At 46.3% G+C, this 144,179-nt stretch overlaps 1 protein-coding gene across 2 annotated transcripts; it reads right to left on the bottom strand.

Annotated features, from left to right (window-relative positions):
- Positions 1-44,978: 44,978 nt before the first annotated feature.
- LOC119166690 (uncharacterized) lies at positions 44,979-119,699 on the bottom strand. 2 transcript variants are annotated; one of them, XM_075882403.1, is made up of 4 exons: positions 119,282-119,686; positions 112,608-112,922; positions 47,235-47,294; positions 44,979-46,165 (listed from the first exon to the last, which is right to left on the bottom strand). In XM_075882403.1, exons 1-3 carry the CDS (start codon positions 119,456-119,458, stop codon positions 47,283-47,285), a joined length of 504 nt encoding a protein of 167 aa, XP_075738518.1. In that variant the 5' UTR covers positions 119,459-119,686; the 3' UTR covers positions 44,979-46,165; positions 47,235-47,282. The 2 variants fall into 2 exon arrangements, with proteins under 2 accessions (XP_075738518.1, XP_037273908.2); XM_037418011.2 differs by lacking the exons at positions 44,979-46,165; positions 47,235-47,294 and having other exon boundaries at positions 107,470-112,922; positions 119,282-119,699.
- Between the last annotated feature and the right edge of the window lie 24,480 nt (positions 119,700-144,179).

Raw genomic sequence — 144,179 nt, forward strand, 5'->3', positions numbered from 1 at the left:
GCGTTGGGCAGTAACATCGGCATGGCGTCCGGCGTTAGCTCTGGTCTCCTACGTGGTGCGTGAACTTCTTCGCCATTTATAACGTGCATGTAGTCTCCGAGAACACATGACCACTCGAAGTGTAGCCCACATACAGAGCAGCTTTCGTTCAAGGTCCCATCCTTTCGATGTAAATTCCGTTCCCGAACCCTTCTCCGTGCTGTGCCTTTGGGTGCAGCGAAAAGTGACGGCTGCTCAACTTTTTGCAATTGTATACCCTGTTTCGCCCCTAGGTGCAAAGCAGCTTCCTTGCCGCCGATGACTTGGCATTGCCTCACTGTCACGAGGCCAGCAAAAACATTGCCAGAAAAATTTTTGTTAAGCGGGCGCGAACACAAGCAACAGTTCCCTGAACAGCACCCGAGAAGGCAGAGCGGCGCGGAGCTGACAATCCTGCCAGCCCATGCTACGGCAGCGCCGCCCTTAGAACCGGTATTTTGTCCTCGTGGACCGCTTCACGCGATGCATGGCGAGAGAGGGTGTCTGATTACACTACCCCATATTCTAGTACACTATAGATATGCTACAGCACCTTTCCTTTCTCCGTGCGCTGCGCCCCCAAATTTGTTGGCCCATGTTACTAGACTGCCTGCATGTGCCCGATGTTTCTGAAACTAAACGAAAGGCGCTCAACCACATACCATCTTCTCCTCTACGCGCGCGTTTCCTCCTCAATTCTCCTCGCCCGCTAGCCCTAGGCGCGGCGCGCAGTGCTTTTTTCGCCCACGCTACCGCGGGCGCGCCGCAGAATTCAATAGAAAGCAAGTTATTTCCGGCAGCTTTCACGCCACAGTAGTGCTGACTTTTTTAATGATGGTAATAAAATTAGGAACACTGAAGGAACCATTTATTGATGGATTAGCTTCTTCGAAAGGTAGTATGAGTGGGGCATGCTAATAAATAAAAACTTTTATGGGGAGTTCTACGATGCGGATGTTTTTCTGCCGCATGATGACATGCTGTACTTTAGCATCTGATGTAGTTCCGCTTGTGGCGTGTCCGCTTTTGGCGTGTACGACACGTCATTTGAGCGCTGAATTTCTCATTAGGTTTATTTGAAAAACTACGCATCTTAGTAGTGTCACAAACGTGAATCTTTGCAATCCAAATAGGAAAACACAAGCTCTGCGCGGAAAAAAAAAGTGATCACTAAGATAAGTCGTCATGTAGAAGACAAGGCTGTAAATAACATCAGCATCACACTTTTTATCGCGGTAACACCCGTTCCGGATAAGGCTTGATTCGGATGAGGTGCTGCTACGCAGTCGCTAATAATCACGATCAACCCGATCAGTATCAAGGTCATCATAATCTGCGCGTCGATAGCGACCAAACAATTCATTCCGGACTGACTGATCCCGATCAGAAGTACCCATGTGACACTGGTATAAAAAATAATATAGTTCTTTTTGGTGAATAGAAGACATGCTAATGCAGGCGTGACCAAAGCAATTGCGGCCACGGTCTCCTAGAAAATGGCTCACTTTTGTGATATAGCTTTTTGGCGCCCCTATGTGATATAGCTTTTTTTTTGCGTTGAGCCTCTGTATTTCTTTCCTTTTTTTGATAGACCAAATCTATTTCATAATTTTCATGCGTTCATTCCCCCCCCCCAAAAAAAATAAATGCGCTTATGGAAACGAGCACCAATTAGTATCATCTCAATTCATCTATTTATTTGTTTTCTCTAACAAAAGTTCTCGTAAACAAATCCTAACAGTCACACAAAGCGGGATTGAGAAGCTGTGTCATTCCTCGTAATTGTCTGCAGCTAAAGCAGACTACAGTTGTGCATTTTTGACGATTGCCAAGGTGCGAGCAAGGTCAAGATGTATGAGCTAAATATATTTATATTTGTTTATTCAATTCTGCTGATTCGAGGTACAAGCAGGGTGGTAATACACATACAAATAAGATAATTGCGAAACGAAACAATAAAGGACGAAGAAGGTTGCTTGGTAGGTTAGTTCATTCATCACATGTATTAGTAACACAGTTCCATTCACATATGGTTATTAGAAAGTACGAATACTTCAGTAGATCTGTGCGAGCAAAATATGGGATCAAGGTCTTTGGGTGGTGTTGTTGGGTGGGCGGTCTACTAAGGAGTGTCAAATACGGGGATGGGTCTAGAGCTATTTTTTTGTTCAAAAGTTGATCAAAGAATTCTAATCCAGCTTTTTGTCTTCGCATCTGCAGTAAGGGAATGTTGTTGGCTTGCATTAAATCTGAGGGTGTGTCTAACTTGGAGTACTTGTTGAATATAAATCTAACAGCTTTTCTTTGAATACGCTCAAGAGTGTATATATTACGTTTTGTATAAGGATCCCATACTATGCTCGCGTACTCTAGTTTTGGCCGCACAAGGGTTGTGTAACAAAGTAGTTTAACATTCGTGGGAGCACTTTGAAGTTTATGTTTAAGAAAACATAGTTTACGAAAGGCAGGTGAACAAACATTATCAATATGGAGATTCCAAGATAACTTGGAAGTGAGTGGCACACCAAGGTATTTGTAGGAGTTTACTTGTTGTAGTGGTGAAGACCCTAATATGTATGTATACGATTGTGGATTTTTTTGGCGATTCACTGAAAGGCACATACATTTGTTCGCATTGAGACACATTTCCCATTTGTTGCACCATTCATATATATTGCAAAGACTAGTGCTCAGATCGTTGAAATCGTTAGTGGAAGGTATTGTTTTGAACAAAACACAATCATCTGCAAACAATCTTATTTCCACACTAGGGTGAATAACATCAACAATATCATTGATATACAATATAAAAAGCAAAGGGCCTAACACACTGCCCTGTGGTACGCTCGATGTGACCGGAAGACAGTCTGAATATTGGCCCCCTACATCAACATACTGTTCGCGATTATTCAAATACGCAAAAATCCATCAAACGAGTATTTCGGGTATACCTATTGTTCCAAGTTTGGAAATGAATTTACTATGGGGAACTTTATTGAAGGCTTTGCAGAATTCTAAGAAGAGCATATGTGTCCTACCGTGTCTATCGATGTTTAATGCAAGAGAGTGAAACAGTGTGACGAGTTGAGTTACGGTGAATAATCCTTTCCGAAAACCATGTTGATACATGGTTAATATAGAGCGTTCTTCAATACATCTGTTTATACCGGTAGCTATATGTGTTCAATAATTTTACAACATTGTGAAGTTAGTGAGATTGGACGGTAATTTCCTAGTGCTAAGCGGTCTCTCTTTTTAAAGATGTGTACAACGCGGGCTGTGCTCCAGTCACTGGGCAGCTGGGAAGACAACAAAGAACAGCGAAAAATAATAACCAAAAACTTTGCTAGAGATAAAGCATATCGTCGTAGAAATACGTTTGGTCTGTTATCAGGACCACAGGATGCCTTAGTTTTTAAATTTAGCAATATAGACACCACGCCTGTATAAGAAATAAACAGTGCTTCAGCATAAGGAAACGCTGCAGCATTAGATATACAGTTGAAATCAGAAGTGTTGAACACACTCTGGAAATATTGATTAAAATGCCGGGCAATGTCTCTCTGATCAGTGACGTTCAATTTAATTCAATTCAATTCAATTTTATTTTTCCAGTTTATACATGCTGGATGGTTGCGTTGGGTTAAAAGCTACATAAGTAGCTTGACGAGACCCAACGACCAGACTATACAGGGCAGTAATAACAAGCAGTCCGGTGCAGTGACGAGAAAACCAACAAGTAAAACATAATACCATATCGTATGTACATATACAGCGATTTACATGGATTTCCAGCACGAAGATTGCAGGAAAAAAAGTGAAAATAAATACTTGTGCATAAAAAGTGCTAGATAAAATAAAATAAAAAAGTGCTACATACAATAAAATACGGCTATAGCATAAGTAATAAACATAAATAATAATAACACCGAATAATAACACCGTACCAATGTAACAATACTAGCTATTCGGGACAAACTAAAAGAAAAACACTGGCCATATAACACAGCAAGAATGTTGGTTCCATCAATTGATATTTGGGATACAGGTCTTTTCTTTTCACTGAAAAAACTCCAGAATTTACTGGGGTCATTTGCAATAAAGTTAGGTAATGAGGTTTTCAAGTAATACTCCCTAGAGCTGCGGACAGTTTGAGCGAGACTGTTGTGCGCATCATGTATCAAATCAGCCGTTGCCCGCCTTTTTTTTTCAGTCGCTTAACTTTGCGCTTCAAATGAATGATGTTGCGATTTATCCATGGTGTTTGTTTGTTAACTTTTTTGTGCTTGGAAGGCACAAAATTATCTAAACAAAAATGACACATTTGTTTGAATCGTGTCCAAAGCACGCTGACATTTACGTCATCAAAATTTGTAGGACATGTTTCTAGGTGTTCAATTATGTCTGCATCATTAGCCCTGGAAAAGCCTATAAAGCAGCAAAATACCGGGTTTTTATGGCCAGTCAGTGGAACAAGAGGAAAGGAAGTGAAGACATAGCTACGATCAGAAAGACCTTGTCCTACCTCTACTGTATATTCAGAGAAATTGCGGTTCAGAAACACAAGAACTAATATTGAGGTGGAATCCCTGTGTACGCGCGTAGGTACCTGAACTACCTGCAGTAGGTCATGTATAAGCATGATGTCAAACACAGTGTTAACATGTTTTGAAGTGTTAATGCCGGCGTCAAGGCGCTCCCAGTCGACTCCGGGTAGGTTCAGGTCACCAATCAGTGAAACCTTTTTACACTCAAATTTGGCCAAATAATTTTTCACTGTGCTAATTAAGGTATTCTAATAAATTAATTTTTTAATAATTATTTTATATATAGTTTTATTCATTTATTTACTCAACCCCACGTATACAACAAATATTGGTTTCAACATATTGCAGACAAGAATTTTGGTTCAGGCAGGAAGGCATAAGAAACATCAGATGACTCGCACCAGCAAAAAAAAAAAAAAACATGTATCTATGCGCTAACAGAGGTCACATGAATGTGAAACAGCAAAAGAAATTTACAACTCATTTGAAAACTCTAATCACCAAGTATATAGGTTTCCAGCGATATAGCAAAATTGTTAGACAGAAAAATCTCACGCGGTGGTGAATTCCAGTCATCAACTGTTCTGGAAAGACACCTGAATTTGTAAGCATATTTAGCGCAAAAAATGGGTGCAGAAAATCAATCATGTTTTCGACGGGCATTCCTAGTGCTGGCAGGCTGAACGCCTACATGTACCTTTAGGGCAACTTTCCCTGCCATAATTTTGTATAGCCCCGCCATGGTGGTCTAGTGGCTAAGGTACTCGGCTGCTGACCCGCAGGTCGTGGGATCAAATCCCGGCTGTGGCGGCTGCATTTCTGATGGAGGCGGAAATGTTGTAGGCCCGTGTACTCAGATTTGGGTGCACGTTAAAGAACCCCAGGTGGTCAAAATTTCCGGAGCCCTCCACTACGGCGTCTCTCATAATCAAATAGTGGTTTTGGGACGTTAAACCCCACAAAATCAATAAAAAAATAATTTTGTATCAAAAAGTTCAAGAAATAAACTTTTTTTTGTTTCTAACAAAAGAATTAAGCATATTGATGGCAACCCCAGTTTGAAGCATCGCACAAATAGGCAATAAAATAAATCACAGCATATCCCCGAGGTGAATGATGACGAGTGGGGCAAAGCGCTCGGACGAATGGATGCCCGCACACGCGGATAGACGGTCGTACTCACGGAAGCACGGACGTACTGACGGACGTTTCGTCCCACTCATCATTCACTCCGTAGATATGCTGTGACACCGTTTTTATTAACATTCAGTGCAATGCAACTGGCTACTACGACAACTACGACGACACGGGACATAAGGCCCACGGCTAAGGAGCTTCGCCCCTAAACAACACTTATGTTGATCAGCAGGCCGAAACAATATTTCAAACGCGGCATTCGGCGATGCTTTGATACGAGCACTAAGAAAGGTGCCTTCCCTCGCAAAGAACGCTGTTCTTCGTTGAAGAAAGTTTTTTCGGCCGATGTTGTAGAGCCACTGACTGCTGCTTGCGCAAGCTATTACATTTACCTTGGGGTATCGTAAATACTGCGTAACCCTTTCCACTCTCGATGTTGCAGTCATAGGCGCAACATCGCTGCATAGCACACGCACAAAGCACAGATAACAAAGCTCACGCTACGGTTGTTATCAAAGCGTCGGCGAAAAATGGCACGAGCGAAAAAGAAAAACAGAAGCAAAGCGCAAGATCTGCGCGTGTCCAAGGGCAACCGCGATGGATACCAATCGTCGTGCAGAAAAAGTGTCGCAGACCGGGAAGAGGGAAAACGAGGGCGAGGAGGGAGAAAGAGGTCAAGCGCGCGGTGGCGAGTACAGTAGATGGTGGCACTTTCTCAAGATCAAGGAACATTACGCCAGCCTAGGGTGCCTCGATGCGCGGAGGAGCTAGCATCGAGGCGCTCTACGGCAGCCACGCGTTGTCGTGTTCTCGCCAAGAGTGGACCATACTGTACACGGCAATACGGTGGTCCTCTACGTAGACGAGTGTGCTCTGACGCTGCGCACGTGACATGGCAAAAATTATTTAACATGACATGCGTAGTTTATGTATTTGTTGCTTAAAGAGATTAACAAATCTCCAGATAAATAATGAGACGCGATAAGGGAATGTGAGCGTTTTTTTTTCTCCCCCGTGAATTGCAACGAGATTCGGGGCCTCTGTTCCGACTTGGGACTAGCCGATGGCCGAGTGCGGACCTACCTAATGGGCCCACGGCCTGGCCTCTCAGGACGAAAATAAAGTTGTTTGTCTGTGTGTTGGGGCTAATGTTCCGGCATTTGGCATGCGTTCGCGTCCCCGCGGTCAGCGCATCGAACAGACAATAGCCGTAGAACGCTCCAACGCTTTCGCGCACTCATTGTGTTTATTTATTCTACCGCATCTAAGTCAGCGTTTCCAAACATCCCGCCGAGACAAGCAATAGACATCAAAACAACGCTCTTCAAAAAAAAAAAAAAACGTTGCTCGTATGCACGGAATTTCGGCTTGTTCGCGCACGCTATGCGCACGTGACCTCTTGGTCAGATGCCGGAGAGCGTAAGGAAGAGATTTGGCCTGCGAATTCTACGTGGAGGAGTGCTAAGTGTTTCGAGCTCGCCTCCTCTCATTCACATTTTGCGCCGCTTCAACAACAAAGTTTTTTTTTTTTTGTTCGTAATGACTTTTTGTAGCAAAATGTTCCTCATCGCACACCCAACAACAATTTGGTATGGGGCCTGGTGAGCGGCTCTTTAGAAGGAAGAGATCGGAAACATCAGAAAGACAGTCATAAGCGTGCGCAGGGTTCAGAAGAGGGGCGGGAACAGAAGTTCATTGAAACGCCCTCCCCCCCCCCCCCCCCCTGACCCTCTCTTAGCGGACAAGGAGATCGAGGGTTAGGGGTCGAGTGCATGCCTGTGAAGACAATCGCAGCTCGGATTCTGGTCTTCCGACAGTACGGTGTCTGGACTGTCTGCTCGCAAAGACGCTGCTGATGCAAGCTTTGAAAAATGTTCACAAGCATGCCTACATATTCACAAACTCATTATATGAATCAGTGTCATCTTAGCTCAAAAGTGCCATCGCTCACTGGAAAAGTAGAGATTTGCAGGTGACGCTGACTGTTAGCGTTGACTACTAATGCCGAAGTCCTCTCTGAGAAAGTGGGTGCAGTGTGCACGATGCTAGCCTTATAGCGATTGCAAACACACGTTGCTACACAGCTATATTTTAGGGGCGAAACAAAGGGAAGTTTATTGCACTTCTGACAAGTATTCAAATACATAATTCTTCTCCGACACTTATCATGGACACACGCGGTAAACACACCGATGAACAGCAAAAACACGTTTAGACTGTACACTACAACAGAAGCGCGATCATTCGAACACTCGTTATACAAAGGTTACAAGAGCGCTGTACGGCCCGCGTGCAAAAAAGAGCCCATTTCCGTTTACAAGTGAAAAAAGGGTGCGATAATGGTCGCCGCTGTTCGGGCTCTAGAGAACTAAGGGGCGAAGCTCCTTAAAGCGGCACCTGTTCGTCCCTCGTAGTAGTAGTAGTAGTCGTAGTGTGTGACTAGTCTTAGATTTTGACCTCAAAGGTGGTGCCGGTGGGAGATTTCTTCTGTGCGTTGTTGAACAATAAAAAATTCGCTGCGTGCGCGTTAACTAAAGCCGAATTCTCCTGCCTTTCATTACCCCTTAGCAGCCATTGGCATGTACATTGAGCTCTATCTGACAAGAAAGAGTTGCTACGTCATACTCACTGGGTGTAACATGTTTGGTTTTAGAAAGGTTTAGCGAGCGTTGGGCCGCAGTGCCATGAATACAGTGAACTAGTATATACCATGAACTCGAGGTGGTTAAAGGTGGGAAGTATTGATTGATGATTGATATGTGAGGTTTAACGTCCCAAAACCACCATATGATTATGAGAGACGCCGTAGTGGAGGGCTACGGAAATTTCGACCACTTGGGGTTCTTTAACGTGCACCCAAATCTGAGTACACGGGCCTACAACATTTCTGCCTCCATGGGAAATGCAGCCGCCGCAGCCTGGATTAAGGTGGGAAGTAGGCACGAAGCGCAAGCCGTAAGGAAGTGTGCGTGTGCCTCCTTTCGTTCAGTCCTTGGAATGTCCGCTGAATAACGGTGCTTCTATATGAGGAATATATGATGAAAAGATGTGAGATGGCAGTACTTGGAGTGTTGAATATGTGGATGAACGGACACACAGACAGACGGACGCACGGATGGCTGCACGGACGGATGGACGCATGGACGGACGCAGGAGCGGATGCATGGACGAACGCAGGGAAGGATGCACAGATGGACGTGCGGACGCACGAACAGACGCACACATGGACGGGCGGATAGACGAACGGGCGGCCATACAGACGCACGCATGGACGGACGGAAGCAAGAACGAATGGATGGACGGATGCTTCGCCCCACTCTCCATCATTCACTCCGTGGGTTGCTACGTTATACTCTATTTTTTATATCAAACGACTGAACACTGACAAATTAGGAAAGTGGCAGAGGGTCAAGCAGCTAAAGGTGAGTCGTTGCACATGAGATGATTAACGTGCGTGAAACAATGGCTGGATGTTGCACTCCAGGTTTTGAAAGTAAAAGCCGCGTGCGTTTATCTTGTGTATACTAATTTTTTCAACCATGAGGTCTCTGTACAGACGCATAACAGACGCGTAACTGCTTAATTACAGATATTAATAGCTCCCAGAAAACTACTATCCTTTGGGCAACAATCAAAGTGGAGCGAAAATAATTAAGCTACAATATTTCATACTAGCATAGTTGAGGCACAATGCCAGCAAGCATACCTGCAAGTTTAGGTAAGGCTAAGAAGCAGGTGTGCTTTCTTTTGTGATTCCGAGCTGGAAGAAGAAATTTAGTCAAAGTCATGGTTTAAAAGGTTAGGTCTACATGGCATAGAACCACAAGTTTCGGGGGGTACTACATTATCCTTTTTCGCGACGTACCATGTAAGCGCAAGTGCGTTGTGGTCTAAAAAGATATAGTGAATATGTAAAGAGCTCAAGCGTGCAAAAATTAAAAAAAAGCATTCGCTGCGTCACACTAAAAAAAGAAAGGCATAGGGCTGACTTTCAGCAAAGCCTATCGCAAAATCAAACTTAAAGAAGACGGACCAAGAGCAACATACGCTCTAAATGCAGTCATATGGCAGTTGTCAATAAGAATACGATATTATCAAGGATATGGGCATCGCAACTCGCGTGGGGCCAGTGGTGTTCAGCTTCCGCATGCGAAGCTTCTACTGAAGTTGCCCGTGGTGCTACTTTTCCCATTCGACGTTAACTGCATCAGAGGGGCAGCGGAGCAAGCCCACTGCTCTCTTCTAGTACACTGTTCCGCTGTGTTGGCTACGTGCAACTTTGGCCGCCCGTCTCTATAAGGGCTGCCCGTCTCTATAAGACAATATGGGGGTGGTAAGTGCCGCCTGAAAGCTGTACCTGGAATGTATGCAACTTTTAGACGTGAGGCCGCTTTTCAGCCTGTGTAACACTGCCCGCCCGTGTCTCCGTGCTGACAGGCTGCACCACGCTCCCTTCATTGCAGTTGTTCGGCCGGTGCCAACTCGGGAAGGCGTTCGCCGGGTCAACGCCTTCCCTCGCAAGGCGCGCTGACTTCACTCTCTCCCCCTCCACCCTCACACTCGCCGCGTGTAACATCCTTCTTTCATCACTCTCTCTACTTTCTCGCAACGTACGAGCGCATATCAAGTGACACTCATTCGGCTCGGAGCTGCCCCATTCCCCCCGCACGAGAGGCAGAAAATGTCGTCTTTTTAAACATTTCCTCTTTAATTGACCTCTTTTTCTCCGACTCGTTATCTGCGATAAAGGCGACGCCAGAAAGCAAAGCTTCTTCGTCCTCCAAAACATGTGCCGAAGCGATTTCACCTACCCGGTCGTCACCGGCGTTGCGAGGATTGGCAGAGCCGATTGCGTTCACGAATGGTGCCGTCCCGCCTGCAACGCCGTCGCGTAGCGAGCCACGAAAGCCAAGCTCAAGCGTCGGCAGTGAAAGACCACCAACAACAACGAGGTGTGAGTCAAGCACGCTGATTGCGTTCATAAATGGAGATGGCACGAGGGTAATTCCGACCAGGGAAGCTGAGCGCAACTGTTGACAACACCTACGAGCCGCGAGCCAAGCCACTCGAGCGGAAGCGCCTACAGCAGAAGGCCAACGCCCAGTGTTCTGTGGCGCCGGGGCCTCGCACGCGTGACGCTGCCAGGGCGTCACGCGTGCATCGTCCACGTCGCCGTCGTCGGCAACGTCGTCAGCAATGTCTCAGAGGCGCCGTGCATTCTTTGCGGAAACGCCCACACCCACAACCGCCGGGCTCCACCGACCGATCCCAAGGTTTTTCACCGCAGCAAGACCCATCGCGTTCACGCGTGGCGCATTGCGAGAGCAGGCAGGCAGGCAAAGAACTTTATTAATATCCAGAGGCGGCGCTCAATCCCCCTTAGGGGGCGACACCGGTGGGCCACTCCCATGACGGCACTGGGAGGTTAAACTCCACGGCTTATCGTGGGCCCTCTGGATGGCCCTAAGTTGGTCTCCTTTGTCGTGACTTGTGAGGAGACAGGTCCAGTCTGCCTCCGCAGAGGGAGACTCGCTGCTCTCGCGCAACGCAGGGCATTACCACAGCATGTGTTGGAGAGTGCATTTGGGATGACGACAGCGCGGGCACCCCGGATCTATGCCATCTATGTATTTAGAGAAAGTTAGAGGCGATGCATACGCCTCTGTCTGTGAGAGTCGTAGAGTTATGGACTGAGGTCTTGTTAAGTGTGGGTGCGGGAGCGCGTATTTCCGCGGCTCCAACTGGTAGTGTTTGCATATTTCATTAAAAGTTGAAAACGGGTCTCTGGAGAAACAATTGACGTCCTCAGCCTTCGAGAGGTTCTCCCCGGTGTGGAATGTGAGACCTCGCGCCCGGGAGTGCGCCAACTCGCTGGCATTAAGGATGATTCCGTGTACGTGTCGGCCAACGTGTGCCGGGAACCAGATTATGTGTTTTTTGCCTCACCAATTGGCAGCAGAGAGAACGCGCGCGGCTTCCCAACAAACAGAGCCCGTCATGAAGGCCAGTGCGGCTGCGCGCGAATCCTGTAAATGGCTGTGCGATCGGTGGCAGCGACAGCTAGTGCCACAGCGACCTGCTCGGCGCGATCAGCGTTTGAATTTAATAAAGTCACAGACGACAAGTCTTCGCCTTTGAGTTTTGTAACCACTGAGACAAAGTTGTCCGTAGAGCCTTACTGCGCTGCGTCTACGCAGGCCACGTTATCCTCCATAGCGGCTGCGGTACTGAATAGGGCTCCTGCCCGTGCCTGACGTCTATCAAAAGTTATGTGTGGGATGCATGTTACGGGATATCGCGGATACTGTTAATTTGGCGTGCATGTCTTCGGGGAGCTGCCGTGGACATTTCTGGGATACGGGAGATTTGAGCCCGAGGTGGGCTCTAGTAACCGTCGCCCAGCTGCAGTGGAAGACAGCCTTACAATTGAGATACTTTTTGAGCTTCTACGATTTTGTTGAATGTGTTATGAATGCCTAGCTCATTGAGCTTGACCGTACGGGTGCTGCCAGGTAACCCGAGCACCTGTTTAACAGACTGGCAGATGATCACGTCGAGACGGCGTATGTCTCCTTTTTGCCACAGGTGAGCGGGAGCCACATAGTTGATGTGGCTCATAAGGAAAGCGTGAAACAGTCTTCGGAGATTCTACTCAAATAGTCCACCACGCCTCTTAGCTACTCTGTTAATTAATTTAGTTATTGCTTTGGCCTTCCTGGAAATACGAGAAATACTGACGTCATTACGGCCGTTAGCCTGAATGACCATGCCTAGTATGCGAACTTGGTCCACCGTGGGGATGGGTGTACCATCCGCCATCAGGCCATTGACCCCCGCGTATGCGTCTCTGCGCGCCTTGTACTTCGGGCGGCATAGAAGTAATTCTGATTTCTCTGCTGATAGCGAAAGACCGGCCTGCCGTAAGAATATTTGTATTATGTTTACCGCGTCTTCCAGTCGCTCCTCGATATGGCCATCACTGCCACTCGTACACCAGACGGTGATGTCATCTGTGTAGAAGGCGTGACTGATGCCGTCGATCTGTGAGAGTTGTTGCGACAGAGCGCGCATGGAGAGGTGGAACAGGAGCGGAGAGATCACGACCCCTTGGGGTGTCCCCCTCGTTCCCAGGTTGAATTTCTTCGAGCCCATCAAGCCGAGTTGGATTGTAGCCATCCTGTCACGCAAGAACAATCTAACATAGTTGTCGAAACGCGTACCTAATCCTGCTTCGCGAATCGAGTCGAGAATATGAGAGTACTTGACGCGGTCGAATGCCTTCTCGAGGTCGAGCGCTAGAATGGCTCTAGTGTATTTGGTGATCTTATACGTGACATCATAGTTGAGCATCAGCATAACATCCTGCGTGAAGAGGGACGAACGAAAGCCAATTTGGTTGATCGGTAGAATCTGGCGCTCCTCAACAAATTTTCTGACTCGATTGAGTATTACGTGTTCGGCCAGCTTACCCACGCAGGACGTGAGCGAGATGGGACGAAGTGAACCTAGCGCTAACGGTTTACCCGGCTTAGGGATCAGTATGATAGTTGCCTTGCACAATTGAGGCGGATGCAACCAGTCTCCCACATTCTGTTAATGTGCTCGGTGAGAACTTTTATATCCTTCTCGGCAAAATTTTTGAGAAGCTTATTCTTTATGCCATCCGGGTTAAGGGCTGAGCAGCAGTTGAGTTCAGAGAGGACAGCCCGAACCTCGGCGCAGGTGAAGGGGAATGCAAAGAGATCCTCCTCCGTATCATCTGGGGCAGGCGGGTAATCGGATGGGGAGCTGGGTTCGGTACATAGGTAACGCGTAGCTACCTCGTCGGTCATTTGACTGTCGGTCTTACCCAACGCTTTGAGTTTGTGTATTAGTCTGTCTATCGTGAATTGCTGAGATGCTTTCGACGGTTTGTCACCTAGTAGGTGTTTCAACAGGTTCCATTTGGCCCCGTTTCACATTTGACCACCAACCGAAGTGCACACTTTGTTTCATTGCTGATGCTCTATGTTACAGCAACGTTCCTCGATTTGACGATTAAGCTCAGCTATATTTTTACGCAGGTTGCGGTTGAGCTTTTGCGTGTGCCATTTTGCGTGTAGTGATTTCTTAGCTTCAAGTTGTTAAGCTAGCCGGCTATCCATGCGCTCAACCTCCAGTTCCGCCTCAACGTCTTTGGTAGAATTTTCAACGTCCTGTTTTATTTGTGCAAGGAGTTCTGATAGGGTTTCGTACTGAGTGTCATCGCCTTTCCTAAGCTCTCGAAAGCGGTCCCAGTCTGTTATGCGAAACTGCCGCAGTTTGTGTGTAGATACGTTTATGATCGTCTGTATAGTATAATGGTCACTTCCCAGATTCTCACCCAGGTTAGTTCACGTTTGTTGTCCCGCGTACCTAACCATAGTGAGGTCCGGGGTGCTATCACGCGTAACCGAGGTACCTACCCGTGTAGGGGAAATGGGATGGGTTAAGAGCGTGAGTCTATCTGTGTGCATTTGCGCTACCAGGGCATTGCCCTTACAGGAAGAGCCGCTGTACCCAATGTCGGGATGCGTGGCATTAAAGTCTCCGGCGATTATCAACATATGGTCTCCTGTTATTTCGCTCGTTCGCTAAAAGAGGCCCTGAAATGTAGTTTGTTTGTTTTTGGGTGTACTATATACGTTGAGAATAAAGACTGACTGTCTAAGCATTGAGTTTGGAATTAACTCTATCCTAATGTGTTTGTCTTTGAGATCAGGGCGAACCTCATGGTGAACATATACGTATTTTGGAAATGAGCGTTGCTATCCCACGCATCCCTGCTCGATGGTCCGCTTCGGTGTGATAGGTACGCACAACGGGCACGGCGGTCAGCGTTTCTTGTAATAGAATTACGGCAGGCCGATTAGCACTAGATTGAATGAATTGCTGCAAGGCTGCCTTCCGCTTGGGAAAGCTAAAGCAATTCAACTGCCAAATTACAAGATTGCTTGTGTTAGCCATGATTACTGCATAGTGGTTGTCGCACGAACAGCCGCGTGCTGTTGTTCTGGTATTTGTAACCGCGCATGAAGTTCGGTGAGCTGGAGGGTGTGTGGGGTCATAACGGCAACGCGGTCTGCTGCAATGTCTGCGCGTAGGCGGGCAAGTGCCTCCATGAAATTAAACATAGTAACGAGCTCGTCCGGGGGATCGTCGGCCGCGCGACGATTCGCAGGGCGGGTTAGTGGAAGCGGCGGGCGTCAGCGTCTCAACAGTGCGTTCACTCGGCTGCTGCATGTTTCTAAGGAGTGTTTTGAATTCTTCGTTTTCTTTGCGCAGCAACGCTAGCTCGCGTTTGAGCTCACGAATCTCATCGTTTTCATGCTGTGGCAAGTTACCCGACCGCGCGTAACCGCGAGTCTTACCTTTACCGGTGACTCGATCGGCCCAAGTCGGCGTTGCAGTCGGGTTCTTGGTGGTGGTAGGCAGGTGCTTCATCGGGGGAGTCGGGGATGTTTGCTTCGGCGTCGGCTGTTAGGTGGCCGAGTCTCCTTGAGTCTGTTGGTTGTTGTTACGTCGAACGACGTAAGGGACTTGATAGCGATTTGGGCATGTGCGGTCGCCCGTAATGTGGGCCTGGCCGCACAACGCGCACTCGGGTGTCACACTCATGGTCAGGTCCGGTGGGTTTGATACCACAGTGTTCACATACTTTCTCAGATGGGGTAGGGCAGACGTCTTGTTGATGCCCAACGTGGCCGCAGTTGCGACAGGTGTCGATCTGTCGCTTGTAGAGCGTGCGACGCGGCAGGAGCATGCCGCAGCGCACATAGTTGGGGACTTTAAGTCCATCGAAGAGAAGGATGATCGTGGTTGTATCCTTGATTCGTCGTACCTCCATTAACGTAGGGTTATGTGATGAGACGAACAGGCGTTGTAGCTCTGGGTGTGGGAGGTCAGCGTCGACCGCACGGACTACGCCTCGGCTGGTGGTGCCAGACGCCACTACGTAAGCGGATACTGCATGTTCTCGCTCCATGAGAACAATTCCTCGTACTTTGGCGTACGCTTCGGCCGTTTGTAGGTTCAGCGTGCTGATCACAAAAATATTCTGTGTGTCGTTAGTGCAAACGATATCTTCCTCTGCCGCCGTGGGCGGGAGTCGTGCAGCGAGTAGTAGAGCTTGCAAGAACTTGAGCTTGTTGCACCAACGTACATCCAGGCCACCTCCGGGGTGGACGATGACACGGTGATAATTCGTTGGGAGCGGGGGCAGTCGGCTGGCGGCTGCAACCCCCGTCACAGCTCCGGTTCGCAGGGCGCCAATGCGGGCGCCAGCTGGCTTGCCGTGGTAGTAGTTTAAGACTTTGCTCGACGTCGGATTGCGTCGATCCAGCCAGGCGCGCTGGCTTCCTCTTCAGTGATTGTTTTTACATCCACCTTGGCTTCGGGCATGATGACGGCGCAGAGGTGGCACGTGCCGACTCAGGGGTCCATAGTCGTGTTAGGCCTACTCAAGACTTAGCAAATGAAGGTGAAACGTTTGTTGGAAAGGGAGAAACGTGGAATGACCCGGGCCAAAATTGGCATCCGGGTGTTCCCCTACACTTAGCGAAAACGTTGGAGAAAAATTAGGGAAGATTGAACTCAGCAGACCAGCAAGGAGTATAGCAGAAGGCGCAGCCGACGCGTTGGGGTCCGCTCATCTCGATGCCCCTAGTGGTCTTTATGGCGAGAACCGTCCCTGACACCGAGGCCGACGCCCGCTTTCGAAGAGAGTTCAACCGACGTAGCTTCGGTCACAGTTGCCACGCGTGCGACCATAGGTATAGTTTGACAACGTCGGTTCCGTCCGCAAACAGCTGGGGGCAGTGACCGAAGTGATTCGCGCGAGTTTGGTGCGAACCCGTCCGACTACGCGGTCTGCGTCACTTGCAAGGCTTCGCTGACGTCAGGCTGAATTCCTACGATGAGCGTCACGAATCGTAACCGTTACCTGCCTCGCCCACCGGGACTTACCGAGCTCAATTGTTCTTTCAGAACCCGCACCAACGCCCGTTTCAACCAAGTCAGCGCCGTGCGCACCGCTGCTGCTTCGCATCCCATCAGGGTTCTTTTTGGGGAGATGGTTCATAGTTTTTGTTCGTGCAATAAAAGGTGGCTACTCTAGTACGTACCACTTCTTGTCCTTCAGCCATTGCTGCTGTACATTTCCCACCAAGCTGTTCGCGTGGGCAACTGGTACCACCCTCTCGAGGCCCCGGCTGAGCACGTGAAGAAGTTCGAGCACATCCAGGACACGGGGCGACGCATGCACGCTGGTGAGTTCTCACGTTGACGTCACTCAATCTTAATTGAGAACTGTAACTCACAAGAGTGGAAGCTTGGGCTAGTTCGTGCGTAGTCATATTTGCACGTTTTTTCAGTGCGCGAAAATTGCAAAAAAAGCGGCAGGGTAGATGGAAAGAGCGCTGAGTTCCAACTTTATTTCACAGGGTAACAAGAATATATATGCAAAAAAAGGGATGACTAAAGAACATGAAGATAAAATACAAGCCTAATCAATGCACCAGTGCCAAAGCACGTGAGGCGGGTTCTCTACTGCATCAAAGCCCAACCAGGTAATCACGTTCTGCCTGCGATAAAACAACCAATGAGGTGCTTACGCATTTATCCCCTATTGGGTGTATTTTTTCAGCTTTAATAATTTCTCGGGTAAACTGATTTTTATGCCTTGCCAATATAGAGCAGTGATCAAAAAGAGGGTTGCACCCAGAATCTTGGCAATGGATGTCAGGGTGGCCTGTACCACACTGTGCACATTGTTTCGGTGCTCTCGGAGGCGGTTATTTATGCAGCTGCCGGTTTGGCCGACATAGACGCACCCACACGTCAGTGGAATAAAGTAGATCACTCCCACTGCGCATTGAACGTAACGTGACCTCTGCTCTACAGAGCACGGGGCAGAGTTTGCGCGAGGTGCAGTAGCCCATTTGCGAAGTCTCTGGTATATTTCCGGTGCAGAAAAAACTATAAGAACGTTGGCAGCTCAAGCAATCTTTTTTAGCCTGTGTGAGACGTCGTGCACGTAAGATAGTACGACAAGCCGGCTCTTTCTGACACTATTGTGCTTAACCGGTTTGTCACCTCACTTCACGACATGAACCAGCTTTTCCGCCACCGGAACGAGAACATGTTCAGGGTAACCAGCATTGGTCAGACGCTCCACTTGTGGGGGCGGCAAACTAAATAATCTCAAGTGGGTTTCTCGCATGAAGAAATTGAATTCTTCCTTTTGATTTAACTGCCTAAGTGTAGGCAGGTAAAGTAAATAGTTTAACTGACCTGATTGCTGTTCCAGATGTTGTCTTCAGCCCTCTTAAGATTCTTGATAATACAGAAAAAGCAACTGTGCAAAAAGCAAGCCAATAGTGGCTATAGCTGAGTTTTAAATAATATTGAACACATTTCTTGAAACGGGCCTGTACCTGTAATGATTATAAACTTAGATGGGCACCATTGCAACCACGATGCGCGTTTCACCAAGTTGCGCACTGCATAATGCACTTTTCCAAATCAGTACTGAGACCTGGCAAGGATCCGGGACAAAATACTCGATTGTCATGCAGAACGCTTCTGTTCGATTCCTGCTATGACCAGAACACTTTTGGTAAATTCCAATGACAGATTCTGTGACACTTTTTCTGCTCTGAGTGGAGCAGTCCCGGTCCAATGGCAAATCGAGAGTATAAATTCTGTGTTCCAATGGCAGATTGGAAGCAACCGCGGATTACCGATTGCCCTGTAGAGCAAGAATTTTCGATTTACCTAAACCGGCGGGTTTGAACACAAGTCTGCGTGACGCATTTCGGGCACCCACCTTTCATCCAATCATGGATGGATATTGTCACGCAGCAAAGGACGACGCAGTTGTCTATGAGTAAAACAAGTTTATTAGAGCGAACCTGTGCTCCCCTAACAACTGAAAAAATACACAGGCGGCGAAGCAGCGGCCAGCAAGACGGGCACGCTAGTGAGCGTCGGCGATCGAATGACGCGGCATCGGCTGTGCGGGAATTTATATCCCTCGGCGCGAGGGTTTCTCGAATAGTCGAATTGTATCGAGAACGCCGTGATAGCGTTTGTCAGAAACGCTTGAAGCGTTGTTTCTATCGAACAACGCTTCAGGCGTTGTTCGATAGCGTTTGTTCGAAACGCTGTGAAAACGGCGATAGCTCAGGCCGGCGCAGCCAGGCCGAAAAAACAAAACACAAATAAACAAACCCAATGCATGCTTCGCGGAATCACCCCCCCCCCCCCCTCTAAGAGTGCATCGACCCGATGCTAACATAAGGGACAGTCCACACAAATTAAAAGTTCGTCATCGTCCGTAGAAAGGTTTTAAGCGAACCACATGGACGACTTCGGGCCGCGTGCGTCGTAGTGATGTACGGGGGTCCCCATCGGGGATCACTTCGTGTATACGTTAGTTCGCCAACACGTCGTAGAATCTGGTAGGGTCCGAAATAGCGTCGTAGAAGTTTCTCACTAAGTCCACGTCGTCGAATGGGAATCCAAACCCACACACGATCTCCAGGATGGTACTCGGCGTCTCGGCGTCGGAGATTGTAGCGTCCGGCATCCACCAGTTGCTGGTCCGTTATACGAGCTCGAGCGAGCTGGCGGGCCTCGTCCGCACGTTGGAGGTATCCTTGGACGTCACCGTTGAGGTCGTCGTCTTCTACATACGGAAGCATGGCGTCGAGTATCGTAGTCGGCCGTCTTCTGTAGACGAGCTCGAACGGTGTCATCTGCGTGGTTTCTTGAATAGCCGTGTTGTACGCAAACGTGACGTACGGGAGGACTTCGTCCCACGTCTTATGTTCAACGTCGACGTACATAGACAGCATATCCGCGATTGTCTTATTGAGCCGTTCCGTTAGTCCGTTCGTTTGGGGGTGGTACGCCGTCGTTCTTCGGTGATCTGTGTTGCTGTAGCGTAAGATTCCTTGCATGAGCTCCGCAGTGAAGGTCGTTCCGCGGTCCGTGATTAGGACCTCAGGGGCTCCATGTCGCAGCACAATTTGGTTAATAAAGAACTTTGCAACTTCTTGTGCAGTACCCCTAAGAAGAGCGGTGGTCTCTGCGTAGCGCGTCATGTAGTCTGCCGCTACGACAACCCATTTGTTCGCGGATCGGGATGTAGGGAACGGGCCCAGAAGGTCCATTCCGATCTGTTGGAATGGCCTCGTTGGGACGGCGATCGGCTGCAGAAGTCCGGCGGGTCTCGTCGGTGGTGTTTTTCGTCGCTGGCAGCCACGGCAGCTCCGGACGTAGTGGGTGACATCGGATGTAAGGCGGGGCCAGAAGTATTTCGCCTTAATTTTTGTAATCGTGCGAGCTGTTCCGAGATGTCAGGAAGACGGGTCGTCGTGGCACGCTTCCAAAATTTCGTCACGAAGGTCTGCGGGGATGACAAGTAGATAATTCGTTCTCGTTGCGGGGTTGAAATTTTTCTTCACTAGGATGGAGTTTTTGAGGCTGAATGCTGGTAAGTTGCGCTTGAACGCCCTAGGCACGGCGACGTTGCGTCCTTCGAGGTAGTCGATTATAGGGCGGAGGTCAGGGTCGGCACGCTGCTGGGCGGCTAGGTCGCTCTCTGTCACGACTCCGAATCACGATGCCGCGAACCATGCATTGGGTTTGTTTATTTGTAGATGTCACGCAGCAAAAGACGACGCAGTTGTCTATGAGAAAAACAAGTTTATTGGAGCGAACCTGTGCTCCCCTAACAACTGAAAAAATACACAGGCGGCGAAGCAGTGACCAGCAAAACGACGGGCACGCTAGTGAGCGTCGGCGATCGAATGACGTGGCATCGGCTGTGTGGGAATTTATATCCTTCGGCGCGAGGGTTTCTCGAATAGTCGAATTGTATCGAGAACGCCGTGATAGCGTCTGTTAGAAATGCTGTTCGTTCGAACAGCGTTTCTAACAAACAACGCTTGAAGCGTTGTTTCTATCGAAGAACGCCTGAAGCGTTGTTCGATAGCGTTTGTTCGAAACGCTGTGGTAGCGTTTGTTCGAAACGCTGTGAAAACGGCGATAGCACAGGCCGGCGCAGCCAGGCCGAAAAAACAAAACACAAATAAACAAACCCAATGCATGGTTCGCGGCAATATTTAAAATCACGAGCGGCCATGGATAACCAGAAAAATGCTTCGCACCCCATCGCAACCCTCTCTAGTTCAGTTTCGCGTACCAATTGCTCCCATCACGGTGCCCGCGTTCCAATTGCAGATCAGGCGAGGGCAATCCCACTCGGATCTATGCGCTCCGTTCACGATCTCGCCGAGTGCTCGCGAAGCACTATTGGAATTCAACATTGTTCTTTGCTTTCATATGGTCAATGCTGCTGATGTCGACTTTTGCTAACAATCTTTCATGTAAATTAGCAATGTCTGTTCTCGTCGTTCCTCACTAGATCATCATCATAAACATTACTACGCCCACTGCAGGGCAAAGGTCTCTCCCACGATCCGCTAATCAACTAGGTCATGTGCGTTCTGCTGCCATGTTATGCATGATAACTTTTTAATCTCATTGGTTCCCCTAACTTTGTCTCCTCCTTATGCGTTTGCCTTCTCTGGAAATCCAGTGAGTTTCACTAATGACTAGCGGTTATCCTGCCTACGTGCTGCGTGCCCGGCCCCAGTTATGATATTGCATTAAAGAGGGTGGCGTGCGAGGTTGATAAGGTAATTGACTTCGCGCAACTGTCAGTACACCAAACGCTACTCTAATGAGGAAAAAAAGTCGCCCCTTCGTATCGTCAGTAGCATCGTTAATGTACAATATTGGATGATATCCTTCATCGCGATCTTGTCGACATGGAAGTCGACATGCAAGTGGATGGAACCGAATCGCTTTGTGACGGGTACGGCCGGAGAAGCCCACGGACTCTGTGGTGGTCGGTTGACTCCTCCGCTAGTGTGTCGTGAACCAGATCTGCAGTCACGTGACATTGTGTAGCGAACGCGCCACATGGCTACTGCTTTGCGGTCCGTGCACATGCGTGAGCGTCACTTGGGGGTGGCTGCTGCTCGGTGTAGGCGTGGTTGGGCGAGAAAAAACACAACTGATGCGCAGTTGTAGCTTCAGTCTCAGTTTGAGTTTACTTTCATATAAAACATACCTGCTTACACATAAATACAGAGGGAGGTCCCAGACCACTTGGCTTTGTTGTTAAAAAATAACATGTCTTTTTTGGAAACTCAATGATATAACCGTAGCTTCAAAAGTATCGCTTTTAAAAACAGCAGACACAACCTAAAAAGCTGTGATATGCGAGCGGCTTCATTTCCGCACCCCGGTTAAACATGGCAGATTGAGCTTATTGGCTTGTCGGAAGATGGCGCAGAACATTTAAAATAATTCCAATATTGAGCATAGAGTCCGTTGCTTGTGACCGGAGAAGCAGGTTGGTTAAACCAGCACGCAACGAGATATTTTTTTCTTTTTATTTGTTTGGTTATCGCTAGTTTTTGTTGTTAGAGGTGCTGAGATAACTGTTATAAACACCATTATATTTTTTTTTTCTAAATAGTCGTTGGTAACTTAGGTTGCGGGTATGGTGGGTGTGGGCCACGGGCAACATTGCAGTGACGTTGACCATGGGGTGGCTGGGGTAGGTGGCAGTTTCAAACAAGTTCGGTGTGCCCGTCTTGTTGTTGAACTAAGACCGGAACACGAAGTGGGCCTCGTGAAAAGCTGCTAGCGAAGTTGAACACGTGTGTGTATGGTGTAGGCAGCAGCCTGAAACAGTAGTTGAGGAGGCGGCTAGATTGCGGGATTAAGGTTGGACTTGGGGCTGTCGGGCGCTCCGTCCGATGGTCAAATGGGCAATGGCTTAGGAGGCTACAAAAACCATGGGTGAGGGTGAGCATATGAAGTGCGAAGAATACAAGCACTGGTGCTACTTGGACGACGCAACTTCACAAGTTTGGCCGATGTGGAGAAAGCGAGCTTCGTGTGCAGGCTGTGCGAGGCGCAGAAGGTGGTCGTGCAGCGCATGGAGGCTAGCATCAATGGACTTTAGGTGGACCTTAGGGTGGACCGGGAGCAGGAAAAAAGAGCTCCGGAAACAGCTTGGAGTATCGCGTGGGTGGGGGGAGGCTACCGCCAGCCTATTAGAGCAAACAAAGGGCGACCTTGGAAGAAAACGGAAAGGGCGGGGCGAGCTCAAGCAGCGCGTAAAGGAGCTAATGGTGAAGTCCCTTAATAGAGACTGTAGCGACAATCTCCTCCATATCCTACCCAAAAGTGTCCAACCTTCCTCTCCCAAGTGACCAGATCTTATCTATATTCTCTCCCAAACAGCCATCGTGCGGTCGCCGGCCCTACCACCCAGTTTGCGCCACTTTCTCATCAAGAATGCCACACTCCAAGCCATAAACGGCTGAAATGGGAGCAACGGCTGTTTTTACTCCTTCAGACCGACTGTTACTCTCCCCCGGCTGCGGCGGCTGCATTTCCGATGGAGGCGGAAATGTTGTAGGCCCATATGCTCAGATTTGGGTGCACGTTAATGAACCCCAGGTAGTCAAAATTTCCGGAGTCCTCCACTACGGCGTCTCTCATAATCATATGGTGGTTTTGGGACGTTAAATCTCACATATCAATCAATCGACTGTTGCTCTCCGAAAAGACCAAGTGGAACAAGACGGCCGACTTGTTCGAGAATGGGGGAGCAACTGTATTCATCTTAAGTTTGTAAGGGAGCAACGGAAGGAGGAACCGCTGTAAATGCTCTTGTCACACAACGGTTACTCCCCGGCAGGACACCGCACACAAATATGCATGCCGCCCACATTGATATTCATGGGCCAGATTATTGTTTGTTCTGTGTGCCAAACTTCACCAAACCAAAACAGTGATTTATTTTAGCATCCGCAGATAATAAGATAGCAGCGCTGGCTGAACACAGAAGGCCTGAGAATACAGCTAAGGCAAGTACCTAACACACGCAGCAGCAGAATGGAGAGTTGGCACGTCAAAGCGGACCAAACGCCAAAACACGAGCAAAACAACGATAAAAAAAAGCCTAGACACGCCGTTCGTCCGCGAAGGAAGGGCGTCAAAGTCGATCAAGCACCGAAACACGTGCATAAGGAGCCCACCCCCCCCGCCCCCCGATATGTCGGTGAAGAAGAAAAAAGCGGACCCAGACGCGCTTTTCATCAGCTGTACACTTAGTAGCACGCTTCACCGTGTAGTTTGAGGGCAGAACGACAAATCTGCGTCATCTGCGCCCGCACGACAAGTGTGGCGCTAGTGTAGCAAGCGATGTAATTTACAAAGTAATTTTTATTCAGTGTTTATGTTTACTAGCATTAAATAGGAATTACACTCAATTTTTTATATTTAATTATGAGTTTTAGTGTACCTCAGTTTTTTTTATAGGTGTATTAGGAGAACACACTGAAAGCATTGCGCTGACGCCTGTGCTGCCACTGCTCGACGTTTTTTTTTTTTTCGGCGCAACTAGGTTCGCGTTCGCACTACTCATATTCATATGGTCTGAGTGGTCGGCGAGCACATGGACATGCGAGCTTGTGAGCTATGTTTCGATCGTGTGTGTGTGTCGCAGATTTGCGCTTCTACTTATTCGTGACGAAGGTTAGTGTATATTTATGTTTATGGAGCGTGAAGTGGTTGTGGATTTTGCTGCTGGGTGGAACAAACACATCGTAAACACGTCTTCAGCTATCTGCAAGCCTGTTCGCTCGTCGGACAAAAGACAGTGCATGCATCAGCGTGGACGTAAGTGGCATTTACAGCAACATTTAATGCTCTTACAATATATTGTTGAGTGGTTGTGCTATTAAAAGAGAAATGATTTGCTCTTTCTTATTTACCGTGTCTATTGCTAGCCGTGTCGGACTAAATTACCTCTATTATTACCGCCTGCATACCCTCTTGCTTCCCCTGTCACCACCGCAGTGCCAGTGTACCTCGCTTGAAAAAACATTGGGTGGTGTTGTAGCTGTCTTCATACTGGCACTTTTCTACCATTGGCTTTATGTAACGTTAACGGCTGAGTGTTGGGGCCTTGGGCCGCATTTTTTTAGAGCTGTAAAGTGTATGTAAATCAGTAAGTGAACAAATCATTGTCGCATCACTTCACTGGCATAGCCAGGCGGTTGCGCACAGATCTTTTTTAGGCCGGGCGTAGGGAGCCCATAATGACGACCATATTCGCTTGCCCGGCCTCCAATTCAGATAAGCGTACCCCCCCCCCCTCCCCGCACGCCTAAAAAAATCTGCCTACATCACTGCGTCACTTGCTTCACCTCTGCGCTGAACGTACTATTTTATAAGCGCACCATCAAGCGAGCAGTTTACATATGGACAGAACAATTGGAGGACGAATGACCCAAATCTTTCAGATTTCTTTAGTGATGCAAAACCTTCGCAAAACTGAATATTGTAAAAGACAATCATAAATGCTGTATGTTCTCGTTAGCGTTGTCATTATTCTGCATCATGAAATCTTTATGCGCTGTGAAAACTTGGCATGCCGTTGAAGTCACATATCGACGTTAATACCAATCGACGAAAATTTCGACAACCTCAATAACGCCGTTTCGTATTTGCCGCATGCACATAATTAGGCTGATTCCCACTTGGCTGTTCTTAACCTGACTTCACTGCTACCAAATGAAACGATATTTGATGCAAGTACAGAAAGCAAGTAGATTTTGGTAAGTGAAGACTTTTTGTATTACGTATATGAAAGCATCGCTTTTTAGGGGCAAACTGTGCATGTGTTGGCCAGAGAATAGTTCATCATGCCACATGGTTACACTGGCACTGACAATTTGACATGGCTTCGCTGGCTCGTGTGTGTGCTCACACTGTTACCGTTAAGATAAAATGTTTATGTTTTCATTGCAGGGATTGCTGTTTGTACTAGAAAGCCAACTGCCAAAATTTGTTTACGCTGGTGCTCCTAAAAGTACGCTTTCCCTATTTACATGGTTTTTGGCTTGCACAAAGTATAACACTTGGGCCTATATTGACAAAGCTGTCCATACGCAGGCTTTCATAACAGCGTTTTTTGACTTGCCTTTACCCTGTTTTCTGCAGATGTTTCGTGGGTTTAAAAGTGCCACAGCATGTTGACCTCCCCCACTCTGAAAAATTCGCGTTCAAAGTTCTGCAAGTGTGGGCTTAACTTTCTTGTGCACCTCCTTGCTGTTCCACGATCCTGAAGTGTTATGCTCTTACTAGAGGTGGCAGTGCTTCTAATGTTTGTATTTACATCACATTGACCAAGTATGCGATCTTGGTTTGACTGGTAGCACATCCTCAACAAATGCCTTTGTGGCACATGTAGAAGGCAGTACAAAATAAATAGGCAGACATTCACACCGGGAGCTAACTTCTAATAATGCTTTTTTTGGAAACCACGGTGCGCTTATTCCAATTTGTCTAACAAAGCAGTAACCTGTTTGGCTGTGAACCAACAAGATGTTGAACTAATAAAAGCTTCACATCTTGTTGCTCTCAGATATGTATGTATTGACAAGCTATCTACGACACTGTCAAACAAAGAATCAGAATATCTGTGCATGCCTTAAGATATATTGCTTCGTTCACATATCTCGTGGCTGTGACTCGTCAACCGAGTGAACAAATGCACCCTAGTTTACTAAATTTAAAGCATGTTTTGAAGGTAGCACGGTCTACATTTATTTGTCTATAGTTTTGTCCAGCCATTTGCGTCAGGTACAAAGAAATATACTGAAGATTGTAATGTAGCCTATGCAAATGGTTGCTTTCAAGCAGGCTTTGCATGCTTGGCTTGTGCCTACAGGTATTGTACAATTCAAGACGCAGCAGCGTATGATAGAACAGTAAAATCGAGAGCAACTATGTGCTCGAGCTAAATAAGTATTTTAACATGAGCGGACGGTACGTGTTATTCGCCACACACATGATCTCACTTAGAATGCCCATTGGTGAATGGGCTCATAGAAATGTCACTCAGCTGTGTATAGGAAACAAGTTAACTGAACCTCAGGGTATCTTTAACTGCTACAAATATGCCTTGTTGAGGTGCTGCACATTTTCTTCCAGAATATTGCTGTCTGAGACATCATGAGAAGAGCGTCTACCACATCAGCATTTATATGGCTTGCCAAGTAACGTTTGGCCGAACCTTCCTTTTTTTCACATTTCGTTTTGCAGTAGACATTCTAGAATGTAAGTGCTGCTGCAGTGTGTGTGACTCATTGTTATGTATTGATTCTGGCATCTTTAACCTCACACCTCTCTTTTTTTCTCTCGCAGCAATGAGATGCTTCACATATGCCTGCGGTGACATTCCCCTGCGCTAGCCTGATGTAAACACCAGCTGCGAAACTTGAGGTCTTCAGAATTGGAGAAGTTGCCCTTCTCTCACCAATGATGACACAGACTGCCCCACGCTAGAAATTCAAGATTGTTTTTCCACGGATGACGCAGAAAACCTTTGATGTATTATGGTGTTTGTTTAGTGCTGGCTGTGGTGTGGCGAAGTCTACTTTTACGTGTGCTCACACGTCGCCTCATAAAAAGAACAATAAAGCATTTATTTTCCTTTCAATATTGTCCACTTTTTGTGTTAGAAGCACCCAAGCAGTGCTCTTCCAAGGAGCTCTCGCCATGTGTTAAGCGTGTGACAAGCATACTCGAGATAAATAGTCATTTCCCCAAGGAATAACTGGAAGCATGTGCAGTTGGTTTTCAGAGAGTAACTGCGAACACGTGGGAGGAACGGTAAAGAGTAACTGTTGCTCTTAGAAGAGCAACAGATGGGAGTAATGGTTGGTTCGCAGGGAGCAACTGGCGGGAGTAACTGTTGGTCCGCAGGGAGGAACTGGAGGGAGTAACTGTTCATCTCCCGAAGGAGGAACTGAAAGGAGAGGAACGGTTCGCCCCTCTGCAGTTACTCCTTTCAGGGGAGTAATGGAAGTGGCAATGCAATAGCTCCCTGAAAGGTGCAACACCTATACCCCTGTTGCTCCCTTTTGGCTTAGAGTGCATGTCACGCTGATAACGCGCACAATATGTTGATGGCCGCGAAGTTTCGGAACCGCGATAGTAACGCGAAGAACGTATGTGATGTAGAGAAGACGGTTGTAGTTGTGTGGCAAAGAAATACCTCATGTACTCGATTTTTATTAGAGTGTACACGCTGGGAGGCGGCCATGGGATCACCTGCTAAAATGGTATTGCTTTAGCGCAGTTTAGTTTGAGCGTGAAGTTGTTTTCTTTAAGACGATAGTCTTTATTGGGGACCTTCGACGCAATAATTTTGGTCTGTCTGTTTGTATGTCTGTCTGTCTGTAGATTTGTCTGTTTTTCCACTCCTAACGGCACTGGGTACTTGAAACGGCCAACCCCATCCGCAGTGCCCCCCAATGTTGCTCAAGGTTTAGCGCTCCTACTTGTGCAATTGTCAATTAAAAAGCAAATATTGCGCATGTCTGGGAACACCATAACAACACGTATATATATATATATATATATAAATATATATATATATATATATATATATATATATATATATATATATATATATATATATATATATATATATATATATATATATATATATATATATATATATATATATATATATATATATCGGATGAAGAATTGAGCGTTCTTTCCCGTGGTTTGAACTTTTGTCCTGCCACTGAAGGATACAATGAATTCCAACTAATCAGTGACTTACACAATTTTGAAAGAAGCATGCGTTTACGCGAATACTTTCATTATCAGCCTCCATCTATCAAAACAGCATTTTTTTCTACTAAGCACTGGACTCCCCCTTCCCAAAGGGATAAATGTCTCGATATTTACATCCAAGCAGTGCAGCGAGATTTACTCGAAGCATACAAAAAGCAATCGCCGTTTCACCGCAACCTAAGCGACAAAGAAAAACAAGCGATCCAGACCCTGGCTTCTCGAGACGACATCGTCATCAAACCGGCCGATAAAGGGGGAGCAATCGTAATAATGAACAAGGCTGATTACCTTCGTGAGGCCTACAGGCAATTAAATGACCACACATTTTACAGACATTTGAGCTACGACCCAACCGAGAAATTCAAGACCAAAGTAAAAGAAACTTTAAAAGAGCTTGTAAGAAAAAATAAAGTTCCAGAAAGTGTGCTTAAATCCTTAGTCCCCCTGAGTCTGGTAGCTGGTAGATTTTATCTGCTTCCTAAGATTCATAAACAAAATAATCCGGCTGGCCAATAATTTCAGGAATAGGAACCATTACGGAAAGCCTGTCTCGATATGCAGACAGCCTAATTAGTTCAATTCCTCCTAACTTTTCTTCATATGTCAAGGACACTAATCACTTTCTGCGTGACATTGTAAATATGCGTGTTCCGAGTGAGGCTCTTCTGGTCACACTAGATGTGGTGTCACTGTACACAAATATACCCCATGCGGACGGGATTCGTTCTGCACTCCAAGCATACAATGACTTGGTAAATGACAAACCCATCGACAGTTCCACCTTGGGCACTATTTTATCACTGATACTCGAGCTTAAAAACTTTGAATTTAACGGTGAACATTATGTTCAAACCAGCGGCACCTCTATGGGCACAAAAATAGGTCCCAATTATGCGAACATCTTCATGGACATTCTAGAAAATAACTTTCTCGCCACTCGTGACCTTAAACCACTTTATTAAAAACGCTTCATTGACATTTTCTTAATTTGGCACCATGGTGAAGCGGCATTACATTCTTTCATTGCAGACTTTATCAAAGTAGAACCATCCATCTCCTTTTCCCACTCTTATTCACCAGTCACCATAAACTTCCTTGACGTCAATGTAGCTTTAAGCAATGGTAAACTAACGACAAACCTATACAGGAAGCCCACTGACCGACAAAGATATCTTCAATTTAAAAGTAGCCATGTCAAACACTGCAAAACAAGTATCCCCTATAGCCAAGCTATCCGCTTTAAAAGAATTTGTTCGGACAACAGGGATTTCACTCGCAACTGTGACCAGCTCCGTAAAGCATTAACCGAACGACAATATCCTTCACAAAAAATTGACGACGCTCTCCAACGGGCCAAATGTCTCGATCGGAAAGAGCTCATCAGTAAAGACAAGCGATTAGCGCCACCTTCCCGAACCAACCTCGTTCTAACGCATTCTGCATCTATTCCTAACGTGTCGCATATACTCAGAAAGCATTACAACATACTGACACAGAGCGATCGGCTTAAGGACATCTTTACTGAATCACCACGGGTTGTATATCGGAGATCAAGGAACTTGCGCGACGTGGTACCTTCTTCCAAGACTAGATTCATTGCTCCCATAATACGGAAAGACGGGCTAGTTGGTACTGCTGCATAATTGAAGTTTTTGCGCACACACACAAGGACACAGAAGAAGGGAACACAAGGACCAGCGCAGACTAACAACTGATTTTTATTCAGTAAGAAAACAGAATATATACGCTTACTTGCACCCCATGATCACCGCGCATGAGCAAAAACGGCATCGTACAATCTTAAAAACCAAATATCACATGTTGTTCAGCAATTCAATTTCTTTTTCACTAAGCGATATCGACGGATGGCTGACGCACATATCTTTAAGTCTAGAGATGTGCCACGCTTCTACTATTTCTCTTGTTGTCTGATTTGGGTGTACATACACCACCTCAGTTTGATCAAACAACGGCTTACATGCACTAAAAGAACAACGCGCACAGTGCAGTGCTAAATGTGTTTCCGGCCTCCCTTTCAAGTTGGTCATGTGCTCCTTCAATCTCACATTTAAGCATCGGCCAGTCTGACCGACATAAAAGTTCCCACAACTGAAGGGGGTCTTATAAACTACCTTTCTTTTGCACTCAACCACCTGATGACCTGCACGCTTGGAACAATTGCCTCCGATATCCCTCGTCCTTTCCTCGTACAGATTATTTACAGCCGGACACACGCCCCCTAGTTTGTTCTTTGCCGAGAATACAACTTTGACACCATATTTAGCTGCCACCTTCTTAAGTTTATGGGAGAAACCATGCTCGTAGGGGATTACCGAAATTTTCTTTGTATCTTGGCTTCTTTCCTCTTTCTCCCCGGATTTCATTTTCTTCATTAATCTTTCGCTTGCAGTTAGAAGAAACGAGTTAGGGTATCCTGCCTTTTCCAGCTTTACCTTCTGTTCAAGGAAAGATTCTTTTAACTTGTGCTTACATGTTTTTGTAAGAGCTGAATTGAAACACCCCATTGCTATACCGTTTTTTACTATCCTTGAATGGGAGGAAGCGTACTGCAACAGGGGCTTCTCTGTTCTAGGCGAATACTTCCAACACACATGGTTCTTTTCAAAAACAAGCTTCATATCTAGGAACTGTAAACAGTTTTCGGTGGGTTGTTCAGATGTAAAAACTAGGCCTTTGCCTCTCCGTCTGAAAGTCTCCATTACACTTGTGGTGACAGCATCCCAGTCTGTGTCTACACCCAAAATCAAATAATCATCAACATATCTGAATATTTTTAAGGACTTGCCACCCAAATCAGAATCAACCAGTCTGTCAACTTTGCTCAAAAAAATTGTACTCAGTACAGGGGCTACCTTGGATCCAATACACACTCCATTCTTTTGACGGAACAGTCTATCTTGAAATAGTACAACCGTGCTGTCCAAGTACATGCAAAGTAATTCAAGAAACGTTTCTAGTGACATTCCACTGCGATTACGGAAGGCCACTTCATCATTGTCCCGTTCAATGCACTCTTTCACAGAATCTAGCAGAGCATCCTGCGGCAAAGAGTAGTATAAATCTTGAATATCAACACTAAAACCCTTGTAGCTGCCTTCTTTAACTCCCGATAAATACGATATCACCTCCTCAGAATTCTTGACGACAAACGGGTCCTTAGGAGACAAGGACGCTAGTAATTTTTGAAGAAACCCAGATACAATGAATTGCCACGAATTGTGTTCCGATACTATTGCTCTGAACGGAACCCCTATTTTATGCGTCTTTGCCGCAAAGAACACTTCCAAAGTATGACCCTTTTCCTTTTTTACTAGCGACGACAAACTATCCAACTTATACTTCTTTATTTTTACTTCCTCGAAACATTTGTGCATAACATCCGAAGCCTTACTAGAATACATGTTATCCGGTAAAACAACAAGGTGACTTTCCTTGTCTGACTTCACTACCCTCAATTCCTTAGAATACAGATAGCGAGCAAGCTGTCCTACAATAGGACGTTGTCTTCGGTTGATCCTTACATTCGCAACTACTTCTACACATTCTCTAATGCAAGAAAAGTAAAAATAAAACCGCAGGAACTCAAGAAACGTGCTGTGGGGTTGCTGAAGAAGTATAAGTTGGATAGTTTGTCGTCGCTAGTAAAAAAGGAAAAGGGTCATACTTTGGAAGTGTTCTTTGCGGCAAAGACGCATAAAATAGGGGTTCCGTTCAGAGCAATAGTATCGGAACACAATTCGTGGCAATTCATTGTATCTGGGTTTCTTCAAAAATTACTAGCGTCCTTGTCTCCTAAGGACCCGTTTGTCGTCAAGAATTCTGAGGAGGTGATATCGTATTTATCGGGAGTTAAAGAAGGCAGCTACAAGGGTTTTAGTGTTGATATTCAAGATTTATACTACTCTTTGCCGCAGGATGCTCTGCTAGATTCTGTGAAAGAGTGCATTGAACGGGACAATGATGAAGTGGCCTTCCGTAATCGCAGTGGAATGTCACTAGAAACGTTTCTTGAATTACTTTGCATGTACTTGGACAGCACGGTTGTACTATTTCAAGATAGACTGTTCCGTCAAAAGAATGGAGTGTGTATTGGATCCAAGGTAGCCCCTGTACTGAGTACAATTTTTTTGAGCAAAGTTGACAGACTGGTTGATTCTGATTTGGGTGGCAAGTCCTTAAAAATATTCAGATATGTTGATGATTATTTGATTTTGGGTGTAGACACAGACTGGGATGCTGTCACCACAAGTGTAATGGAGACTTTCAGACGGAGAGGCAAAGGCCTAGTTTTTACATCTGAACAACCCACCGAAAACTGTTTACAGTTCCTAGATATGAAGCTTGTTTTTGAAAAGAACCATGTGTGTTGGAAGTATTCGCCTAGAACAGAGAAGCCCCTGTTGCAGTACGCTTCCTCCCATTCAAGGATAGTAAAAAACGGTATAGCAATGGGGTGTTTCAATTCAGCTCTTACAAAAACATGTAAGCACAAGTTAAAAGAATCTTTCCTTGAACAGAAGGTAAAGCTGGAAAAGGCAGGATACCCTAACTCGTTTCTTCTAACTGCAAGCGAAAGATTAATGAAGAAAATGAAATCCGGGGAGAAAGAGGAAAGAAGCCAAGATACAAAGAAAATTTCGGTAATCCCCTACGAGCATGGTTTCTCCCATAAACTTAAGAAGGTGGCAGCTAAATATGGTGTCAAAGTTGTATTCTCGGCAAAGAACAAACTAGGGGGCGTGTGTCCGGCTGTAAATAATCTGTACGAGGAAAGGACGAGGGATATCGGAGGCAATTGTTCCAAGCGTGCAGGTCATCAGGTGGTTGAGTGCAAAAGAAAGGTAGTTTATAAGACCCCCTTCAGTTGTGGGAACTTTTATGTCGGTCAGACTGGCCGATGCTTAAATGTGAGATTGAAGGAGCACATGACCAACTTGAAAGGGAGGCCGGAAACACATTTAGCACTGCACTGTGCGCGTTGTTCTTTTAGTGCATGTAAGCCGTTGTTTGATCAAACTGAGGTGGTGTATGTACACCCAAATCAGACAACAAGAGAAATAGTAGAAGCGTGGCACATCTCTAGACTTAAAGATATGTGCGTCAGCCATCCGTCGATATCGCTTAGTGAAAAAGAAATTGAATTGCTGAACAACATGTGATATTTGGTTTTTAAGATTGTACGATGCCGTTTTTGCTCATGCGCGGTGATCATGGGGTGCAAGTAAGCGTATATATTCTGTTTTCTTACTGAATAAAAATCAGTTGTTAGTCTGCGCTGGTCCTTGTGTTCCCTTCTTCTGTGTCCTTGTGTGTGTGCGCAAAAACTTCAATTATCATTGCTCCCGTTGGCTGTCACCCCTGTAAAAAAACGCGATGTAAAGTTTGTGCGCACATGACCACTGCAACTGTTGCTAAAAGCACGGCATCTAACTTTTCACTTAGGATTAAAGGGGACTTAAACTGCGATAGCAGCAACATCATTTACTTACTTGAATGCTGAATCTGCCACATGCAATACATCGGTCAAACCGAGACATCTTTTCGCATCCGTTTCAACAACCACAAATCACACGTAAACAGTTTGCCACATCTTCCATTGTCCAAGCATTGTCATCTACCATGTCATTCGTTTGACAAGATTATGGTAACACTATTAGAATCTGGCTTTAAATCGCACCATGATCGCGAAATTTGAGAATCGTTCTTGATTCACAAGTTCAACAGTCTGTTATCCGGCATTAACGAATGCGTAGGAAAAGTGTCATGCCTTTCTACGAGGCCCTGACGTCCGAAATTTTGAGAAATATATAAAGAAGCATCCCTGACGTATAATATACTTCCAAAAGGTTATCACATATTTATTTTTTTCATGCGTGATCCTCGTCGACAATGGTTAATGTTAAAAATGCCTTTTACATGCCCACAATCTTGTCTATTGTATTAGATTTTAATGGTTTGTAGTGTAGTCACGGCTGTTTAAAAGAATTTTTGTGACACTCACATGCTGATCGCACGTGTTTTGTACTGACGTGTTCATGCCTGCCCATAAAAGCGGCCACATACTCGTATTTCTGTTAATCCTGACGAAGGCCGTGCCACGGCCGAAACGTAGAGTAAACAATTATCAAATTTTCGTAAGTGTGCTCCTTTATTCTTAATTATATTTGCACCGGGCCCACATAATTTCTTTTTTGAATCATATATATATATATATATATATATATATATATATATATATATATATATATATCCATGTGCGCCTTTAACTAGAAAAGGCGTACATAAGTAATTTTCAGGACCGTAGCTCTTATCACGTTGTCCTGACCATGCGACACTTGCACGAAAAAGCGAGTGTTTCCAACGCATTGCTAAGACGCGACGGGGGTGTCACCTACCCGTCGCATTGCGTTCCACACCTTATTACCTCTGAGACGGACGCGCACACCCGTCTCAGAGCCACACGCTTCGTTTTCCAAGAAAACTGCCAGATGGCGCATGCACACGTCCGCGAAAAGCTTTCTGAATGGGTGTGTTTGTGCTGCATTCAAAACAAAACAAAATGTCAAAGCTGCAACGCACGGTCCAAATGCAGGTAATAACAAACGACGGTGAAGTAGTCATCCCTGGGGAAACTGCCTGCAGTTTTTTTAAAAAAAATCTCGGTTGGTGAACGAATAAATAATTAGGAAGATCGAGGTACCGAAGGCGCATATTAAACCCGAAAGTTTCTTGATATATACTACTGCTATATCGAGTAGTAGTCTGCACACTGCGACAGCTTCAACTTTCTTCGTTACGCGCGCGGCACCGTTCTTTATTTATTTATTTTTATTTATTCAATACTGCCAGCCACTCTTTGGCAGCCAGGGCAGGAGTGGTACAGTGCAGAGTTTGAACACAAAGTTTACACGCGACCAGTAACACGGTCCGCGGTACACAGGGAAGCAATAATGCAGTAAGCTTACAGATTGTCACGACACACAAGCGCACGCAATCAGTAACACGGCCCACGATTCGCAAAGCAGCAGTAATTCTCGTTACAAATAGCTACATGAATATACAATAAAACCGGCAATGCTAGTCTAATGCAAAACACACAAAGTACACTACACGCATTGACCAGGAAGCGTGAAAAAAAATTAATCGGATGTTGCCATGTAAAGATAAAAAATATTGCACAAACAAACAAAAAAGACAAGCAGTGTGCGTTGTGGCATGGTAGCAAGATAACACATGAAATACGTTAGTACAATAGAACAGGGGAACAAGACCAGCACTTCCAATCATACAAAATTTTGAATAGCCGTTGAAAAAGCATTTTGATTAGTTAAGTTAGTAACGTCGCGTGGCAAAGTGTTCCATTCTGCTATCGTTCTCGGGAAAAAGGATAGACGGTGAGCGTTTGTTCTCGTGAGAGGCATTAGGATTGTTTTGTTGTGCTTGTTCCGGGTGGGGCGTGACATGTTGAATTCGATATAAGTATTGAAGTCGAGCTTTGAATAACCATTGACTATGCTGTGTAATATTTTAAGTCGATGTAATTTACGGCGGGACTCTAGTGTTGGTAGGTCAGAACGCCTGCGCCGTTCTGTCACGGATACTCGCCTGCTGTATGCGTTGTGAATAAATCGCAGCGCTTTCTTTTGTACCCGTTCGAGCATCGCTGAATCCGTCTTTGTGTGTGGGTCCCAAACAACGTCTGCATATTCGAGCAAGGGGCGGACCAGCGTAGTGTACGCAACAGTCTTCGTTCTGCTTGTACAGTGCTGAAGTCGGTGTCTTAGAAGCCAAAGTCTGCGCAGTGCTGATGATGTAATATTTCGTATGTGTTTGTTCCAGGTGAGGTTTGATGTCATGGTTACACCCAAATATTTGAACTCGTTAACAACCTCTATTCAACATTGTTAACTTTAAGCATATTGAAATGGAAACCTTTTGCGCGTTATTGTCATTTGGCGGCACTTTGTTGTATTGAGGCTCATGTTCCAATCGGCACACCAATTACTAACAGCTGCTAAGTATTTGTTGAGAACTTTCTGGTCATTTACCGATTCAATAGGGAGATAAACAACGCATTCATCGGCAAAGAAACGGAAACGCACCGGACAGTCGAACTGTAAATCGTTTAAATAGATAATGAAAAGCAACGGACCTAAGACGGAGGGAGCCCTGTGGGACTCCAGAAACAACTGATGACAAGTGAGAGGCAGAGTCTCCTATCTGAACGTACTGATACCGGCTTGATAAGTAGGAGTCCAACCACTGAGTTATTTTCTCATTTTTGACCAAGTTTCGAATTTTTAACATCAGGTTGCTATAAGGTACTCGATCGAAAGCTGTTTCGAAATCCAAGAATATAGCGTCAATTTGCCCCCCCCCCCCCCTTATCTAAAACTTTCGAGATGTCGTTAGTCGTGTGTATTAGTTGTGTAACCAGGGAAAATCCACGCCGAAAACCATGTTGATTGCTCGTAAAAAACTTGTTGCTCTCAAGATACGTTACTAGGTGTTTAAATATAAAGTGCTCCAAAACTTTACCGGCTGTACACAAAAGGGATATGGGGCGGTAGTTTTTTACAGAAAGTTTATCGCCGGATTTATGCACAGGAGTAACTTTTGCAGTTTTCCAATCGTCTGGAACCACACCGCTTAGTAGACTTTCGTTAAATATAATGTAAAGGTATTTCGAGCGCCACTCCGCATACCGGTAAAGGAATGCATTTGGTATTCTGTCGGGACCTGCGGACTTTTTAGGGTCAAAGTTGAGCAAAGCCGAAAATATTCCCGGCTCGGTAATAGTTATATCGGAAATGTCAAAGCCAGGAATATTGAAATTAGTGCAGCACTCGGTTGCACGTACAAATACTGACGAGAAAAAAACAATAAAAGCCATTGCTATCGAGCAGGCATCGGACACTTCCCTGTCGTTTACTTTAATTTTGCCGACTGGGTCTTTCTTTTGGGTGATGTGAGTCTAGAACTTCTTAGGGTTGGTGACAAGAAAGCCGTGCGTCTTAACATTAAAAAAAGTGATACTTTGATTCTTTGATTTTTTTCCGTAGGTCAGCCCTTAGGGAAGGTAACACGTTAGACGTTTTGGGTGCTCGGGAGAGACGCTTAACACGACGTTTTAAGTGAATTATGTCACGCGTAATCCACGGGCTTTGGCGGTTAATCTTTCTTTGTTTTGTGGGACATATTTGTTAATACAAGTATGCACGGCCGTCTTGAAGTGCAACCATAATCCGTTTACGTCGAGATACCCGTTATTGTATTTGCTCTTAAAGGTGTCGAAATCTAGTTCGAGGAAGTCCAAAATACTTTCATTATCAGCACTGTTAAAATGTCTAAATGGCTTAATGATTGCCCGCGAAGTTGAGGGCAACATATGACTTTTAAACTGTACTATTTCGTGATCTGAAATCCCGGGCAGAACATTGACATCAAAACCGAGCCGTTGAACGGATTCAGAAAGAAATACAAGGTCAAGTAGTGACCTTGAGTTTGTCGAAACACGAGTAGGTTCATGCACAATTTGGCCTAATTTACAAGAAAAAACAACATCAAGCAGTAATTCGGAATGATCGCAGGTAGGAACGGCACACATCGAATCCCAGTCAATTCGGGGCAGATTAAAATCACCGCAGAGTTCTTGTCGATAGTTGCATCATGCAATTGTGATTACGTAGATAAGGTGACAAAACTGCCAATCGATTGTGAAGCACGCCACAGCTGAAGACTTCGGAATAATTTTGGCAATCTTGGGTCCTTAAACGATTACGCACCCGCCGAAATACTGCTGCTGTGGCCGGGACATTGCACTGTACATTCAAAAGGGAACATCACCTGGCACCACTGTCAGACTGTAAGAATAAACCTTTTATTTACGAGCGCGCATACCACAGTGAGCAGTAACGCTGATCAAATTCGACGCCATTCCGTGGAATTATGAGTTCACGATCACTTCATCGTGGTGGCACCTTTATGAACACCGACTGGATTTCGCGTGCAGCGTTTTTTATTTTCTTTTTGCCTCTCGAGACTGATTGATACCCTTCACTGAAAAATGAGCGCGTTACAGTACGTAAATTACCGCTCTCCTCGACACGAGATGCTGTGCGATCAAGCTCATATACACTGAAGGTAAACAAAGCTTGAGTAAGCGTTCCATCGAATCTGCAGTCGCTGTAGTGTTCGCCACCTCGAGTTCGTTGTCAGCAGGAAGGTCCATCGATGAACCTCAATCAGTGCCTCACCGTCAACGCAGGGCGCTGCAGTTTTCTTGGAGATGATACGTTCGACCACCGAGCTCTTCCGCTTTATCGGAGGTTTTGGATACGGCGCTTTCTTCGATAAGTAGCTTGAAGCGTTGGGCAATAACATCGGCATGACGTCCGGCGTTAGCTCTGGTCTCCTACGTGGGGCGCAAACTTCTTCGCTGTTTAGAACGTGCACGTAGTCTCCGAGAACACATGACGGCTCGAAGTGTAGCCCACATACAAAGCAGCTTTCGTTCAAGTTCTCTTCCCTTCGATGTAAAATCTGTTCCCAAACCCTCCTCCGTGCTGTGCCTTTGGGAGCAGCGAAAAGTGACGGCTGCTCACCTTTTTTTTCCAATGGTATACCCTGTTTCGCACCGAGGTGCAAAGCAGCGTCATTGCTGCCGATGACTCGGTATTGCCTCACAGTCACGTGGCCAGCAAAAACATTGCCACAAAAACTTTCGTAAGCGGGCGCAAACAAAAGCAACAGGTCACTGAACAGTACCCGAGAACATAGAGGTTCCTAAAAGTAACTAGAGGAAACTCACGCTGTGATCATTCAGTAGCCTCGGGAATGGTGGGTGGTACACACAATTGCCTAGTCTTCTTACTTGTGGGTGGCGAATTGTACTTACGGTTTCGTTTATTGCTGTTTCGGTTTTGTTTTAAAAGAAAGATCCAACCATTTTGAACTTTCTGACCCGATTTGGAAAGGTAAGTCTAAAAGAATAAGACGGTGAAGCGTAACTGCTCAACGTTTGCTAATATTTGTTTCGTAAGAAAACAGCTCCAAGCCACACGAACACACACGAAGCAAAAAGCTGGCCAAAAGTACAAATATTAGACAAATGTGTGTACTACCCATCATTCCCATGCCCGCTGAAGCGCCGTGCATTGCAGCTCCCATTGACACTAGCGCCAGAGTTCCCTCTTGTTTATATTAGGGAACTCAATGCCAGAGAAGGCAGAGCGGCGCGGAGCTGACAATCCTGCCAGCCCATGCTACGGCAGCGTCGCCTTGAGAACCGGTTTTTTCTCCACGTGCGCCGCTTCATGCGATGCATGAGCAACTCAGCCGTTGTTACTAACACAGTGGAACTGCAGAGGTCTCAAGAACCACAAGAAGCGGGCTCATTTCCGCCTCTATCTTGAGACCTTTGAGTTCCTTGTTGCCGTGGTTGCCCTTCAGGAACCCGGCTCGGACGTCAAACTCACAAATTACACTACATTTCAACACAACCCGGAGACATGTATACTTGTTCACAAGCAATATACCGCCCAGGAAGTCACACTCCCCACAACACCGCCTTTCCCATACACAATGGTGTCGGTGCTGCCTATAAGGCGATCTGACCCACCTGTTCATATTTTAAACATTTACTGTCCCCCAAAGCTTAAGAACGTCACGTTCAGCGAAACTTTCACACAAGGTATGCAGGTGGCAGGACGAGACCCCCTCTGATCGTCGGCGACTTCAATGCCCCAAGCAGGTTATGGGGTTACCCACGAGAGGACACGCGTGGAAGGAAGCTTGCGGAACTTCTTTCTACACTTGGACTCACCCTCCACACTGATCCCGCCAGCCCAACACGTGTAGGCAACTCTGTTCAACGAGATACTTGCCCGGACCTCACAATTACACGCAACATACGCCATGCCGACTGGCTGAACACACAGGACACTCTCGGTAGTGATCATTGTGTATTAAACACAACTGTGTACATGCGTCCCTTAAAACGCCCACTTACACAAGCTCGTATCCCAGACTGGACAACTTTCCGCACCACTCTACCTATTGTAGACCCTCTCCAGTCGGGATACGACACCTGGTCTAAATCACTGACGTCTACACTGAAACAACACGAACAGCTGATACAGCTCACGGAAACTCAAACGGACGTAGACAACCACCTCCTCCATCTTTGGCAGGCCCGCCGCAGCCTCACCAAACGATGGAAAAAACAGAAACATAACAGACGCCTCAAGAAACGCATCCTAGAACTCACGGAGCAAGCTGCGGAATATGCTGCTCAGCTAGCCGACACTAACTGGGTGGACAGGTGCAACACGGCTGCACGCCAGATGTCTGGTCGCAACACGTGGCACCTGTTTCGCGCTCTCATCGATCCAACACAAACACGCACGGAAACTCAACGTCACTTACATAAGGTCATGCACAACTTTACAGGAACGACAACACAGCTGGCAAACACGCTCAGGGACCGATACCTGTGCACCACCAAGGACCCCCGGACGGCCGCATACTCCTACGCAGGCAAAAAGAACACGCAGTTGGACACCCCGTTCCAGCTCCACGACCTCCAGGCGGCCTTACGCAAGATGAAGCGTGGCACTGCACCAGGGCGTGACCAGGTTACGGTCAAACTGTTGGCCAATCTTCCCGACGCAGCCTACGCCACGCTCCTCAAATACATCAATAGCATTTGGGACGGAGAAACTCCTCTCCCTCTTGAATGGAAATCAGCTCTCGTGACCTTCATCCCGAAGGCAGGAAAACCTATTGACGTGGAGAACCTTCACCCCATCTCCCTCACGTCTTGTGTCGGCAAGCTGATGGAAACGATGGTGCGCGACAGACTCTCCGAGTTTCTAGAAACACAGCACACTTTTGCGGACACCATGTTTGGATTCCGCCCTCAGAAGTCAGCCCAGGATATACTTCTACAGCTCCACCATGACATATTAGATCCTGTTGAATGCCCCCACAATGACAAGGTAGTCCTGGCCTTGGATCTTAAAGGAGCATTCGACAACGTGAAGCATGAGGTAATCCTTGACCACCTCAGTCAGACCAACTGTGGTTATAAAACATTCAATTATGTTAGACAGTTTCTTACAGACCGTCGAGCCTACATACGCATACAAGATGAGGAACATGGGCCTTACGTGATCGGCTCGAGGGGAACTCCTCAAGGCGCGGTCCTCTCTCCTCTCCTATTTAATATAGCCATGCTTCATCTTCCCCTCAAATTGGCTTCTTTACCAGGGATACATCACGCTCTTTGCGCGGATGATATCACGATCTGGGCCACGCAAGGTAACCTGGGTCACATGGAGTCATGCCTGCAAGCAGCAGCGACTGTAGTCGACGACTACGCAACCTACTGCGGACTCCAGTGTGCCCCGGCTAAGTCAGAATTTGTGCACGTACGTCCCTCCCCTCAGGACACAACTCAGCTCCATATCAGTCTTCCCTCGGGACCGATCCGTGAGGCCAAGGAGATCCGCGTCCTTGGCCTCTTCATACACCACCAACGCAAGGCCGACACCACAATAGCCAAACTTCGCACGGTGGGAGACCAGGTGGGCCGTATGGTCCGCCGGGTCTCCAACAAGCGGGGCGGATTACGAAGCAGGGATGCAATGCGGCTTGCCCATGCTTTCGTAACGAGTAGAATACTCTACTCGACTCCCTACTTGCACCTACGCAAACACGAGTATGATCAACTCGAGGTCATCCACCGTAAAGTTATCAAGCGGGCTCTCGACCTCCCTATCACCACGTGCAACCAGAGACTTCTGGCCCTAGGCGTGGTGAATACCTACCGGGAACTTCGAGAAGCCCACCTCGTTAACCAATACACGCGCCTTGCACAGACCCATTCCGGTCGCCGCCTCTTGGACCGAATACACATCAAACACGATTACTATATTGAGGAAAGGGTGAGAGTGCCAGAACCTTGGAGACGCGCCCTCCGGGTCCGACCCCTTCCCCGCAACATGTCCAAAGAAAACCACAGTGGTCGCCGCCAGGCGCGCGCGGAAGCGTTGCAGCGACACTTTGGTCAAGAGGAACACGTGTGCTACGTGGACGTTGCCGGCCCGCACCATGGGGGGTGGTATACTGCCGCAGTCATACACAACGCAAACACCGTAAACGGGCTCACTTTCAAAGCCTACAGCGCAACACACGCGGAGGAGGTTGCCATCGCTCTGGCTCTCACCTATCCCTCTTCTAAACATATCATCACCGACTCACGAGGGGCCTGTCGGAACTATCAGCTAGGGTGGGCTTCACCGCTTGCTCAGCGCATACTGGAACCTAGCTGCCGATACGTTAATCCAACTCTGCGAAATCTGGTTTGGGCACCCGGTCACCAAGGACTCAGGGGTAACGAACAGGCCGATCAGGCCGCCCGCGCACTCTCTTCCCGGGCTATCTCCCTGTCTTTGGAAGCCTACTCGCAATCAGACAATTCGGCCCTTTCATTCAAAGATATTACCAATTACTACAAGGAGGAGCACCGGCGCTATCCAGACCCTTGTAAGGGACTGCATCGCGCTGACGAGCGCCTCCTTTTAAAACTGTTTACCAATACTGTACTGTGCCCGGCGGTGCTAAAACATTTCAATTCATCCTTTGATGGCACGTGCCAGTTCTGTGGTGAGGTGGCTGACACCTTTCACATCGTCTGGGCGTGCCAGTCTAATCCATCTATCCCCCCCAACCCCAATCCCACGAGAGAGGACTGGGAGGCGGCCCTGCTCGGCTGTCAAGACCTGAAGGCCCAAGAGGCTCTGGTTCAACGTGCGCGGGCGGCGTTGCTTGCCAATGGAGCCCCGGAATAGGGGTTCCACCTAGTGCTGTGAGGGTAGGAGGCCAATAAGGCCCCAACCCAATCACCTCTCTGTAACCATTTAATGGTTATTAAATGTTTTCACCACCACCACCATGCGATGCATGGCGTGAGGGGGTGCCTGAACCATGGCCGCTCGATGCAGAGGCGCACAGTACGGCCCGCCGTGTCGAGCGGCTTTCAATGAGAGAGCGCGTCTTAGCCGTAGAGAGCAGGCTCACGTGTGACGTGACTAGATGTGTTTGTTCGCCTCCGCTGCATGCTCGAGGCACTCTAACGCAGCGCCCCTGGAATATCATTCACCAATTTTTTTGCGCAGAACATCAAATGAATGTTTTGTTCACTCACTTCACACGCAAGACTATCGCTTTTCGACAACATTTCCAGATTACCATGCAGATACGGTGCCAATTTGTTTAACGATACAGCTTTAAAGACCTCGTTTTGCAAAAATTTTTGTCTCGGTGTCGGTGGTGTCAGCAGCAGCGTTTTTCTCTCGCATTTCTCCGACTCCTTTCTTTCATGACACTTGATGTGACAAGAGCGCTGGCGTTACGATATCGCGGTGGTGCAATGATCATTGGTTTAAAAATATGCCTAGAATGTCCGCTTACAACTTTGTGATCCTCATTTATGAAGTTTCTAGATCACGTTTTTAAACTATTGTCTTACTGATTTCCCGAAGTGCCATTTCTCCTGCAATTGTTATGTAAAACAGCTGATACGACCAGAAAGCACTGACGGCACCGGCGGATTGGGAGAGCTGCAAAACTTTGACATTTTGCTAGTTTTTTGACGTACTTCTAGATAATATCCAGCACACATGAAAGAAATTTGCATTAATGGTAAGGGCCATGAGCAATTGATTGCATAGCAGCAATAAAATAATTGAGACTGCTCAGGTGCTGTTTTTATTTGACGTGCCTCCTGAAGCTTTGAACGAAAAACATACTGAGGAGCAAAAGATGACATAAATAAAGTGAAATGAAAAATGCTTGGTGAAACGCAGTTGCACAAAAGACTTTCAGAGCCGTAGGTCAAGAAAACAAGCTGCCTTTCAACCATGCGCATCAGCATCATTAGAAAGGATTCAAATTGTCTACCATGGACCGGATACCGCGGCACGCATACCAATACTCTTACTTCCGCACTTACTTTGTGTTGCGTTATGTGCGATCTTAGAAGCGTCTGTTAGGACTGAAATCTCCATTCGTACTTTCAAGAACATACGAATGACTCATGGCAATATGCTATGGCAAGAACGAAAAAATGTTTGCGCGCAAACACACTGAATTATCACCGCTTCAACTGCGGATAAGCTCACTTGTTTGGATCGCAGTGCCTCTTTGTTTGCACGGAAAAAGTTTTCGCAACTTTTTTGACTTCGATCACACCTGCGGAAAGGCTGGTGAGCGACAGGTGTGACGTAGAAAAGTTCTTCATGTGAATTAGCTTGCAGCTAGCAGCACTAGAGGCTAGAGAAGCCTTGCAGTGTTCGCAGTCAAGTCTTTTGGTTATTTTTCAATACAACATACCCTGCTAGGTAGACTAGAGGCTCCTCTCCTTCTGTGCTCAAGTCTAGAATGTCGGAAGCAGTAGTTGCAGTGGCTTCTCCACTCTGTTCTTTTCCCACATTAAAGCCTACGAGCAAAAAGCCTTCGTCGTCTGAGTAACTGCTATGGGTACTCAGCTTTAGAAATTGCGCTAATGTGGCACTGCCAAAGGCTACACTTGAATTCATAGAGGCGTGGAATGGAGTTTTTCGCACGCAAAGTTGAAAACAGGTTCTCAAGTTCATCTTGACAAAACCTACTGATTAAAACATACTGAAACTTGTATTTATTGAGTAGCATCTCTTCCACTTCGAGAGCAGATAGTGTCGACAAAGTTATGCCCATTTGAACAGTTTTCCATACCAATATTGTCTGTGCACCAACAGAAATTTTAGAAAACAGCCCCACTGTCTCATTCAGAAATTATAAGCTGTTTATATAGGCTCCTTCAACTGCGCTGCTAAAGGCGACCTTGGTAGTCCTAGATGTTAAGAAGCGAAACCAATGAAAGATCACCGTGACGAACCAAGCCGTCGAAAGAGCATTCTTCAATACGAGGCCCTTCTCTATTAAAAGGCGCAAAAGAGCGAATGTGTCGTTGTGAAATAAACTGTTGGCCGTGCTGACTTTCATTTTGTAATCTAAACAGGCCAAATTTAGGTGAGAGGCTAGTTTCAGCTCAGATTTAGCATCACGTCGGGCAAGAATTTTGAAAAATTTGAGATTAGCAACATTTGTCGTAAGCCATTTTTCTGGACTACATCATCCGGAACATAAATTAAGCTGACATCTAGTCAAGTGATTTCTTAAACTCTTGAGCGAGTGCAGCACATGAGCAAAAAACCACAGTTTCCGTTGAGACCCACAGGGGTGAACGCAACTTGTGTGTGGCTTGCTGTGTCTTCCCACGTGAATACTGAAAAGCCTCCAGAGCGCCAGGTTTCGACACTCCATGTGTGAAGTCACTGCATAAATTTTCTGCCCAAGTGACTCGCATGCCATTAGGATGTGAATGATCTCTTCCTCCATAGCTAGAGCACTGAATGAATTGCCCGTTAAATGATACACAATAAATTGCTTCCATCTGATTGACAGTCCACCCAACATGAACAATAAGCCGTGAGTATGTGGTATCTTCCTACAGAGAACCATCAGCTAGAAGTAATTCAGGAGAGCCGAGAACACACCGGGATGAATGATCGTAAACAAGCCCCGGCTGAGTCGCATTTCCTCGATCATTGATGTGGCGTGGCGTTCATGAGGTTCACCTAGGGGAAAAATTATAACCAATCTTCAGAAGAGATACAAAATGCGCTATAAACACATTTACATATATACATACATAAGTAGTGGTAGCATCATTTTTGGGAAACAGAGGAAAGAGCACAATGCCGTAGATGCTAGGACAATGGCACGAATGGAAGCACTGTTATCCTCCTTGTGTCTATTCTGTGGGGTCTATGTGTTGATTAATCAAAATTACGGACAAATAACGAGCCTAGCCGCTAACGTTGTCAAAAGTTAATATTAATCACCGAATCAAAAATATTTATGCCTTATTTGTATTCTGAAATGAAAGTAACATAGCATTATTACAAAAAGAAGCATGAGGGTGCACAAACTCAAGTCATCATTGACAAAATGATTAATGCTATTACCTATTAATAGCGCCCAATTTATTCCTGTGATATTGTTTTAAGAATCAAAAAGTCTTCTCAAGCATACCTTTCTCTTAGAGGCTCGAGCATGTCTTGAAGAAGCCCAGGCGAAAACTTCAAGCTCTCTAGATGGCGTTGGGGCGTACGCTTGGCCGGAAACGGAAAACCACTATCTCGTAGTAAACAGTACCCTTGAGACCCACTGGACAGACGGAGCTCGAATGCTTTCACCAGTGTGTTGGCCTCCCAGCACATCCCCTTTGTTTAAAGCTGCTCTAGGGACCTCGCTTGGTCTTCACTTACGAGATGTTTGTTTTTTGGCTCCAGCACTTTCTTTTCTTGTTCACTTTTACGGTATCTCCTCTTGGCAACAGCTAGCTTTCTCTTTATTCTTTATTTCTCCTTGAAGGTGCTCCAGCTATATATATATATATATATATATATATATATATATATATATATATATATATATATATATATATATTTATATAAATTAGGAACGCGCAGCAACACACCCGCATGTCGCATGTGCAAGGGCCAAGGGCCCATGAAGTCACCACTCTGCTTACACTTCTGGCTGTTGCGTGGCTGTTGCGTGGCTGTTGCGTGGCTGTTGGCGGACCTCCACGAAAATATCAGGAAACATCACCAAATATACCTTACGAAACGTAATATTCACCTCCAGGACGGGGTGGCTGCTCCCCCGAGTTTTCAACCTTGGGCTTTTCTATGGTGGGAACTGCAAAGAGGAAGACATGTACCGCTTAAACAACCAGCTCGTGATCCACTGTATCAGTGTACCGCTGCAAGTATTTAACTGGCTAGCTTGCACTGGGTAAACCATCATGAACATTACGGTCATGCTTGCGCAGAGAGAGCGAGAAAATAAGGATGAAAGAAAGGCAGGGAGGTCACCATGGCTGAGCCTGGTAGGCTACTTTGCACTGGGGAAGGGGTAAGAGAATAAAAGTTAGAGAGAGAGGAGAGAAATTTCGCTCATGCCGTCGACCAAACGGCAGTTATGTGCTTAACATCACAGACGGTGAGTCACATCCGTGTCCTATTCAAATGATCCCATTCGTTGCATTAACTTGTATGCGTGGTTCCATGCACCCAAAATCTTGCCGATGGTGAATCCATGATGGTGCCGCTTGCGTTCTCAAGGAACAGGCTTCTGAAGGCTTGTGAGAACTGGAGTGATGGTGTCAAGCAGTTGCAACACGCTTTGCGTTGTCGGTGTCTGCATATTGCTCAGCAGCACGCGCATAGCACTGACAAGGGTGCTGACCGTGTCGATAAGTTGTTCTTCATACGTCAAGTTATGAGGCACCAATAAAGTGTCCCTCACTGGCGAAGTCTGATGCCTCTCATCAGGCGCATGTATCTTTGGGAGTTCGGGCCAAGCGTCACCTGCATTGCTGGTAGCGGCATCATTTTCCTTTGAAACAGCTGTGTTCTGACTGGGTAATGAGGATGAGGCGTCAGCTTCACTGCTAGCAGAAGCACCTTTGTTCTTGGAACCGACAACTTGGCCAGAGTGGGGGAGGTGGATGTGGTTTAGGACGTGCTTCGTGAGGCGACGAGGTCTTGGTGGTGTTGGTGCAGCGCCGGCAAGGAGCCGTCGTTGCGTAATGATTGCAGCTGCTTCTCGGTGTGAGGTGTCATCCCTAGCCCTCTTCATCAGTATTGTTAGTTCCTTTCGAATAAAAGGACAGTCCTTCGAAGAAGCATCATTTGGCCCATTGCAATTTGAGCACTTTATTTTCGTGGCGTCGCACGTATCGTTGTTGTGATGCCCAGTGCATAGGGAACAGACAGTAGAGTTCGTGCATGCATCACTTACGTGACCTAACTTCATGCGCCTCCAGCACTGAAGTGGTTTCGGTATAAAAGGGCGAACTTTGTGTCGGAAGTGGCCCACTTTTATGTGTGCTAGAAGTGATTTGCCCTTAAAGGTAATTTATACGCATCGTGATGACGCGATACGACATATACTTGTAATAATGGCATCTTCCGAAGCCAGCCTAATCAACACTGGTGGGTCCGAATTTGTAATGGCTTCGGCAACGTCATATGTCACCCCAGTGCTCACTTCTTTGCCCAGTGGTGTATGATAGCGGACTTTCACGCCATTAGGTTCTGTTTCTTCACGCAATTTGTCAAGCGCAGTCACATGATTGACGTCAATCGCTAGGATGTTTTTTCCGCTATTCACTTCTACTTCCTTTACTTCATTCGGCACCAATGCCTCTAGCTGTACAGACACGGCGTGCCGGTTAAGGCGTCTCCAGTTGTCACTAGCGAGAACTGTCATGAAAAGAAGGATGGTTGACACCTCGGTATTCCGCGAAGATCGCAGGGTGAGCTCACTCGATTTGGGTGACGTGCTCAGAAATTGTCTGTTTTGCTTGTGGTTTCTCACAAGCTCGAAGTTGTCATCCCCTGATTCATCACTGCTGACGTTGTAGGGTTCGATGCCATCATTGTCAGTGCCACTTTTGAAGCTTTAGTGCTTCCTTGAAGCAACACCCGTGGTCATTCCGGGTTTCGGTAGTCTTCCGTAGGGCTCTACATTCATAGCCCACCAGCCGGAGAACACGCTTGACAGGCGAAATTAAAATTATTCACCAAAAACCATGGAACTCAAACAATACGCATGCTGCCATACAAGCACTTCATCGTCGTCCATGCTTGCGCAGAAGTCCAAGGCCTCTAACGAGCACGTTCAGGAGACATGAAGGAAAGCGTTGAACGCGTAATGCTGCCCGCATTGAAATGTGCGGCTGTCAAGATACCTGCGTGCAAAAATATTATATCAAACAGTACGCTACATTCATCCAACGCTACATTCATCACCAGAGGTGCATTGCTCGGCACTAGTATCATTAATGTAGGTATTTTCTTCGATTCACACTGAAATGCAAAATACAAAAGGTCCTGAAATCTGATGCACCGATCACTGCGCATGCGTGTGGTGTGCTGAAGTTCTCCTCACATTCAGTGACACACGGCTCACCACACTCTAAGGCAAAAGGTGTTAAAACGGAGTGTGGTTTGTTCTTTAGGGAACTAGTGGGGCTGCCACAACCATTAATTTCTTTAAGAACTGGCGGCACTGGGTCTAACCATTTGTCCCCACAAACGAGCTCAAGGGACAAATGTTTAGTCCTAACATTTACACCTCAATGAGTCACCGTTAGTCCCCCAATTCACCTATATGGACTAACATTTAGTCCTCACATTTGCACCTTATAGGGCAACTGGGGGTTTTCACGAGAGATCGACACGGGTCCAAAAATTGATATTTTAGATTTCATTGAGTATTTTATAATTCGTGCACCCCTCATCAGATAGCCCGAAAGTCAACTTCGTTTTATAGTTAACGGCATAACTTACAAGAAAAAAAAATCAAACTTCACCAACACGGAGGCACCAATTTCGTAACCTTTAATTTTCGAAAATTGCAGATGCTATAAATAGACAAATATTTTTGTTTCAAAGAACATATTTTTTACCTGAAATGTTTGTCTAATGAATAATGAATTCATACGGTTTCAAGTTTGTAGATTTTAAGAAAATAGCCTAAAAAATGTATAAGTTTGCGACAGTGTAAAATAAGTTACTTATTCCCCATTTCTTTTCTCCGAAAAAACGCAAGCAGCGTTTTCAAACTTGACACGTTTTAAGGATTTAGTGTGTTCATTAGGCACATAAATTATTGTGCCGTAGGGCAAATGTAAATTTTAATATATTGCCTCAAAGTTCTCATAATGGCAAAAGTGTACTCCACTGAAATTTTAATAATAAAAAACCCCATCTTCGATTTTTCTTAAAATCTCGTAAAAACACAACCGAAGGCCATCATACAGCAATATAGAAAAACATGTTGCAGTATTTTGATTTAGTGACAATATTCTCGGTACAAATCAGAGCTTTTCGAAAATGCGCTGATAAGTTGAGAAATCTAGAAAACAGAACGGAAAAGCAGCAATAAGCTTCAAACGCGAGTAAACGTGGCTGAATTTAATGAAGAAAGGCTGTTTTTGCAGATAGTAAAAACTATTTTGAACACGATATTCTACAGTATCTGAATTCGCTCTTATACGTAGAGCACAGAGACTTCTAATATGTGGTGCCTTTCTATTACTGACACACAGGTGAAGCTGCTGTGACGGCCATGTGTTTACAACATGTTGGGTAAGAGAATTGAATGTTGAATGAGTTCATAAACGATTCATAACAAAATTTTATCATTTGGGGCATGAAGACTGCCGCATTACACTGAACAACACGCTTTAGGGCAAGTTGTCATCCGTCGTCTGCTCTACAGATGAATGGCTGTATGCCGCATCTCGGAGGCAATGCTTTAGATCATATGGTTCAAAGTAGGGACAAAGATTACGCCTCCCGTAATTTTATTGACAAAAGACAGACGGCAAATTGTGGGTCTGCATGGACCCTAGACGCATCAAAAAACATCAAGAGGGAACACTACCAAATGCCGAGCCGAGAGGATATTGAAGCACACTTGGCAGGCGCGAAGTTCTTTTGGCGGCTCAACGCAAATACGGGATTTCATCAAATAGCATTAGACGAACAATCGTCGAAGATATGCACAATCGCGACGCCTTTCGACCGGTATCGCTTTCATCGTCTACCATTCAGTAGAGAGTCGGCGAGCGAAGTGTTTCAAAAAGCCCTTAACGAGGTTTTTGATGGTCTTGCCAGTGTACGCATGTACGTAGACGATGTGTTAATTTGAGGAGGGACCAAGGCTGAGCACGATGAGAGGCTGCGCAGAGCATTAGAAACAGCTGAAAAGCAGGCCTTGCCTTCAATGCATCCAAATGTTGCTTCGGCCAACAAGAAGTGCTCTTTTTGGATGACATCATTAGCGACAAGGGTATTAGGCCAATTCCTGACCTTGTTAACGGTCTTTTGAAAATACCAAGACATCAGGACAAATTGGCTGTTCAAAGGCTACTGGGAGTAGTTAACTACTTCAGCAAGTAGATACCAGCTCTCTCACAGCGCACGTCTACTTTACGTTCTCTCATGAAACATGGTGCCATCTTTGATTGGACACCAAACAACGAAAGCGAATGGCAGGCCATATGCCGGGATTTAAGTAATGCCCCAGTGCTTGATAAATTTGATCCAAATCGGGAGACAAAGGTAACTGCAGATGCCTCGCAAAGTGGGGTTGGCGTGGCACTTCTGCAACGTCATGTAGACTGCTGGCAGCCGGTTGCCTATGCGTCGAGAGATTTATCATAAACGGAACAAAGATATTCACAGATTGAAAAAGAGGCTCTGGCTACAGTTTTTGGTTGTGAAAAACTCATTTTGTTTATGGCCGCCCCATCACCCTCGAGAGTGATCACAGTCCGCCGATAGACATATTAAAGAAAGGCATAAGCGATATGCCACCCTAAGTGCAACGATTTTTCTTGAGATTGATGAAATATGATTACACGCTGACGTACAATCCTGGTAAACAGATGGCCCTTGCTGATATGCTGTCCCGATCACCTGTTCCTGGAATCAAGGGAGCTGCGGGCACGAGTGACGTCGAGATTCATGCCGTCGCGGTCGTATCAGCACTCGTAAGTGAAACGACAGCTGGAAAACTTGCACAGAAAACAGCTCTCGATCCATATGGTCTAGTGACTAAGGTACTCGGCTGCTGACCCGCAGGTCGCGGGTTCAAATCCCGGCTGCGGCGGCTGCATTTCCGATGAAGGCGGAAATGTTGTAGGCCCGTGTACTCAGATTTGGGTGCACGTTAAAGAACCCCAGGGGGTCAAAACTTCCGGAGCCCTCCACTACGGCGTCTCTCATAATCATATGGTGGTTTTGGGACGTTAAACCCCACAAATCTAATCTAAGCTCTCGATCCATATCTTGGCACAGTGCTAAAAAAGCTTGCCAAGGGGGAGCCTGTTGATGGCCCCTTGAAACCGGTGGCCGCTGAGCTATCCGTAGTAAACGGCATACTATTGAAAGGCACTAAAGTGGCGATATCGACAAGAATACGTAGCGACATGTTGAAACGGATCCACGCAGGCCATATTGGCCAGGTAAAGTGTTAAGCTACAGCAAGACAAATGGTTTACTGGCCGAATATAAACTCGGAAATTCATTCCTTGATCGAAAAATGTCTAACTTGCAAGACATACGCTTATAAGCAGCCATCGGAGCCTTTAATAATGCAACCAACACCTACTCAGGCATGGTATCGTATCGGTGTCGATTTTTCTCAGTACTCGGGAAGACATTATTTGCGCGCCTATGACTTGATGTCCAATTTGCCTCAGGTGGAGCTACTGCCCGATACAACAGCCAGTACTGTCATCGATAGACTGAGTGCAATATTTTCAAGGTATGGCACACCAGCCGAGGTTTCTACTGATAATGGCCCACAGTTTAGCAGCCAATAGTTCATTATTTTCACAAAACGTTACAACTTTAAGCACGTGAAATCAAGCCTGCAGTACGCGCAATTGAACGGGCTCGCAGAAAGGGGCGTACAAGTTGTAAAACGCATGCTAAAGAAAACAAAAGCTGCAGCAGAGTGTTTCTGGCTGGGCTTATTGAATTACAGGGCAAGTCCTGTTGAAGATGGCTGGTCTCTGGGCGAACTGTTGCAAGAAAGGCGGCTGCGCACACTATTGCCGGACTTTAACCCAGTGTCAGCAACGCTCGTCAAGAAACACTGGCATAGAAGTCGTCATAGGCGCACTCCACCTGGCCTCTGCGACAATGACGTGGTTCGCTTGAATAAGACACCATGGGCAACGAAAGTTAAGTGATCGGATCAGCCAGCCCACAGTCCTTCTACGTACGCACAGAGAGCAACACCGTGCTGAGGCGCAACCGTCGGCACCTTCTGGCGACGAAGGAACCATGTAGTGTTGGTTCATTCCACGACGAAGATACTAACAACAACCACATCCCACTTCAAGGTGAGGCGTCATCGACCACCGCAGTCTCGCCCGCGGAAGCTCAGCAGCCGTCGCCCAACCACTGAGGCGCAGTCGACGACAGACGTGGCCGCCAGAGCGTCTGGGTTACGACCAGCAGTTCCAGCAGACAAGCCAGCGGCATTAATTTCGTCAACTGTTTGGAAGGAAGATGTATCATATCGAATGGAAGTACATGTGCTATCTACATGCATTATTGCCTCGTGCGTACTCCTGGCCCTCACCTTTTCTAACCCTTTCCATCTTCGACTATAACTACCAACGCAGAATAAACGATGGGGTTCACTTGTTTCTCGACAACACAGCTGTCCACTCTGTTCATTACACACGCGAATGAAACACTCTGTGGTTGCTCTTCAACGGTCTATTCGTTCATCGCGCGCCCATAGGGCCTCGTTACTCCTTTTTTGGGTACTTTTGTATTAGAGTGCGCTGGTATCATGACTTGAGATGCCTTCTTCCATGGGCCCTGAAATACAAAACCCACACTCTTGAAAGCCTGCAGTACCTGTTTAGGTATGCGTGGAAAAGCTATTGTTAAAAACGGAGACATAAGGTGGAGGAGATGAAGAGAAAGATGAGGAATGCGCGTGGCATGGGAGGTGGTTCTTGGATCTACGCCGCAATAAATGTACATCGAGATGCTCTGCTCTTCATCCCCAGGCGTATTAGTCCTTTGAACCCTGTTTTCCACTAAAGAAGTCTACGGATTTTACATTGATGCCGAAAGCCTACCTGGTTTCAAGGAGGAAGGACCATGGAGCGCCTGCGTAACACGAGAGAAGCTAGACGGCGACACAGCACCAAGATCATCAATGCCTTGTTGAACTACTAGCCTCCAATGAATTCAACTTGGCGGAGCTTCGCAGCATTCTTCAGCGCCCGGAGAAAAGCACCGACGAGCTCGCCAAGGCTAATGAAGCACTGCACGCCCACATGGCGGATGACGAAGTGCTGGTGGACATGGACTTGGTGCTAGAGTACGAGGACCGAACTGCAGGGAGCGTTGGCTTCATTAAACATCCCATCCAGGAGCTGGCTGTCCGAACATCAGGGCCAGTCAGGTACAACGGTGAGTTGCCAATCGAGTCTTCTCTGCCGCGTCAAGCAGCCCCGTCAAATATTTCGGGCGGCACAGGAGCAAGGCTTCCTAAGCTAAAGAGATTCGACGGGTCCCCCGAGAAATCGCTACCATTTTGGGACCTCTTTCGACACGTCGTACACGAGAATTCGCGTCTCAAGAACGTCGATCGGTTTCACTACCTTCGATCTCTTCTCCACGGCCCTGTGGCAAAGGTTATTGTAGGCATACTCACAACCAACAACAGTTATGAGGACGCATGACTAAGAAATCTTAGCGCCACAGAACGGAAACAAAAGAAAGAAACGTAGACAACACGAGCGCTAACTTCAAACCAAGTTTATTCGGAAACACACATGAATATATACGAACTCAAATCACAGAAATCTCACGCCTACTTTTTTACACATATATTGTTATACAACGTCATACAAAAACAAAAAATGTAATATCAGGAAATAAACAGGTAAACGCGCATGTGTAAATGGAACCAAGAAAACTTAGAAAAAAACCTTAACAGCCCCCCGAAAAACCCTACAAACGAAAAATGTAACACCAACTGCGCATGCTTACCTCGGTGAAACTATGAAAACGTGCTCATTAGGAATGAAAATTCTTTATCGTGAAGGAGTACAGACGGATGACTCACGCACTTCTCGCCACGTTTTCGGATGAAGCAGGCCTCAACCAATTCTCGGGTTAACTGCTCTCTGTGACGGAATAGCACAGCTGTTTGATCGAACATTGGAGTACAGCCACACTGACGGCAATGTAATGCCAAGTGGGATGTCGGTGTGCCTTTCAAAGAGCTGTGGTGCTCGCGTAGACGGATATTGAGACACCGCCCAGATTGGCCCACGTAAACGTGTCCGCACGAAAAGGGCGTCTCGTATACCACCCCTTTTACACAAGACACGAAACGAATGCCATGTCTCATTGTGCACTTGCCTTTTTTACCACTTTTTTTATTTTCACGGTGCTGCAGTCTCGGGCAAATATCCTTCAGTTTACTTTTGGCTGAAAACACCACGCTGACGCCAAAGCGTGCCGCCACTCTCTTAAACCGGTGGGACACTCCGTGAATATAAGGGATTACCGAGAAAGGTCTGCTCCCTTTGCATCTTTCCGTCGCCGCCAGCTTACCACCTGCTCTTATGGTTTTAAGCAACCTTTCACTAACAGCGGCTATAACAGCATCAGGGTACCCTGCCTGCCGCAACTTAACTGCTTGTTCACACATGCTTTGTCGAATCAGGTGCGGGCATGACTTTGAGATGGCAGACCGGATACAGGAGCTGGCTATTCCATTCTTTACAAGTCTGGAGTGACCAGACTGGTAGTCAAGCAAGCCCTTTTGAGACCTTGGTTTATATCGCCAGCATAAACCATCAGGGCTAAATGCTAACTGGAGGTCTAAATACTGCAATGCATCGTTCCGGGGTACCTCACATGTGAACGTCAAACCGTGCCCTTGCTCCCTGAACACCTTCATTACATCAATCATTTTTCTGATAAAAACACACCTGTCCACGAAAACCAAGTAATCATCAACATAACGAAACACTTTGACTGCCAGATCAACAAGACTACCCTGTATAGCCCTGTCCACCTTTGCCAAAAAAATATTGTGCTCAGAATAGGCGCGACACACGAACCGATACATACGCCAGATTTCTGAGCAAATACTTTCCCATTCCAAGTGACGAGTGTCGCTTCCAGGTAACACCTCAGTACCTCGAGGAACCCCTCAACTGACACACCTGAACGAGAGGTGAACTCAAATTCGTCCTCTTGATTCCCAATACACTCCTTTACACTCTGCAGAAGAGGGGCTTGCGGTAAGGAGTAGTAAAGATCCTCGATGTCGAGGCTAAATGCCCTTAAGCCTCCCGAGTCGTTGTTCCTAAGAAAATCTACGAGTATATCCGAACTAGCCACTTGAAAAGGGTCAGCCACAACCAGAGATTCAAGGTTCTTTTGAAGATATCGGGACACTATTTGAAGCCAAGTGTTCCTTTCAGAAACTATTGTACGGAAGGGAATGTCAGGCTTATGAGTCTTAGCGGTAAAGAAAACATCTAGAGTATCACCCATTTCTTTCTTTACCTTATTGACCAGTTTATCTAAACTTAGGCTTTTGAGCAGTTCCACTGCTTGCTTTTTTATCTTGGAAGGGTTGTGCGACACTTCGCGAAAATTCTTAGCAATAGCCACGCTTCCTTTCTCGGAAAACAAACCACGAGTCAGAACCACGAAGAACCCTTCCTTGTCGGACACTACACAAGTGAGGCCAGAGGAATGCAAGAAATCAACAACCGAAGACATGACAATATCATGCACTCGCCTTGGTCTATGCTTAAGCAGAACATCGGTGCACTCCGCCACACAAGTAGTCCTGCTGTCCTCGGGCACTCTTCGAGCCACAGACCTTGAAACCGAAACCAGCTCTGCCGGGCGAAGGGCCGGTTCCACACAAAACTTGGGACCTTTACTCAACACATCCAAGTGCTTGACTGGCACATCACATTCACTCAAGTTAAGCACCTTGGCCTCCGAAGTTGCCTTAGTTCTTGTTCTTGCAGGAAGCGTGGGTCTGACCTGGTTCCATAGCCACTCAGTAACTTGGTTGCAAAGCTTCAGCCACAGATTATATTTGTAGTTCACTTGGGGCGGGCTTAAATCCTGTTGACACGTCAACCGCAAGCAATCCTTGAGGAAACGAACTTGATGCCACCATTCCGAGCACAGCAAACGGCACATCCTTCTGGAGTGTCCAGCCGACGGACGCAACACGCCAACGAGCACCTGAAGATCGGGGGGACACGTAGACGTCTTAGCATACCAAGACGCCGTCCGGGCTCGACATATATACACTGCGATCAGTGACGTGAGAAGGCTGGGATTAGAGAGCAAAACGTTAGAACAAATAACAGAGCCCTTCGTACTAGAAATAAGACTGATGAGAGCGGCGAGTTGGGCAGGTTGGTAACGATGCATGACTAAGAAATCTTAGCGCCACAGAACGGAAACAAAAGAAAGAAACGTAGACAACACGAGCGCTAACTTCAAACCAAGTTTATTCGGAAACACACATGAATATATACGAACTCAAATCACAGAAATCTCACGCCTACTTTTTTACACATATATTGTTATACAACGTCATACATTTACATTTTTCGTTTGTAGGGTTTTTCGGGGGGCTGTTAAGGTTTTTTTCTAAGTTTTCTTGGTTCCATTTACACATGCGCGTTTACCTGTTTATTTCCTGATATTACATTTTTTGTTTTTGTATGACGTTGTATAACAATATATGTGTAAAAAAGTAGGCGTGAGATTTCTGTGATTTGAGTTCGTATATATTCATGTGTGTTTCCGAATAAACTTGGTTTGAAGTTAGCGCTCGTGTTGTCTACGTTTCTTTCTTTTGTTTCCGTTCTGTGGCGCTAAGATTTCTTAGTCATGCATCGTTACCAACCTGCCCAACTCGCCGCTCTCATCAGTCTTATTTCTAGTACGAAGGGCTCTGTTATTTGTTCTAACGTTTTGCTCTCTAATCCCAGCCTTCTCACGTCACTGATCGCAGTGTATATATGTCGAGCCCGGACGGCGTCTTGGTATGCTAAGACGTCTACGTGTCCCCCCGATCTTCAGGTGCTCGTTGGCGTGTTGCGTCCGTCGGCTGGACACTCCAGAAGGATGTGCCGTTTGCTGTGCTCGGAATGGTGGCATCAAGTTCGTTTCCTCAAGGATTGCTTGCGGTTGACGTGTCAACAGGATTTAAGCCCGCCCCAAGTGAACTACAAATATAATCTGTGGCTGAAGCTTTGCAACCAAGTTACTGAGTGGCTATGGAACCAGGTCAGACCCACGCTTCCTGCAAGAACAAGAACTAAGGCAACTTCGGAGGCCAAGGTGCTTAACTTGAGTGAATGTGATGTGCCAGTCAAGCACTTGGATGTGTTGAGTAAAGGTCCCAAGTTTTGTGTGGAACCGGCCCTTCGCCCGGCAGAGCTGGTTTCGGTTTCAAGGTCTGTGGCTCGAAGAGTGCCCGAGGACAGCAGGACTACTTGTGTGGCGGAGTGCACCGATGTTCTGCTTAAGCATAGACCAAGGCGAGTGCATGATATTGTCATGTCTTCGGTTGTTGATTTCTTGCATTCCTCTGGCCTCACTTGTGTAGTGTCCGACAAGGAAGGGTTCTTCGTGGTTCTGACTCGTGGTTTGTTTTCCGAGAAAGGAAGCGTGGCTATTGCTAAGAATTTTCGCGAAGTGTCGCACAACCCTTCCAAGATAAAAAAGCAAGCAGTGGAACTGCTCAAAAGCCTAAGTTTAGATAAACTGGTCAATAAGGTAAAGAAAGAAATGGGTGATACTCTAGATGTTTTCTTTACCGCTAAGACTCATAAGCCTGACATTCCCTTCCGTACAATAGTTTCTGAAAGGAACACTTGGCTTCAAATAGTGTCCCGATATCTTCAAAAGAACCTTGAATCTCTGGTTGTGGCTGACCCTTTTCAAGTGGCTAGTTCGGATATACTCGTAGATTTTCTTAGGAACAACGACTCGGGAGGCTTAAGGGCATTTAGCCTCGACATCGAGGATCTTTACTACTCCTTACCGCAAGCCCCTCTTCTGCAGAGTGTAAAGGAGTGTATTGGGAATCAAGAGGACGAATTTGAGTTCACCTCTCGTTCAGGTGTGTCAGTTGAGGGGTTCCTCGAGGTACTGAGGTGTTACCTGGAAGCGACACTCGTCACTTGGAATGGGAAAGTATTTGCTCAGAAATCTGGCGTATGTATCGGTTCGTGTGTCGCGCCTATTCTGAGCACAATATTTTTGGCAAAGGTGGACAGGGCTATACAGGGTAGTCTTGTTGATCTGGCAATCAAAGTGTTTCGTTATGTTGATGATTACTTGGTTTTCGTGGACAGGTGTGTTTTTATCAGAAAAATGATTGATGTAATGAAGGTGTTCAGGGAGCAAGGGCACGGTTTGACGTTCACATGTGAGGTACCCCGGAACGATGCATTGCAGTATTTAGACCTCCAGTTAGCATTTAGCCCTGATGGTTTATGCTGGCGATATAAACCAAGGTCTCAAAAGGGCTTGCTTGACTACCAGTCTGGTCACTCCAGACTTGTAAAGAATGGAATAGCCAGCTCCTGTATCCGGTCTGCCATCTCAAAGTCATGCCCGCACCTGATTCGACAAAGCATGTGTGAACAAGCAGTTAAGTTGCGGCAGGCAGGGTACCCTGATGCTGTTATAGCCGCTGTTAGTGAAAGGTTGCTTAAAACCATAAGAGCAGGTGGTAAGCTGGCGGCGACGGAAAGATGCAAAGGGAGCAGACCTTTCTCGGTAATCCCTTATATTCACGGAGTGTCCCACCGGTTTAAGAGAGTGGCGGCACGCTTTGGCGTCAGCGTGGTGTTTTCAGCCAAAAGTAAACTGAAGGATATTTGCCCGAGACTGCAGCACCGTGAAAATAAAAAAAGTGGTAAAAAAGGCAAGTGCACAATGAGACATGGCATTCGTTTCGTGTCTTGTGTAAAAGGGGTGGTATACGAGACGCCCTTTTCGTGCGGACACGTTTACGTGGGCCAATCTGGGCGGTGTCTCAATATCCGTCTACGCGAGCACCACAGCTCTTTGAAAGGCACACCGACATCCCACTTGGCATTACATTGCCGTCAGTGTGGCTGTACTCCAATGTTCGATCAAACAGCTGTGCTATTCCGTCACAGAGAACAGTTAACCCGAGAATTGGTTGAGGCCTGCTTCATCCGAAAACGTGGCGAGAAGTGCGTGAGTCATCCGTCTGTACTCCTTCACGATAAAGAATTTTCATTCCTAATGAGCACGTTTTCATAGTTTCACCGAGGTAAGCATGCGCAGTTGGTGTTACATTTTTCGTTTGTAGGGTTTTTCGGGGGGCTGTTAAGGTTTTTTTCTAAGTTTTCTTGGTTCCATTTACACATGCGCGTTTACCTGTTTATTTCCTGATATTACATTTTTTGTTTTTGTATGACGTTGTATAACAATATATGTGTAAAAAAGTAGGCGTGAGATTTCTGTGATTTGAGTTCGTATATATTCATGTGTGTTTCCGAATAAACTTGGTTTGAAGTTAGCGCTCGTGTTGTCTACGTTTCTTTCTTTTGTTTCCGTTCTGTGGCGCTAAGATTTCTTAGTCATGCATCGTTACCAACCTGCCCAACTCGCCGCTCTCATCAGTATGAGGACGCCGTTTCTATACTTAAGGAGCGGTTCAAAAACGTGCGCATGATTGAGCCGGGGGATCTCGAAAATGTTCGCACTCTACGTCCCGTCCCTACATCGGCGAATGCTAGTGCTTTGAGAAGCCTTTACGACTTCGTTCAAGTCAACATAAGATGGCTCAAAGGCTTCGGCGTCTCGGAATCCTGCTACTCTGCCATGTTGTGTGAGGTACTAATAAAAGCGATTCCACAAGAGATAATGGTGGAATATCACCGACGACGGTGGCTTGAAGCGTCAAATGCAAACAACCCGCCGAGCTTGGAAGAAGAATTTCGGTAGTTTCTCTCAAGTACCTACGCATCGAGGTCGAGTGCAGGAAGCTCATCAGCTACCAGCGACGACTTCTACCAGGGATAAGCAGTCTTGCGGCAGTCATGAGAATCAGCCGACAGCATCGGCTGCAGTCCTCTATAACAGTGCTGTTACAAAGAAGGAGGCTTGCCTTTTCTGCCAGAAGTCACACTCAACGCTGCACTGCGACGTATCGCTTCCTGACTCGGAAAAAAAGCGTCTTCCGTCGACGACTGGGTGCTGCTTCAGATGTACCACAAAAGGATATCGAGCAGGAGTCTATCGACGGAAGGTTCGCTGCTCACATTGTCATGTAAGGCACGCTTCTTTGTTGTACTCTAGACAGGCTAGTAAAGCTCTTCTAACAATGACACCACCACAGCACGCTACGAGCAGTACCTCCATGTAGGCTGTGTGAGATAGCAATGATACAATACTCTTGCGAAATTCAGAGGATAGATAAATGGCGCTAAGGGTTCCTGCTATTTAAGAGGCATTCTGGATAACGGTAGCCAGCGCTCTTTTATCAATGAAGACGTTTCCAGAAAATTGAACCTAAAGGTGCTGGGATAAATCGACATTACCATTGACGTGTTCGGAACCGAACATGGTGGTCGTTGTACGCGTCGAAGACTAGTTCAAGTAACTTTGCAAAGCCAGTACGATGATGTTCAGCGTATCATTGAAGCCATTGAAGTAAGACACATCTGTGAAGCCATTGTTGATGTACCCCAAAGTCATGAAATAATCAAAGGGTTTCAGAAACGTGGTCAATGAGTGGCTGATGCACTTTGCTTTTCCCACATAGCTCAAGAACTAGGCATCCAGCTATTGATTGGCTCAGACCAATTGTGGAAAGTCCTTGGAAGGGACCTCAGTTGGCATGACGACCACAAAGGTCTTCTATCCATTGAAACAGTACTGTGTAAGACATTCCAAAGACCATTAGGCAATGAAACCATTCATCCACGCAGAAATGCAAACGTTTGTGTACTTCGTACGGATTTCTGTATGAACAATGAACAGGTGCAGGAACGTGCAGGCTTTAATCTGAGAAAGTTTTGGCAGCTAGAAAGCATAGAGACCACTAATGCAGATGTACCATCCTGTTACAATGAAATGGTTCGCAATCCTTTCAATGGAACCATTGAGGTGCGCGATCAGGGACACAAAGTGCACACGCTTTTGAAGGTTCTACCAACAGACCTGCACAATTATCGTACGGAAGCGTTCAAACGGCTATACGCTTGGAAGGAAAACGCCGTGGGAATAGTTTCCCGAGACTCGCCAATAAAGTCACTGGCAGACAGGAAGAAGTGGTGGCAAAGACCAGTTTTGTTGGCAAAAGGCGAAGAATGGTTCAAACACTTGACCTCTAATCCGAGGGATGTTGAAGACGATGCGAAAAAAATGCGAAAGGAGACACCGTTACCCGAAAACAACCATTCGGCCTTGAATTGGCAGTCCTCCAAGTTGGGTGAGATATACCCAAGGCGTCGACGATTCGGTATTTGCACCCCTTTCTTGCGGAAGACGACAGATTACTGAGAATCCAAACAAGGCTTCGGAATGTCGTGTACCACGAAGGCACGAAACACCCGATTCTGCTTCCCGGTGACTATTTCGCCACTGAACGCATTGCCACTGACTTACCAGTGAGGCTTCTGCATGCAGGAGTCGCAACAACCATCGCAAAACTCTGAGAATGCTTCTGGGCGCCGAAGGCGAAGCAGTGTGTGAAGAGAGTGATTGGGTGGTGCACCTGGTGCACGCGATTAAGGGTGAAGCCTGCGACATATCCTATGGCAGCGCTACCTGCTGACTGAGTGAATGTGTCCAAACCATTTGACGTTACTGGTGTAGATTTTATTAGACCAATGTACTTGAAGAGTGAGCCAACATAGAAATAAAACATCGTGCTATTCACTTGCGCGGTAATACGCGTTGTTCAACTAGAGCTTGTTTTACGCTCCACAGCAGACAGTTTCTTGGAAGCCTTTCGGCGTTTCACTGCACGCTGTAGATTCCCGTCAGTGATTCACTCCAACAATCCTTTGTGCTTTAAACGTGCTTCTCGCGAACTTCGTGCTGTGTATGACACTATTAGGGGAAGTGAAGTCGGCGAATATCTGTCTGCTCATAGCATCACGCGGAAATTCTCTGCTCACCATGCATGGTGGGGCGGATTTCGGGAGCGTATGGTGAGGTCAGAGAAAGACAACTTAAGAAAAATCTAGAAAGCTCTCTTCTAGATTATGGGCAAATGAGCATGGTCCTAGCAGAAATTGAAGCGATCATAAATATCGAACCGCTGGCGTACCTGTATTCTGCACCAGAGGAACCAGAAGTCTTAACACCTGCCATTTCCTACATGGCAAGCGATTGACAGCGCTTCCCGACATGCAAACTGCAGACGTGGTGCCCAGCTCCCGTACGGAGCTTGTTAAAACTTGGAACAGTGAAAAAGCTGCAGAAAAGCTTCTGAAATCGCTGGTATAAGGAATATTTATTACTCCTTCGAAGCACTCATAATGGGCCAGTGGCGGACATTACTAGTATTGTGGAAGTCAATATAGTGATAGTGAGTGATAGTGTGACAGTGTGCGACGATGCTCTTCCCAAGTTGTGTTGGAAACTCGCACGCGTTCTGAAAAACAATACGGGACACGACGGCTATGTTCGTACATGTCGCCTAAAGCTAGCAGACGGCAAAACTATAACGCGGCCTATTCAACATTTGGGTTATCTAGAAATGCGCCCACAGCATTTCATGGGCCAGGAGTGTTAAAAACAGTGGACATATGGCGCAGCAGAGGAAGAGAAGGACGAGGGATGCGCGTGGCACGGGATAGTTCTTGGATCTACGCCGCAATAAATGGACGTCGAGACGCTCTGCTCTTCAACTCAAGGCGTATCAGTCCTCAGAAGCTGGTTTTCCACGAAAGAAGTCTTCGAATTTTACATGGCTCAGAAAAGCATTAGAGGGTGACTAGGCAGGCATTACAGCTGTGACACGGCGCGCGGCTAAGTGTACTAACACAAAAAAATATTGCATGGGCAACGAAGAAAAACATCATCGTTCAAAATCGTAGCGGGTAATTATTACACAGCTGGCTCTTTACACATAATCTTTACTGATAGTAAATGTTTTAAATAGTGGTTGGGGTTCATTCTATGATAAATTGAATGCTTGTTAGTCACCAGGTATGCGTTGGAGTTGCATATTTTTCAGAAGAGGCTTCGTAGGAATAGGTGCTTTTCAGTGAGAAAAAGTGGTCTGAACTGCATTAGGCTTCAATGTCTTCTTCCCGTAATGTTTCAGTATCAGTGGCTTGAAATGATCCGTAGCAAAATGCAGCTGCGATAACAAACAAAATAATTAGCGCAGGTGTGGCCACGGATACAATTTCAGCGAAAAAAAAAAAGTGACCAGAGGATTGCCTATGTTTCACGCAATATCTATATTAGCTCTTAGAACGTTTATAATACACGATTTTTTGAGGCAGACGTTCATATCCGTGTTTCTAGAAAGTTACACTGTGGAGGTCCATAACCCCTAAGGGGTTGCAGCGCATGGCGCGTCCCGAGCGGGTTCGCTGCCGGCGAGAGAATGTCGCTGCGTTCACGTGACGGAGGTTACATATAGACTTGGTGCTGGTCGCGCCACCCGTCAGTGAGGTTAGATGGACGCACGGGGATCCGGAACGACACCATCGAGAGACCACATAACCTCTTCGTCGGTAATCATCTATCCCTACTATTTTGATTTATTCTCAAGTTTAACTGGGTCATTCTCCGTCACAGTGACTATTTTTTCGAGACATTTGCTACTTTCCAAATAGTGCGTAGTCCTTTTTAGCCATTCTCAATTTCGCGTAGGCATTGTCAGTAATTTTCTCTTTGTAGGAAGCAACCGTATTCAATCTTGCTGGCCAAGTCATTGTTATTTATGCCGGACTTAACTTTTTTCATTCCTAATCACAGTCACTTCTATCGCAGATCGATCTTCAGCCACAGTAATTATTACATGGTCAATTGCAGTTATTTTTATTACTGAATGTTCTAGTACTACAATTGCACTAGAGCTCCTACTAATATTTTTGTCCTCTACATTGCAACCTACATATTTGCCACTCATCCACGCTTGACACAAGCTATCGGGGGATTGAGTTTTCACGACCGTTTGCCTTCTCGTTGCATGAAAATGCCCGTTTTTATCCTCCTCCTGGCAAAAAGCCTGTTAGTTAACGATGAAACAAGCGTCAAAGTTGCAAGCGTTCTCTCGAGAAATGCATATTGAGATTACGAGGCTGAACAGGAACCTTTACTACAACGTGCTGGGCGACGCCAACAATTATAAGCGATATAAGGAATATTTTCCACATTTTCATGAACTTACAACAAGCTTCAAGTATACATACTATTTGGAGTACAAATAAAATACACAGTGCCTCACAGAGCATAATATTCTTGGTCGGGACGAGGTCCTTTCGGCCGATGTTGAGAATCCACTTCTTTTTGCGTGCGACATCCATTTTTCCTCGTGGGATGTTGAACAATGTGAAGCCATTTCCCCGCCGGCTGGAGCACTGATACGCGCAGCACCCTGACATGGCGAACGCCTCATGAATAAGTAGCACATCTTCGAGTGTCAGAGTGCATGGGTGCCGAATCTCTACTGTAAACGGCACGTCGCAATATTGTTCTGAGAAAAACTGAGTGCATAGGGAGTATTTCTGCCACACATCTATCTATCGTGCCCGTGCCCCTTATTTCACTATCGCTGGGTGTTCGGTGCAATTCTAAGTCACGCACAGCACTTTTTTTATCTGTGTGACAAGGCATTCTGGATAGGATAGTGGCAACAACCGGGTATGGTGAAAATAGAAAAGATGAAAAAATATAGAGATTCGCGAGTATTTTCTGGGTGATGGCCCGTGTAGCGGAGAGGTGTAAGGTGGAAGAGGAGGCGGCTCCACTTAAAAGAAAGGTGGTACTTTCCCAAGAATATCCAATGTTTTAACTAAAGGTACCTTGCCGCGGCTCCAAGTGGTGTGAGGTGGAAGGCGCGGGCAGTAGAGAAGGCGACAGGCGGGAAGGATCAGTCGGGAAGAGACATCAGGGGGCCGCAGTATCTGACCACAGCATGGAGGCCCCGAGAACATACAGCTCTGTGGCGCGGTAGTCTTTGAGCAAGTCAGAAACACCAGGCTCATGACAGAGAGAGAAACAGGGGAAACAAACAGGTGCGGCATTGCAAACAGGAATTGAGCGATTGGAGCGTAGAAGGGTCCTAGTGGTGGGGGACTGCAAGGTGGACATGGTTGGAGATGGCGTCTTCACGACCGTGAAGAAAGACAGAAGAGTGAGAGTGGAGGCCCAGTCAGGGACGTGCATGGCGTATGCATTGGCCAAGCTCAGGAGGTTGTAAAGGACAGCATGGAGGTCGAAAATCTCGTCAATATTCATGCTGACCTCAATGATGTCCTGAATGGCCAGAGTCAGAACCTTCAGGCACAGTTAGAGGGTGGAATGCGTAAATTCCAAGACGCCTCTGAAAGCGTGCATGTGACCATATGCATAGTTCCAGAGGTCTGGGGGCCGTCTCGTGGGATCAAAAGGAGGGTAGTGGAGGCTGTGTCATCACGGGTAGGAACCTGAAGCTCGGATATAGCATAATGGAGGTGAACCAAGACGTGTAAGAGCTCGGTGCTCGCCCCTTTGACCAGGATGGCTTTCATTACAGTGGTACCACGTTCAGGAGGGCTGGTAAAATGATGGGTCGTCAAGCCACAGCTTTTTCTAGGGGGACACAGAGCCGTGACGCCAACACTGTAGCCAAGGACGATTCTAAAGGGGCTCCAATATTGAAGCCACATAGGGACCGTAGGAGAAGTAATCGACAATCAGGTTAGGGTGTATTAAATGCAGGGTGGCAGGAACAGGTTAAAGAGGGAAGAGAAAAAAAATGAGTAGTTAGGGCAGGAGGAGCTGATGGTATATGGGGTTGTGAAGACATATCTTCTAGACATCAAGCAACCACCCTCCAATCTGGACTATGTTGGGAAATATTGCAATAGAACAGAAGCCAGAAAAAAGGGAGGTGCAATTGCGGCATTTATACATAAATATGTTGGTTGCCAAAGAGTCGAGCAGGGATGCAGTGAACATTTATGTATAAAAGGGAAATTAGCTGGGCAGATGACACGACCTGCTGTGGTGTACTTGTGGATGGGAGCAAAGGCCAGAGAGGAAAACCAGGCAATGATGGAATGTATAACGAGTGACATTAAGGAATTATGAATAGAGAGCGAGATAAGTATGCTAGGAGATATGAAAGCACATATAGAAAATATAGATGAGTATACTGACCCAACAAGAAAAATGATCATGGATATGTGTGAAAGGCATCAATTGATCATTTGCAATAGTGCTGAGAAGTGTGAAGGGCAGATAACATGGGAGATAGGAAGAGTGCAGTCGACGATAGATTATGCATTGATGTCACGTAGTAAGTATGATAGGCTCAGGGGAGTGCACATAGATGAATGTGGCTCCTGAAGTTAGGGTAGGGTTGACTAACGTATCAAGCTAAGTTTTGGAAGAGCAATGAAAATTGAAAGCAGACAAGATGAGCCACTAAAAAAATTCAAATCAGAAAAGCAAATAAAAACAGCTACTAAACAAATTGAGGAAGTAATCACTGAGGATAACAAAACAGTACGGACGTATTCGAATATATTTAGACTGTTTGAGCTAGAGCTTGCTAAGGCACGTGACAAGTCATCCTGGAAAAAGAGACAGAAACCGAAGACTTGTTGAGAATAGTAGGTTAAGAGAGCTGTAGGAAAATGTCACAAAGCCTCTAGGAAACACAGACAAGCTAAGCAGCGGGCTGAACCGACAGATGAGGTTAAAAGAAAATGAAACATCTTTCGAAGCTGTATAAAGGAAGCATACCTTCTGATGAATGAAAACCTTAGAAGAAAGCAACTCAGTGGCTGGCAGAAGTACATAAAATAGATAGAAAAGCAGCTGCGAAATTTAGTAATCATATAAACTCCCTAAAAGATGAGACTAGTTCAGGGCAGAGCTTTATAACTACGGGTGGAAGTGTTAGACTAGAAGGTTACGAAGCTATTTAATATATGAAAACAAGGATGAAAAAAACTTTCAACAAATAACTGCCTTATGCACTTTAATTGTCACAGATAGATTAAGTGGTGCAGTGGCTCCAAGAGCATGATCTATAAAGGAAACAGGACAAAGCTTACATAAACTGCTACTATCTTATAACAGTGACATCAGTGGTCCACAGGCTGGCGATGCAAATCATAAAGAAGAGACTGCAGGTACGGCTAGAGGTTGAGGGGGAAATGTAAAAAGGTATCCGGAAACAATCGAGGTTGGAAGACAACCTGTTCTAACTGAAGGAGTGCATCGAAATAGCACAAAAAACACAGGCTTTTGTGGTTACCATTTTTGGATATCAAGGGCACGTACGATAGCGTGGTTCGAGAGGGCTTGTGGGGTATACTACACAAACTAGGTGAGCTGGGCGGAGTCACTAATTATTTAAAGGATATGTATAAAAGTTGATTGATATGTGGTGTTTAATGTCTCGAAACCACCATATAATATATGAGATACGCGATATCTATAAAAGTAACAATGTAGCTATAAAATCGGAAAAAAACATGTTTACAAGACCACAGAGACAAAACGGGGGCTTAATCAAAGGTATCCACCGTCACGCTTGTAATTCAAAATGTACCTACAAGGATAAGAGGCCAAATTATAGGGGAGTGGACTTCACTTCAACCACTCTTTCGTCAAACAAGGAACACTTATTAAACAGGTACTACCAGCATTGATGTAGGCGGAATATAGTGCAAATGGCCAACAACGAGAAAGATTTGCGCAGATTTATGGACATATGTCGTAATGGGGGAGATAGGTTAGATTTCTAATTCAGTAAGAAAAACAACAGCAGTGCTAATTTTTAATGACAATGAAAGTAGTGAACTTCGGATAAAGTAGGCTACGGTAGAGATAACAGAATAATACAAATATCTGGGCTTGTGGATAAGCAAAGAGATCGAGTACCTAAGAGAACACGAAATATACGTAACGACTAAAAGTAACATGAATGATGGAGTAGTGATGAAAAATAGGGCACTGTGGTATCACAATTGGTATGATGCCGGGAGAGGAAGTTGGAAAGGGGTCATTGTTTTTGGTCTGACTTTCGGCAATGCGGTCTTGTGCATGAGATCAAAAGTTCAAGAAAGATTAGAAATTAAGCAACGTGTAATAGGTAGGCCTGCTTTAGGAGCTCACGGGAATACACCAAATCAGGGAGTACACGGTGATATGGGATAGACATCATTCGAAGGCAGGGAAGCCAACAGCAAGATAAAATTTGAGAAGCGATTGAGAGAATTGGGGGAGCAGCGTTAGGCTAGGAAGGTTTACATCTACTTGTACACGAGGAAAGTTGATACGAAATGGAAGAAGCGAACCACACTCTAAGCTGAAACGGGGTGACGGGACTATAGGGGTTGCTCCTTTCAGGTAGCAATCGCATTGCCACTCCAATTACTCCCCTAAAAGAAGTAACTGCAGAGGGATGAACCGTTGCTTTCCTTTGAATCGGATGATGGTGATCGGAGAATTAACATTTACACCCTCCAGTTGCTCTCCGCGGACCAACCATTACTCCCACCAGTTACTCCCCCAAAACCAACGATTAGTCTTTATCGTTGCTCTCGCGTGTTCGCAGGTAATTTCTGAGGATCAACTGCTTATGCTAGCAGTTACTCCTTGGCGAAATAAATATTTGTTTCGAGTGTGCTAGTCAGATGTCTAACACGTGGCGATTTCTCTTCAGTAGAGCACTGCTTGGATGCTTCTAACACAAAAAGTGTACAATATTGAAAGCAAAAAAATGCTTTATTGTTTTTCTTTTTTGGGCGACGTGTGAGCAAGCGTACAAGTAGACTTCGTCACATTCCAGCGAACGCAAACTGAGTGGCATAGTACATCAAAGGTTTTCCGCGTCTTCCGTAAAAAAACAATATTGAATTCCCAGCATAGGACAGTCTGTGTCATCATTGGGGAGAGAAGGGCAACGTCTCCAATCTTGAAGGACTCGAGTTTCGCAAGAATGCTGTTTCTATCAAACTAGTGCAGCGGAACGTCACCGCAGGCATATGTGAAGCATGGTATCACTGCAAGAAAAAATAGAAGTGTTAGGTCTAACATGCCAAAATCACTACACAGTAATGCGTCACACACACCACAGTAGCGTTTACATTCTAGGATGTCTACCGTAAAATTAAATGTGAAAAAATGGTAGGTTTGGCCAAGCGTTACTTCGCAACCAATAGAAATGCTATGGGGTAGACGCTCTTCACATGATGCGTCAGATAGCAAGATGTTGACAGAAAATGTGCAGCACCTCAAGAAGGCATTATATTTGTAGCAGTTGAAGCTACTCATGGGTTAAGTTGACTTGTTTCATACACAGCTGAGTGATATTTCCATGAGCCTATTCACCAATGACTTTCTAATGAGATAACAGATCACTTTACAATGTTTAAAACATGAATTTTATTTTTCATGTATGTACCCACCCTTTATGAATACCCCTTCAATAGGGTCTTTAAGGAATAAGAAAGAAATGAAATAAAATCATGTGTGTGGCAAATAACACGCACCGTCCGTTCATGCAAAAATATATATTTGGCTCGTGCACATAGTTACTCTCGATTTTGCTGTTATATCATACGCTTAAAAATGTGCAATACCGTCATGAAAGGAGGTTTCGCACGCTTGCCTTCTGCCTGTAGGCAGAAGGCAAGTGTGCGAAACCTCCTTTAAAGCAATCATTTGCAGAGGCTACATGATGATCTTCAGTAAATTTTCTTGTAACTGACGTAAACAGCTGGACAAAAGTATATGCACTACTAAGTATAGAGAGTGCTACCTTCAAACAATGCTTTAAATTTAGAAAACTAAGAAGTAGTTACTCACCATGTTGACGAGTGACAGCTACAAGATTCGTGAACGAAGCAATAAATCTTAAGCATGCACAGACATTCTAATTCTTTGTCCGACAGTGTCCCAAATAGCCTACCGATACACATATATCCGAGCGTAACAATATGTCAAGCTTTTATTAGTAAGAAGTCTTGTTGGTTCACAGCCGAACGAATTACTGCTCTGTCAAACAAATTGGAATAAGTGCACCGCAGTTTTTTAAAAAAAGCAATATTAGAAGTTAGTGCCTGGTGTGAATGTCTGCTTATTTTTTGTGCTGCCTTCTACATGTGCCACAAAGACATTTTTCGAAGATGTGCTACCATTCAAGCTTACATCCCATACTTGGTCAAAGTGATGGAAATACAAACATTCGGAACAGTTCCACCTATATTAGCAGCATAACACTTCAGAATCTCAGAACAGGGAGGAGTTGCACGAAAAAGTTGAGCACACTCTTGAAGAACTTTAAACCAGGTTTTTTCGGAGTGAGACAAGTTAACATGCAGTGGGGCTTTCAAACCCACGAAACATGTGCAAAAAACAGGGTAAAGGCGAATCATGAAACGCTGTTATGAAGGCCTGCGCACGGACAGCTTTTTGAATCTAGGTGCAAGTGTTATCTTTTATGCCAGCCAAAACCATTTAAATAAGAAAAACGTTCTTTTAGCAGCACCAATGTAAACAAGTCTTGGCAGTTGGCTTTCTAGTACAAACAGTAATCCCTGCAATGAAAACACAAAAATTTGATCTCAACCGTAGCATCGTAAGCACACACGTGGGCCAGCGTAGCCATGTCGAATTTTCAGTGCCAGCGTGACCATGTGGCTTGATACACTATTCGCTGGCCAACACCTGCGCAGTTTGCCCCCCAAAAAGCGATGCTTTCATATACGTAGAACAAAACGTCTGCACTTACCAAATTTCACTTGCCTTCATTGGGGCCGTCATCATCTGCAGCATAACCAAATTTGTGTTATACACCTGAAAAAAAGCAGTAAAATCCATGCAACAAGTATTGTTTTATTTGGTAGCAGTAAAATCTGGCTAAGATGATGATGATGAGTAGATTTTAGTGGCGCAAGGGCCAATTGATGGCCAAAGAGCGCCATTTCAATTGACTACAGATATGAACAATGATATGGTGCGTGGCTGTACAGGGGCCTTAAAATTCCTCGCTCTAACGCGGGTTAAAACATGAAAGTAATAAAATCATGACAGTGGCGTGACATATGTGTGGTGATAGCTGATGGCAAAATGTTATGATAATAAAACCATGATGAAGATATAGTCACCGCAGCTACGACCACTCTATAGAGGTCGTGCTACGGATGACCTCGAAATATTGGGTGAAAGTTTTGCACTTCTTTTAAAAATGTAAAAAGTGTTTGCAGTTTAAAAAGCGGATCCCTACCGATGAGCATCCCAGGGTGTAGAGGGAGCTGCTGTCGGTAGGGCAGTAAAAAGAGCTTTTTTCTTAGAGCATCTAGCTCATTGCACTGGACGAGAATGTGGAGAACCGTAAGGGGCTCTCCACATCTCTCACAATATGGTGGATCACCGGTAGACAGAAGAAATGAATGTGTAGAATGTGTGTGTCCAGTCCTAAGCCTTGTTAGTATTACTTCCGTGTGTCGTGATTTTGATAGTGGCGGCCAATAACCTAGTTGCGGCTTAATAGCATGGAGTTTATTATCTGTTTGTTTATCCCACATGCTCTGCCAATACCCCCTGAGCTTTCGTTTTATAAAAGGTTTTAAGTCAAGTGCAGGGACTGGTGTTGGTGCATTGGCAGTAGTGACATTGGCGCAAGCAGCCAGATTGTCGGCCAAAACGTTCCCTTGTATTTCACGGTGCCCTGGGACCCAGCAGACAACGACATGCTGTTTTGATGTGTAAAGTGTGCACAGAAGTGAGTAGAGTGACACCAGCACTGGGTTCTTGTGTTTTTTAGGAGTTTTCAGGGCTTTGACCACACTTAGAGAATCTGTGTATATTACCGCCTTTTGTAATTTTACCTGTTTAATGTGTTTTACGACCGCCAGTATTGCGTAAGCTTCTCCTGTGAAAATGCTTGCATTAGGATGAAGAACGCCGGCCTCAGAAAACGATTGGCCTATTGCTGCATATGACACAGAAGTGTTTGACTTTGACGCATCAGTAAAGAACTCAGGGCATGTGTATTTATGTTGTAGCTCTAAAAAGTATGTATGTATGTGTGCAAGTGGTGCGTGCTTTGTGACATCAACAAAAGAAACATCACAGTCTATAAGCTGCCACTGCCACGGTGGCAGATATGTTGCAGGAGCCATCAAACTGGGTTCAAGAAGAGGCACACCTGTTCCTTCGGCCAGGCTCCTTACACGCAGCGCGTAGGGCTGCCTAAACGAAGGTCGGTTCTCGAACAAGCCAGAACAAGACAAATCATTAATTGTGAAATGGGAAGGATGTTTCTTGTCTGCCTTCACCTTCAAAAAGTACAAAAAGGACAGGGAACATCTTTGTAGGTGGAGCGACCATTCATTCGAATCCACGTACAGGCTCTCCACAGGGCTGGTGCGGAAAGCACCCGTAGAGAGGCGAATACCTAGATGGTGGACAGGGTCAAGAATTTTCAAGGCCGATGGTGTTGCCGACTGATAGATTATAGCACCGTAATCTAGGCGTGTGCGTACGAGGCTTTTATATAAGTTAATTAAACATTTTTTGTCACTACCCCATGTAGTGTGTGACAACACTTTCAAAATGTTCATTGTTTTTAAGCACCTGTCCCTTAAATACTTGATGTGTGGGATGAAACTTAGCTTAGTGTCTAATATGAGACCGAGAAACTTGTGCTCGGTCTTCACTGACAGAGGTTGACCATGCAGGTCAATGTCGGGGTCAGGATGGAGGCCCCTCTTTCGGCTGAACAAGACACAAGTACTCTTTTGCGCGTTGAGTATAAAACCATTCTCGTTTGCCCATCGAGATACCTTGTTCAACCCTAGTTGAACTTGACGTTGGCACATTGAGATGTTGCAAGATTTGTAACCAATCTGCACATCATCGACATATATGCAGTAAAAAATATTTCGTGGGAGAGACAGGTGCAAGGAATTCATTTTAACTATGAAAAGTGTACAGCTCAATACACCTCCTTGTGGCACTCCTGTTTCTTGGACAAATGCTCGCGATAAGACAGTGCCAACTTGGACACGGAATGTACGGTTGGACAGGTAGCTTTCGATAACTGTCAGCATTCTACCCCGCACACCTAAATGTGACAGGTCTCGCAATATGCCGAAGCGCCATGCAGTGTCATATGCCTTTTCCATATCGAGAAACACAGAAAGAAAAAATTGCTTATGAACAAAAGCGTCGCGAATTTGTGCCTCGATACGGACAAGGTGGTCAGTGGTGGACCGAGCCTCTCGAAACCCACACTGGTATGGGTCAAGTAGGCCACTAATTTCAAGGAAGTACATCAGGCGCCTGTTAATCATTTTTTCAAAGACTTTGCAAATACAGCTGGTTAATGCTATTGGCCTGTAGCTGGAAACTGAGGCCGGGTCCTTGCCTTGTTTTAGAATTGGGATAATAATAGCTTCCTTCCAGGCTGAGGGTAGCTCGCCAGAAGACCATATTGCATTATAGAGAGAGAGGAGAGCTTTCTGGGTTTCAGTGGGCAGGTGTTTCAACATTTCATATGCCACACGGTCCGGGCCTGGGGCAGATTTATTGCAGCAGGCAAGTGAGGCCTGCAGTTCAGCAAAACAGAAAGGTTCGTTGTATGCCTCATGTGTTCTGGGCTTGCGCTCTAATCTCTGTTTTTCTATTCCGGTTTTGTATCGTCGGAACGCTTCGCTATAGTGTGTTGAGCTGGAGACCTGTTCAAAGTGCGCTCCGAGAGTGTTTGCCTGGTCTTCCAAACTCTCCCCTTGTGTGTTCACTAGAGGAAGCGAATGTGCTTCTCGTCCTGCCACCTTACTAACCATGCTCCAGACTCTCGACTCATCTGTGTATGAGTTAATGCCCGATACGAATTTGTGCCAACTTTCTCTTCTCGCCTGTCGGCGCGTCCTCCTTGCTTGCGACTTGACGTTCTTAAAGTTTACAAGATTCTCGGCTGTGGGCGAGTCTCTAAGCAACCTCCATGCCTTATTTTGTTTTTTTCGAGCATCACGGCACTCATTATTCCACCATGGGACTCGTCGTTTGCTTGACGGTCCACATGTTTGGGGAATACATTTTGCTGCTGCATCAACCAAGAAAGCTGTAAAGTAGCATACAGCATCCTCTATGCTCAATGCCGCCATGTCACTCCAAGATAATACAGTCATTTTTTGAAACTTTACCCAATCAGCTTTATCGGTGAGCCATTTGGGAACTTGTGCAGGACATGTATTTGTTATTGATGAGCTGATAACGATAGGAAAATGATCACTACCATATGGATCATTGATAACTTCCCATTTAAGTAGAGGCAGGAGTGATGGGGATATTATGCTGAGGTCTATTGCTGAGTACGTATTGTTAGCGATGTTGTAATATGTTGGCTCTTTCCGATTCAGCAGGCACGCACTGGAAGAAAACAGGACCTGTTCAATCAGGCGACCTCGAGCATCGCAGCGAGAGTCACCCCACAGATTGCTATGTGCATTGAAATCTCCCAGGAGAATATAAGGTTCTGGAAGTTCCTCTATGAGGGACTCGAATTCATGCTTTTCAAGACGGTGTTGCGGAGGTATGTAGAGAGAGCAGATGGTGACGAGCTTATTCAAAAGAACTGCTCGAACAGCCACCGCCTCAAGGGATGTTTGTAGTGGTAGGTGTGTGCATGCAATCCCTTGATTGACTATAATGGCAACACCACCGGATGGCACTATGGCATCATTCCGGTCTTTCCGAAAGATAACGTAATGACGTAAAAAGTTGGTGTGTTTAGGTTTCAGGTGTGTCTCTTGTACGCACAGCACCTTAGGTGTATGTTTGTGTAAAAGTTCATGGATATCGTCGAGGTTTCTCAACAGTCCTCTGACGTTCCACTGTAGTATTTGTGTCATTTTAATGTAGTGTGGTGCTGTGTGTACAGAGGTGTTGCGTTAGTTTACAGGGCCTTTTGAGGGCCCCGTGATTCGAGGTTTTTCTTTTTTGGCGCGCTCTAAGGAGTTGCGCCTATCCTTCGGCGTCTGAGGCGCCGGAGGAGTGGGACTTGTATCCATCACCTCTTGTGAGGTGGTGGATGGTGCCTGCTGGGCAGGCACATTCACTGAACTTTTGGACCTAACTGCGCCTGCAGTGGTCCCAGGTTCGGCAGACACCGGGGTCTGCCGGCCCTGTTTGTCAGGTGGCGGAGCAGTACAGGCTGCTCCAGCCGGGGGCGCTGGCGGCACGACCACGGCCACACACTGTGTGACATTCGCGGGTGCCGAGGCATGTGGCGCGGCGCCCCGGCGCGTCACATCTGCAAAGGAGGGATAAGATGGGTTGTGTATTGCGAAACGTTGGCGTGCTTCTTGGAATGTGAGATTGAATTTAACCTTGAGTTCTACTATTTGTTTTTCTTTTTTCCATGCGGGGCATGATCGTGAGTAGGCAGCGTGATCTCCTTCACAGTTCGAACAATGAGATGTTTCTGAGGTGCAGTTGTCTGATATGTGTTGAATGGATGCGCACTTTGCGCAAGTGGCACGCCCTCTGCAATTCTGCGATCCATGACCAAAACGTTGGCACTTGAAACATCGACGAGGGTTGGGAATGTATGGTCTTACACGAAGCTTACAATAGCCGGTTTCGATTGATTCTGGTAGGTCACTTGTTCCGAAGGTAATTATAATGTGTTTTGTAGGGGTAAGTTTGTTGTTGCGCCTTATTGTTATTCGTTGGACTTTGACCACGTTCTGGTCCTGCCAACCTTCGAGCAGCTCACTTTCAGAAAGCTCAGTAAGGTCATCATCAGAAACTACGCCACGGACAGTGTTCATGGACCTGTGTGGGCCCACCGAAACAGGGGTTTCCCCAAAGGCTACTAGCTTAGACAGCTTTTCGTACTGGGCTTTGTCACGTACCTCCAAAAGAAGATCGCCACTTCCCATCTTTGTCACTTTATAACCTGGGCCTATTGCTTCTGTGAGAGTTTTGGAAACGAGGAAAGGTGAAATGGCTCGGACTGTCTTGTTTTCGTTTTGACTGTGAATTACATGGTACTTTGGGAATGTCGGCTTTGGTGTGTTTAGCAGGAAAGTATCTTCGGTGCGCCACCTTTTTAGGGAGCGATCAGGAAGGAGGGGAAAAGCTTTTGCCATAAAAATACTATAAAGTTCGGCGGCGATGGTGGCCACCCACCACCGAGCCCAACAAGGGGACGCTACAAGGTTGACTAGTGAACACTTGGAGACGCCAGCCATGCATCGCCGCTATAACCGAATATAACTACCCAAGGTTGGGTAACTACACAGGGTTAACCCTCGCCGCCAGGAAATTCGGAAGTAAACGGAAAAGAGAAGATGACAGGACAGATAAAAAGAGAGAGATACAGACGAAGATGTAGGAAGAGAGAGATAGGAAAAGGCGACTGCCGATTTCCCCTGGATGGGTCAGCCCAGGGGTGCCGTCTACGTGAAGCCGGGGCCAAAGGGGTGTGTTGCCTCTGCCGGGGGGCCTTAAAGGTCCAATCACCCAGCGTCGGCTCAACCCCCAGGATCCCCTTTTCCCCGGACACGGCAAAGCCACGCACGGCTAGGCGTGGGAGGGAGTAGAAACTCCCCCGTTAGCTCGGGTCCGTGGTGTCGCTACACACCAAACGCCTACTTGCGCAGACGCCCCTGCGGGGATCTGGCTAAGACCAGCCAAGTGGAAATCAGCCTAATTATGTGCATGCAGCAAATCCTAAACGGCATCATTAAGCTGTCGACATTTTCGTCGATTGGTATTGACGTAAAAATGTGACTTAAACGGCTTGCCAAATTTTTCCAGCGCATGTAGATTCCATGATGCAGAATATTGGCAACGCTAACGTGAACCAACATCATTTATGATTCTTTCGCAATGTTCAGTTACACATCACTAAAAAAATGTGAAACATTTGGCCTTTTCTCCTCTTATTGTTCTGTCTATATGCATAGTGTTAGTTTGATGGTGCGCCTATAAAGTAATACGTTCAGCATAGAGGTGAAGCAAGTGACGCAATGGTATAGACAGTTGTTTTTTTTTAGACATGCGGAAAAGGGGAAGGGGGGTTCACTTATTTGAATTGGAGGCCGGGCAAGCAAATATGGTCGTCATGTTGGGCTCCCTATGCCCGGCATAAAAAAATTATGTGTGCCACCGCTCGGCTATGCCACTGAATTGATGCGAAAATAATTTGTTCACTTTACTGGTCTACATATACTCTACAGTTCTAAAAATGTAGCCGAAGGCCCCAACACCCAGCCGTTAACGTTACAAAAAGCCAATGAGAGACAAGTACCAGTATGAAGGCAGGTACAACCCAGCCTGAATGTTATTTTGTTCGAGCTGGGTATTGTCGTAATTTAGTCCTATATGGCAAGCAATGGATACGGTGAATAAAAGAGCAAATAGTTTCTCTTTTTATAGCGCAATCACTCAACAATGTCCCTAGAGAAAAAACTACGAGCCAGCTGTTCGAGAATTCAATACTTTTCACAAGCTGTCAACAAGCATCAATTTGGGGGTTGAAAACGTCCCAACCAATGTTAGATTGCAATTACCCACACTCTACGAGCAATAAATGTAGCCGGAAATGTCACTCACCTGCAAGCTGATGCACACGCAGTCTTTTTCCGACGAGTGAACAGGTTCGCTGGTCAGGTTCGTAGAAGCCCTTGAAAATACGTCTAGACGTAAACATAAGACGTAGAGTTACGTCCACCGTGACAACAATACGAAACCGGCTTGTTAAACTCACCAAACGGATCGGCAGCAGTGGCTTAGTGAGCTAACGCAGCACATGCAGAACAGTGCAGTCGTTGGTTCATGCCCTACTAGAAATTTTTTATTCATTTTTTTTGTGCAAGTATTTCTTCAAACAGGGCAGCATCATTGTTCTAAGGGTGCCACTTATATATATATATAAATATATATATATATATATATATATATATATATATATATATATATATATATATATATATATATATATATATATATATATATATATATATATATATATATCGAGAGAGAGAGTTTTTTTTCCTAAAAAAATTGCCTTCGTGGCCACGCTGGACGCGCAAAACAGCGTTGCTACAGTGTCGTAAAGTTCTGCTCTAGCAAAATAATGTGTGTTAGCGACGCAAGCAGACCGCAAGGTTATCCCAGCATGAGCACTGTTGGGAGCTTTTCCTGTAGAGCCTGTGTATTAACTTCATGAGTCGTAAGGTTCCCACGGAAAACTCTATGGCCTCAGTGACAATTCGTTTTGTGTTCTGAGGTAATTTTTCAAGTTTTTACCATTACACCCCTAAATATATGTATATAACGAGTCAGGTTAATGTCTTTTTGTCGCTCAACAATAACCGTAATCTATAATAATCTATATTTCAAGTGTACGTGTCGTCCATCCGCTGTCTGATCTGACGCGATCACGCTGTGGTGGACACAGGCCTAAAACAGGTTATCAATGCTCAATATCAGTGCAAAATAAATGAGAGGTTCTGAAATTATGCAAACTACGTGATCAACCAAGAAATATTCACGATAATGTATATAAAATCACAATAAATTCCTCCAAAATTGCTGCTGTCACCTGTTAGCCTAATATCACGGCTACAGGCAGAACAAGTGGCAACTCGCTACAAGTAGGCCACCCGATACGGTAGCATGGTACCGAAAACGTCATTCAAAAGTTCGTCAGCTGGTCTGTCTCAACAGAGCTGTTGATACGCCACAAAGTCCGGCACAATAAACGACGCACCTTTCAACACACAAGTGATCCCGGGTAAACCGGTGAATCTGAGCTTCAGCATGATGATGATCATCATCATCATCAGCCTAATTACGTCCACTGAAGGACAAAGGCCTTTCCCATGTTCCGCCAATCAACTTGTCCTGTGCTTGCTGCTGCCAATATACACCAACAAACTTTTTAATCTCATCTGCCCACCTAACCTTCTGTCTCCCAATAACTTGTTTGCTTTCTCTGGGAATCCACTTAGTTACCCTTAATGACCAGCGGTTATCCTGTCTACGCGCTACATGCCCGGCTCATGTCCATTTTCTCTTCTTGATTTCAACTATGATATCCTTAACCCCCGTTTGTTCCCTCATCCACTCCGCTCTGTTCTTGTCCTTTAATGTTACACCTACCATTTTTCTTTCCATTGCTCGCTGCGTCGCCCTCAATTTAAGCAGAACCCTCTTTGTAAGTCTCCAGGTTTCTGCTCCGTAGCTAAGTACCACCAAGGTGCAGCTGTTACATACCTTCCTCTTGAGGGATAGTGGCAATCTACCTTTCATGATTTGAGAGTGCTTGCCAAATGTTCTCCACTCCATTCTTATTCTTCTAGCTACTTCAGTCTCGTGGTTCGGCTCCGCGGTTATTACCTGTCCTAAGTAGACACAGTCTTTTACAACTTCAACTGCACTATTACCTATCTCTAAGCGCTGTTCTCTTCCGAGGTTGTACGTTACTTTCATTTTCTGCAGAATAATTTTAAGACCCACCTTTCTGCTCTCCTTGTCTAACTACTTAATCATGAGTTGAAATTCATTCCTTGAGTTACTCAGCAATGCAATATCATCGGCGAAGCGCAGGTTACGAAGGTACTCTCCATTAACTCTTATGTGTAACTATTACCATTCTAGCCCTCTGAAAACCTGTAAGCAATCGGTAACTAGCATTGGGGAGATTGTATCCCCCTGCCTTTCACCCTTCTTGATTGGTATTCTGTTGCTTTCTTTATGAAGCAATATGGTAGGAGTTGGTCCCCTGTATATTTCCTCCAGGATGTTTATATATACTTCATCGACGCCCTGATTTCGCAGTGTCTGCATGACTGCTGATATTTCTACTGAATCAAACGCCTTCTCGTAATCTGTGAAGGCAATGTATTTCTCTATTACCTGATTGATACCTGAGCATTTCTCTATTACCTGATTGATAGTATAAATGTGGTCGATTGTTGAGTAGCCTGTTCAAAATCCTGCTTCTTCCTTTCGTTGATTGAACTTTAATGCTGTCTTAACTCTGTTAGCACTTACCTTTGTAAATATTTTGTACACGGTGGAGGGCAAGCTGATTGGCCTGTAATTGTTCAAGTCCATGTCATCTCCTTTCTTATGTATTAAGATAATGTTAGCATTCTTGCAAGACTCTGGTACTCTTCCCTTCAGGAGGCACCTCATAAACAGTGTGGCTAGTTTTTCTGATAAAATCTGTCTTCCATCTTTCCGCAGATTTGATGTTATTTGGTCCTCACCAGCAGCTTTACCTCTTTGCATGCTCTCCAAGGCTTTTTTGATTTTTTGTTTTATTACTGGTGAGGTGTCATCTGGGTTGCTGCTAATTCTTATAATATTAAGGTTGGGGTTGTCCCGGCTACTGTACAGATCTCTGTAAAACTCCTCCGCTTTTTTAACTATCCTATCTATATTGGTAGCTATTTTGCATTCCTCGTTCCTTAGTGCGTACACCCAATTTCTGCCCATCCCAAGTTTCTTCTTCACTGCTTTGACGCTTCCTCCGTTTTTCAGAGCGTGTTCAATTCTCTTCATGTTATACCTTCTTATGTCGAATACTTTACGCTTATTAATCAACTTCGAAAGCTCTGCCAGTTCTATTTTTTCTGTTTTACTTGAGACTTTCATGCTTTGACGCTTTTTAATGAGGTTCTTAGTCTCCTAGGAGAGCTTGCCAGTGTCCTGCCTAAGTACCGTACCACCAACTTCCACTGGACACTCCGTAATGATATTCGTCAGATTATCATTCATTGCGTCAACGCTAAGGCTGGTTTCCTCAATAAGAGCCGAGTACCTGTTCTGAAGTGAGACTCTTAATTCCTCTACGTTCTCTCTCAGTGCTAGCTCATTGATTGGCTTCTTGCTTATCAGTTTCTCTCGTACCTTTTTCAAGTCTAGGCGAATTTGAGAATGTACCATTTTATGGTCACTGCATCGTACCTTGCCAAGCACTTCCACATCCTGCACGATGCCTCGGGTTGCGCTCATTATAAAGTCTATTTCGTTCTTACTTTCAACATTAGGGCTCCTGCATGTCAACTTACGGTTTCCTGGTTTTCGGCAGAAGGTTTCAAAATTCGTAAATTACTGCGTTCTGCGAATTCTACTAGTAGCTCTCCTCTGACATTACTAGTACCGATGCCAAAATCTCCCACTGCCTGGTCTCCAGCCTGCTTCTTTCCTACCTTAGCATTAAAGTCTCCCATCAGTAAAGAATACTGTGTTTTTACCTTACTCGTTGCCAATTCTACGTCTTCATAGAAACTTTCAACTGAAGCATCATCATGGCTGAATTAGGCGCGTAGGTCGATCCTACCTTCATCCTGTATCTTTATGTATGATACCTACCACCCTTTCATTATTGCTATATTATTCTTCTATGTTGCCAGCTATATTTTTGTGAATAAGGAACCCAACTCCGAGTTCTATTCTGTCGGTCAAGCCCCAATAGCGAAAGACGTGCCCATTTTGTAGCACCGTATAGGCCTGATCTGTCCTCCTAACCTCACTGAGTCCTATTATATTCCATTTAACACCCTATAGCTCCTCAAGTAGTACAGCTAGACTTGCCTCACAAGATAAGGTTCTTGCGCTAAACGTTGCCCAGTTCAGGTTCCAATGGCGGCCTTTCCGGATCCAGAGATTCTTAGCCCCCTCTGCTACGTTGCAGATCTGACCGCCGCCGTAGTCAGTTGCTTCGCAGCTGCTGGGGACTTAGGACCGTGAGTTAATTGACGTATGCTTGTTGGAGGCAGTGGCCATATACTGCAGCAGGGTGGCCAATCCTTCTCTGGTGAGGGAGTGCGTTACCGGTGGTGGTCACCGGTGAGGCTGCGCCCCAGGCCTCTTAATGCAGTTTCATCGCCAGACGGATTTTTTTTAATTCGGTTGGGAACTGCGCGGCACTGGAATTCGGACCACGAACCTGTTGCATGTGAGGCGGATGCTCTAAACACTACGCCATCGCCGCTGAATCTGAGCTTATGACAGCTTAATTCGGTGAGCGGCAGTGCCAAACATTACCGTAGCAGATGCAAACGTCACCGTGGGACCATGGACGTAACAAAAGCAGTGGCTAAAGTTATGTCTGCACGTAGCGCTACTGTTGGCTATAGTTACGGCTGGACGTAACAAATGTGCTGGCTATAGCTACGTCTGGACGTAACAATTGTGGTGGCTACAGTTACGTCTGGACGTAACGAGTGTGGTGGCTTTAGTTACGTCTGGACGTAACCCTAGCCACACCGTTTGCTGATACCTGAAGACGTGTTTACGTCGTGTTTTTTCATCCAGCAGCGAAATTCACAACAACGTTGTACTCTCGAAAGGTATATATACAAAAATCTTCCTCACGAATAAGTAGCGACGCAAACCTGCGACACACATGCAAGATCAAAACATAGCACACAAGCTCGCATGTCCATGTGCTCGCCGACCTTACACCATATGAATATGAGTAGTGTGAACGCGAACCTAGTTGCGCCGAAAAAACGTCCAGCAGTGGCAGCACAGGCGTTCGCGCAATGCTTTCAATGTATTCTTTGAATACACCTATTGAAAATAGGTATACTAAAGCTCGATATATATTCAATAAAAATTTGAGTTTAATTTTTATTTTGTGCTCATACACAGAAATATTGAATAATGATCACTTTGTAAAGTACATCGCTTGCTATGCTTGCATCACATTTGTCGTGCAGGCGCCGATGGCACAGATTTGTCATTCTGCCCTCAAAGTACACGTTGAGGCGTGCTATTATTTTGTACGGCTGATGATAGGTCTGCTTTGTTTTTCTCCCATATTTTTTAGGCCTCGCCTTGCACGTGTTTCGGGGCTTGATCGTATTGATGCCCTTCCCTAGCAGACGAACGGCACGTCTAGGCTTTCTTTTTTTAATATCCTTAATTCGCACGCGTTTCGGCGTTTGATCCGCTTAGAAGTGTCGACTCTCTCCATGCTGCTGCTGCGTGTGTTAGGCACTTGCGGTAGCTGTATTCTCAGGCCTTCTGCGTTCAGCCAGCGCTGCTATTTTGTTAACTGCGTATGCTGAAATGAATCACTGTTTTTTTTTGTGAAGCTTGGCACACAAAACATATAATAATCTAGCCCATGAATATTAATGTGGGCGGCATGCATATTTGTGTGTGGTGTCCTTCAGGGGAGGGACCGTTGCGTGACGAGAGCGTTTACAACGGTTATTCCTTTCATTGCTTCCTTACAACATTAAAACTAATACAGTTGCTACGCCGCTTTCTAGAATGTCGGCCATCTTGTTCAGCTTGGTCCTTTCGGGGGAATAACACTTATTCTGAAGGAGTATAAGCAGCTGTTGCTCCCATTTCAGCCGTTTTCGCTTAGAGTGCAGAAAATTGACGGGTAAATACTTTGAAAAAAGCAGTGGGCCAAACCAAAAAAAACTATCAGTTAAGAAGAAGGTGAAAGAAACGAAGAGCGGCCCGTGGAAAATTGACATCATTAAGAAGTCCGCAATGGAGCTCTATCGAACTTTTAAGCAAAAAATTGCTAAGGAAAGAATCTATAATAATACTCGAGGTAGTTCTCTACTGTTTGATGGAAGTATAGTGAACGAATGCTTATCGGGCTTAATATCAAAAGGTAGACACGGTATGCAGTACGTGTGGAGAGGAGAAGAAAACTACCAAACATTTGATATTGTTCTTTAAAGGGCTTCATTCTGTAGTTCAGTATGATGGCGCAGAGTTTTTCAAAGCACTCGGGTTTAGGGACAGGAAGGCGAATATAGACTTTCAGCGAGTAGAAATAACTAGAAAAAAGGTTATCAGATTTGTGGCTATAATCAAGGCGCGAGTGAAAATTAACTCCTTCACTGAAAAGCACCGGTCTTTAACTTCAATATAGAAAAAATCTAGTTTTTGTTCACTAAGCAACATGGCTAGGTGGTGCTAGCCGCCGCCTGATCTCAAATGTACAGCCATATCAATCCATCTATCCACCAACTACCAATTCAACCCGCAGCTATGCTGTCTGCGCTGGACGAGTCATTGGGGCGCGTGTTCGAGGCTCTCCGCGAGAAGCATGTACTCGAGGACACCGTTGTGGCTTTCCTCTCTTCGGGTGGTGGCGATGCCTTCGCACCAGCCGCGGGCTCCAACTGGCCTCTGCGAGGATCCAAGGGTTCCCTCTGGGAAGGAGGGACGCGCACTCCTGCACTGCTATGGAGCACCAAGGTGGCACGCTCTCGTGTCGCCATGCAGCTCGCCCACGTAACTGACTGGTTGCCCACACTCTACTCGGCAGCAGGTATAGTGCATTACTTAGATGTACAATTTTCAAGAAAATGCTCATACATTAAAAATTGCTTTTGACTAGAATATCAGACGTCCGCTTTCCTTAGGGGATAAAGATTTGACCAAGAAAGAAAACAGAAATACCCAAAGAAAAATATTATGTGAATTCGGAAGTTTTATTGACGTAATTGTGAATAACTTCATTATTTTTGAAAAAAGTACGTTACACTAATCTAAAAACATTACTTTCAGGCACCTGGAACATGCAATGAAAATTTCCGCAGGCAGAGATTAAGTGCTCGAGTGGACGTGTAGACAAGCGCACTCACCTTCCTCAAGGCGAGAACAGTTCTAGCCTTCAGAACGACAAGTAATCTTGTCCAAACATTCGCTTAATCACTCAACCCGTGTTTTTGAATTCTCCCCTTGCCTCTATATTTAGGGGCGCCGCTCCTAAAGGTGCGGGTTTGTCCATCCCTTGTTTGTACGTGACCACCTACAGTTCCACCTTTGAAGACTATCTGTAGTTCCACCTTTGCAAAGTACCCACTACTTCGCCTTTGCAAACATCTCACTACGCCCCATTACCGATCCACCGCTTCACCGAACATAAATTAAACACTGTTGAGAAGAAGCCAATATAAAACGCAAAATCGCCGTGCACTTGTTTACAGGTACGCATTAAAGAACAATAGACTGTCCCACTGTGTCTATGTCTTGTTTGTACGTGACCACCTATAGCTCCACCTTTGCAAACTGCCCACTACGTCGTCCTTACAAAGATCCCACTAGCCCAATCGCCGATGCACCACTTTACCGACTATAAAGCCGTTATAATGAACTGGAAATGGAAGCGACATATAGCTGCCATTTACAAATAATGAATTTTCTTGTACAACTATATACAGTGTTTTTCACGCCTTTAAAGATGCAGTGGACGATATTCGCGGATGTTTCAAGGTTTAGCGATCGGTTAAACCCTTCAGCGCTTCGCCCCACTCATCATAATCACTCCGTGGATATGCTGTGATTTTTTTATTATTTGTTATTAGAACATAAAGCGTAATTCAGTTACATTTTAAAGAAATTCCAAGAAATATTTAGTTACGCGATTGATTTATTTCTTAAGTAAAATGTTCCCACATAGACACCCCTTTCGTGTGCACCTGCAGCAGAATTGTACAAAGGCACATGTTGCTAGTAGAAAGACGAAGAACTTTATGCAAACCTTCAGGAATTGCGTTGTGACGACTGCCACTTGTCCGTTCATTAGAGAGGCAATCGCCGGGCTAAGTCCATGGGTGGACGTATAGGCCCTCCGAATCACACGACGTAAACGCGGACAATTTATTATTTGTCCCTTTGGTGTGCCAGCGGACGCCGGCTGTGGTCCAAAGAAAAAGTCAGAGCTGCGAATCGATATCAAGACAAAAATGTATTCTCAAGTATGGAAGAGCCAAAATAACACAAACATGCATACGTGCCAGTAATCCAATCAGAATATCTCAAAGCAATGTGCTTTACATTTACAACACAATAAGATGCACTCAAAATAACGGGCACAAAGAACACGCTTTACAATATAATCTCATGCATTAACTAACTAAGACACAAAAATGTCCATGAAATCAATTCCGTCCAAAGCTCTTGGAACAAAAATTTAATGCTTCTATTCAAGAAAACATTAACTCAAAGTTCGTCGCTGGTTGTCACCCCGCTGAGGTTTCTTTTTTAGAGAACTCTCGCATCGTCGAATGTCCGCACTTCAATAACAAAACTTCTTCGACGGTAACACGTCGGCCACTAACGCTCTGCGACTGCAGAACACATATTCGCCTACGGGTGGTAAACACACACACAACTTCTGCTTGTAAGCGCGCTGATGGAAAACCAGCGTTCGCACGCTGGTGGGAAAAATCACAGCATATCCACGGAGTGAACGATATGAGAGGAGTGAAACTTCCGTCCATTTTTTTTACGTGTGTTTGTCCGTCTGCGCATGCATCCATGCGGCCGATCGCGCGGGTAACACCGACGAGACGCGAGCCTTGAAAGCCGAGCGTGAGTGTCTTCAACGCACCCGCTACTCTGCTTTGTCTATGCCCCACCAATGAGTCGTCACGTACGGCGACAATCCAGGAGACTGAGAGAAAGACACGTTTTCCGCGTACCAACGGACAGCGCGTGTCGCAGCCAATCGGACAATAGTGGTACAGCGCGATCTAGGATATCCTCATTCAACCGCAGCTTGTATTTACTTCTACCAGGCAGTGTTATTGATTATGTTGTTCGGGAGATACTGCTTCTTTTTTCTCGTCTCTTCTTCTTTTGGTTACGCGTGACACATGGAAACTTTAGACTAAGAGGAGGTTCGCCCCTAACACTTTTTTTCTCCTGATCAGCACCGTACCCTGTTCGCTTATGTGCGTTCACCCTAGGTTCTGGAAGTTTCGTCGACCAGCCGCACAGCTAAAACTGGCGAAGCGGCGAAACTTTTCTCGAGCTCACCGAAACACGTGATGAAATCAGGAATGACTAGCACCTTCCTTCTCGATCCTTTTTCGATTCGCTCGGCGATGGATGCGAGGAGGTTGGTCGGCAGGTGGTGGCGCTTTCGAGGGGTACAGAAGGCGCGCATGTGGCGTCTTTGTGATACTTGTTTTCTTCTTTACGCAGGCATCTGTCGCGTCCATCTGGCGCCTCGGTATCATGTAGTGGTTAGAATTTGGAGGCGTGGGCTTTGTTGAGCGCTCATTTGTGACACTGCCCCCCACTGTAAAAAAATATGATTAATATTTCTTCATATTCAAGACCACACAAACGAGTGCGAACAAACAGCAAGTATACAGAAGTCCCACATACGGAGTCCCTAACTCAGTCCTCGCTCGTGGCGCGTAACATTTACGAGTAGAACACTCCATACAATTCACATTACAATTCAATTTCATGAAACATGAAACAAAACCACAGCTAGAAGAGTGGAAAACTCTATCACACATTTAAAACTTTTCAAATGTACAAGGGTCTGCCTTTAAAACACTTAAGAAATCCTATCGCAGCACCGCAACCTACACTTGAGACACAGAATAACTATAATATTAACACAGCATATTGCGTTCCAGACTGACAAACACAAGCAAAAACAACCCAAACTCATTTCCTGTGTACTTCAGGATTCGCTTGCGCCCTTTGTTGCGGTGCTCGCTCGATCTCTTTTTATTTTTCTACTTTCTGTTCTGGGAAGCGCTTTCGCATGATGGTATCTCAGGTGGCGTCTCTATCATCGTATACACTTTCCACTTTGTTAAGGTGTGATCATGTTCAACTAGTCGCTGTTGATTTTTCGTCAGCTTACGCACAACGCGACATAAAAACTGCCTGGCCGGCTTCGTCACTTTTTCACTGTTGGTCGATTGAGGTCATATTGCGGCAGGTTTCTCTGCACGGCAAGATTTTGCGTGCGACACGATGACCTCCTGATTCACTTTCTTTTGCACCACAGCTTCATTTTAAGCCCAAGTAAAATCCATTGCGGGATTCTCTTCTGCTGCACGGTGACTTTGTTGTTCGCGCGTTAACAAGGGCTTCATCTTCAGGTCTTCCTCCAAACGTTCTAGATCATTCGGCCGCTATGCTCCGTCAATGTTCCCGATAAAGAGGCCGTATAGAGTGGTCGTCGTGCACGTTAGAGTTCCTTTCCCGCTGAAGTAAGGTGTCTCAACTCAGCTTCAGGAAGTATTCGAACCGAACTATCAACTAGATAAAACAGCCAAGTTCGGCCTGTCCCGCACCAAATTCCTCCGCACGATAACAGTGGAGCTTGTGGTGTCTCTCAACACTTTGATACTTCTTCCCACAATTTTTCCAGGCAACTTTGGCATTTCCTTCATAACACGTACCTGTTGGCCCTGTCGTCATTAAAACCCCCACATTGTGAAGTCTCTTTCCCTTTTTGGCCTCCACAAATCAGTCGCTAATGTCTTTCTTCATCATCATCTTTTCGTGCCGCATGCACACAGGCTAATTAGTGGGTTTTAATCTCTTCATTGCGACATGCGTGTGCCTTGTGTCCAGTCTGATCACATTCAAAACATTTAGTTACACTAGGACGTGTAAAGTTGGTTCGACGGCTGTTAGCCCGATGACCCACTCAGTCACACACAAAGCACCATCATGTGGCTTTGCCGACCGAAGTCTGTCTCGGAAGCCTTCCACAGTGACTCTCAATCGCTTCAAGAAAGCAGCTGTCACTTTTGCATAGTTAGCTGCATCGGTTGGCGTCAGCCTTACGAACTCACTGAGCGCTTCACCACCCAAGCAAGTACTGAAAGCAGTTGCCAAAAATGCTCCGACCAATTCTAACTCCTAGCAATTGCTTCTAATCTGTTAGGGTACGCGTCAAGGTCGTCCTCCTTCTCGTCAAAAGCTATTGTAGTGAAGAAGATGAGTGCTACTCAGAAAGGCAGGTGGTATGACTCAGTCGGTGAAGAAGACGACGTTTGGTTGACTGGGTACTCAGACTGGTTCCGCCATTACCACTTGACGTGTCGTGACCACTCTCCTGTTTTATAAAAGAGTGCCACTCTAAAACGCCTCATTTTAATTGGTGGAGAGTGCTGGGTAATGCCTAATCCTGGAATTTCGAAACCGTACGTTGCCTCCAGTTGCTACAATTTCAACGGACGACGATCAGCAGGCGGCCGCCTTGGCTCACCACTACAGCAGCTCCTGTCTGTCTCGGCTCCTTTCGGCAATGCGATCCACCTACCTTCAGTGGAACCGATGACAAAGACGTGAAAGACTGGCTCGACGAAAACGACCGGGTGAGCAAGCACAACAAGTGGGACGATGCGCACAAGCTTACTGTCATCCAGTTTTATTTGACTGACGTAGCCAGTCTGTGGCACCGTAATCACGAGAGAGACCTCCCCACCTGGTCGGCCTTCCGAACGGCGTTCGCGGACTTGTTTGGCCGTCCAGCGCTTCGCAAACTACGGGCCGAACAGCGCTTGTGTACTAGGGCTCAGCAGAATGGTGAGAATTACACCAGTTATATCGAAGATGTGGTCGACCTTTGCCGGCGTGTCAACTCGGCCATGACAGAAGCCAAGACGATCAAACACATCTTGAAAGGCGTGACTGACGACGCATTTCAGATGCTTGTCGCCAAAAGCCCGCAAACGGTAGCGGAAGTGATCCAACTTTGTCAGAGCTATGGTGAGCGCTGGAAACAGCGTGACACCACTCGTCGTGCCAACGCGCCATGTGCAACAATCTCCGCTTTAACGTCGCCTGGAACTACTATAGACCACAACACTTTGCTTCTCGAGATGAAGCAATTTGTACGAGAGGAGGTCGCACCCCAGTTGTCCCTCGTGCCTTATACCTCCGAAGGTGCCCCATCTACTTTAGCGCCATCAATACAGCGAGTAGTCCAAGAGCAAGTGTCCGAGGCGCTACCAGCAGCTCACGCACCACCTGTGGCTGCTCCATTGACCTATGCCGAAGCACTACCCGGAACCCGACGTCCACCTGTCGCGAATGGCCACGTTTCTTTGTCACGAACGTCTATGTCCACGCGTGCCTTTGTCGTACCGACTGAGCCTATGTACCAGGCTGCCCGTCCTTTCTCACGACCACCACCTCCGCGCTTTCAGAACCCTTGGCGCACTCAAGACAACTGCTTCATATGCTTCGCCTGTGGAACTGCGGGGCACGTGGCACGATTTTGTCCACGGCGTGAGTTTTTCCTGCGTGACGACGTCAGGCCTGACAATTATGATTTCCCACAACGACCAGAGCCTGATGTATCTGGCGAGACTGTGACCATGGACACATTTTCACCTCGCCGGCACTTTAACAGACACTGGCTGCCTTCACCTCAACGCCGTTCCTTTTCTCCTATGCTACGTCGACCTCGCCCTGTCTCTGAGGAAAACTAGGAGCCGCAGTTGCGGGGGCAAGAACTGCGGATCTTTCGAACTTCAGAAGACCTTGCTTTTCGCCGTTCAACGTCGTTGCTGTCTCCGTTGAAGGTATACCTGTTTTTGCATTGGTCGATACTGGCGCCGCAGCGTCTGTAATGACTGATAAATTTTGCCATCGACTAAAAAAAGTCACAATGCCTCTTCACGACTTCGTTTTGAGCACTGCGAGCGAGCAACAAATTCGCCCTTTTGCTGCATGCACAGCACGTGTCGCTATTGCTGACGATATTTATGTCGTCGAGTTTGTAAAGCTCATGCAGTGTTCCCATGACATTATATTAGGCTGGGACTTTCTCTGCACTCATCATGCCGTCATCGACTGTGCTCGCGCCGAAGTGGAGTTCGCGCCGTTATGCGACGCTGCTTCACTCGACTCGTCCCTTTCACCTGCAAAAGTTTTCGTTGCCACCGACACTTCGATACCCCCGTTCTCATCCGCCATAGTTCCGCTTTCCTGTGACGTCTTTAGTGGCTCAACTGTTTTTTTACGCCTTCTGAAACCGCTGTTCGCCGCAAGTGTTTCCTGATTCCTTTCGCCGTTCTGAATGTTCACAATGCATCAAGTGCAATTTATGTTTCAAATTCGTTTCCCTCGCCTTCCAAGTTACTGTACGGAGAGTGCTTGGGCTTTGCCGATGACATTGATCCCTCGAGTGCACGTGTACTTCCTCACCACTCGGCTACGCTACCTATTGACGCTGTTGATTGCTGCGCGTCATTCTCTTCTCCATCATTCACCGACGCAATTTCGCGCTGCATCGACACCAACCTTAGGGCCCAGCTACGCATCGACATCATCGCCCTCCGCGAGCACTTCCGTGCCAGCTTCGACCACCAGCAACTGACTTTGGGCCGGGCTTCTACAGTATCTCACGAAATCGACACTGGCCTTCACGCTCCTTTACGTCAGCGTCCGTATCGGGTACCGGCATCTGAGCGTCGCATAATCGCGGAACAAGTTGACGATATGTTGAAGCGAGGTGTTATTGAGCCCTCTAACAGCCCGTGGGCATCCCCAGTTGTTCTAGTCAAGAAAAAGGATGGCTCAATACGATACTGCGTTGACTACCGCCGGTTAAATAAGATCACATGCAAAGATGTTTACCCGCTACCCCACATAGACGATGCCATTGACTGCTTACAAGGCGCGGAGTTCTTCTCGTCACTAGATCTGCGTTCAAGTTATTGGCAGGTTCGCATGGCTGAGGCTGATCGCCCCAAGACGGCTTTTGTTATCCCTGATGGCTTATAAGAATTTAACGTGATGCCATTCGGGCTCGGCAATGCGCCTGCCACTTTTGAGCGCATGATCGACAACATCCTGCGTGACCTGAAATGGCAGACACGTCTGTGTTATTTAGACGATGTCGCGATAATTTCAAGCGACTTTTCAACGCATGTTCAGCGGCTCGAGACAGTCCTTACTTCCCTCACCTCCGCCGGTCTACAGCTCAACTTGAAGTAGTGCTGCTTCGGCGCTCGAAAACTCTTAATATTGGGCCATGTTGTATCTAGAGATGGCACTCTTCCGGATCCGACGAAACTTCGTGCCGTTGCCGAATTTCCTAAACCGAAGACCTTAAAAGAACTTCGCAGCTTTCTCGGTTTATGTTCATATTTTTGTCGTTTTATTCGCAACTTCACCTCCATCATATCGCCCTTGACTGACCTTCTTGCCGGCAACAACGACCTTTCTAGTTGGTCGTCAGCTTGTGATGATGCATTTGCCACACTCCGCCACCATCTTACGTCACCTCCTATACTGCGACATTTTGATTCTCTTGCCCCGACGGAAATACACACGGATGCTAGCGGAGTTGGCCTCGGTGCTGTGCTCGCTCAGCGTAAACCTGGATTTGATGAGTCCGTCGTCTCTTACGCCAGCCGTGCACTCACAAAAGCAGAAGCCAACTATTCAGTCATCGAAAAAAGAGTGTCTAGCCATCATATGGGCCATATGAAAGTTTCGACCCTATCTTTACGGGCGCCCATTCAGCGTGGTTACAGATCATCACGCATTATGTTGGCTCTCCTCGTTAAAATATCCCACCAGCCGGCTCGCCTGTTGGGCGCTTTGGCTACAAGAGTACGACATTCACGTCGTTTACCGATCTGGCCGAAAACATTCCGACGCAGACGCTTTGTCCCGATCACCTCCACGATGTAGTGACAAGTCGCCGTGTTCGCCTGCCCCCGACGTATCTGCACTTAGTGTCAGCGACATGCTACAGGAGCAACGAAAAGATCGTTGGATCGCTTCACTTATCAACTTGTTGGGTCGAGCTCCCTCGCGAAATATCCCTAGAGGTATGCGCCGTCAAATACAGCCCTTCGTTATTAGAGATGGTTTGTTATACAGACGGAATTATCTATCCGAAGGACGCCAATGGCTCCTAGTCATTCCCAGTCGTCTCCGCTCAGATATATGCGCCTCCTTTCACGCCGACCTACAATGCGCCCATGCTGGAGTGTTAAAAACCTACACCCGCCTGTCCCACCGCTACTACTGGCGTGGAATGTATCACTTCGTTCGTCGCTACGTACGTTCCTGTCTCGCTTGCCAACGCCGGAAGAATTCTACTCCAAGTTCTCCAGCTCCACTACAACCCTTATCTTGTCCTGCCCGACCGCTTGATCGTGTTAGTATCAATCTGTATGGACCTCTTCCGATTACACCGACTGGAAATTGCTGAGTAATCGTCACTATCGATCACCTTACGCGCTACGCAGAAACTTCACCACTCTCTTCTGCGTCAGCTAGTGACGTCGGTCGTTTCATACTGTATCAGATCATTTTACGTCACGGTGCACCACGTGAACTCCTGAGTGACCGAGGGCGTGTGTTTTTGTCGGACGCTGTCGAATCGCTTCTCAAGGAATGCCAAGTCATTCATCGCACCACCACCGCGTATCATCCTCAAACTAATGGCATTACAGAACGATTCAACCGTACATTAGGAGATATGCTGTTAATGTACGTCGCGACCGATCACACTAACTGGGACAGTATTCTCCCTTTTGTAACATATGCGCATAATACTGCTGTCCAGACAACCACTGGTTTCTCTCCATACTTCCTCCATTACGGTCGCGAACTCTCTTGCACGCTAGACACCATCCTTTCTTACCACCCGGATGTTGCTGAGTCGACGACGATGTCACAAGCTGCTAAATACGCGGAAGAGTGTCGTCAGCTTGCCCGCTCCTTCACAAGTGCTGAACAGCAACGACAGAAACACCACCGCGATAGCCCGACGCCTCCGGCTTCTTATGCATCAGATGACCTTGTCTGGCTTCACATCGCTTCAACCATCCCTGGTCTCTCAACGAAACTGACGTACAAGTATGACGGCCCTTACCGTGTAATTAAGCAAACTTCACCCGTCAATTACATCGTCGAGCCGCTAGAGCAGCCCCATGATCAACGGCGGCGTGGACGTGAGACTGTCCACATAGACCGCGTAAACCGTATTATGATCCCTCTATTGTCTCCTGCCCATGAGTCACCAGGATGACTCTTTTCCGGAGGGGAGGAAAATGTAGTGAAGAAGATGAGTGCTACTCAAAAAGGCAGGGGGTATGACTCAGTCGGTGAAGAAGACGATGTTTGGTTGGCTGGGTACTCAGACTGGTTCCGCCATTACCACTTGACGTGTCGTGACCGCTCTCCTGTTTTATAGAAGAGTGCCACTCTAAAACGCCTCATTTTACTACGAACAGTTTGCGTGGATTCAAACGGAAGCTTTTATTTCCCTTTGGTTGGTTGCGAAACTTTATTGTAGTACTGCAAGGCGCGCGTCAGCGCGCAGCGGGCGGCTCCCACGTCGGGATCGTTCGCTGCTTTTAACTCCAGCCTGGGCGGGAGTTTGACTTCGCTGTTGCAAGCGGAGCCACTCGAGTTCTATCTCGTGCTGCAGCTGCCTTTTCCTCTCAGCCATCTTTGCTTGCATCTTCCTTTCTTGTGCTTCGCTTTCTTCCTTCAACAGTCGCTCCTTCGCCTCTAATTCTTCATTAAACTGGCGCTTAATCATCTCTCTTCTTTCGACTGGCACTCATTCGCCTCCCTTGATGATTTGATTGATATGGGGGTGTTAGGTTTTGCCGCTCATAAGTTGATCGTGCGGATGGGACAGCACCAGAAGCTACGTTATTCAAAGCTTCTTTCTCGGATCTCTCTCGGCAAGGTCGCAAATTGCTTCCTGTGAGCATGGGACGACAGCGCGGGAAGCTACGTTATACAAGGCTTCCTTCTCGACTCTCTCTTGGTATGCCCGTGTAACTATACACCACTTATCCTCTGGAATGCAAACTACGTCCGTCTCCTCCGATGCTGGGGACAAACACACAATGTGAAACGAACCCGCTTTGCCAACCGGCTTGGAATGTTTGTGGTTTAGAGACAAGTCGCCGCTGCCGGGGTAAACGCACAATGGGATTAGGCGACCCCGTCCTGCCTCGGCTGCCGGGCGCAAGCTCAGTGGGAGTAGGCGACACGCTCTGTTCTGGCGATCGGCTCAAATTCGCAGCGATGCACGACCCGAGCACAAGGTAAGCGGAGAAAGTCAAAGGCCGCTTGCTACCTGCGGGGGCAATTACATTCCGCGCGCAATCATTCAATTTCCGGCTTTGGAGGTTCGTCTCGGCTCGCTGGGTGTGGGAAAGGGCATGAATGTACCGGGTCTACAATGCCGATATCTCCCGAGCGTTAGAATTCCTGAGCGCGTGGGAGGTGGAGAGAGATAGACATGATGGGAAAGAGTACCAAAACGCCTGTTTAAACTGTAGAAGCGCTGCGGTCGAGAGTAAGGTCAGCCCAGTAGGGAGTGACCTAATCTTAGTGGAAACAGATTGGATGAGAGAATGTTGAGGCGGACCAGCAGTGGCCCCCTCCCCTTTTTCTTTGTTACCGCAAGATGCTTAAGACTGGGGAGAATCCGTTTCTCTTCAGTCGAGGCTGCAATCACTTAACTGATAGATCAGTACGACTCCGTACGATGCAACTTTTGTCTGGGCCGTAACCACTTGGTGGTCGAACAGTGAGACTAAGTACGTTGTATGTAGTAACAGTGTTCTAGGCTCTAACTTAAGAAAAGTTAAGTAGAAGAGTAAGACGCTGTTGATGTCTGTGTTATCATGAGTGTGCTTCGGCAAGATGTACATATGACTGTAAATATTTCGCTGTAATATACCTTCAAGTTTTCATTACCTCCAACCTGCCTCCTGCTTCATCGACGCCGATTATCTCCTTGACGGGACTTCAATCCACATCAAGGAGATCAACGAACGAAAAGGAAAACTTAACTGGCGCAGTCGACATGGATCGGCGAGCTCTGCAGCACCATACACTGGACCAGCGCTGAGAGGACCGAGGGGCAAGGCATCCAACAGCCACCAGCGGCAAAGTCGAGACGCTCCCACAGCAGCCAACGCCGGCACCATGGAGGAGATCCGGGAACGACAGTACATACAGCAAAGGGTGAGCAGGATTTCTTGCGTTCTTCTCTAGTTGGCATGGCAGTTTATGTGTAGAGCACATGGTGAGAACACGCGGGGGTGCTAAAACAATGGAGTCTAATGAAGATGAGGGTACGAGTGCGGCAGATGTGAATCGGAGCCGAGAACCATCCAATGATGGTATTCAAAATTCTGATCAGTCAAATGAGGTGACAGTGCCTACTCATAGGCAAGAATCGATGCAGCAGGCATCTCAGGTTTTGCCGAAATCAAGCGAAGCGAGAACGCTCGAGCTTGAAATTCAAAAACTCAATCTTCAGATTCAGTACGAAAATTTATTGCAGGCTAGAATGAACGCGGAACGTCTCAATGGCACGTTGTTCAACTCTGGGTCGGAGACGGGTGATCAGAGGCGCCGGGGTTTCGATTCTGTTCAGCAATGTGCAAAAGTGCTAAAAGGGTTCCGCCTGCCGAGTGACGCGGATGTCCCATTATGGTTTGAGGAAGTAGAAAAACTTTTTGCTACTTACCAGGTACCGCACGAGAGCCGCGTGCATTTGGTTATGCCAGCGCTAATTGAGCGAGTCTGTTACCTACTGCGTAACCTCAACCCTGAAGAGAGTGCAGATTATGAGTCAGTTAAAGCAGCAGTGCTGACGGAACTGAAGCTTTCTCCGGCAGAGTACCTGCTGAGGTTCGAAAGAGCCGTAAAGCGTAAGGAAGAGACTTGGGCACAGTTCGCGTCCCGCGTGAAAACTTATTTCTCATACTACCTCCAAGTGAGAGAAGCCGACACGGTAGAAGTGATGGCAGAACTCATGGTTGCTGACCGCATAAAATCGGGCCTTAGTACGGAGGGTCTTGAGTATGTGAGATTAAGGGAAGGCGAGGGATGGCTTAGGCCAACTGAGATCGCGAAAGTGCTCTAAACGTTCGAACAAACGAAAGGGAAAGGGCGTGCTTCAAAGCAACCAACTGTAGAAATGGGGCAGAAGCCGGCGACACGAGTTGAGAAAGGGGCTCTGAAATGCCACTTATGTCACGGCTCAGGCCATTTCGCTAAAGAGTGCCCGAAGGCTAGTGATAAGGAGAACAACCCCAAGAAGGCTACCGAGCCAAAGCGGAAGGTTCAAAAGGTAACGTTATCCCACGAGACGGATACTAAAATACCTACTGGAGTACTTAGCGCAAAGGTTAAGTCTCTGAAACACGAGGGTGAAGGCACAGATAAACTGCAGTTAATTCCTGTATCATGTGCAGGCATATCCGCAGATGCGATTTTGGATACGGGGAGTGAGATAACCGTCATCCGGGAGAGTCTGCTTCCGCGAAGTGTTGTAGAGCCGTCTGGCACGGTAAGATTGGTGTCCGCTTTCGGTAAAACTATCGAGGCAAGGCTAGCTACGTTACCGCTCAAATTAAATAGCCCGCGAGAGGTTACGGAGCCTCAGAACGTCGACCTACTTTGCGCGTTAACTGATGAGCTCGTCGAGGGCACAGATTGTTTGTTGACCAAGGACGATTGGAAACTTTTGTTGAAGGCCAGCAGCCCTCTGGCACCCGGTCGAGCGCCGGCCGAGCCTGCTCACGAGGCGGAACGAGCAGTAGAGAAACAAAAGGTAGTTGCCTGCAATCTTACTTTGGAGGAGAAAGATGATTCTGGGGAAGGGGCGCAAACTGATGGAGAAAGGGAGGCGTCATTAGGCCAAAGAGTAGAGTTCCACAATGTGCAGTTGGGTGACACTACGCTAAAGAAATGTTGGGAAGATGCGCGTAGTGGGAAATCTGGCATGTTTATTTCAGACGGACTATTATACCACTGCGACTCAATAGCAGGCACTCGAGTGAGTCAGCTAGTTGTCCCCAAAGATAAGCGCACTGAGGTGATGCACTTAGCACACGAGTCGCTATGCGGGGGGCACCTAGGGTCAAAGAAAACAAGAGCTCGCATTAGGTATAATTTTTTTTTGGCCGGGTATGGCGAAGGAGATATTAGAGCATTGTCGTTCGTGCCATGAATGTCAAATTCGTTCAGACAAGCGTCGCACGGATAAAGTGCCTATAACTCCGCTCACTAGACCCGAGCACCCTTTCCAAGTTGTCAATGTAGATGTGATCGGACCCCTAGACACACCGTCAGCGAGAAGGCATAAGTACGCACTGTGCTTAGTGGATCTTTGCACAAGGTGGCCAGAGGTGATCCCACTGCGCTCTTTGACAGCTAAGGTGACTTGTGATGCACTGATTGAGATATTAAGTCGCACAGGCGTTCCGGAGATGATCTGTTCCGATCAGGGCACTAATTTCAAATCGCAGCTCACGCAAACGATGCTAGAGAAATTAGGTTGCATGCCAAGATTTTCAACCCCAGAACACCCAGAGAGTAATGGAGTTGTAGAAAGGTGGAACCGAGTACTCAAAAACATGTTGTATCATGTCATTCAAAGAGACTCCAAGAATTGGGACAAATTGATCCCAATGGTTTTATGGGCTTATCGGGAAGTCCCCCATGAGGTAACCGGGGTAGCTCCGTTTCGTCTATTGTATGGAAGGAATCCCACGGGACCACTTCTAATACTGCAGAAGACTTGGACGGGAGAAATGCCGGTGCCCGCAACATTGAGAGAAAACCCCGCCAAGTATTTACAACAACTTAAGGAGCAGCTCGAGACGGCTGCTAATATAGCTGAGCTAACTAGTGCAACTCATCAGGAGAGTTACGCCAGTGCTTATAATCGCAGCAGCAGGCTCAAAGTTTTTAATGTTGGCGACCAAGTTGTGGTTTTCGACAATGATCGGAGTGGTAAAATGTCACCTAAATGGCTAGGCCCATTCACAGTGGTTGGACGTGAGCGCGAACATTCTTACCGCGTAGAAACATCAGAGGGAAAGGTGAAAAATGTCCACGCCAACAACATTCGACCTTACTATGCAAGAGTCAGTCATATTGGGGTCGTCTTCGATGAGGACCATGATTTTGGGGAGGTGGAATATGCCCCACAGCCAACCACTGTGAAGCGGGAAGAGCTAGTGGTAACGAGGGAGAAGGTTGCTCACCTTGATGCTGATGCGCAGGCGGAAATACAGGCGGTGTTCCAAAGACATCGCACACTCTTTGACGGCACTCCGGGTATAGCAAAGGTAGATGAACATAAGATAGAAGTAGAACCGGGTCACCAGCCAAAAAGGGCGTTTCCGTATCGGGTGCCGGAACAATTAAAGAAAGAAGTCAGCCGGCAAGTTGACGAACTTTTGACTTGGAAGTTGATCTACCCCACGGAGAGTGAGTTTGCACACCCGGTAGTATGCGTCGGAAAAAAAGATGGGGCTATCCGCATGTGCGTGGACTACAGAGCGCTAAATTCCGTCACCAACGCCGATGCGTTCCCGATGATGAATCCTCTGGAATTGATTTTCCGAGTAGGCAGAGCGCAGTTCATTACGGTAGTGAACCTTAAGCGCGGGTACTGGCAGGTACCGATGGAAGAAAAGAGTCAGAAATTCACCGCATTTTTAACGCATGAAGGTCAATACGCATGGAAAGTGATGCCTTTCGGGCTGAAAATTTCCGCGGCAACCTTTCAAAGAATGGTGAACAAACTCTTGTCGCAACATCAAGTGTATGCTACGGCATACCTAGATGACATTGCTATTTTTTCTAGCACTTGGGAGGAGCACTTAAGGCATCTCGACATTATTCTTAAGGTCTTAGAGAAGGCGGGACTGAAAGCCAGCCCGGAGAAGTGTCAGATTGCGCAATCCCACATACATTACCTGGGGCATATTGTCGGTTCAGGGACACACGCACCAGACCCAGAAAAGATAGCAGCAGTTAAGAACTTGGTACCACCGCGCACCAAAAAGGAACTACGCAGCCTGTTAGGACTTTGCGGCTACTATCGAGAGTACGTCCGAGGATATGCAGAGGTGACGAGCCCGCTCACGCTGTTAACAAAGAAAGCGGTACCTAATAAGATACCCTGGCCGGAGGAAGCTCAGGCGGCATTTGAGACTCTCAAACGATCTTTGTGCGAGGCTGTGGCGCTAAACACCCCTGAGCCATCTCAGCCCTACTGGTTTTTCACAGACGCATCAGCTACGGCGGCGGGAGCATGTTTGGCACAAATGTCAGCCGAGGGAGAAGAGAAGCCTATTGCCTTTGCAAGCCACCGCTTCTCACCGACCCAGATGCGTTGGTCGACAATTGAGAGGGAAGCGTTCGCAATAATATGGGCCTTAAAGAAGTTTGACTACTGGCTTTTCGGTGCCATAGTAAACGTCGTTTCCGACCACAATCCGCTGTCGTACCTTACAACTTCGACTCCGCACGGGGCGAAATTAACAAGATGGGCGCTGGCTTTACAGCGATATCATGTGTCGGTACAACATCGGAAGGGAGTATGTAACGGTAATGCGGATGCGTTATCTAGGCTTCAGAATAGTTCATGGAAGCCATCAGAATAACAGTGCCATGCCAACTTGGGGGGACGTGAATGTTCCTGCCCACGTGCTGCTGTATATTGTGGACTGTGTGATTGACAATTCAAGAAACAGACACTAGTGATCTCACTGCTTGAAGCAGCAATGCTGTACTTGATTGTTTAGCATGTATTTGTTTTCGTTTAGTTCTCCTGTAGTGTTGACTTGCAATTGCGTTTGATGCTTGTGTACAACTGTTGTGTGGTTTGAAAATCCAGTGACTTAATCGCGGCAGTGCTTTATCGTATCCCTGAGCGTAAGACAGCCCAGTATACTCTTTGGAGGGGACGTGTTAGGTTTTGCCACTCATAAGTTGATCGTGCGGATGGGACAGCACCAGAAGCTACGTTATTCAAAGCTTCTTTCTCGGATCTCTCTCGGCAAGGTCGCAAATTGCTTCCTGTGAGCATGGGACGACAGCGCGGGAAGCTACGTTATACAAGGCTTCTTTCTCGACTCTCTCTTGGTATGCCCGTGTAACTATACACCACTTATCCTCTGGAATGCAAACTACGTCCGTCTCCTCCGATGCTGGGGACAAACACACAATGTGAAACGAACCCGCTTTGCCAACCGGCTTGGAATGTTTGTGGTTTAGAGACAAGTCGCCGCTGCCAGGGGTAAACACACAATGGGATTAAGCGACCCCGTCCTGCCTCGGCTGCCGGGCGCAAGCTCAGTGGGAGTAGGCGACACGCTCTATTCTGGCGATCGGCTCAAATTCGCAGCGATGCACGACCCGAGCACAAGGTAAGCGGAGAAAGTCAAAGGCCGCTTGCTACCTGCGGGGGCAATTACGTTCCGCGCGCAATCATTCAATTTCCGGCTTTGGAGGTTCGTCTCGGCTCGCTGGGTGTGGAAAAGAGCATGAATGTACCGGGTCTACAATGCCGATATCTCCCGAGCGTTAGAATTCCTGAGCGCGTGGGAGGTGGAGAGAGAGAGACATGATGGGAAAGAGTACCAAAACGCCTGTTTAAACTGTAGAAGCGCTGCGGTCGAGAGTAAGGTCAGCTCAGTAGGGAGTGACTTAATCTTAGTGGAAACAGATTGGATGAGAGAATGTTGAGGCGGACCAGCAGTGGCCCCCTCCCCTTTTTCTTTGTTACCGCAAGATGCTTAAGACTGGGGGGAATCCGTTTCTCTTCAGTCGAGGCTGCAATCACTTAACTGATAGATCAGTACGACTCCGTACGATGCAACTTTTGTCTGGGCCGTAACCACTTGGTGGTCGAACAGTGAGACTAAGTACGTTGTATGTAGTAACAGTGTTCTAGGCTCTAACTTAAGAAAAGTTAAGTAGAAGAGTAAGACGCTGTTGATGTCTGTGTCATCATGAGTGTGCTTCGGCAAGATGTACATATGACTGTAAATATTTCGCTGTAATATACCTTCAAGTTTTCATTACCTCCAACCTGCCTCCTGCTTCATCGACGCCAATTATCTCCTTGACGGGACTTCAATCCACATCAAGGAGATCAACGAACGAAAAGGAAAACTTAACTGGGGGGTTCAACGTTCCAAAACCACCATGTAATTATGAGAGACGCCGTAGTGGAGGGCTCCGGCAATTTCGACCACCTGGGGTTCTTAAACGTGCACTCAAATCTGAGCACACGGGCCTACGACATTTCCGCCTCCATCGGAAATGCAGACGCTGCTGCCGGGAATCGAACCCGCGACTTGTGGTTCAGCAGCCGAGTACCTTAGCCACTAGACCACCGCGGCGGGGCCATTCGCCTCAATTCTTCCCCTCCTCAGCTGCCAGCCTCTCTCGCTCATGCTCAGCTGCTTTTTCCTTCTTGGCTGGCTCTCTTTCTCCTTTCTCCTTCTGGCTAAGCCACTTTCATAGCGCGGCGCCAGAAAGACTTATCTTCTTACTAAGAGCTACCACCTTTTCCAAATCCATGATGCCTCTCGAATAAAATCTAGCTGTGTGCACTAAATATCTGCCTAACACTGGTTATCGAAAGCTCTCTGCACAGTGCACACTCGTTCGCGACTACGCCACGCCACACACAAAAGGTCTTTCGATATCACTATCAACGACTCAGGGCTTTTCCTCCCAACTTTGGACTCACTGTGTACTAAAAGGGTTTTGTCGTGTATGCAAGAATATATGTCACTGGTCCCGTTGAATAGGGAGGCAATCGCTAGGCTAACTGAAAAGGCGGACGTATGAGCCCCCCGAATCGCACGATGAAAGCGCAGACAGTTTAGTATTGGTCCGATTCACGCACCAGTGGACGCCGGCTGTGATTCGAAGAAGGAGGCAGAGCCATGAATTGATATCAAAGCAAAAATGTATTCTAAAATACGGAAGAACCAAAATAACACAAACATGCATACTTGGCAATCATCCAATCACAAGATACTCAAAACATTGTGCTTTACAAAACAATAAGATATACTACAACAACGGGGACAAACATCACACACTACAATGGAATATAAACAATAACTAACCAAGACACGAAAATGTCCATCAAACGAATTCATTGGAGAGTTTTTGGAACAAAACTTGATTGCTTCTCTTCAAGAAACACTCGCTCAAACTCCATCGCTGATTTTCGCCTCACCAAAGTTTCTCTTCCAGGAAACTCTCGCGTCGTCGAATGACTGCCCTTCAATCACAAAAGTTCGCTGGTAACACATCGGCCACTCATGCGCTGCGCCTGCAGCACACGTATTTGTCCATGGGCGGTAAACACACACTGAACTCCTGCATGAAAGACAAGCCTTCGCACGATGGTGCAAAAACTCTTTTCACCCTCTATCCCCACCATCCACTGCTTGTTCGGTCAGGGAAGTTCCGTCGGTGCGCCACGCCGCCAAAACTAGAGAAGAGGCGAGGCTTCTCGAACTTTCCTCCACACGTGACGCAAACAGGAAGTGTCTCACACCTTCCTTTTCGATACTTCTGGAATTCGCTGGGCGGTAGATGCGAGAAGGCTGGTGGTGGTTCGAGGGAAGAGAGAAGGTGCGCGTGCGGCTTCTTTAGTGTCGAATCTCTCTATAGTCTAACCTTGTGACTAGTCACGCGTAACCGAGAGAGAAAGAGACGAGAAAGAAAAGAAGGCAAAAGAAATGGGTGACCATTTCCCATCTCATTTCCTATATGGCGTTACTCAGATGCTGCTCTCCGAAGTGCCGCTACTCTCTGATTAGCTGCTGCGCACGCTTTGCCAACGAGTGCCTTTCTCAGTCTCCTGCATAGTCGCCGTACCTGGCGGATTGTTTGTGGGTCATGGATGGAGCAGAGCGGCGGGCGAGTTGAAGACGCTTCCGCTCGGCTCCTTTGACTCGCGTCCCGTCGGTGTTACCCGCACGCCATCTGCATTCTCGACTACGATCAGACGTATGGACGCATGCACAGACGGGCGAACACATGGATAGATAAACGAATGGACGCTTCACCTCACTCATCAGCATTCACTCCGTGGATATCCTGTGATATTTTATACTTATTTCTTCTTGACGCCGGCTTCTGCTGCGTCTGCTTTCCGCCTTTTTTTCACGTAGTGGTTACAGTTCGTGGGCAAGCGTTTAAGCGCTAGATTGTGACTCGACCTGTTTTAGTGGGGAACTCCTAGCGGTCATGGGCTGGTAGCATCATCATCATGAGCAGCAGCAGCAGCAGCAGCAGCGGCAGCGGCGGCAGCAGCGGCAGCAGCGGCAGCAGCAGCAGCGGTAGCGGCGGAAGCGGCAGCGGCAGCGGCGGCAGCAGCAGCGGCAGCGGTAGCGGTGGCAGCGGCGGCGGCAGTGGCGGCAGCAGCAGCAGCAGCAGCAGCAGCAGCAGCAGCAGCAGCAGCAGCAGCAGCGGCAGCGGCAACAGCAGCAGCGGCGGCAGCAGCGGCAGCAGCAGCAGCAGTGGCGGCAGCAGCGGTGGCAGCAGCAGCGGCGGCGGCGGCGGCGGCGGCGGCAGCAGCAGCAGCCTGACTACGTCCACTGCAAGACAAAGGCCTCGGCCATGTTCCGCCAGTGAACTCAGTCCTGTGCTTGCTGCTGCCATTTTATACCCCCCTTCTTCATCTCATCTGCCTGCCTAACTTTCTGTCTCCCCGTAACCCGCTTGCCCTCTCCGGGAATCCAGTTAGTTACCCTTAATGACCAGCGGTTATCGTGTCTAAGCGCTACATGCCTGGTCCATGTCCATTTCTTCTTGATTTCAACTATGATATCTCAACCGTGGTTTATTCCCCGATCTACTCTGCTCTCATTTTGTCTCTTAAAGTACACCTACCGTTTTCCTTTACATTTCTCGCTGCATCGTTTTCAATTTAAGCTGAACGCTATTTTTAAGTATCCAGGACTCTGCTCCGTACGGCAAGATGCAGCTGTTATTTACCTTCCCTTTGTGAGATAGTGGCAATCTACCTGTCAAGATTTGAAAGTGCTTGCCAAATGTGCTCCACCCCAGTCTTATTCTTCTAGCTACTTCAATTTCATGGTTCGGCTTGGCGGTTATTACCAGTCCTAATTAGACATAGTCTTTTGCAACACGTGCACTATTACGTATCTCGAAGGGCTGTTCTCTTCCAAGGTTGTTGTACATTAGTTTTCTGCTGATTTATTTTAAGACCTACCTTTCTGCTCTCTTTGTCCAAATCCGTAATCTAAAATTACAATTCATCCCCGAGTTATTCAGCAATTCCATGTCGTCGGCTAAGCCCAGAATATTAAGGTACTTTCCATTTACTCTTATCCCCAACTCTTCCCATTCTAGGCCCCTTAAAACCTCCTGTTAGCACGCGGTAATTTGCACTGGGGAAATTGTACCCGCCAGCCTTACACCCTTCTCGATTGCTATTTTGTTGCTTTCTTTATGAAGCACAATGGTAGAAGTTGATCCCCTGTATATTTATTCCAGGGTGTTTATATATGCTTCGTCGACGCCCTGATTTTGCATTTTCTGCATGACTGCCGATATTTCTACTGAATCTAACGCCTTCTCGTAATCTATGAAGGCTATGTATAGTGGTTGGTTATATTCTGAGCATTTCTCTATTACCCGATTGATAGTATCAATGTGGTCGATTGTTGAGTAACCCGTTCGAAATCCTGCTTGTTCCTTTGGTTGTTTGAATTCTAATGTTTTCTTTACTCTGTTAGCAATTACCTTTGTAAATATCTTGTATACTACAGGGAGCAAGTTATAGCCCTGTAATTCTTCAAGTCCTTGTCATCTCTTTTCTTAGGTATTAAGATGATGTTAGCATTCTTCCAAGACTCTGGTACTCTTCCCGTCATGAGACACCTCGTAAACAGGGTGGCTAGTTTTTCTAACACAATCTGTACTTCATCTTTCAGCAGATCTGATGTTACCTGATCCTCACCAGTAGCTTTGCCTCTTTGCATGCTCTCCAAAGCTTTTTCGACTTCTTCTATCATTACTGGTGGGATGTCATCTGGGTTACTGCTAGTTCTTATAGTATTAAAGTCGTGGTTGTCCTGGCTACTGTACAGATCTTTGTAAAACTCCTCCGCTATTTTAACTATCCTATCCCTATTGGTAGTTATTTTGCCTTCTTTGCCCCTTACTGGATACATCCGCAGTATACAGAGGTTGGTTGTATTCTGAGCATTTCTCTATTACCTGATTGATAGTATGAGTGTGGTTGATTTTGAGTAGCCTGTTCTAAATCCTGGTACAGCTTTGGTTAATTGAATTCTAATGTTGCCCCAAATCTGTTGTCAATAACCTTTGTAAATAGTTTGTACACGACGGAGAGCAAGCTTATTGGCCTGTTGTTCTTCAAGTACTTGTGTTCTCCTTTTTTATGTATTGATTTTTGAATTGAATTTTAATCTTTGGCTAGAATAGGGACGACGGACATAAGAAAAAAAATTGAAGCGATCGGAGTGCCCACAAGCATCAATGCTCCATTAGTGTGCGCATCGTCGAAGAGGCTCACATGGATCATTTATTTATTTTATTTATTTATTTACAAGATACTGCAGGCATGGAGCCCAAGCAGGAATGGAACAGGCAGTAAGGCAATCAAGCCAAGCATCACACAGCATACAATAATCCGATCATCACACACATACAACAATAATGCAACCAAGCTCATCATAACAGCAATAAATTAAGTGGGATTTGGGCTAGTTGGTTCATAGTGCTCCCATAGAAAGTGCAGCGCAAAAACTCGGAGAGAAAAAAGAAAGAAAAAGGAGGATGGAGACAGTCTCTACTGTCCTTCTTTTTTCCCCGATTTTTCGCGCTGCCCTTTTTATGTCAGATTATGTATCCTTACCGCGATACACCATATCGCTCCACTGCAACTGGCACAATTCACAAAACCACGGCAAGCGTGGTCAGCGCTAGCACCGGAACGATTCGGGAACGACGGCCATACGAACTCATGCGAAATCAATGAAGGTTAGTGCCACATTTGGCTGTGATTTGAAGTAAAAACTAAAAAAATTCACAGCATATCCATGCAGTGATTGATGATTGGTGGGGTGAAGCTTTCGTCAGTCTGTCCGTGCTTCCATCCAACTACTCGTTCTTGCTTCCGTCCTTCCATACGTCCATCCGTGTGTTCGTTCATCCGTGTGACCATCTGTTTATATGTCCGTCCGTGTGCTCGTCCAAGCGTCCGTCCGTTCGTTCGTCTGTCTGTCCAGCCGTCCGTGCGTCTGCTCGTGCAGCCGTCACTCTGTCTGCCCATCCGTCCGTCCGTGTGTCCGCCCCTCTGTCTGTCTGTCTGTCTGTCCGTCCATCTCTCCATCTGTTTGTCCATCAATCTGCATGTGTATCCATTCGTGCGTCCGTCTATCTAGTGAACACTCCAAGTACAGCCATCTCACACCTGTTCATCATGTATCGATCATGTACAACTGCCACCATACAGCAAACCTAAGGACCACGCTTTCGGTTATGTGCTACCAGTGGTTGCGCACTACAACGACGGACTCACAAGCCATGCCACAAGGAGCTTCGCCCCTAAAACGCGCAACGATTCTCTTTGTGTGTATTAATAAAGCGACCTTTATTGGGACCCGAAGACACGATGAAGGGAACGCAACCAATGCACAGACCACAAGCGAGCCGCGTTCCCACAATAGATTATGACTACGAACACTCATGACGTGATCATGTATAATTTTTTTTATTTTTTTTTATTTTACATATACTGCCAATCCCAATTAGGGATTTTTGCAGGAAGGGCACATACATTGTGAAAGGGCAATATTTATACAGAGGGTACTCACTGAAATATTATAATAACGAGTAAGACAAAGCCGACAGAAATACATTTGATGACTACATCAGTACCACTTAAATACATTTAGTAGCATAGGACATCAATTCCAACTAGTACTGAAAAAAAGAATAGTGAGCACTTCAAACAGTGGACAAGAAAAAAACAGAGTTCGTCAGTTCTGAAGACAATAAATAACATTCGAGCAGGGATGAAAAAGTTTCCAATGATTGACTGTTTGTTATACTGATTGGTAAGTTATTCCACTCGCGAATTGCTAGTGGAAAAAAAGATTATTTCAGACAGTCCGTCCGGCACTGATATTCATGCAGTGTCTGAGAATGCTTTTGTCGTGTTGGCCTTCTTTCTTTAGATAACATGTACTTTGAACTGTCTATGTTTAGCTGTTGGTGAACTAACTGATATAGGAATTTCTCACGTGCCAGCAGTTTAGCGCGGTTTTTATTGTTAAAAAACCTGCTTTTTTTTTAAAGTTCTGTGGGTGAGCCAGGTATTCTGTACTTGTTATAGACAAATCTTATCGCTTTTCGTTGTATTTGTTCTAGGGCATTTATGAGATTGTTTGTAAAGGGAAACCACGTGACGTTTGCATATTCTAAGACAGGTCTGACGAATGCTTTGTAGGCTAGAAGTTTCGTTTTAGGTGGCGCGGAAGCGAGACTTCTACGAAGGAAAAACAGCTGTTTTAATGCAGCTGATGTGACATGACTAACGTGGATATCCCATCTAAAATCTTGCGTTGAAGTTAAACCTAGATATTTGTGTTCAGTCACTACCGGAAGTGGAGAGTTATTTATAAAGTAAACAAATTCAGATACTTGATTTTTTTTGTGATCCTCCAGAGAGCAGATTTTTTAACATTCAGGGTCATTTTCCAAAGAGCACACCACTTAGATATGAACTGCAAGGCTTGTTCAGTTTTACATGATCTTCTGGGGCATTAATTTCCTGGTAAAGTATACAATCATCGGCGAAAAGCCTCACATTAACACCAATGCCAGCAGGTAAATCATTAATGAAGATCAAAAATAAAATGGGGGCCAAAAGACTGCCCAGTGGTACACCTGACGTAACGTTGGCTATGGTAGAACTTTCGCGATTGACTTGCACATACTGTGTTCGGTTACTCAGATAATTGTCGATCCAGTCAGTAAGTGGGCCTGCGCATATCGTTGCTTCTAATTTTTTTATAAGTTTTTTGTGTGGCACCCGATCAAACGCCTTTGAGAAATCTAATAAAATTAAATCAGTTTGTTTTGTACAGTGTACATTGACGGAGATGTCGAGAATTAGTTCAACCAGTTGGGTAACTGTAGATAGTCCTTTGCGAAAACCGTGTTGTATTGGCGATAAGATGTGATTCTGGTCAAGGTACAACGTTCGATGTTTAAGAATAATGTGTTCCAGTAGTTTGCAAGTTGTGCTGGTTAGTGAAATGGGTCTGAAATTTGAAGGGTCAGCTTCGCTACCAGATTTAGAAACAGCAGCTACTTTTGCGATTTTCCATTCTTGGGGGAGAGAACAGGTTAATAGGAACTTATTGAAAAGTATACACAAGTATTTGGCTACTCATTCAGCATATCGCCTAACAAATTCATTTGGCAAGTTATCGGGACCGGCACCCTTCTTAGTATCTAAATTTAACAACAAATTAAGCACTCCGGACTCTGTCACAACAAGTGGTTCAATATGTCGGGTGTTGCAAATGTCAACATCAGGCACATTTTTATCATCAATCGTGAAAACAGATTGGAAATAGTTATTTAGCGAGTTTGCTTTATCTTCGCTTTCTTCTGGGGCCGCGGACCTAATATGGTTTTTGGGATTAAGGTTGTTCCAGAACTTCTGGGGAGACATTTTCAAAAAGTTGGGTAGCGTACTTGTAAAATAGTTTGCTTTGGACATTTTTATTTGGGATTTCATCTTTGTAATACCTTGACTCAACTTGTTCCGAATTTGTGGAGTAGGTTTTGCCTTAAAAGTTTTTCTGAGGCGCTTTACTTTACGCTTGCAATGAATAATTTTACGCGTTATCCAGGGATTATGTTTTCGTGTTTTCTTTGTTTTAGATGGCACATAGTTAAGAACGCAATGTGTTACGACTGATTTGAAGCTTGCGCATAGTATTTCCACATTTGTGTTTGAATCCTTCGCAAGTAGTTCAAATGAAGCAAGTTCATGGAAAAGACGATCAAGTATACTGGTGTCATCGGCATGGTTAAAGTCAAGATAGACAGAAAAGGAGTTGGACGGTATAGGGATGTCAACTATACAAACGGAGCCCTGAATAACTTCGTGGTCTGATATGCCCTCAAGAATTTCAACCTGTGCATTATCTGCAGGAAAATGATCGCTTAAGAACACCAAGTCCAGTATATTAGAACAGCACCCTTGGATACGGGTAGGCTGTTTTACGATTTGGGACAGATTAAATGTCAACATGATGTCAATGAGCGCATCCGTGCATGCACTGTTGTGTTGCATTGTTCGCCAGTTTATATCGGGTAAGTTAAAGTCGCCGAGCAAAATTAGCCTGGCTCCGAGAACATACTGATGCATATACGTGTGCAATGCCTGCAAGCTATCCTTGTCTGAAGATGGGCTGCGATAAACGCAGCCAACAAATACTGGGCGAGAAGTGAAGAGAAGCTTGCAAAATATTGCCTCGACTCCGATAACCTCAGGAAGTATTTCAAAGGAAAGCTCTTTTTTAAGTATGATGACCACACCTCCCCCGCGTGTCTGCCTATCTTTACGAATGATGACGTAGTTGGGGGTGTTACCTCAAAATCCTTTATCTCATTTGTCAGCCATGTTTCTGTCAAAGCTACGAAGTCAGGTTCAATTCCAAGAATTAGGGATTCAAGCGGTACTAATTTTTGAAGCATGCTGCGGGTGTTTATGGTAAGAAATGTTATTTCTTTCGTTGTCTGCGGCGTTGTGGCTCGCCTGATGCTTCCGCTTCGTCGTTTTGTCATGGTTAATGGTGTGACGGTCAGCGCTTACGAGCACAAGATCTTTTGTATCGTCATCCCATCGGTACAGAACTTCATTCACTTTTAACTTGTCATAGACCAGAAATACTTTGTCTCCGGCTTCTTTTTTGGTTTTTGCAATTTGCCAAAGCATTTTTCTGATGTATCTTACTCTATTTGAGAAGTCCTCTCCAACAGAGAAAGTGGTGCTCTTTAGTTTCGTGCAGTTTCTAAGAATAGTTACTTTGTCTTGGAAGTCGAGGAGTTTCAGCATCACTGGTCTAGGTTTTTGAGCGTTTTGTTTTCCTATCCTGTGCATTCTGTCTATTGGAACGGGTTTGATCTTTAGTATGTTCTTAAGTATCTGCTCACTTATAGTTTGTTCGAGGGTTTTGGGGTGTTCGTCTGCCTCCTCCGGTACGCCATACACAAGTAAGTTTGACCTTCTAGACCGGTTTTCCAAGTCGTCTATTTTTAACTCCAAGTATTGAACGGTTTTTTGAAGATTCGTTACTTGGGAGACACAGGACGTGATCTTGTTTTCCAGTAACGTTACTTGTTCAAGTTTTGCTTCAATAGATTTTAAACGTTCTTCTTTTATTTCATCTGCAATTACTTGAAGCTGTTTCATGATCTTGTTCATATCGGGTCCCGGGTTTGTTTCAATGTCGCCACTGAGCAACTGTAATTTCTTGATACAGGTACACATGTAACTCCACAGGACACAAATCTGCCTAGGGCATGGCAGCACTATTAGGCATAGGTAATTTGAACGAATACATTTTTCATAACGCCTGCTCACCTGCGGTAGATAAACAAACGGGTTGAGGTGTTGCATCCTGGCAGTGCTGCCGTGCCCTATGGCTTGAGTCGAGGGGTGTCCAGTCTTTATACCACTCCAGTCTGCCAGCAGCGCCGTCTTCACGTTGTGGCGATCAGCGTCGGCGCATGAAGTCACCGAGGCAGGCCTGTTTCCAGGCAAATCGCCGAGCGTAGATTCCAAGTGCACAATGCGCACATGATGCGCTTGGTGGCTTGGAAGTGGTGCGCCGTCGTATCCAGATAGCAGAGCCGGTTCTTCGCCTCCTGCTTGTGCGAGCAGCAGGACGCCAAATATCTGCGGCAGAAAAACAAACGGATTGAGGTGTTGCATCCTGGCAGTGCTGCCGTGCCCTATCAATGAAAGTAGATTTGCCTAAATAATTACCGAACAACACCCTCCCCCCACAAAAGCGGTCATCCTGACTGTAGTTCAAAGCCCAAAAACGCCTTGTGAAAGGCCTCGTGCGTGATACTTGTATTATCTCACCGGCCCGGCAGCGGCGGTCAGTTAGAAGAAGATTGGGTGGAACACGTTCATTAATTGACCGGATACGTTTGCTCCAATATAGTGCAGGGGCCAATGAAGCGTCATTGAAATTTTTCGCACAGACCATGTACTGCGACGGGCATAAGAAGCAGCACATCACCAGCGCTGAAGGACACTTCAACGTGAGATGCATCATAGTCAAGCTTGCGAACCTGTTGCTTTGCTTCAGTATTATTCAGTATTATTAATAAAAACGATATTCTGTCTTGGGGTACTTCAACGCAAAAATGTTCGCATGTTTGTCTTTCTGTACATTTGTCTGTTTGTCCACCGTAACAATACGAAGCATTGCTTGGGGCATAGAGAAACATACTCACATAAAGAGTGGACACTCCCGTAGGACCATGCGGCCCAGCTACCGCGCTGCTTTCAGCGCTCACGAGTGGTTTCAGACCTTGTATTTTCTTCAGCATAAATAAAACAACTAATTTTTTTTTCGTCCAGACGCTGGGATTTGAACCTGTACCCTCAGACTCCGAAAGCGAGTGTCTTTACCCCTAGGATACACACCCATGCGTCTACATAGGGAATACATGTACAGTACATCTAAACCACGTAATTGTGCCTCTTTGTGCAACACAAATGCAGAGAGGCAGCACTTTCTAGTCATACTTCACAGTTTACTCTTGTAAGGCATTAAATGTACTAAGTGGAACAAGATATAGAGCGAATTTATTAAAATTGCACGAGTTAATAAAATTTCTTCTTTGCTAAAAATTGATGGCCAACTTGGGCATTTATTGTCCTCCTGAGAAGGCTATTACATATTTTAACAAAGTAAAAGAGAGCATGGGTACGTCATCTATCGGTTGGCCAGACGTTTTCTTGCTCAGCCCCAAAAAGGCCCCAGTGGTCTCTCTTTATTATATTTCTCTATGCTTGGGGTACTTCGACGCAAAAATTTTGGTCTGTCTGTCGGTTTGCCTGTCTGTTTGTCTGCCATAATGATAAGGCGGAAATGTCGTAGGCCCGTGTGCTCAGATTTGGGTGCACGTTAAAGAACCCCAGGTGGTCAAAATTTCCGGAGTCCTCCACTACGGCGTCTCTCATAATCATATGGTGGTTTTGGGACGTTAAACCCCACAAATCAATCAATCAATTCTAAGTACCGCAGCGTTGATCACGCTGCGCTGACAATGAAGCGCTATGCTCAAAGAGGCAAGTGTTTACAACGCTTTGATAAGATGACATGGTGGTGGCATCTGCCCGTCGCTTGGCGTCCTTCACCTTATCACCTCTGAGACGGTCGCGCACGCAGCATGCTTTGTTTTTCAGGATAACTGTGAGATAGAGCTTAATCTCAAGCATGACGTGCCTCGATGCACTTGTTAACCTCCGTCGCACGCATCGAGTGCCTGCAGAATACCATTCACCAATTTTCTCGCGCAGAACATGAAATAGACGTTTTGTTCAGACCCTCCAGGCGTAAGACTCGTTTTTCGATGACATTTGCAGTGAAACATGCAGATACAGGGTCAACTTTTTTTTTTCTCCCCCCTTTCATTCATCTAATGAAGCAACACTTGACGAAATTCCGCATGTCACTCTCGAATACTTTTCGCATTATGAAGTGCTACAGTAAGCGACGTCAGAGCACCAAGTCTATGTAGATGGGCGATGTCACCCTCTCCATGAAGGGAACGAGCGCACGAAAAGGAGAGCAAGCGGCGTTCAGCTTGAAGTCTCATGCCTTTCCGTAATGCAAGGCGCTCCGCCGCGGTGGTCTAGTGGGTAAGGTACACGGCTGCTGACCCGCAGGTCGCGGGATTGAATGTCGGCTGCAGCGGCTGCATTTCCGGTGGAGGCGGAAATGTTTAGGCCCGTGTGCTTAGGTTTAGGTGCACGTTAAAGAACCCCAGGTAGTCAAAATTTCTGGAGCTCTCCACTGCAGTGTCTCTGGTTTTGGGACGCTAAACCCCACATATCATTCTGATTCTGATTCTTTATTTCAGCATTCATATACAACAAATGCTAGGACAGGAGGAAAAAGGCGCTATCTTAGCGGCTTGACGAAGGCCCCTGCCCCTACAGAATTTGGCAGGAGACAACACACGTACTCAAAAACTGAAATGCATCAATATACCGATAATCTCTCGAGAAAAAAATAATCAAACTAATATAATACTGAAATGCACGTTGCAAATTGACAGCACACCAAAAAGTTTCCTTTTTTCCTTACACAGAAGACACTTTTTTTAGTGAACAGTTCACAACGTTTACAAACACAGTCGTAGAAAATAGGCATAATGGTGAAACCATACAGATTTTCAAGTACATAAGAGCATGTATGAAGGCTTTCACACGCACCACAAAAAAAAAAAGATATACCATACCTGAGAAACAAGAAAGGGAAAGCAAGCACATATGTAGCATAAAAGTACTCACATAAAGCCGCACGGCTAAGAAAAGAAAATACTGCTTTAACATTCGACGTGAAGTAGTATTTAAATTAATGTTTTCCCCCTCAAGATCGTTAAGCAGTAATGATGTACGGTACGATAGCCGGTCTCTTCCATGATTGGTTCTCGAAAAGGGAACAGCCCAAGTTTCACGCTCTCTGATGTCATAATTGAGTTGATGTGGTTTGTTTAACTTACAAAGACGAATAAATGCACTGTGGCCTCGTTTCACGCTTTCTTTATACTTCATGGTAAGGTTAAACTCATAATGGTAACGAAATGGGAGAATATTAAACTGAGCAAATAATGGACTTGTATGGCTGTCCTAAGGAACACACGCAACATGCCGTAATGCTTTTTTGTAGCATAATTAATGTCCTGCGATTCTTCTTTGACGTTGTTCCCATACTAAATTACAATATTTAGCATGAGAGATCAATATTGTATTATACAACAGTAGCCGTATTTTTGTTGGAAGAATATCCCGAAGCCTACACAGTGCCCTGCATGCTTTCGCCATACGTATTGAGACGCGTTCGATGTGTTTGTCCCACAATAAGTGCTGATCAAAGATTACACCTAACGTTTCAACGTCAGCCGTCACTTCAATTCGTTCTCAGCGTTAGAATATGTTTAGATTATGATTTACGTGTTTTTGGGTTGGTGCAAAAAGAACAACTTTTGTTTTTTTTTTTTAGAATTAACCTGCAAAGAATTTCCTTTGCTCCACAAATACAGCATTTCGAGAACAGAGTTAGCTTGTTGGGATAAATATTCAATACTACGTAACTGGAAGAAAAAGCTGGTGTCATCTGCGTATATTATATAATGTGGTAAGCTGCTAATGTTCACTAAATCATTTATATAGATGTTGAACAGTACGGGTCCTAATATGCTTTCTGGAGGAACACCAGCTTCCAGCTTCAGAGGGTCTGAGTAGTAACCCGAGATGCAAACGCATTGTTTTCTGTCCACCAGGTAAGACCTGAGAAGATCCAATGGCAATCAAAGGAATACCTAATGTTCTAGCGTTTTTAGTAAAGTAACCTTGTTAATCCTATCAAAGGCTTCGGAAAAATTAACAAATACACCTAATGTTAACGTTTTCTCTTCGAAGCCATTCAAAAGTAAATCCTTCTGTGTTAATAGAGCCGATTCCGCCGATAGGCCCTTACGGAACCCAAATCGGTATGGAGTTCATAGCCGATATTTTTCACATAATGACACAACCCTTTTACAAATAATCTTTGCCGAACCTTTTGCAATGACAGGGAGCACTGACACCGGCCGATAATTCGACATAACATTTCGTTCACCTGATTTGAACAAAGCAGTTACCTTTGCTTGTTCCATTTTTTTCGGGAACACACCAGTAGACATGCAAATATTGAACACGTGCGCAAGTGCATCTACTAGAAAATCTACTGCAAATTCAATTGGTTTATTCTGCAGACCTTCAATATCCCTTGCCTTACTGTTCTTTAAAGATATGAAAGCAGAGTAAACTTATCCAGGTGTCGTGGGCTCAAAAAACGCCGTGCGTGGATTGGGCGCTCCCGTGTACTGGAGAGCGTCTGTACTGTGAGCGCTAAATTCTGAACTTGTAAAGTGTTGATTGAAGCGGTTTGCTAATTCAACACCCTTTAGCTGCTTCCAATTCTCACTAACTTCGAGCTCTTCATTGCTTTTGCTTTGATTTAGAAGTTTATTAGGTGCCCGCCAAACTAAATCGCCCTTGAAGTACGTATCACTAAACAGTTTTTCTATGTATACCTTTTTTGCATCTCGAAGTAACTTGGTTACAAAATTAACGTATTCTTTAAAAGTGGAAAGGTCATCCGGGCTTCTCGAGCACGAAGTGGCTATAGAAGTCAATTTTCCTATGAAATAGCTTTAAACATTCATTTGTTAACCAGGGTTTACGTAGCTTTTTTGTTGGTACGGGTTTTTTGAAATCATTGTTAACTTAAAACAAATGGGTGTTTTTTACCATGCGCATTAGTGTATCGTAAGCTGCGTTAGCGTCGCTATAGTTGGATACCGATGCCCAGTCAACGGCTTCACGATGGTCTCGAAAATCACTCATTGTTCTTGGATTTATCTCCTGAATTACGAAGGATTTACATTCCCGTCGTCTTGCTCTAAGAATGTTGTTTCGTTCAGAAAACATGTATATCGGCAAATCATCCTCTAAATCAGCGACAATTGTACCACCACTGACACTTGGCACTGGGCTATTTGTAATAATTAGGTCGATAAGAGATTCAGTACGGCATGTGACGCGAGTTGGTGCCTTTATTATGTTCGCACAACCTAAAGAGTCAATGAGTAAGGTAAAAGCTTGAGTAACTGAATTCTATTGCAGCAGATTAATATTGAAATCACCACCTATGTTTATACACAGTTTATTTTGATATGCATAACATAGTAGCTCCTCTAGGAAGGTAAAAAAACTTTCGCAATTTACGTGAGGCGGTTGATATAAAACAGTGAAAACATTGCATTCACATTGTATAGTTAGCGCTTCATAGTCGGGTGTGGTTTTGGAAAGATTTGCAACCAAGTTACATGAATGTTTTTTTGACACCATCTGCATGACTCCTCCATCACGATGGCTTGGTCTACTTAAAACGAAGTTTTGATAACCTGGCAAACGAAGAATATCACCTTCTGCAGAGTACCATGTTTCAGTTATCATTACGATGTCAAACTGGGATGTCAATTCACTAAGAAATGCTTCTATATGGTCGTGTTTATTACGGGCCGACTTAGCATTGAAATGCAACAACGTAAGAGAGTCAGCGTACCCAGGATGAACAAGTTTACGTGGTAGAACCATCATTTAAGAAGGAATAATATTTGCTGTCAGTAATAATCACTAGCATATTTTAGTTATATCTGCTTCGCGCGTGATCTTAACAGTCAGCTTCTTCGTTTTTCCGTGCGAACACTTTCCCTCCCTCACCCATAAAAGTAGCCATTTCATTTCTTTCTTAGGAACTGTCATACCAAGTAGTTGCTTCAGTCGAGGGCATAAGTGTTCATTCACAAACACTGACTGCTTCGAAGGAAATCCGATGTCTCCTGCCATGATTCTAACCTTTCGTGCTTTTTGAATTACAGCATTGCGTTTAGAGCGATGGTTGAAAAACACGACAATGTTCATATCAGTACCAGACTTCCGTACGGGGACGCGATGGAAAACATCGATATCGTGTTCCGTTACCGGCACACCAAACACTTCACCTACAATTTCCAGAATATTCCCAAGGCTCTCATTCTGCGAGCAAAGAACACCCTTCACCTCAATATTCTTGTTTCTGGAATATTGATCTTGTGTCACTATCATTAGCGAGTTCGTACACACTGGTTTCCTTAATTTTTCAAGTTCTTGCAAAAGAGGCTCTTGGGCTGCTTTTATCTCGGCATTTTGCTGCTTAAGTATTTCACATTCTTTTTTAAGTGTTTCATACTGCTCACCAGTATATTCTACACTTTGCGTTCTCGCAGTTCTTTACAAAACTCACGTTTCAAATTCGAAATTCCACGCTTAAGTTCAGCCACATCATTTCCCATTCTGAACAGCAGGAAAAAAACACACACACTACACAGCAAACACCTCATAAGAGATACATCTTAATCAGCCATTGGCAGCAGGGCCGCAAATCAGACTTAAGTAACAAGAAGTAATGAAAAGTAATATCCAACCTGCAGAATAAACGTGGGTAAATTCTCGGTTCGCGTTGCGGCCCCTGCTGCCAAAATGATGGCGAAGGACAGGCGGTGCTCCTTATAAAGGGACTGCAGAACAGCCGATGCGACGTGGATCCACGTGGGTTCCTCAATCAGTCGCAGACAGCTCAGGCAGGCAGCGCAGCCATGCATCTCCGATGCAGGGAATGACGCCCCTTAGTGCGTCTGTACAGTTGCGCTTGTGATGCAATGGCCCACCGCTTTCTTGAAAGTCCCTGAGCACCAGTATTTGCAGAATAAACGTGGGGTAATTTCTCGGTTCCCGTGGCTGCCTGTGCTGCCAAAATGACGGCGAAGGACAGATGGTGCTCCTTCTAAAGGGACTGCAGAACAGCCCATGCGACGTGGATCCACGTGGGTTCCGCAATCAGTCGCAGACAGCTCAGGCAGGCAGTGCAGCGATGCAGCTCCGATGCAGGGAATGACGCCCCTTAGTGCGTCGGTAGAGTTGCACTCGTGATGCAATGACCCACCGCTTTCTTGAAAGTCCCTGAGCGCCGGTATTTGCAGAATAAACGTGGGGTAAATTCTCGCTCGGTTCCCGTGGCTGCCTCTGCTGCTAAAATGACCATCATTCGCAGCACGAGACGTTGAAAATCATTTAGAACTGATCGTGAGCGCTCGGCGCATGTGTTGTACTTGCCAGCTCGAACTACTTCCACCTAGTGAGGGGCCCTTTTCGGCCAGTGAAGAAATTGTCCTTATACGCAATTGGACGCGGCCAATGTGAGTCATTTCTCTCATTTGGTCTTAAGAGGTCTGGCTATCTTCTCTTGTGCTGCCCTTCTCTGCCATGGCAAAATGAAAGTGTGCTGATTCGACGACATATTGAGCGCTAAGAGACAGGGACATCAGAGAGACGAAAACAAAGTGCGCTAACTTCACCAATTTTTATTTTCAGAAAACGCCTACCTATATATTCTTGAAGTTCAACATTCATACATTCTTTCAAGCTCATGCACAGTTTGCGAAGCACGGTCTCTCCTTTTGTGGTTTCGCACGATGAGTCAAGTGTGCACGGTCGAATGAGCACTGACATTTTTGGGCGTGTTGGTAAACGGAAGTTGACGACATATCGACTGCTAAGAGGCCGAGACATAAAAGAGAGGACAACAAAGTGCACTAACTTCAACAATTTTTATTTTCAGAAAACGTCAACCGATATATTCATGCACATTGGCGCCACCAGTCTATATACTAGTCAAGCAGAAACGTCCTTTCCCGATCTGAAAGGTAAACTGACGGTGCCCTTACCCGCGTGTGACCTTTGCAAAAGATAGCATTAGCTTCAATTATCTCTCCGACGTTTTTATCTTTATCCTTCGCCAGTACACTGCAGGATTCGTGCACAGGTGTGCAACTGCATTCCACGCATGGTACTGAAAAATGACCATAATTATTCTTGTTTTTTATTTTAGGCTTGTGCTCGCGAAGAGGATCGCTAAGGCATCTACCCGTCCGACCTTTACATATGCTTCTATATGTCAGCGGAAGCCCATAGACCACTCTTTGTACGCAAACTACAAAACATTCCTGATGGTTCTTGGAGCACCCGACAGGTGGCCTGCGGTGCGGGTCCGTCAAGCCATTTATCCTGCCAAGCTTTTCCGGTGCGGAGAACACTACTTTGATGCCTACTCGACTAGCAGCTATTTTCTTCAGATTGTGAGAAGTTTTGTGCAGATAAGGCACTATCAGTGTTTTGGAAACGCATTGCGGAAATCCTGCCACCATAAAGTTCAAAGGTGTCTTATGAGTCAGTCTGAGAGGTTATCCGCAGCAAGTTTCCCAGAGTCAGTACAGGTGTCGGTTGTCGAGGGTTTAATTCAAAGATGCTGCTTAGATAGTCGCCCTCGGGAAGCAGCCATCAAACAGGCGAGAAGTAGGAGCAGAGTGGCAGTAGTGCCTTATCTGTGAAAAAATTCTCATAATGTAAAAAAAAATGGCTAGTCGGGTACGCATCAAAATAGTGTTCTTGGCACCACAAAAACTTGGCAGAATAAGTTGCTTGACGCACCCGCACCACAGGCCAGCTGTGGGGTGCTCCAAGAACCACCGCGAACATCTTAACGGGATAGCGTTAAAGAGCTCGTGTAGCCGAAATTCCATGCTGGCGTCGGCCTCATTGGTTGTGAGCGAAAAATTGGCTGTACATCTGTGACCGAAAAATCAAGTTACCGAGATGGCCGCGGCAGGCCGCTACTTGTCCAGGCTTGCGCGCGCGACCGCACTGAAGAAGCTGCGTATTCAAAGGGAAAAAAAGGAAGATCCGACATACTATGGGTATCGATGAGATGTGTAGCGCGAATGAGAAAGGTTGATATGTCACTTCAAAATCAGCTCAACGCTACGAGGTGGAGGTAAATGAAGGCGTACATGACTTGCGTGTCATAATTATCATGTTTAGATGTGTCGTTTACCTTCATCATCTATTCACATTACGTGATACCAACTTTAGTATATCTAGAGCTAGCGAAACAGCCGCGAACACGCTATGAGTGTGGTATGTTTTCATGTTCTTACATGACACGCGGATCAGGATTCTCATGTTTGCACTATGTATTTCGTCATCCATTGACCTCACGTAACACCAAATTTGGTATATGTGGAGCTAGCAAAACGACCGCGAGCGCATCATGAAGGACCAAATATACTCCAATGTATCGTTGACGCGCGTTCACGCTGTGCACAGCGAGGTTACGTAAGGAAAACGCGACCACTCTATGGTATGACGCCAGGTACGACCAGTGCAACCAGCGTCCGTAGGCGCGACCCCACGGCAACCAGCGCGAAATGCGACATGTTGCATTTCGTGCCTATGCGTTATCCTGACAACACTGCGTCTCCATCTGTTCGTGACGGAATAACGCCGGACGTCCTGAAACGTGCATGCGTAAGCAACGCAGCGCGGCGCGCATCTTCGAGTATATGGCAGGACTGGCGCCTGGCGTGCAACGCTGGTGTGACACGACAAAATAAACGCTGGCGATCACGCGCACTGTGTCACGTCGACATGTATTGGCACCTTGACTGTGGCATGTAGTCAAGTTCTCACATGACACGCATTTCATGATTATCATGTCTGCACCAGTCTCACACCTTCGCAATCCATTGACGTCACGTAATTCCAAATTTGGCATATGTGCAGCTAGCTAAACGGCCGCGAGCGCATCATGAGTGTGGCACGTAGTCATGTTGTTACATGACATGCATGTCAGATTATCATGTTTGAATGTGTCATTTAACTATGTCGTCCATTCGCGTTTCGTAATACACGAAACGGCTGCGAGCGCATCAGTAACGTGGCATGTAGTCATCTTTTACGTGACACGCATTCCATGTTTATCATGTTTGCGCCAGTATCATACGTTCGTCAACCATTCACGTACCGTAATACCAAATTTGGTATAAATAAAGCTAGCAAAATGACCTCCAGCACATCATGATCTTGGCATGTAGTCATGTTGTGTCACGACAAGCACCTCATGATTATCATGTTTGCCCCAGTAACATACCTTCGTCATCCATTCACGTACCGTAATACCAAATTAGGTATATGTGACGCTAACAAAACAACCGCGAGCACATCATGAGCGTGGCATGTAGTCATGTCGTTACATGACACTCATGTCATGATTTTCATGTTAGGGTCTGTCGCTTGTGTTCGCCATGCAATCACGTCATACCAAACCAGTTTTGCAACATGCCATGTGAACGAAATTACCGGAAGAGCTGCAGGGCCATCAAATCTCATTCAACCACTTAATAAATCAATGTTTTATGTATTCGATTATGAATAAACTTCAATGTACAATTTGTGCATGCAAAAAATAGAAATCAGTACATTCAAGGCATACATATGATTTTCATGTTATAACTAGCCAAATATTTTTTCATACAGTCTTGTTATGCCATTCCAAGTTTGGCATCGATACTATTATCAAACGGCCAGGAAAGCTAAAAGTCGTAGGCAGATAGATAGATAGATAGATAGATAGATAGATAGATAGATAGATAGATAGATAGATAGATAGATAGATAGATAGATAGATAGATAGATAGATAGATAGATAGATAGATAGATAGATAGATAGATAGATAGATAGATAGATAGATAGATAGATAGATAGATATGCTCAAAGTGGCCGAAGATCGCTAAGAAATGCTTCACATATAAAAAGTGCTCAAGGTCACGAGGCGTGGTAGTTTCTTTGTCCTGCCACTCCTCCCTGCTTAGCTTCTTGAGTTTTCGTCAGGACGAGAGAAGAGATAATGCAATTGCAGCTTGCGACAAACTTTTGTTACTCCACCCGCACTGTACAGATCCTTAAAATTTTTGCGGTGATGGATCCGTGAGGCAATAAGCTCTTTTAGTTAATCTGTTCCATGGTTACTTGAAAAAGTGTTTCAGAGCCCCTTTAACGCATTTTGTCCAACAGGTGTCACGACGAAAACGAGCCTACTTGGCGATAATAGCGCGCGCTGGTCCAATCGGCTGTGTGCGTTTGTGTGCGTGCGTGCGTATGTAACAAAAGATGTGAATAAGTTTACTTAGTGGTTGAAGGGCGCACTAGGAGCCGGATTTCGCTATAGCATTCAACTCTTACAAGTGAAGCTTAAGGGTTCCCCGATTGCTGTTGATTGTGTACAAGGAGTGGTCTGTGGGCTTTCGCTGACATGTGGTAATTTATGAATAAGTCAGACGGGTAGATGCCTTAACGATCGTCTTCGTGAACACAAGCTTAACGTTAAAACAAGAATAAATGTAGCTATTTGTCAGTACATTGCGTGGATTGCGGTTGCACACCTGTGCACGAATCCTGCAGTGTACTGGAGAAGCATAAAGATAAAGACGTCCGAGAGATAATTGAAGCCAATGCTATCGTTTGCAAAGGTGACATGTGGGTAAGTGCACCGTCAGTTGACTTTTTAGATCAGGAAAGGGCGTTTCTGCTTAGCTAGTGGATAGACTGGTGGCGCCACTGTGCATGAATATTTACGTTGGCATTTTCTGAAAATAAAAATTGGTGAAGTTAGTGCACTTTGTTGTCCTCTGTCTGATGTCCCTGCCTTTTAGCACTCAATATGTCGTCAAGTCCCGTTCTCCAAAACGCCGCAAAAAATAGATGTGCTGATTCGACTTTGTTTACCTGACTCATCGTGCGGAACCACAAAAGGAGAGACCGTGTTTCGCAAACTGTGCCTGAGCTCTAAAGAATGTTTTGTAGCGCAGGGCGAAATGTGGAAAAAGGAAAGAATAGACGCAGAGTATACAGCGCTGCCAGCAACAAAGTTGTTATTGCTAGTAGCACACGTTCCTCTCCGCCTATTCCTTCCTCTTTATTAATTTCGCCTCGCGCTTCAAAAAGTTTTTTTTTAAATTCATCACCAGCAAGCACACAATGCAACAACTCTTGTGCTTGAACAACTGCATGACTTTGTTACACCACTGCAAACTTTGTGCCTTCATGATAGCATAATCATTTCTCCTGACGTAAATAAACGCTGGACCCATCTTTTCTTGAGATTTTTTCATTCATGTATATATTTATTGTGCCTATGATCTATATTTGTGAAGCTTTTAACGGTGTTTTTCATGCCCACTTCTGGCGCCTAAAACACAATGTTCAGTGCTTGGAATTCCGCTCTGTAGTTATGACAGATATATATTTCGCATAATCAAGTATCTAGTGTGGTTTATTGCTTTAGAGGATATAGACTATGAGAAACGTGCGAAAGCCTTCCGCACAATGCTTGGTTCTAATGTTATGACTGATATATCTCGCATCATGAGGTATCGCGTGTGGCTTGTTGCTTTAAAGGCTATTCAGGCTACGAGGGTCGTGCAAAAACCGTCCACGCAGCGCTAGGTTTGAATGTTATGACCGCAATATGCCGCGTTATGAAGTATCAGGTGCGGTTTGTAACATTAAAGGGACACTGAAAAAGTTTTGAATTCACGAATTTATTGCGAATTTATTGCAAATTCGGTATTTGCGACTTCTTACAACAGTCTACGGAGGTCTTTTTGCAAGGTCAGATTCTTCAATGGCGCTATAAGCGAGCAAGCTTTAACCAAAGGAACACCACCAGGCACGTGCACGCGCAGGAGCAGAGCACGCGAGATATAGGTACAAGGGAAGGTGGTGTCACCGCCAGGGTCGATCCGCCATCCGGCGGGAAACTTTGCGAGGGTCGCTTGCGTCGCTCAGTTCGCTCAGCTTGTTTCGTGGTTGTGCCTTGTTTTTGCTGTGATCTGCTACCTCGCGATCTATCAGTTTTGCCACTTCGTAAGCGTTTCTTGCCATCGCACCGTTTTCTTCTTCTGATTTGAGATTTTCGTCATCGGCAATTACTAGTTCTGTTTCTGAAAGGTCAAAGTGGACTCTCGATGCTGAGTTACTGCGCGGTGTTACGCGCGGGAGTTCATACCAAACATCATTGCCTCTGCAAAGGTAATCTGTGTCCAGGCCAGCGATCGAGCCCGCCTGACGCGATCAACCCAACGACGTCATCAAGCGGCGGCGCTGGTCTGTCTTACGCATTGCACAGCAAGCTCCCTTAGCCCACGAGCCCGATGAAGCAATCGGCGCTTTCCAGTCTGGCGAGTCTTGCGCAATGCGTGGCCAACGCAGCAGGTACAACCCAGTGCAGCGGCTTCAGATTTGAGGATCATGAGTCCATGACGCAACCCAGTGGCAGTTCCTGACTGAAGTAATCCGACATCAGGGCCAGCGGCACCTCTCATTGGACGTTGGTGACGCTAAGGTCCAGCCGTTGCATATAAAAACAAGCCAAGTGGCCCGTCTTCAGAAGTTGACCTATGCGTCAGAAAGAAGCGGACGCATGCGTGCGAGAGAAGACATTTTGGCTCTTCGAGTCCCTACACTGTCGGCCCCAGTGCCGAATTTGTGACGCCTCTATTTTGTATGCTGTACATAAACCTCGCCTTAACTCACCGTCGTGTTGTCCGCTCGTCTATCAGCTCTGCGCAGAAGCAGTCGCGAGCTGAGAAACAGACGCTACCGAACGGCTGGTGACCTTGGCGGCGAGTTTCAGAGCAGTGGCGCCTTCGGGACCGTGTTGGCGTCGCACCTTCGTAACAGTAGATGGCAGCTGCGGCATCAGCCGGCGTCAGCGACATCGATGCGGCGAGTGCCTGATGTTTTCCCCACAGTTCACCAGGCTACTCTGGCACAGGTTATATTAGTTTCGAGAAGGGCTGTGTCAAGCATTAGAGTGAGCTTTGATTGTTTCAAGCCTAGTCGGAGCGCTTTGAAACCAAAGTTAATGTGTAGGGTATAAACACGGCAGTGTCAGAAATTGCTTGCGCGTGTTATTAGTAGACTTATAGCGGGTACGGCCAGTATATTCTTAACAGGGGCAAACAGCAAGAGGCTAGTGTGAACTATGGAGAACCTTAAAGTGAAGGAACTCATCAAAATTTGTGAGGAACTTGGCCTTATTTTGGGCTGCGCGAAACGAAAAAAAGCGATCCTTGAGGCCATGAGGGGTGCAGAAGTGACGACTGAGGAAGCCGATGAGGCCTGGGCGGATATCAAATCACGCCCAGAAGAAGCTGAAAGGCGAGAAGTTCGTGAACGCGAAGAAGCTGAAAAGAGAGAACTTCGCGAACTCGAAGAAGCTGAAAGGCGAGAACGCCTTCAGGAGGCCGAGAGACAGGAGCACCTTGAGTTGAAACAAATATAATTGGCAATCCTACAGTGTTCCCAGGCACCTAGCGTAGCTTCTGCGACAGTTCAGGTCAGCGGTCAGAGAATGCGCGACCAACTGCCACCGTTCGTAGTAGGTGAGGACATGGCATAGTAACTCGTCAAATTTGAACTTGTGTGCGAGCGAAATGCTTTGGAGCGGTCTCTTTTGGCACAGAACCTGTTAGCTCTTCTTCCCGGCGAAGTGTCCGACTTGATAACGTGCTTGTCGAGGGAAGCGTTTGAGAGTTAGGACAAAGTTAAGAGAGTGCTTTTTATACGTTATAAGTTGTCACCCGAGGCTTTCCGGCAAAGGTTTCGGAATGCTAAAAGGGGGAATCAGTCACACGTTGACTTCGCGTTTCATCTTAAAGCTGATTTAATTGAACGGCTCAAGGGCGAAGGTGTTTATGACGACCGCGATAAAGTGGTAGAATGCATTGCATTGGAGCAATTCTACCGCTGCATCGAGGAGGATGTCGAGCTTTGGCTGCAGGAGAAACTTAATGAAGTACAGCTAGACAAGGCAGCAGAGTTAGCTGAGAAGTATTATACTCGCCGAAAATTGCATAGCAGGGCAGTGCGTGTTGAAAAGGATGAAAGGAAAAAGTGCTTTTTTAAAGAAACCTGAACAAAGGAAACCCACTTCGCACCGTAATTTCAGGAACAACCCGTTTCTTACGAAAGACTCTGTAGGGGAAGGGCAAACGGAAGCGGAGAAATCAAGTGAGGTTCTTAAACAACGCACTGATACCACACGGGTGCTTGCATCACGGAAGCCACTAATCTGCTACAGCTGCAAAAAGGAAGGGTGCATCGCGATAAACTGTAAGCAAAAGTTTGTCGCAACAATCTGAGAATTGGAAAAGAACATGCGATTGTTAGAGCCGTATGTCCAAGAATTTGGTGTGAATGGGAAGACGTGTCGAGCACTTCGAGACTCAGCGGCAACAATGGACGTTGTCCATCCTTCGTTTGTGTCTCCGGACGGCTTTACAGGAGAATGCGCGTGAATCAGGCAAGTCGCCAAGGTGCAGAGTTCTTGCTTACCAATCTCTACAGTTGTCTTTGAAGGCCCGTTCGGTAAGCTTCGTGCCGAAGCGGCTGTCTGCCACGCTCCCCTATCGTTTTTCTTATCTCCTTTTCTAATAGCTCTGAGCAGCTTCTCAAGGAGCAGGGTAAATCGTTCTTCTCCGACTTAGCGTACGTGGCCCTCACACGATCGCAAGCGTGGAAGCTTTCACAGGAACTTGATCTCGTTCAGTATAGTGAAACACCACCTGCTAAAGAGGCTGATCTGCGTGACTTTGGCGGCGAGTCGATGAAACCCAAGACAGGAAATTCTTGTGCGAGTAATTTTAGCAGTCACTCGAGCAGCCCGTCACCGAAGCGACTGGCGCGGTCTCTGTCGGCGGAGAAGATGACATGGTGCCTTTGAGTCAGAGATAGAGGGCTGCAACGCTCTCGTCTGTAGCGCAAAGTTGGAGTGAGCTGTGGAGGGTTGGTCGAGAAACGCTCATTCGAGAGCAGCGGGAGGACTTCTCGATTAAAGCACTAATTTAAAGCGTAAACTTGGAAAAAAAAGAAAAAGAATGTTTCTTTTTTGAGAAGGCGGGGCTCCTGTATTGGAGCTACACAACTGTGCAAAGTCGCAAGTATGAGCAGCTCTTGGTGCCACAAAATTATCGTCGCCAACTATTGAAACTGACGCATGAAAACGCGCGGGCAGGGCATCTCGGCATAAAAAAGACCAAGGCTAGAGTTTTCCTTGAGTTTTATTGGCCGAAATGCTGGAAGGATATTGAAGAATTTGTACGCTCAGGCGATAATTGTCAGAGAGCGGGGGAATCCACGGACAAGTGGAAAGCACCCATGAAGCTTGTGCGCATTATCACAGAACCTTTTCGGCGCTTAGTAATTGATATTGTCAGGCCATTGCCAGAGTCAAGGCAAGGTTGTCGGTACATCCTCACAACCCTCTGTGCAGCCACAAAACTTCCCGAAGCGATACCACTTAAGGAGCTCAATTCCCCCGATGTCGTGGATGCACTGCTATCTATATTTGTACACGTTGAATTTTTTTCCTGAAATCCAATGCGACAATGGTAGTGTCTTCACCAGCTGCTTTACCTCTACCTTTTTTGGATAAATGCAAAATAAAAGTAGTGCACAGCTTGATCCGTCACCCGCAATCTAATCCGGTAGAGCGTATACATTCCGTTCTGAAACAGATACTGAGAGCTCTTTGCTACGAGCACAAATGTGACTGAAAAGCCTGTGTTCCTCCCACTATGTTCGCTATGAGATCAGCTCCTCATGAGAGCATTGGTTTTAACCCTGCAGAGCTTGTGTATGACAGTAGTTTTAGAACACCATTTCGAATGTTACGCGAGTCCTGGGAGGGATTCGATGAGGACCCTAATGTAGTTGCGTATGTTCTAGACCTCCTTCAGAGGCTCGTAAAAACGAAAGATCTAGTGGAAAGCCACATGAAGGCTGCACAAGTGTTGCCGAAGGAGTACTACGAAAAATCGTTGAAGAAACGCACCTTTGAAGTCGATAGTCCGGTAATGCTGCTGCGACCGTCTAAAAGCAACAAGCTTGAGGTTCATTTGGAAAAGCCTGCCAAAGTAATATTGAAGTTTTCTTATACCATAAATGAAGTGAAATCAGGAAGGTGGCCGAGCAAAATTTACCACAGTAACTTGATGAAACCCTACGTTCAACGTCAAGCGGTTGTAAATCTGCTTTTGATTGCTTCGGAGGAAGAAGGAGCAGAACTTTTGAGTTCTAGTGATGTAATCGAAAGAGCATCCGATATACTCTTAGAGAAGTTGAACCTGGAACCTGGGTTAAGTGAAGTCCCGAAGGAGGACTTGAGAAGCATTGTTTCGCAGCTTAAAGACGTGTTTTCGGACATTTCCAAAAACACGACGGTGATTGAACACGATATCGAGTTACTTGTAAGGAGCTAATCTGTATCAAGCTGTATCGATGTTTCCCTGTGCAAAAGCAGATCATAAAAGAAGAGATTGATAAAATGCTGGCGTTGTGAGTCATAGTACCGGGTGACAGTGACTACACATCCCCTCTCCTATTGGTTGAGGTGCCAGGAAAAAATCCGAGGCCATTCATCGATTATCGGCGTCTCAACGCCATAACTCAAAATCAGACTTACCCTATACCAAATCTAGAGCAGAGGGTAAAAGCTTTGTCATAGTCTAGCTATATTTCTACGTTAGACCTCGTGCGAGGGTATTGGCAGGTCCCCCTTACGGAGCGCGCTATGCCGCATTCATTTCACCATTCGGAACGTATCCTTCACTTAGGCTGAGCTTTGGATTGAAGAATGCGCCCTTTTGTTTTTCAGGCTGAATGGACTGCGCTCTTAATGGCCTTTCTGAGTTCGCTCTGCCATGTCTTGACGATGTCGCCATCTTCTCAAACAACTGGGAAGAACATGTCGAGCGTTTGCGCGTCATGCTGAACCGGTTGAAAGAAACTGTTCTCACCATGAAAACTACTAAATATCACCTAGGGTGCGGTGAGGTGTCCTACTTGGGAGACGTTGTGGGGCGTAGCTGGCGTAGACCTTCATAAATTAAGGTAGCCGCCGTCATGAACTATCCACAACGAACCACAAAATCTGAGATAAGGGAATTTTCGGGTCTAGCTGGATACTATCACCATTACGCGCAAAACTACTCTAGCATTGCCAGCCCTCTAACTTACGCACTTCGAAAGTCTGAGCCGGTTAAAGTAGTATGAGACTCAGAAAAGGAGAATGCGTTTTGAAGCTGAAACAGGCCCTAAGCGAAAAGCCCGTTCTCATGGCACCCGATTTCTCTAAGAGATTTTTATTCAATGCGACGCGAATGATCACGGCATGGGAGCTGTATTGTGCCAGGAAGACAGTGCTGGTAACGAAAGGCCAGTTTTGTATTTAAGTAAAAAACTCAGCGGCAGGGAGGAGGCATACAGTACCTCTGAAAAGCAATGCGCTTGCCTCGTGTGGGCCGTTCAAAAGCTAGCTTGTTATGTCTCCGGTTCGAGGTTTGTGGTTAAAACGGACCACTGTCCTCTAACCTGGTTAAATAACATGTCGCCTAAAAGTGGCCGGTTACGGAGGTGGAGCATGATACTCCAACAGCACAGCTTTGACGTTCACTACAAAAAAGAAAACTAAACGCTTATGCAGACGCATTTAACCATGCGTTTTCGTACCTTCTCCACCTTTCGATCCCTCGCTGGCGAGTCGGGGTAAAATTTTGTCCCCATCACGGGCTTCGATGAGCGCCCTCATCGAGAGTTATTTCAAGGGGCCGAAGTTGTATTTCATTACGTTGTTGTACGTGTAAGAATTTGAGTTCTCAATTTAAGAGTCTTGTGTCCCACAAGTGCCTCTTGATGTAGAGGGAATGAAATTCCGATAGACACGTAGCTAGGTATATGTTGTACTATACTTTGTCTGGTGTTCTCTTGGGTAACCGAGGGCACTTGCTCGTGTTTTGTGTTGTCTGTTGTCGAATCGTTCTTGACAAGTTGCAGAACCATAGGCAAGTGCTGAGACCAAAATCGTCAGACAAGACGAGCGAAGCTAGTCGACAAGTTTCGGCCACAAACCAGTGGAGCTGCGATCCGTCCTCAAGAATGGGATGTGTTCACGCAACTGAGCCTGGAGCTACATCCTCCCCATGGTCCTCGAGGCAAACCTGGAGGAACCTGGCGAACGAGTGCGCCCGACATCCGAGCCACGTGGAAGCAGCTCATCTTTCCGGCGCATTGTCTGGCGGCGGGAGGGCTGTTGCGCCTGCGAGTCCACACCAAACGTCAATGCCTGCACAAAGGCAATCTGTGTCATTGCCAGCGATCAAGCCCGCCTGACGCGATCAACTCAACGACGTCATCGAGCGGGCGGTGCCGGTCTGTCTTAAGCAACGCACAGTGAGCTCCCTCAGCCCATGAGCCCGAAAACCAATCGGCGCCTTCCGGTCTGGCGAGTCTTATGCAATGCGTGGCCACATAACTCGTCCTTGGGTGCAACCAAGCGCAGCGGCTGCGGATTTGAAGATCATGAGTCCATGATTCATTGAAGTCCATGAGTCCATGAGTGCACACTTCAGTTGGGCAAACGCCGCTTCACATTCAGAAGACTACACAAAGGCGACGCCTGATCCGAGCAACTTGTGCAATGGTGAAGCTATCGAGGCAAAATCTCGAATGAATTGGCAAAAATAAGAAGCGAGGCCGAGGAAACTGCGCAAATCTTTGGCTTTTCCACGACGCGGGAAGTGTTGGACAGCGGAAATCTTGTCTGGATCGGGACGAATACCGTCCTTGCTTACGATGTGGCCAAACACTTTAATCGTCTTGCTCGCAAAACGGCACTTCTTGGTGTTCAGCTGAAGGCCTGCGTTCGCAAGGCACGTGAGAACTTCGTCCAGTCGTTGCAAAGGCTGAGGAAATGTTGACAAGGCAACAACGATTTCGTCTAAGTAGCACAAGCAAGTCTTTCATTTCAAGCCTCGTAAAACTGTGTCGATCATCTACTCGAATGTTGCTGGAGCATTGCAAAGGCCGAATGGCGTGACGTTAAATTTGTACAGCCCACCCGGTGTAGAAAACGCTGTCTTTTCTTTGTCATCCTCATGCATGGGTATTTGCCAGTAACCTGAACGCAGGTCTAGGCTTGAGAAGTACTCGGCACCATGCAGTGAATCCAAAGCATCGTCTATGCGCGGCCTGGGGTAAACATCCTTGTGAGTGGTCTTGTTAGGTGCTCTGTAGTCCACGTAAAATCACACGGAGCCATCTTTTTTCCTTACTAAAACAACAGGGGATGACCAAGGGCTCGCGGAAAGACCTATAATGTTCCGTCGCAGTATATCGGCTACATTTTGTTCAATGATCTCACGCTCGGACGAAGAGACGCGATATGATCGACGGCGTACAATGAAAGTGCCTACGGTCTGGATACGATGCCTAATAATTGACGTCTGTCCCAGAGATGAGGAATGGACATCAAACAATCTCTTATGCTTTTGTAGCAAGGCAAGCAACTCATCTGTCTGAGAAGAGATCAGCTCTGGAATAATAGTTGCAGCAAGAACAGAAACGCTTGATGAACGTCCAATAGAAGGAAGGTCAGAACACGCTGACATAAGCAGGACAACAGAGACAGGTTGGGATTCGGTAACGTAAGCCATTGTGGTGCCTTTAGGAATGAGAATTTTCTCAGACGTCTGGTTTGTAGTGTAGATAAGTCCGGAGCCATTGGGGAACCACGCTAGACCTGAAGCAAGGGTTATACCCCTTGCGAGACAGCGTGCAGATGGTTGGACCAACACGTCACCAGAATCGATCACATTAGAAGTGATGGTAACTATTCGCTGATGACCAGGTGGTAGCTCCGTATCTTCCGCAGCGAGCAAGCGAACGTGATTGTCATGTGCATAAAGGGCATAGTCAGTTTCCATCATATGAACAACATTTTCTCGGCAGCAGATGGAAGCGTTCGCCGTAGACAGAAAATCCCAGCTTAATATAAGCTGGTGGGCACACGAACTCAGCATGGCAAATTGCACAAAATGGAAAAGACCAGCTATTAAAACTCGAGCGGTGCACATAGTGGCTGGTCTAATGGCGTACCCTTGAGCAGCGAGCAGTGTAGGTCCATCATAAGGGGCGGTGACTTTTCGCAGACGTGAGCTCAAAGAGCAATCAATCACAAACAAACAAGCACCAGTGTCTATTAAAGCGTCCGCGTACACACCTTGTATTAAAACAGATATCGTATTATATGAACGCACTGGAGGAATTTCTGTCTTTTCGCTCGATGCAGCTTTTCCTCCAAAACTGCAGAGGTTAGTTTTCCAAGCGTTGGTTGGTGACTTGCGAGACAGGTCACAATGGAGACGTGGAGTGGCGGAGGGGTGATGGTGAGCGGCGTCTAGTAGCGCGGTCAAAAGTGGTTGGCTCAGATGTCGCAGTTGGAGACGGTGAGCGACGTAGCAGTGGATCATAAGGACGACGTTGGAAAGCGTACCAGCTTGTCCCATCATCCCGTCCGTAGGTGTCGAATCGACGACGCTCTTCCTGCTGACGCTTCCGACAGAAGCGTGCAATGTGGCCCCGATAGCCGCAGTAATAACAGATCGCACTAGGCAGCCGCCATGGTGGGTGAAAGGGCTGGCTAGGCGCACTCTGAGTTAACGAAGCCAGTGCGACAGGTGTAGAGTGTGTGGGCATCGGTTGTACTACGGGTGGTGAGCCAGGGAGGACTTGTGTGTACGACGGCTGGAGTCGAGGTACTGCAGAGGCTACATACGATGGCCTGGTCATGGACGCCAACTCCTCTTTGATAACGTCACGTAAAACAGTGCTGGAGGGGGGAGGTAGACCCGGCGTCATTGAGAGGCCAAAGGATTGCAGCTATTTCCGTATAATCGCCCGGATCTTGGCCCGCAATAGGGCATCAGTCGAGGTGGTGTTTTCAGCGCTGTCCGGCGGTAACCGTTGGGACTCAAGTTCCTCTAGGCGTTGGCACGTGGCAACAACGTCAGCGACTGTGGTCGGGTTTTGTATGAGCAAGGCATTAAACGCGACCGTGCCGATCCCTTTCAATAGATGATGAACTCTCTGATTCAGACATGGACGGGCTGAAACGGTGACAGAGAGCCTCTATGTACGATGTGTAAGACTCACCGCATTGTTGCTTGCGAGCATCCAGTGTCTTCTTCGCGAGAACTGAACGGACCACCGGGGTGTCGAAAAGTTGCCGAAGCTGTTGCTTGAAACGTGTCCAGTCCGTGATGTCCGCTTCATGATTGAAAAACCATGTTTTCGCTACGCCTGTGCTACTTTTAATTACAATTAGGTAGCATTTATAGCTACCGTAATGTGTTTGGATTCGTAAGGCTGAGTTATTAGGCACTGTGTCACTTCGTGCAGTCCATATGTTGTTGCTGCAACCCTCTTTCTGCAATACCCTTGGGTGAAATGCAGGCAACGAATTAAGAAATAAATTATTAGGTACTAGTGCATCAGTAATGTGGCTTCATACCATCAAGTAAATTTCATTTCTACTAATTCAGTGAACTACTCGAAGATATGTGTGCTAGTTTGGCGGATGCAGCAGGATTGAGTGCACCAAAGGGAGGAGGGGGGGAATTCAAGTGAGGTATAGCCAATGGGAACCGATCTGCAAAATAAACTCAGCACGAAACTCAGCAAAACACCCCAGGGGTCCTCTGTCTCCATGTGACTCTGTTACTCTTCAATGTTTTAGGTATGTGAAAATAAAGCCACACACAAGCCACCTGGTCTAGGAGCAAGAATCAATGTGGACCTCATTCTATGCCACATGAACTCGTACCTTTACAAAAATTAGCAACAGGCCCCACGCAGAAGCCAGTAGGATGCAAACACTTTCTTAACTGATACGGTTAGCGAGACAATAACTCCAACTACCAGTGCACGCAGCGTCCGGCAAGAGTCGTCTTGATAACTTAACAAGAGACCTAAGATATGGCCATAGGAGATGTGGCTTTTCGATCTTTATTTAGAAAGTAATTGGCAACCGTTAAGCTGCAATAGCCTGCATGGCTGTGCAAAAGGGTTTCAATCCATGGCTAAACCTATGAATTTTTCGAGCAGTGTTTATGTGATGAACGGCTAACTTTAGCCAATGGTGGTTGACCTAAAGGTGTGTAAATACTTTAGCGCAACCTAAAAAGTTCAAGCATGAAGAAGCTGTGGAGGTTGTCAAAACCCCTCAACTCTCGCTTGACCATGGCTCCTTCTATTGTAACCGAGCAGTCTTTAATTCAATAATGTTTTTCTCTCTCTAACATGTAGTCTTAAACCACTGTGGCTGAGTTATATTGACTGAAGATTCATAAACGGATGCAAACCAAAACTACATTCACATTGGTGACATAGCCATTTCCCATATCATTTAAAAATGTCTTGATGCGTGTGTCATACGGAGTTGCAAAATTTGTTTTTTGACACCTAGTAACTCCGGCGTTGTTTACTTTTCACTGAATCAAGTGCCGAAATGGAAAACAAGAGATGGGATAAAAACTTGCACCAACCAATGTAGAAGCAATACAGGGATATGTACCAGCAAAGCAAAAAAAACTATACTAGCAAAAGGGGAAGTAGTTTATGAGGAACTACACAAGCAAAACACCAACCATTATTATGTACCCTTGTACAAAAGATAGCATTACCACATATAGCTTCAGATTCGTACGCATGAAAATACAGAAGAAGACATGACATCGCAGTTTTATGCTTAGTGAAAATGTGTTACCAGATATAAATAATTGAAATAACATGTATAGTTGTAAAAACCATCTAATCAAAGAAATATTTTTTGAATGCGTGGACCTGATTTCTTATCGTTCATATGCAATAATAGTGGCTGGACATGATAATTCAGTTAGATGTGATTACGATCACAATACTTTATTCAGACACATTTAATGTTCAAATAATGATCCGTTGTGGCAATCAAGCTTGGATTGCCTTTTATGAACTCATTCGGGTGCTGCTGCATTTTTCTTTCAAAATTTACAGTTTCACTTAGTAGAATAATGATAACCAGTAAATAGTGAAGCCAAGGAAAGGTACAGGAGATATAAAAAGCATCGTAGTATAAGTATAATTGTGATATGTATGTGAATAAAGCAAAGCGGACGGAAAAAGAACTTGCCCCCAACACAAACTGAACCTGCCACCTTTGGATAATGCGGGCAATGCTACACAACTTGAGCCACAGTAGAGCATCAGGTGCACCATTTAAGGTTGCGGATTTGTTGCTTTCCGGTAGAAATTGTCCTTTCGTTCGCTTTGTTGGTATACAAATCTATATCACAATTGCTATGATACACTTCAAACAGCACAGTTGACATTCCCCATACCTTTATCGGCTTACTTATCTTTTAGTTTTCATTATGGTTGACGTAAGCAGAAAAACGAGCCCTTTAAATTTCCTTCTTTTATTGATTACCTGCTTCACTCGTGTCAAATCAATGAAATGGGCAGTTCGTCATCTCCTTTGGTGTTTTCAGCTCACGTTTAGTATCACATCGATCGACACCTGTTACAATGGGCACTTTGCATCTAGGTTAGAAATAAACATGAACAGTACAGCGTGCGTTTTTATCACACTGTGATCTTGGTGTCAAATAAATTAACTAGTATGACTCTTGATTGGATTCTGGATGACTCTAATTGGTTTTCATTACCCTCCAGGCTAGAACTGCTTGAAAAGCAAATAGGAAACACATGAGAATGCAGACGCGACATTGCTCATCTTTCTTTCCGTCTCCGCTGTGCACTGTCATAATATTGCTGTTTTGCTTGTGTCATTTGGGGTGAAACTTTCCAGGTAAAGGAAGCATCGAAGCATGTCTGCACGCATTGCAGGAATATTTGCCTTTATGCTGTCTCAAGCGATGTACTTTTCATTAAGTTAAGTAAATCAAGTGTGTACATGCCCAATGGTTTGTGAAGAATTCATAATATTGTACTACCTGAAATTATCTCCCCTGACATTTCCAGTTTGGTAGGATGACGAATCAAGCACAGGTAAAAGAAAAATATTGGCGAATGGAGAAAAGTATAAAAAACTGGAACAGATTGATATATAGACGTGACGGCTATTTTTATCACAAATGCCAAACAGCTGCAATTTACAAACATTAAAACCTACAAGCAAAAATTTACACCAGGACAAAAGTTATGTGTTCACCTTCAGATAAAATGCCTCATGGTACGGAGAAAGGGGCGAGGGAGTTAGAACGTCGTGCGGGGGCGCACGCATGAGACCCGCGGCCGCAGTAGTTTGACGAGTCCTGGTTTGTCGCACTGTCGCTTTGGCCACCACTGCGCACTTTATTAGGGTGGCCCGTGGCGCTGCTCTAAAGGAGTAGCGCTTCTGAGGGGAAAGAAGGGGGAGGCCAAATAAGTTCTGTGTCTGTGTGTCTCAGCCTACATCTCTGTAACCTCCAGATCTATGTCTTGATCGTCGTCAGCGTGCCTCGCTGTTACCGGCACACTTTCTATCTGAGTCTTCGAGTTTGAAACGTGTGCGGGAACGTCGTCTTCTCACAAACTGAAGCGTGGGCACGTTCAAACACGGCAATGCCACGCCAAACGGAACATAGTGCAGATGGGCTGATTGCATGCTTGATACGGCAGTTTAAGCGAGTACCAACTATCGCGCAGGTCAAGGTCCCTCTGTAGCGTCAATAGCGTCCACGACCGCAACCATGCAACTCGTGCCGCTGCAGAACAGAACGTAACGTACTTACGTACGAACAGAACGAACGTGAGTACGTGCTGCAGAACAGCACGTGCTTCTATTGAATTGAAACCACATGGGCAAAAGTACATGTTTTGTGTCGTGTGCTGATGATACTCACCACCGAACGCCTCTGTTTTGCGAAAGGGTTGCCAGCACTTCGCGAACATCGCGTCGGCTAATCAGCGTACGCGTGCATTCCGCTCGAGCGGTCCCACCGTGAAGAGCCTCTATATCCAAATTGGCTAAAAATCAAAATGGTCGAGAAAAAGAGAGCGGAACCAGGCGCGCGTGTGTGCCGTGGTTTGGCCTTAAGGCGGAATTGATGCTGTAGCTCGACAACTTGTGCAGTACTTCGCTCTACATGCGTTATCACATATCGGTGCCGGAGGATGCCAATAATCAGGGCCTCGACAATCTTGCCAACGCAGATGAGATGGAGACGGTAGAGGGCCTGGAAAATGACGCCACCGCGATCGACGTTCCAGTTTGCGCAAATGGGCGTCTGACGCTGCGCTAAGAAACAGTCAAATGAGACGACACTGCGTACCTTGTCATAAGTCCCGGAAAGAACATCGCCCCACGAAGCCTGCCGTACGACAAGCACGCAGAAGAGCTCTGTTTTCCGCAGATACACTTCGGGAAACCCCGGTGCACAAGCTCCGACGTAAACCCAACAGCTTCTGACTTGGAAACCATTGGCAACCAGTGAAATTCGCCGCAATGATTATCGCGGTGTCATGCCCACCCACGTTCTGTAAATGGCGATGGAAGCCCTGTGGTTCCACATGCGCGCAGAACTTGCCGTCATCTCCAGAAATTGCGAGGTGACTGCGAATATAACGAAGTTCTTGAAAGACCACAGCTTTGTCGAGAAGTGCATCAGCTCCAACTTCGCGTTCCTTAGGGGCATATCGAACTTCGTATATTACTGGGAGCAGAGGAAGACAAGCGTGTTTGCGATATCCGACAACTCGATAAGCCTGCGTTATTTATTACTTTCAACATGTCCGAGCTGCACAATGAGCACTGTCTTCAAGTCATAGAGAATCTGAGGGAGCTGGTTCAGGAGCGCCGCCGCAAAGTCGAGGACGTGCACTCGTTGTACGAGGCTAGCCTACTTAACAATTAACCAGCAGTTTGCGTCCTGTTCTTCAACAAACTCGTTCATGTAATCGTGATGGCGCTGCAGAACACTAAGATATCCGCCTTTGGGAATCATCATGTTGTGGATTGCTTTAAGCGAATAGGGTTCCAGCAGAGAGGGAGCGTACACGCACACCTGCTCATTTGACCCAACAAGGCATCTCAGGAGGACATGAGTGACGATATGTCTTGCTGGGGGTCCTAGACCAATTCGACCATGAGCCTGGATGCCAGCGTCCATGAGCGCTAGCACTGCCAGATATACCAACACACCTTTACGTGCTACCAGCGCGACAAAACTAAGAAGGTGTGCTGGTTTAACGCTCCCTTCTGGCCAATTAGGGAGACACGTATTCTCACCCCCACTCTCAAGCAAACTGGAAATGCACAGAAATTCACGGCCCTGCGCGAAAAGTATAACCTTATGCACAGCAAATTAAAATAAGTGCAGCATGCATCAATTGACGAGTTTTTGCAGAATAACGGTATTGCTACAAAAGTTTAATACATCCAGGTGCTCAAGGCAGGCATCAGCCTCGCCACAGTCTTCGTCAAGAGAGACTCCCACCAGCGATTTGTGAATGCCTTTCATCCATGAATAGTGTCTGTCCTGAACTCCAGCATGGACATTCAGCTGATTGTGGATGCCTATTTATGCGCGGCGTAAGTGGTGGACTGCGTTAACAAGTCCAACCGTGAGTTAACGAACCTGCACACTGCACTTGCAGACATAGACGAGCACCACCAAAACCTCGCTCTCAGCAAGCTTGTTAGTGTGCTGGGTGTGCGTGTGCTTAACGGTGTGGATACGAGCACCCAAGAACCTGGATGGATCCTCGTCCGTCTTGGCAAGTCAAAGTCCAGCCGGCAAATCGCCTTCATACCTACCATGCACCCAGATGAGCGAGTGCGCGTCCGCAAGCAGCAGTGAGAACTCCAAGTTGAAGACGACGACTCCACTGAAGTGTGGTAGCTGAATGGGGTGCAGAAACACGAGGATCGCCCCGAAAATGGCCGACGTGTGCCTTGCAGACTTTGTCGTGCATTACATGTACAACCCTCAGCACGGCCAGTATCGATGCCGCAAAGTGTCCTGGGTCATCCGATATCAAGCCGGTACAGAGTGAATGAACACGGATGATTTCTTGCGAAAAATGATCACACTCTTTCGCCCGTTCAGGCGCGAGAGCATCGATGTATTAGACAATCTAAATCCCTCTACGAGACCAACCTGGACCAAGTTGTGTTCAAAATGAAAGAGTTCAAGGGAAACATTTCTGGAGAGCACCTCAAATAGATGTGCCACGAACTACTCAAACAAAAGATCGTTGAACACGAACAGCGAAAAAATTGTGGTAAGCAAGAAAGCGTTCTGTCGGTTGACCGACCCTAAAATGTTAATATCACGCACGCTGCTTCCTCATGCGGAGCAGTTAACACATGCAGTGCAGTCAGGAAAAGAAAGGACGTCAAGAGTGCTAGGGACTACTGCGCGGTCAGGCGCCTCACAAACCAGGAACAGCGCTCACTACTACTTGAGGTCATACATCGCTCGCAGCTGCCCAATAAGAAACCGATTTGCGTCTTCCTGGCGGGGCCAGTGTGGTGCGGCAAGACGTTTGTGGTTCACCTCTTAAAGGATGCCTACAACCGGTTCTACACGAGCCCGGGCTCCACAAGCACTGCTTATGTCGCTATGGCAACAACGGGGAAAGCCGCTACTGCTGTCGGAGGCATCACCGTGCACTCGGTGCTCAAGATAACATCAAAAAAGGATGATGGAGGCTTGAGTCACAGTGATCTAAATACCTAGAGATGTGCCTTCAGGGACTTGACGTCTCTGAAGTCAATATTAGTAGACGAAGTCAGCATGATGGGCTCCGAAGTGCTAGTAAAAGTGGACGACAGGCTGCGCCAACTTACGCAGAACTTTCACGAACCCTTCGGAGACCACGACGTCTAGATGTGTGGCGACCTCCGCCAGTTGCCTCCCATCAAGGCAACTGAGGTGTACTGGAGCAGAGCAAGACAAGCGTGAGAGCTCAAGACTGAGCATCCCTTGAAGACTCTCCACTACCACCAGCTCGTTCGCGTTGTCTGCCAAAGTGACGCACTCTTCTCGTCGTTCCTTACGAGATTGGGCAACGGCCTAGCGCTAACGAGGATGAAGCCACGACCATTGAGAGGCGCTCTATCTCATTCAAGCAAGCCGCCACAAAGCGCCGAAATGGCATCTGGTTGTTCTACAGAAATGCGGACGTCGACCGCTACAACGCGCACTGCGTGGAGGGTGCGGGCAACGATTTACGCCATTCCGCCTGCGATAAGATCACCGGCTACAAGGATGAGCAGGCGTGCATAGATACCCTTTGAAACATGGCTAACATGAACACAAACGATATGGGTAGCCTGCCAGCTTCAATTTGTCTTGGCGTCGGCAAGCCCTGCATGATCATGGCCAACATCGACGTCAGTGATGGTCTCGTCATGGGCACCTTTGCTCTACATCAAGCATAATGAACACGCCAACTTCGTGCGTCTTTGGCTAGAGTTCTCAAAATATTCAGTACGCATTGTCGCTCCGGCAAAAATGGATCACGTTGTGGTCGCAAATCTCTCCATGCAATTCCAGCGGGTGCCTGTAGAACGGCGAACCGCCACCACCACAATCTACGGAAGGCAAACATCTTTTGAAAGAGAACACAGTTTCCCCTCGCGCAAGTTAACGATATAACTATACACATCTCGCAAGGAGCCGCGTACGCTGAGGTAGTCTACGTATACGACAGGCGCCATCCTATGAGGCTGGTCTACGTGGCCCAATCCAGGGCTACCAACCTAGATGATTTACACATAACCAACGCAAAGTGTGATTTCAAGTTTCATCACTTGCGTGGTTCCATCGACAGGTAACTTCCGGACGAAATGACGTGCCTAGAAAAAAAATGGCAGCATATCTACGAAGTGAATGATGGAGAGTGGGGCGAAGAATCCGTCCGTCCATTCGTTCTTGCTTCCGTCCGTCAATGCGTCCGTCTGTGTGACCGTCCATGCGTGCGTCTGTTTGTGCGTCCGTCCCTGCGTTCGTACATGCATCCGCCCCTGCGTTCATTCGTGCGTCCATCCAAGCATCTGTCTGTGTGTCCGTTCGTCCATATATTCAACACTCCAAGTACCACCATCTCGCATCTTTTCATCATATATTCCCCATAGAGAAGCACCGCCATCCAGTGGACATTCCAAGGACTAAACGAGAGGTGGCACACACACACTTTCTTACGGCTTGCGCTTCGGGTCTACTTCCCACCTTTAATCACCTCGAGTTCATGTTATATACTAGTTCACTGTATTCATGGCACTGCGGCCCAACGCTCGCTAAATCTTTCTAAAAACAAGGAGGTTACGCCCAGTGAGTATAAAGTAGCAACCCTTTCTTTTCAGATAGTGCTCAATGTACATGGCAATGGCTGCTAAGGGGGAATGAGAGACAGAAGAATTCAGCTTTTAGTTAACGTGCACGGTGCGATTGTTTTATTCTTCAACAACGCACAGAAGAAATATCCCACCGGAACCACCTTGGAGGTGAAAATGTAAGACTGGTTACACACTACTACTACGACGACGAGGGACGAACGGGTGCTGCTATAAGGAGCTTCGCCCCTAAAAAAGCGGCTGCCTACTCTCCTTGACGAGACAGAGCTGTAAGTTCTGGCATCGCACGGGAGCAAGTCTTCTCGGTCTCAAAAGGGCGCGCTTCCCAAAAAGCCTAATCTCGGGAGACGATAATGTCGGTGTAAGCGCGCCCCTTCTGGCAAGAATACCGCGGTCAGTAGCCGCTTCTAGCAACCAGCTAAAAGGTCCCCGGACTGCGGATTGCCGGTGGGTGACGGGAGGACAGTGCATAGCCACCCATCCGTCAGGAGTAGAGTCCGCGGGACAGTTGTCGTGCTGGACAGCGTAGTCATCTCGCGGTAATGCAGGAGGTCCGCAGCTGAACGGCGCCACCATTGTGTGCGTTCGCACAGTTCGCGGAACGTTGCGTGCAAGCCGGTCCTCTTGTCTCTCTCTTTCCGACAGAGCAGTCGAGGGCGGGAAGAACAGAGCGAGAGGAGGGGACGGCAACAAGTGCGTTGCCTGTCCAATAAACGGACTAAATTGCTTTGGTTGGCTGTGAGGAGAATCGGGAAGGGCAACCGAGGTATTGAAACCTGGCTTTTGAGTCCTCGCAGGAGAGTCTGGTCGCAACAAAGCGTGTTCTGCACTATCGGCCCTGCCGATGCAACATGCGACGGTTCCGACGGTCAAGTCCTGTAAATATGTACATAAGTTTCTGTATATAAAGTCGAGTTGTTGTAACGTTTGAAATGTGCTGGCCTCAATCCCCGAACAAGCAGCAGCAGCCACGACAAAACAGGACGGACACCGAGAAGCAACCAACCTTCCACTCCCTTCTGTAGCAACAGCCGCTACGCATCTGGGAGAGCTCTGATCAAGGGAACAGAGGGAGTGGGTAGAACGCTGAGTTTTACTTCAGCCTTCGTGCGGCACAACGATCAACGAAAACAACTCACACTCGCGGCTCTCAACGTCCAGTCTTAAGCCTGTTTCACATGCGAGCGAACGAGTGGCGGCGGTCGCGGCGATGAGCGGCGGGAGGACGCGCGTTCATTTCACATGCGCCGCT

Source organism: Rhipicephalus microplus, unplaced genomic scaffold (genome assembly GCF_043290135.1).
Source record: "Rhipicephalus microplus isolate Deutch F79 unplaced genomic scaffold, USDA_Rmic scaffold_12, whole genome shotgun sequence".
In the NCBI taxonomy this organism is placed as follows: domain Eukaryota; kingdom Metazoa; phylum Arthropoda; class Arachnida; order Ixodida; family Ixodidae; genus Rhipicephalus; species Rhipicephalus microplus.

Excerpts from the sequence above, each read along its gene's own strand:
- LOC119166690 (XM_037418011.2), bottom strand. The coding sequence starts at position 119,458 with ATGCATGGCTGCGCTGCCTGCCTGAGCTGTCTGCGACTGATTGAGGAA. Across the intron at positions 112,923-119,281 it reads TACCCACGTTTATTCTGCAG|ATATTTGGCGTCCTGCTGCT; the intron begins GTTGGATATTAC and ends TTTCTGCCGCAG.